The sequence below is a fragment of the Lagenorhynchus albirostris genome, chromosome 8, assembly GCF_949774975.1.
Source record: "Lagenorhynchus albirostris chromosome 8, mLagAlb1.1, whole genome shotgun sequence".
Lineage (NCBI taxonomy): Eukaryota > Metazoa > Chordata > Mammalia > Artiodactyla > Delphinidae > Lagenorhynchus > Lagenorhynchus albirostris.
The window spans coordinates 41,966,482-42,109,947 of record NC_083102.1 but is presented as its reverse complement, the minus strand read 5'-3'; the positions used below and the strand labels follow the sequence as shown (position 1 = coordinate 42,109,947).

The following is a 143,466-nucleotide window of genomic DNA, read 5'->3' as shown; positions in this document are numbered from 1 at the left end:
TTCAACTTTCCACAAAGCCCCAACATTAGCTTGTCACTGTTATAATGAATGTATTTCTTTAGTCTCTAGTGAGAACAAATGTAAATTGCCACTTTATTGCTTTTCACATTTTATCTTCTGTCTTTCTGGTAGCTGGCCTTGTAATTTAAACTGTTCATGCTCCAATGACTGTTCCTGAGAAACTCAGAAAGTTCATTATTAGTCCTAGTTCTAGTGCACTGTCAAGAAACACTCCATTACAGAGGGGCTTGTCTCCCTAAAATGCAGTTCCTGTTACTGAGGGCTTACTATGTCCTTGGTGTCTTAGTGGATTTCAGAGACATTAAAAATTCACATAAAGTCCTTATCCCCAAAGGTCTTACAGTTTCAATGGAGAGGTAGGGTAAGCTAGGAGAAAATATGATTGCGTAGGGAAATATGTAATTCAGAGCACAAGTACTGAAAGAGTTCCAAAGAGAAAAGACCGCATCTGATACGACTGAGGAGTTTTCAGGGAGGAGATGAAACTTGTCTAGGCCTTGTTGGAACGATAGATCTTTGAACAGAAGGAAACTTGGAAAACACGTTATAGAGAGGGAACAACATATATCCGAAACCCTTGTGTGCTTGACCCATAGTAAGTGCTAACAGGAACATCTTAAATCCTTTTTGGAATGAGGAAGGGAAGAAACAACTAATATAAGTTTGAGGAATAAATAAAAGGATTAAAGAGATTGGAGCATGAAATGCTTAGAGTGCCCAGACATGGATCCTGGGTCTCAGAGCCCCCAAATCTATCTACCCCTGAGCAGACTCCTCGCCAAATGAGGCTGAGCACCTCTGTCCCGCAAACACACACACACACACACACACACACACACACACACACAAACACACGTGGCCTTAGGAACACTGGGAGCGAATGAATCCCACTGTTAGCCTCTAATGTGAACAGGGACTTGCTCGCATCCAGCGGGCCTTTGCTGACTCATAGCCTGAGCCTCGCCCTCACCTGCTGCCAGATGCAGATAAGGTGGGAGACTGATTCATCTGGACATTGAATGGTCAGTCCTCCGAGCCCATTCTCCAGGGTCAGCACCTGGATGTATCACACAATTTATCCTCTCCCCACTAAGCTGTTTCCTCCACCCGACCTTACCTTGTGCTCCCTAATACACTCAGCTCATCTCAGTGCTCTGTACCTCTTGGCTCTTTTCAGAGGCCCTTTCTCCTGTAACAGGTTCATTCCCTCATATCTCCACCCCCTTCTTTCCCTGGAGCTCCTTTCTGCCTCTGGAAAGCTCCTCTGAAGCCCTTGTCATCTCTACCCTTCAATCGTTGCTGTCCTCTACAGATTACCTGGTAACACTCCCCCCACCGTTTACTGTAGCCCTGGCCCCCCATCCTCTCACTTCCTACTATTGCTGCAAATGACTTAAGCACCTAACACTGAACCTCTCTGCTCCCTGAAATCCTCATCTCTGGTGACCTGCATTCCGACTCCATGTCATTGCCCCACTCCAATGGCCCCATCCTGCTTCTTGTCATCACCTCAATCTGGCTTTGCTCCTGCATTTAAAATCCAAGCAACCCACCTCCAATGCCTCTAAGTCTCCTTGTTATTCCATCTCAAGTGCCAGGGCCCAGCCCATCACTGCGACTCTCTCTGTCAGGATCTCCCCCCGCATTCCCTGCATGGTCCTTCCATCTCACTGACCTGGCAAAATCCCAGTGTCCAACTTTGGGTCTATGCCCATGCTACTGGAGTTCTGGAGAAATCCCATGGCTTGGAAGGCAGGAACTCATATGAATTCTTAGATTCCATTGGCAACTGGACCTGAGTGCTGCCCTGAAATCTTCCTTCATTCTCCTGGTCCCATTCTCCAGAGCAGATGCAGCAAATGTTCGCTAATGCTGTGGACTGAATTCCCTCCTCCCCAGATTCATGTGTCAAAACCAAATCCCCAGTGTGATGGTGTTTGAAGATGAGGCCTTTGGGATGTGATTAGAACATGAAGGCAGAACCCTGAGGAATGGGATTAGTGCCCATGAAAGAGACTTAGAACTCCTTCTCCTGCTTCCACCATGTGAGGACACAGCAAAAAGAGGGCCATCTCTGAATGGGGAATGAGGCCCTCGCCAGACACTGAATTTCCCAGCACCTTGATCCTGGACTTCCCAGCCTCCAGAACTGTGAGAAATAAACGTCTGTTTTTTATAGGCCGCCTAGTCTATGGTATTCTGTTAGAGCAGCCTGAGCTGGCCATGACAGCTAGTCTTGCAAACCTGCCACACCTGTCTCACCAACTCCCATACTCCCAGCAGACGAGGGCTTTCCCCCTACTCCACGGAGAAACTGGACACTATCAGGACTTGCCTCCCTGTCCTCCCATATACCCACAAATTTACCCAAGACCCTCCTTCCTTCACATCACAAGAAGGAGCCCCTCTTCCATATGCAACCAACCTCTTCTCCAAGGGTTGGTTTACTCCATCCCACCATCTTGGTGCCTCACTCTACCAACTAACTGCTGGGTCATCTCTCTACTGTTTGGGTTGCCTTCCAACAGCCTCAATCTTGCCCAAGTGACTCCCGTCTTAATTAGAACTATCTCCCAAACTAACATCTCCCCAAAACAACTGCCCTCTCCCTCTCCTTGCTTCATTCATAGATATTCCTGGTAGAGTTCCTTATACCTGTCATCTCTGCTTCCTCATTTCCCAGTCAGTCAAGCTCATGGATGTCTGGCATTGTATCTAACATACCACAAAACTGCTCTCATTGAGATCACTAATGACCTCCACGTTGCTAAATTCACAGGACACATGAGTCTTTATCTTGGCATCTGACCACTCCCTTCCTTTGGTTTCTCTGACACACATGTTCTTGGGTTTTGTGTCTCTTTGTTCTTTTTCAGTCTCCCTTGAAGGTCCCTCTTGTTCACTAAATATTGATGTCTTCTAGGGTTTAAAACTGAGCCTTTCCTCCTTTGACTCCATGCACATTCCCTGGGCAATCTCATTACTGCCTTTTTGCTAGAGATTTCCAAACATGTGTCCCCAGCCCAGATTTCCTCATTGAGCCTCAAATCCATATCTTCAACTGCCCATTCGATGCTCACACTGGGATGTCATTTTGGCACTTTGAACCCCCAAATCCAAATCTGTGTCATTTCCAGTCACCTAATCTCAGTGAATGACACCACGATTTTCCCTGTTCCTGTATCCAGGGAGTCATATTTATGTCTTCTCTCTTACTTCCAACATCCAATCAATCACAGAATCCTACTGATTCTATCCCATAATTGTCTCTCAAATTCCTTTCTTTCCATCCTCACTGCCATGGTCCACCATCAATTTCCCATGAGTTTCAGCATCATCTCCTATTTGGTTTTGCATCTTCTCTTGCTTCCCATCGTTATTCCAGAGAACCATTTCTAATATGCAAATCTGATGTCACTTCTTCTTAAAAAATCATTCAGCACTTCCAAATTCCTAAACATGACTCACTAGGCCTTCATGAACTGTGCTATGTCATACCCTCTCCCTACTTTTTTCTTCTCCAGCCTTATCTCTCACCATTCCCCAACACTCTGTGTCCTCCATCCCCCTGGACCTCTACACATGCCATTCTCTTAAACTGTCATACCTTTGTCCTGCCCAGTCCCTGGCAGTTCTCCTGGATAACTGGCTTATCCTTAACACCTCACTTAGAAATCAGCTCCTGCAGGAACTTTCCTCCCCCCTCCCCCTGAACCATACATCAAGTAACCTAGACTATCTCCTGTCATATCACTTACCACACTGTTGATTTGCCTGTTTATTTGTCTGACTTCTCTGTTAGACTGTAATTTTCTTGAGGGAGAGCTCTGTATTAGGTCAGGTTCCCCGAGAAGACTCTAAGATGAAAATTTGCAGGCAAGTGGATTTGGGAGGGGGCACTTTCAAGAACAAAGCCTGTAAGGGAGTGAAGGAAGTGGAATTGGGCAAAGAGAAATTGAACTGCAATGCAATTGTAGCAGAAGCTTCAGCCAATCCAATAGGGAGACCTGGAGTTAGGATGGCCCTTCCCAATCATCCTAAATTGTGGCAAGGATCCCAAGTCTTTGACACCACACCAGCTGGTTATTGGTGGTGGCTGCTTGCAAGGAGTGAGCGAAACCTGGGCAGGCAGCTCCACAGAATGTGTACAACTGAAAGCTAGTCCCCAAAGGGATTCAGTGGTGAGCCCTCAGCCACCTACACCCCTGGCTTCAAACCTGAAGGGGAAATCTGGGTAGCATACCACAGTCCCCTCTGCCAACACCCTGTGGTGTCTCAAGGCCTGACACTCTACAGGTGCCCATTCTCTTTGTAGGTAAATGACTGAATGTATGATTAAATGAATTAATTAAACGGCAGAAAACAAAGTTAGTTAGATTAAATGAATTGAGATTTAGAGCCTTATGGAAGGACAAACTTTTCTATTTGAAAACAGTGAATTCTAGTGATCAAAAGATTGATGGGTTACAAATAGGATATGAAAAAATAGCAAGTAGACATGCTCTGAGGATGTAAACTTGTGGCATGAGGGTGGTGGGGATGGCTGAGATGATAGCAGGAAGATTGACAGGGGACAAAGCCCAGGGCCTGAGAGTCTGCTCCTATAACCAGGACAATGGAGTATAGAAGGCCTATAAGAGGATAGAGAGAGCATGACAGGACAAATATGAGACCAGCTAAAATGTTAAACTAACTCTTTGGAAGATATTTATGATTAGGTGTACTTGATCTCATTTATGAGTTATAAGCAGAGATTCACCGTTTAAAATGTAAGGACTATAAACTGGATGTAAGTCTAGCCTTCAAAGGTATTCACTATACATTTCTAAACTATAATTATTTTGGATTAATTTTGCAGATATATTTAAACTAAGAGATTTAGTTATTTTACTTCCCAAGGAGCTATTAATTCAACTCAGCTTGTGCCACTAATCCTGGTTTATTTTCAGAAACTGACATTAAGAAAATAGCTGGAGACAATTCATTGCCATCTCAAGATGACCCAAAGCCCACAATGTTCAGCAATGCTGGAGTGAAGGAACATCTTACTTTTGCTTGCTGAGTAGCTGCATGTTGCTACAGTGTCCATTTTGTCCCAGGCTACAGGTTAGGGAGAAGTAACAGGTAAGGAATCTTTAGCTCTTCAGGGAAAACTGACACGGGTTCCAGCACCTGATTTTGCATCCAGACAACGAACACTGTGTCTGGAGTCAAGGTTTCTCTTACAAGAACTGAAGTGCAAAGTGCAGTGAGATAGTGTGCTAGCCCTGGCACCTCGCTTGAGGGGCAGTGCGAACCGTGCCTGGTTGCTGGAAGCTTTGGGAGGCTATGTGGTGTGGATTCTGTGCAGCCTCAAGAGGAATCAAGATCCAGTTGCCATTGGCCCTGAGTTAATGAGAGAAGAGGGGCACAAAGAAAAAGGGCTTATCCCAAGCCTTTCTGACCTACCCCAAATGGCCTATTTGTTGGGTTAGTGGACAAAGGAGCAAGAAGTGGCAGTTTCTGAGCACACAGTCCAAAATTTGAGGAGTTTCCGACTCAGGATGGGGGTCACTGGTGATGGGTGCAATGGTGTTAGTGATGCTTTGAGGCCAGTGCTTTTCCTGACACCGTTCGAAGTGTGAAAGTCAGAGGGGGGCTAAGCTGGGCCTCCAGATTCCCCTGAACAGATGCCACAACAACCCAGTGATTGGCCCAAGTGTGCGTCTTGCTTTGTGCAGAGTTTTGTCACACTTGGATGTAATATGGTCCTGTGAGCAATTCTGCATGACCCTCTCTGCAGTTCCTCTGGCAGCTTATCACAGCACACTTGATTCACACAGAGACTAGATGTTTGCTCATCTTTCTTCATCTCCCACCATGAAATAAACACAACCAGGACTTTAAGAAGTTACCTGCGGGCATGGAAAGCCTGATGCAACTTACTTGATATAACATAAAGAACGACATAATACAAGATCAGCCCTTGATAACAGTCCTGGACAACCAGAGAAATGTTTGGGCATGCTTGAAGTCCACTCCAGCCAGAGTAGATGCACAATGAAATGAGAACATTGGGAAGTTAAAAACTTTTATAATTCATTATGTATAAAATAAATAAGCTACAAGGTTGTATTATACAGCACAGGAAATACAGCCAATATTTTATAATAATTTCAAATGGAGTAAAATCTATAAAAATATTGAATCACTATGTTATACACCTGAAACTAATATAATATTGGATATCATCTATACTTCAATTAAAAAAAACACTGTTGGGCTTCCCTGGTGGCTCAGTGGTTGAGACTCCGCCTGCTGAGGCAGGGACTCTGGGCCCGTGGGAGTGGCTGGGCCCGTGGGCCGTGGCCGCTGAGCCTGTGCGTCCGGAGCCTGTGCTCTGCAGCGGGAGAGGCCACAGCAGTGAGAGGCCCGCGTACCGCAAAAAAAAGAAAGGGTTACAATTCAGCAAGTGCAAATGTTAAAAAAAATTATTTCACCTTAACATAACCTTACCATGTTCTAAATTTCTTTTCTTTTGTGACTGTTTGGACAAATGCATGTATTTCAGAAGCCATTGAGTGAATAGGATGGTTGAGGAAGAAAGAGTGTGGTAAGACAAGAAGAGTTCCAAGGACCTTAACAAGGATGGCCCTTGGAATGGAGAGAAGGCAGAAGGAGAGATAGAAGGCAACAAGTTAGGGAACAGGCAGCTCAGTGGAAGCACAGAGGCAGAGACGACACTGATGTTTGGAGTCCTTCAAGCAGCTGGGTGCAGTGCCTCTGGGAAGCTTCCCTGAACCCCCAGGACAGGCCACCTGCTGAACCCCAAGCCTGCCTCATCACTACTTTGCCCACTGGAGGAGCTCCACCTTCACTAGTTTATTTACTGGGATTCTGTGCACAATTTTATTTTAAAGATGGCACTGCTGCTTTAAAAAGTAAAGTCAAGCAAAATGCCTAGGAAGCTTGTTTAAAATGCAGATGACTGACCCTTGTCCCTAGAGAAGTTGGGACAAAGCCATAGGTAGACTGCCTGTCTAGCCAGGAGGCTCCTGACCACACCTTGTAAAACCTGGCCTGGATGGTGGTTTAAGACTCATTTACTCCATATGAATTTGTTCTGAGTGTTTGGAGGTCACAATTCCCAGTAAATTAAGATTCTTTCTTTTGCTTCTAATTTGCATTTTTTAAGACAAATAAATATTTTCTCAAATCCCTCTATTATTAATATTTAATAATCTGTACATTTGAGAAGGACATACGCAGGAGAAGCAAATAAACTGTGCCTATAGAAAAATAATGGACAAAGCAATAGAGATTCATCTTCACAAAGTTTATCCTTCATCCTTCTTTTTGGAGTCATATTTTGGAAGAATAGTTATTAATATCTATAATAATTCTTCTTTAGTAGTTTAAGATGGATCTTGGAAATAGGTCTTGAAAATACTGCAAGAAAATGAGGTAGGTAACAAGAGATCATGTACTATTAATAAAACTTTGTTAAAAGGTTACACAGATATATTATTTTGGGTTCTGCCGGAAGCATCTTTGGTGTCACCTGACCCTTTTCTTGGAACCTGAGGTTGGGGGAAGGAGGTACAGGGAATACCCACAGCTGCTCAGTACGGACCCACAGGCCTGCCAGGTCGCACTCTGCAGCTCTGGCAGCATTAACATTACCTGGGAGTCTTTAAGAAATGCCAATGCCTAGACCTCACGCAGACCAGTGAGATCAGAAAGGACTAGCATTTGTATTTATTAGAAGCTCCCCTGGTGACTCTACCAAACGGTGAGGCTGAGACCCAAAACCTTAGGGAAAGAAGGAATTGATCTCTATTTTTATTTCTTAGTTATAAGATAGATTTTTAACATATATTAATTTACCTTCATGCAGGGTCTGTGCAGTAAAGCAAAAACAATGACATGCAAGGAATGTGGGATGGCATGCTGATCAAAACAGAGAAGTGACTTTCACACATCAGAGGAAGACCTTGTCCATGGCACTGGTCTCTACCTGAATCCCTCTTTTGTAGCCTCTTCAACATTTAGATCAGGTTACAAATGTTAACTTAATCTGCAGAGCACAGTAGTACACAGCACTGGTTGAAAAAGTATTTGGAAATTCAACCTGGAACGCCAGGGGTTCATCTCCTACCTCCTGCTCCTCCCCTCAGCCCAGCCCCGGCTTTCCTACAGCTTGGAAACCCTGAGCAGGAATCTCCTCTTCCCCCTATGCCTACCCTGGACCGGCCAGAGACAGAAAGAGCCTGAAAATGATGGATATAGGGAAGGAGCAATGAATCAAGGTGCAAGTATGAGAAGCCAGTGAAGAGAGTCATGGAGTATTTGGGAGAAAAGCTCCTTGTGCCAAATCTCATTTTTCCTGGAGATACCCAAGCCCAAGACATATTTCTGGAGCCAGCCAAGGAAGAGACCCATGAAATTTTAAGTATCTTGAAAGCAAAAGAAATCCAGGCCGAGGCGTCCTGTGTATTTACATGCAGACACGGTGCAAAGCAGTAATGATGTATTTGTTCTTTACACCCCAAAACAACATGACTTGTAAAACATCAAGGAAAACGCTCAAAAAAAGAAAAGTCTCGCAGAGCGGCTGGGCCCGTGAGCCATGACCGCTGAGCCTGCGTGTCCGGAGCCTGTGCTCCGCAATGGGAGAGGCCACGACAGTGAGAGGCCCACGTACAGCAAAAAAAAAAAAGAAAAGAAAAGGCTCATAATAACAAATAATAGTAGCCGCTATAAAACTAGCCTCGGCCAGATCTCAGGCACTGTTCTATGTCTTTTATACACACCATTTAATCCTCACAATAACTTACAAGGTGCATACTTTTATTATCCCCAGTTTAAAGGGGAGAAACCACAGAGATGCTGGGTAACTTGCTCAAGGTCAGAGCTGGTTAGAGATGGAGCTGGGATATGAACTCAGATGGGGCCACTCTGCCTCACGCTTGAGTCTATGCTGTTTTGTGTGGTGGAACATTCATAAAAGACAGACACCATGAATTGTGGTTTCCTTTAAGAGCTAAAAATTGCCTCCTTCAAAATAAAGGCTATCCAACAATTACAGGCTTTCACAAGAAAGTATGTTCAGGGTAACTGAGTGTGGCATATCATGGGGATTAACTTGAGTTCTCTTTAATTTGTATATTGTTTTCAATATGTCATTGGCAGACTTGGGAACTCTATTGTTAGTAACAAAAGACTTGCACCATCGCTGACAGCCTGCTGCAACACCCCAGTGGGTTGTGACACCACCGTTGTTGGGAACCACCAGCCTGGAAAATAGGCCTAAGCAGAAGATATTTATGTGACTGAGTTGGAAAAGGTAGCTGGAAGGTGCATGAAACTAGACATCAGCAGTTTGTGTCAGGCATCCCAGCTTAGTGCCTTTCTGGAAAAGTGGGCAAGAAAAGTAGCTGGCTTTGGAACATACACATTACATTGTTGCAGCTGAGCATACACATCACATTGTTGCAGCTGAGCATACACATCACATTGTTGCAGCTGAGCCTACAGAGATAAACTTCAGGGCACCCTGTAGCTGGCCAAGACTGCAGGACAGAAGTCCCAGAAGCCACAGTATTTATTGTATAAGATCAAATCACTCCTGGCTGAGAATTCTCCCCTTTGATACAACAAATGACAGGCACTGGGGGAAGAATGAGCCACTTCTCCCAGGATATCTAGAGGCTTCCACTTGGGCATTTTGGCCCCTTGATACCAGGTCAGCTAGGTGACTTTGGTCGTGAGTTCATCGCATTAGTCCTCTTTATCCTCCCATTCCCCCCAAAAAGATCTAGCCCAAGAAGTAGTATTATTTCCATTCAACACATCAAGAAACACAGGCTCCATGGAGGTTTAAAAGCAAACCTGTAAATTCTTTGACACTCTTGCCATCAAGAAGAGGGATCTATATCCTCTTCCCTGCAACATAGGCATGACTTTTCACACCTCCACAAAAACAATGAGGTGTGACCTGTGAGGCTGGGTCACAAAAGGCCATTGACTTGCACTTGCCACTCTCCTGGGACAAGTACCCCTGAAGCCTGGGCCTTCGTGTAAGAAGTCCAGCTGCCCTGAAGCCACCGTGCTGAAGAGTCCATATGGAGAGACCACACTGTGATAGGGAGAAGTGCCTGAGGAGCCCCAGATGTTCTAGACCCCTGCTGTTTAGGACTCCCCAGACCAGCTGCCAGACATATGAATGGAGCAAAGTTCAAGAAAACTGGACCCCAGCCACTGTGCAACTGTAATTGTAGAAGGACCAAAAGCTGCCTAGCTGGGCCCCATCAACTCCCAAACAGTGAAAGATAATAAATGCTCATTTGTTTTACGCCACTAAGTTTGGAGTGATTTGCTGTGCAACAGGCTCTAAGAGAAGTCACTTTCCAAGATCACTCAGGAACTTCCCAGTGGAGCTGGGGCTGGAATCACTTCATTCTATTCAATGCAGTATTAACCAGACAGTTGTGGCCCCTGGGGACCAGACAAGAATAAGGTACTGCCCAAGCCCTCTGCAACTGGGGCCTCCACCTTCCTCCTCCTTCTGAAGATAGCTCCTCCTTGCTGGAGGTGGATGAGCCCCACCGCCACTGGTTTCTAGAAGGAATTTACTTCAGGGCTCTCTGGCTATTCCTCTACACCGTGCTGTGTGCAGGTGGCTTCTGGCACCAGGAGGTGCCAAGCCTGCTGCCAGCCTTGGCTTTCCCTCTAGTCTTTCTCTGATGAGTTGGTTGGCTGTGTTTGCCATTGAAGGCAGACAGTACTGCAAAGGTATGTGGGTACCATACAGCCTGCCTGCAGAATATAGCTTGGCTCTGATGAATTATGCCCACTCCCTGGTCTCACGTTTGGCTGGATCTGCAGGAAAAATATGTGTGTTCTGGGCCCCAGCTGATCTTTTAACCTAGCTTCTGTTCTAAAGTAAACATTCTCTGTTAAAATTGCAGACTTTCACCTGCTTCTTCCAAATAGATTGGTAAAAAGGCATAAAATATACAAAAGTCATTTTTACTTGTAATAAGCTCAGGGTTGCTGGGTGACCAGCACTCACCCAGCATCCTCGGATTGTCCTGTAAGTCAAACCTGATTTCTATGTTTCCTTTAATCAAGGAATTCCTGTACATAAAGAAGAAGGAGGGGGTATTCCCTGGTGGTGCAGTGGTTAAGAATCCGCCTGCCAATGCAGAGGACACGGGTTCGAGCCCTGGTCCGGGAAGATCCCACATGCCGCAGAGCAACTAAGCCCGTGTGCCACAACTACTGAGCCTGTGCTCTAGAGCCTGCGAGCTACAACTACTAAAGCCCATGCACCTGGAGCCCGTGCTCCGCAACAAGAGAAGCCACCACAATGAGAAGGCTGCGCACCACAACGAAGAGTAGTCCCTGCTCGCCGCAACTAGAGAAAGCCCGTGTGCAGCAACGAAGACCCAACACAGCCAACAATAATAAATACATTTAAAAAAATAAAATGTTTTTTAAAAAAAGGAGAGAAAGAAAAAGAGGGATGATTCAGCATTGTGATAAGGAGTAAAAATTATGTTTAGAATATTATGCATAGTGCCTGGCCCATGATAGAGGCTCAATAAATGCTAATTATTGATCTTTACTATTCTGCCTTATCTTTCCAAGGCTTCTCTACCAGGAGGATACAAATGAGGTCAAACTTACTGGGCGACTTAAATTTCATTGACTGCTTGGCTGGCTCACATCTGCAGGACCTTCAGGCATCCTTCACTGTAAGTTCCACGCCATTTCTGGGACTCCCCGGACGTGTCTCTCAGGTGTCTAAGAACTAGCCCGCTGCGGGCCCTGCAGGTCTGCCTGTGCCCTGCCTATCACCAGAATGCCCTGCCTTCAGCTGCCATGGCCTGGGAAGCTACACCTGATGGAGACGGGGAGGTCCAACCTCTCTGCCACCCACCTGCTCTGATGTCCTGAGCAAAGCTGACAACAAGGTGTGGGGAGAGGACCAGCTCTGTGTTACCAGCTGTGGGAGGGATGCTGAGCAGGGCTGCTTGTGACCTCCTGTGTTAGAAATTTACAGACAGAATCACCATTTTTAAAAAGGTGTCAGGCTTCCCTGGCGGCGCGGTGGTTGGGAGTCCGCCTGCTGATGCAGGGGACGTGGGTTCGTGCCCTAGTCTGGGAGGATCCCATGTGCCGCGGAGCGGCTGGGCCCATGAGCCATGGCCACTGGGCCTGTGCATCCGGAGCCTGTGTTCTGCAGCTGGAGAGGCCACAGCAGTGAGAGGTCCATGTACCGCAAAAAAAAAAAAAAAAAAGGTGTCGACGTTGTCTTTACTCTCCCTAGGAAACAGACAAGCATCCCAGGGGCTGGGCTGGGCTGCATCCCAGGGGCTGGGCTGGGCTGGGGATGAGTAACTACCTTTACACACGACTTGGATTCTTCACTGTCTTCAGCAGTGAAGGCTTTGCTGTCAGGGCCAGTTTATTGCCCTCAAACCTTTTCTCTTGGGAGGTCTTCTCCCCTGCGGGTCTGTTCAGCTCCCTACAGAGTCAGCCCATGGCGGGCCCAGCCAGCGTCTCCTCCAGCAGGCTCTTCTGCCTGTGCAAACAGGCTGCTGTAGGTCCACTCCTTGTCTGCTGGTCATTTAGGCTCAGACCCCGCCAACCACTGCTTCGGGCCTGTTCTATGGAGCACCCCACCTGCATCTCCATCCTCCAGGAACTGGCCACTGTGGCTGCCCCAGGTTCTGCCCAGCTCCTGCTGGGACTGAGCTCTTTCTGCCCCAAAGTGACAATTCTGATAAATGAGAAGCCTGGCCTCTCAGGCGGATGGAAAGAAACCAGTATGTAGTGAGCACCCCGCTAATGCCAGGCACGGGTCCAGCCACTCTCTCTCCTCACTGTCCTAGGATTCCCCTTTTGCAGCGGGGGTGACCAGAGCTTACTTGGCCCTAGGCAGTGGCCAGACCTCAAACCCAACTCTGGCTCAATCAAAAGTCCATGCTTCCCAGAGATTCGCTGTCTCTATGTCCCCTGAGGGAACCTCTGCTTGTAAATGGTCACACCTCATGGTGTCATGAGAGTTATTAGAACTCCCTCAAGAGCTAGGCTAAGTGTGACTCAGCGTAACACAGTTCTGGCCACATGTTCCTCCCACATGGCCCCTAAACTGGCCCTGGACCCAGGCTCCAACCACTGGTTACTCTGGCACCTTTCTGGGGGTCTGCAGTAACTGTCCACGGCCCCTCCTTGAGTGTGTGCTTCATCCTGAACTCCAAGGTCCTGATACCTCCTTCAGTGAACCTCCAGTGTCTCCAAGGGACCTAGGTCCCCTGAGAACACTGGACCCCCTGGTGGCCTTCCTAGTGATATCTACTCTTTTATTCCTGATACTGGTAGTTTTTGCTCCCCATCACCCCTCTCTGTTAATTTAGCTAGAGCTTTATGCATTTTGTTGATATTTTCATTTACATTGTTTATTGTTTTTCTGGTTTCACTTTCATTGATTTTTGCTCTTATCTTTATATATTCCTTCCTTCCTTCTGCTTACTTTTGGTTTAGTTTGTTCTTCTTTTCCAATTTCTTAAAAATTTTTTAAAAATTTATTTATTTTACTTTTATTTTTGGTTGCGTTGGGTCTTTGTTGCTGCGCGCAGGCTTTCTCTAGTTGTGGTGAGCGGGGTCTACTCTTTGTTGAGGCGCACGGGCTTCTCATTGCGGTGCCTTCTCTTGTTGCAGAGCACGGGCTCTAGGCTCACGAGCTTCAGTAGTTGTGGCACATGGGCTCAGTAGTTGTGGCTCCCAGGCTCTAGAGCTCAGGCTCAGTAGTTGCAGCACATGGGCTTAGTTGCTCCGTGGCATGTGGGATTTCCTGGACCAGGGCTCGAACCCGTGTCCTCTGCATTGGCAGGCGGATTCTTAACCACTGTGCCACCAGGGAAGCCCTCCCATTGGAAGCTTAGACTATTGATTTGAGACTTTATTTTCTAATATGAGCATTTGATGCTATAATTTTTTTTTCTCTAAGCACTTCCAATTGTTATAACTTATATTTTCATTGTTATTCATTTAAAAATATTTTCTTATTTCCCTCAAAACTTCCCTTACTTCTTTGATCAACGGACTATTTAGAATAGTGTTATTTAGTTTCTAAATGTTTGGATCTTTTCTGGCTATCTTTCTGTTTTTGATTTTTTTCTTTAATTCTATTATGGTCGTACACACTTATTACTGTTAACATATTTAGTGTGTTTTCAATTATTTTTTTTAAAATTTAGGGTTTATTTAATGGCCCAGAATATGGCCCATATAGGTACTTTAAAAGAATGTGACTTTTGCTGTTTTGGAGTGGACTGGCATCTGTCGATAGAATTTCCCTGAGAACCAGTCAGTTTCCTGTTTTTTTGTTAACTTGTTTTAGATTGTATTCTAAACAATTTGGTATTATGTTGTAGGAGTCTGGGTCCTGTTCACATGCTCTGGAGATTTTTGGAGTTTTCCCCAGAAAAATATCTGGAGAATATTGATTTTGTTTGTTTGTTTTAGCAACTAATTAGCAACTAATTAACCTCATGAGGTACAAATCACAAGTTCTGTGAACAGTGGTCTCATCTCAGGTCAGGTCTCAAAGTGGTTGTGATGTTGCTTTGGGTCTGACTCATGCACGTCCAGCTTGGGCACTAAGCCCAGAACTTGTGTTAGTTTGTACACAGAATTAGTGTACAATTAATGTACAGAATTAGTGTACAATTCTGGCCTCTCCAGGGTTTCCCGCACACTCTCCAGTTCCCAGGGCCATCGGTACCAGGTTCCTCTGGCTGGAAAGATGGGCTCCTCATAGCATTTATTTGGATCACTCTGTTCTACAGTTGCATGTGACTGACACTACATTCAGGGCAAAGCAGTGAGGTAAGAGAGAGAAGACAATAATAGAGATTTCTCCCATACTCTTTGGAACACAGAGAACCCTTTTGCCAGATCCTCTGACCAGAGAGACTGAGTTCCTTTTCTTTTTTTTTTCCTCAGTGCTTTAGGTGTTCATGCCATGGCCACTGCCATGAAGTTCCAGGCTGGGACCACATTTGTGTTAGAAGTAGGAGAAAAAGAAGAGGAAAAAATTGAGATGTGTTCCACATTTTTCAGGTTGCAGGGGGCCCCCTCTCTTGCTTTGGTTGAAAAAGGTAGGTTCAGAGTTCTGATGTCTGTGTCTGCTGCCCAGTTGCATAACTGGGGCCACTTTCCTGTGAGAGGAGTGAAATAAAGGAGGAGAAACAACCCAAAATACTGGTTTTTCTTCAATTTTTGACTTTCCTCTTCAACCTCCCTCCTATTGCTTATTTTTCAGATTCTTTAAGTAGTTGTGTTTTACTGTATTGGTTTTAGCCATAATTAGTGAGAGAAAGAGCGTGTAGAGGGCTTACTTCACCTTGACCAGCAATAGCAGCTGCAGAAACATTAATACCTAATTATTATTGAATTATATATATAACTTGCATCTCCCTGTCCTTCCTTCTTTGGGAAGGCTTTTTTTTTTTTTTCGGTAGGCGGGCCTCTCACTGCTGTGGCCTCTCCCGTTGCGGAGCACAGGCTCCGGATGCGCAGGTTCAGCGGTCATGGCTCACGGGCCCAGCCGCTCCGTGGCACGTGGGATCCTCCCGGACCGGGGCACGAACCCGTGTCCCCTGCATTGCAGGCAGACCCTCAACCACTGCGCCACCAGGGAAGCCCTGGGAAGGCTTTGAAAAACGCTGAATATGTGGGAATTGTGGAGACATGGGAATCTGACTTCTGCTTTTGCTAGGAGAGGTGCTGAGAACTTCATCAGGGGGGTGTTGTCTGTTAGTCCACATGCAGCTCCTTTGCAAATTGGTAGCTTCAACCTCCCATGAGTCATAATGATCCAGTGTCCCATCCAGTGTTCATATGTGTTTTTGTGTTTATGTTCACATTCTGGAAATATACCCGTGCCTGTAATACTAGGCAATTGTTGGTTTATTTGTCTGTTTCCTCCTTGAGGGTCATTGTTGGTTTATTTGTCTGTTTCCTCCTTGAGGGTCCCTGAGGGCAGAGAATTCATCACTGCCCTCTGAGCTCCTTCCATTTTCTGGCACATGGCAGGAATGTGATCATTTTTTTTTAAATAGTATGATTTTGCCTTAAAAATAACTTTCAGATTCTTGGCATGAGTGCCAGCAATTTTCTTGTCTGTTAACCGTGTCTGATAATAATGATCTGTCACATATCTCTGAGAACTATCCTGTAATCACAGGCTCTCATTCCTAAGAAAGGGTCAACAGTTCACAAACACCAGTGTCCTGGAGCTGCCGGACATGGTCACACTGAATATTCTCTATTTCAGAGACAGGTAAACTAAAGCCAAGTGTCTCTTTACTCAACCTAAAATTACTAGTCATCATGAAGAAGCTGAAATGGAGAATCTGAGTCAACCCAGACTCATAGTGGCAGTTCTGATCTCAATTGCCCTCAGCTGCCTAGCAGACAGCTCAATATACATTTACAAGCACTCATTTTTATTTTTGCATTAAGACATCACTTAAGAATAGGTTTTCAGACTTCCTCTGTGTCTCTGGCTGTATTAACAGTGAAATGCATGGTGTGCCATGCTTCACTGATATCACTGCGCTCCCCCACTGCCATATCATTTCCATCCTATTGTGGAGCAAAAGCCTTAAAAATAATTTTTAGTTTTAAAAAACAAAGCATTTACATTCTGCTGGTTTATGAGTGCAAGGCAATTTTATGTTATTTTCCAAGTCTTTTACATACTTGGGGAACTTTGCCTTCGAGAGAGATCAGCAAGATGTCACGTCAGCCATTCACCCATGTTCTAAAGTGAGCACCTGCCCTGTCCGGCTGAATGCATATCATTCACCGTATCACCAGGAACAGCTCCACACCCTCAGGAGCTACATGGAATCGCACACACAACTCATACTGTCACGAAATTGCCGCAGATGGGAACTTGATTTCCTCCAGAGCATTTTAAATTCCAGCAAATGGGCACCAGTAAACAAATAAACAGGAAATGCTCAAAGGCCTGTGCCCTTGACTTTTGTTCAACGATAATCCTGTGCCTGATCCAGCAGGGAAGCCTATAGTTTGGACAGCAGAAACCTGAACTTCCCCAAGAGGAAGCAGGATCCCTCAAGTCTGCCAGTAAGCCCAGCACGGAGTCAGCTGTGGGACTCTGTGAGTGTCTGCAGCTCCCCACTGAGTCACTTCTTAATGAGGAATAGAAAGAACAGGAATCCCGCTATGGGCTAGAGCTCCTGGGTGTACAGAATGACCCATATGCCTGCCTTCCTTTCCCTCTCCACTGCTGTACCAGCTGAGACTTGTTCCCCATCCCGAGGTTCAGCCCTGCCCTGCACCCCCAGGCCTACACCCTCAGGCTTACACCAACCCTGAGAAGGTTTGGGATGAGAAGAGCTGGGTCAATTACTTGGTCAGTAATTTCTGAAGGAATTCTTGAGATGATCTTTGGAACCCAATTTCTTTAACTTCAGGGTAGATCTATCATATTTTTCCCTTGCAAAAGTTCCAAGGCTCTTATTCTCAGCAATTATTCCTCATCCTTCATTTCTTTCACTATCCGGTCCCAAATATAAAATGACAACTCCTGGGTCCCTTACTTTCTAGATCTCTAGTTTTGTCTCCCCATCCAGGGCAGTTTGTTTTTTGTATGATTGTATCTGTGGATCAGACAGACCTGAATCTAATTTCCAGCCTTGCTCCTCTCTAGCTAAGGGATATTAGGAAGATATTTGACATCTCTGATATCCAAGTTTCTCGCCTGTGAAACATTACTAAGCTGTTCTAAAGATTAAATAGCTGATGTATAAAGTGACACAGTGCAGAGTAGGCCTATAAGTGATGGCTTATTATTATCATTATTACTATTATTATTCTTAGGAGTATATGCCTGTCCATGTCCTCCATGACTGCTGGCCTGGTTTCCAATCTTGCTCAGATTCACTTTTCTTTTTTCTTTTTCTTTTATTGAAGTACAGTTGATTTACAATGCTGTGCCAATCTCTGCTGTACAGCAAAGTGACTTAGTTTCACACATATATACATTCTTTTTTAAATATTCTTTTCCATTATGGTTTATTCCAGGAGATTGGATAGAGTTCCCTGTGCTCTACAGTAGGACCTTGTTGTTTATCCACTCTAAATGTAATAGCTTGCATCCACCAACCCTCAATTCCCAGTCCATCCCTCTCCCTCCCTCTCCCTTGACAACCACAAGTCTGATCCCTATCAGACTCACCTTTCTTAATCACACATCACTGAGGCCATAACTTAAAGATCTGTCCTTGTCCCAGCTCTCACATTCAGATTTATTCTTTACTTTCACCTAAACTTGGTGGTCATCCATGGACTACTGGCCCTACCTGAATTACTTACCCTGCTTTTGCTCTGCCCGACCTGTCCTTTTATTTCCTGAGCCTCTAATTTATTTACACAAGAGAGAAAGATTACACAGTATAAATTCTGCTTCCCTCAAAGGTAAATATTAATGTCTTGTATTATTCAGTAAATGACTGGATGCTGGTTGTTGTGCATCCATCTATTAAAACAGTGGAATAAATAAATTGATTGTTCTGGTTTTCTCTACTTAACTGATGAGCTCTTTGTGTCTGAACAGACATTCACATTAAAACTATGGTCAATGGTTTTGTGGATATAACCAATAATGATAAAGTTTTTAATTGTCTTTGGATTTGAGTTAGTTCACATTTACTCTCTGAGATGGAAAGGCCTTTAATGGTACTGCCACACGGAGCATCAGATCGAGATTAGGTAGAGAGGGACCTTACACTGAGTCATAAGAGTAAGACCCCTTGCCTGGGCACTAGAATAATGACTGCATTAGTAGGATGGAGTCATCAATCTATAACACCGGAAAGGAAAGGCTCTCTAATCAACTTTATGAAGTTAATAAAGGTAGAGTTAAGAATGATTGGACACACATAGAAAAAGAAGTGTAAAAAGTTCATTATAGCATTAACTTGAGCAAAAGTATTTGCAACAACCCTAGGCATTATATTCTCACTTCCCCTCCCTTTAAAGGAGAGGATAGTTCTTTTAAATATGGATCACTCAGCTCCTTCTCTTCGGCATGCTTTGTGTCATTCATGTCCCATGTAGGTCTAAGCTTGATGGCATTCTTTGTGTCAAAACTATTTTTAATGACTGTAAAACCATCAAACTTCAAATTTTAAAGAAAAGAAGTTCTATCCTATACATTGCTAACAGGCCCTCCTCCTTTCTCCTCCTTTTCCTCCCTCCCTGCCTTCCTTCCTTCCTACCTCCCTGCCTCCCTCTCTCCCTTCCTCTCTCCTTTTCCTTCTCACTCTCCTTCTCCTTCTTCTTTATAAAACACATGCTGTTAAGTAGGTGTTATGGGTTGAATTACGTCTTTCTGAAATTCATATGTTGGAGTCCTAACCCCCAGTACCTCAGAATGTGACTATATTTGGAGACACGGTCTTTAAAGAGGTAATTAAAGTAAAATGAGGTCATTAGGGTGGTCCCTAATCCAGTATGACTGCTCTTATGAGAATAAGAGATTAGAACACAGAACCATACAGAGGGGAGACCATGTGAAGTCAGAGGGAGAAGACAGCCACCTGTAAGCCCAGGAGAGAGGCCTCAGAAGAAAGCAACCTTGCCAACACTGATCTCAGACTTTTAGCCTCCAGAATGGTAAGACAATTAAGTTTCTGTTGTTTAACCCACTCAGTCTAGGTATTCCCCAGGCGTGGTCGTTGTGTGTCATTTCACTGCTCTATGTTCTGGTCAAGAATGTCTGTCACCTTCCTTTGTGTGGAAATGGGTCACCAAAGGGCAAATGCATAGGCAATATTAAAAACCTACTATGATCTTGGATCTTTGAGGATTTAGTCCCAGGGATAAGTTAGTGAATATAAAGCTAATGTAAAGTACAGCCAGTAAAATATCAAATATGCTGTGTGGCACAAGAAGTATTGTAGTGGTTTAGTGAAGAGTTCACATTAAGTGACAAGAAAGGCTCCAAAGTGGGAAGATTTGAGCTGGACTTTCAAACGTAGGTAGGAATTGCTAGTGGAGAGATTGGAGAAAACAAAGAGAAATTAGTGTGAACCAAAATGTGGACATGCTCAGAAGATAGGGCAAAGTCTTCTGGTTCAATTTGTTTAGGTGAGCAGTGGGAGATGAGACTGGAAAGGTAGACCTAGACTGCACTGTGGAAAGGTCTTCAGTGTCAAGTAAAGACATTTGCCCTGTGAAGTGGGAAGCAATGGAAAGTTCTGAGTAGAAATGTAGCCTCAATGTATGGCAGCCAGTATTTAGGAAGATTAATCCATTATGAGATAGAAGATGGTACAAAGGGAGGAATTGCTGGAGACAGGGGCACAAGGTAAGTTCCTCCCATTGTCCTTATACAAAGTGAAAAGGAAGCTAATGAGGGTTGTGTATCTGAGTAGGAAAGGAAAGGACAAAGCAAGCTTTCCTGAAGGCATCAACAGGAGCTGGCTGCCCATAGGGCTGTAGGAGAGTGAGGTGACTGACTTTTCAAGTTTTGATTGAAAAAGGCCACATTAGCCATTATTATTTCCATTTTACTGATGGAAATATCAAGGCACAGTAGATTTGCCTACAGGTATTCAAATTACCTAAGCCAATGAAAACAAAAGTTCCTACTCATTTGTTCTTATTGGCAGGTAGCCTCTATCACATCTTCTACTGCCATGATCTCACTTTTAAAGTATTATCATTAAAATGTCCCTTACCAAATAACTCTTGTTGTTCCTTTATTTTTGCAATCTCTGTATGCCTTCACTCATAAGTCCTAATCTCTTTTACTCTCAAACCATCACATCTATTATTTTTCATTTTATCAGAGACATATGGAAGTGGTGATGATTCCCTCAGAAAAATTTTATCAGCTGCAACTACCACAAAATAGCTTTTTAGTAAGCACCTACTTTAAAGACTCTCTGATATATATGGCGTTTAATCTCCACAGGAGCCTGTGGGATAGGCAGTATTATCCTCATTTTATAAATGATTAAATGGATGTTCATATGGATTAAATTACCTAAGGTCAAATGGCTATTAAGTGGCAGAGCCATGGCTCCAACCCAGATTTGCCTGTCCATGCTCTTCCAGCATGACCATTGCTAAGATAGAGAAGAAAGGATCAAGAAGACACTTTGCCACGGTTTTTAGGCTAGTTCTTCAAGGTTACCACTATCTGTCTCTTCTAAGTTTATCCAGGATTTTTTCCCCATTTTTAAAATTGGGTTGTTTGTCTTATTATTGAGTTGCAAGAATTCTTTGTAAGTGCTGGTTACAAGGTCTTTCACATGTATATATATTTTAGAGTAGTTTTAGGTTCACAGCAAAATTGAGAGGAAGGTACAGAGATTTCCATATATCCCTGCACCCACACAGGCACAGCCTCCCTCAATATCAACATCCCCCACCAAAGGGGAATATTTATTACAGGTGATGAACCTACACTGACACATCATACTCACTCAAAGTCCATAGTTTACATTAGGGCTCACTCTTGGTATTGTACAGTCTAGGGATTTGGATAAATATATAATGACTTATATCCATTATTATAGTATTATACTGAGTATTTTCATTGCCCTAAAATCCTCTGTGCTCCATTTATTCATCCCTCTTTCCCCACACCTTTACCCTTGGCAACTACTGAACCTTTTACTGTTTCCATAGTTTTGCCTTTTCCTGGTATCATACTGTTGGAATCATATAGTATGTTGCTTTTTAAGATTAGCTTCTTTCACTTAGAGATGTATATTTAAGGTTCCTCTATGTCTTTTCATGGCTCGATAGCTCATTTCTTTCTAGCACTGAATACTGTTCCATTATCTGGTTGTTTATTTATCCATTCACCTACTTAAGGTCATCTTGGTTGCTCCCAAGTTTTGGCAATTATGAATAAAACTGCTATAAACATGTACAGGGTTTTGTGCGGACCTAAGTTTTCAACTCCCTTGGGTAAACACCAAGGAGTGCAATTGCTGGATCGTATGGTAAGAGTGTGTTTGTAAGAAATTGCCCAACTGTCTTCCAAAGTGACTGAAGCATTTTGCATTCCCACCAGCAATGAACGAGTTCCTGTTGCTCCATATCCTCACCAGCATTTGGTGTTGTCACCGCTCTGGATTTTGGCCTCTGGGATTTGTTTTAAACATCTAAGGTAAGACACACAGACGTGGCAATGACTGTCATGAAAAAAGACGTTTACTCACAGCTCCCAAGAGGAGAGGGCACTCTATGCACCCACATGGAGAAGGATCAAGGCCCATCAGGAGGCAGAGGAAGGTGGGGGGAATGTACACATGCAAGAGGCTTGCTTGTGGTTTCTGTGGGAAGAAACAGGCAAAGTAGGGTAAATAAGTCTAGGATTGGCTAGTAGACTCTGGGGCATAGGGGCTGTCCCTAGTTGTCTGGAACCTGGCCCTGTGGTGATTAGGGCGGTTGGGTAATGGCCCGGAATCTGAGATCGTATAAGCAAGGACCTGCTGTATAGCACAGGGAACTCGGCTCAATATTCTGTAATAACCTAAATGGGAAAAGAACTTGAAAAAGAGTGGATACTTATATAGGTATAACTGAATCACTTTGCTGTACGCCTGTAACTAACACATCATTGTTAATCAATTATACTCCAATATAAAATAAAAATTAAAAATAATTAAATGAAGGGAGGAAATGGAAAGGAAAATAAAACTCTATCTGTATTGCTAAAAAAAAAAGACACCTGGAGATATGGACTCAGGATTGGTTAGTTTGCATATGAAAGGTGTGCTTGCAGTTGTTTGAGATCTCTAGGAATTAGCTAACCCTGGGAGGGAGGGCCTGACCCAGTCCCTCCTGGGTCAGCAAGTCCCCAGATATCGAAGCATCAAAATGTAGAAAATAAAAATCATGGTTAATATACTGTCCTGATCACTGCCCCTTCTGTCACCAGCCATGTAAGAAGTGCTTACAAACTACTTAACTGAGTTAAACTGGATTGAATTCAGGGTCTATGTGTGTTATTTAAAAAAGTCACCAACATAAACTTCTTGAAGGCCTTCCTTGAAAACATATTGAATGGAAACTTCCTTACTTTTCAAATGACTGACAGCATATGCTGCTAGACAGTCTATTTGCTAACCATGTTCACTTTTGTTTTGCAACAATATTTTCATTATTTCATCTACCTCCTAAAATTTCTTGTGAAGATAGACTTCTCTAGAACTCCAGCACTTATGTACTTTCCACCTGAATCTAAGATTTTCTGCCATTTTGACATTTTTGTGTATTTTAAACTGCTTCACTTTTCTCCTCCCCCTGAAGTAAAGGTGTCAGTAGCAATGAGTCATTCACAGATGATGGGCATTTAAGAGCCAAAAGGCCTTAGAGATGATCTGAACTAGAGTGGGTTGCCTGCAAAAGAGGCTTCTGCTGGTCAGGTAAGAGAGAAGTAGCTGCAAACAGAAAAGATAGATATCCATCATGAAAGAGTGGATTCCATCTGAGCAATATTGTAAAATGCTCAGTTATTTTTTAAATTTTAAGACCCCATTGATTTCCCTTATTTGCCCAGTTCTGGTTCTCCATGGAAACCATGCGCGCAGGACCTGTTTGTATATATAAATTCATTCTGAAAATATTTACCAAGTACTTATGAAAGCCAGGCACTGAGCTAGGTCTTGGGCATGCAAAGAAATGTTTTCCTATTAAGGCATGTTTTGTACCCCTAGGGAAAACTTTCAACAGCAAAGCCCCCGGGGTCACAAAGCCCCCTGGGGACCCCGGGAAAAATAAGATGGAATCTAGATGATAAGAGCTAACCTCTTCTTTTGTGCTTAGTCTAGTTCCACTTGCCTGTATGTGGTCATATGCAGAGGCCTTGCACCTAACATGTCAGATTAGTGTTCCCAGCGCGAACCGATGTGCTGAAGCGCTGAGCACTGACACTCAACTCAAGACAGCAGCAGCGGGCCGTGTGCAGAGACACTGCGCCCGGCACTGCGAGCTGGAGCCCCGAGCAGCGTGACTGCAACTGCCGGGCGAGAACTCCCTACCCCCCACCCCCAGACCCTATAAAGCAGCCCTGTCTGGAGAGCACGAACCTAGAACACAAGCTCGTACCTCTCCGTTCTCTGATTAAAGAATGAAGCTTTCCTTTGCTTCCGAATCAAACTCGGTCATATTCTATTGGCGTGAGCAGCACCGGGCAGGAAGACCCTTGTTGGGCTCCAACTCGAAAGGGTTGGAAACAAAATGAAGGTTAACAGAGTGAAAGCCACCAAAATGTTGTTGATCCTGCAGTGGGAGTCTTCATCACTACAGTGGAGACGTAAAGGAGGAAGCAGAAATTTTATTCCTGCCTATTTTTCTGATCTGGAGAACTGAATAGGTGACTTTGTGAAAAGTCTTTGTATACTTTTGCTGAACTCTCGTATTTATCTTCTTTTTTAAAAAAAAATTTATTTAATTTTTGGCTGCATTGGGTCTTCGCTGCTGCACGCGCGTTTTCTCTAGTTGCTGAGAGCGGGGGCCACTCTTCATTGCTGTGGGTGGGTTTCTCATTACAGTGGCTTCTCTTGTTGCGGAGCACGGGCTCTAGGTGCGCGGGCTTCAGTAGTTGTGGCACACGGGCTTCAGTAGTTGTGGCTCGCGGGCTCCGGAGCACAGGCTCAGTAGTTGTGGCACACGGGCTTAGTCGCTCCGCAGCATGTGGGATCTTCCCGGACCAGGGCTCAAACCCGTGTCCCCTGCATTGGTAGGTAGATTCCCAACCACTGTGCCACCAGGGAAGCCCTCATATTTATCTTCTAATGTCTGATGCTGCCATAGACTCAGACAGTTAAAAAAATTGTTATAATGCCAAATTTCTTGCCTTAACAATAATGTTCATTTTCCTGCAGGAAGGGATGGTTCTAGACAAAACAATATCTCTTCATTGAGGGTCTCTTTCTTTTTATTTATTTATTTATTTATTTTTGCGGTACGCGGGCCTCTCCCTGTTGTGGCCTCTCCCTTTGCGGAGCACAGGCTCCGGACGCGCAGGCTCAGAGGCCATGGCTCACGGGCCCAGCTGCTCCGCGGCATGTGGGATCCTCCCGGACCGCGGCACGAACCCGCGTCGCCTGCACTGGCAGGCGGACTCTCAACCCCTGCGCCACCAGGGAAGCCCTGAGGGTCTCTTTCTACTTCTCTATGACCTTACTTCTGGCTCAGGAGGGCTGTGGACACATCCAGTATGAGGATGGATTTGTGTGCGTGTCAGAAGATTTGTAAGTATGAAATTATCTAACAAAGAATATCATTTCATGTGAGTGTGTGTGAATCCATAATTACAAACCACCTAAGATGAGAAAGTGGCATTAGCTAAAATATTGTAAAGTCGAAGTTTAAGTTTCTTTTCTCTTGGGTGGTGGTAATAGTAGGAAAATAATGCCCAGAAAAAAAACCACCTGTTGTGGTAAGTACAGCCATGGTCAATACAGTGAGCAGTGTTGAAAACCTGGGTAGGTTGAGATTGAATCCCCAGCCTAAGCAGATAATCTGAGAGATAGGTCTCACAAGCCAAGTTTTATACTATGACTGTCCACGTCATGGCTTTACCCAAATAAGTGAAAAGGGGCTTCTGGGAAGCGGTTCCAACAGGAGACAACCCAGACAACTACTGTCTTTCATCTGCCTCAACCACCAACCCCCTCCTACCTTTCCCTCCACATCTTCCCCTCTTCCACCATCTCTTCCCTTCTCCTCACCTTGCTTCCAGCAGCAGGAGTGAGAGGTAGGAAAAAGAGTGAGAACTACTTACTAAAGAACCAAGCCACAAACCTTTGCCTCTGTTTACCTTTTTTATATCTGACTCTCTCAAGGTAAAGTCATCTACAAGAACAGGAATTTAGAAAAATATTTGCAAACTCCATCTAGAAGTAAACCGAAACAGCCTCCTTTGCCATTCTCCACCCAACTAGCCTGTGACATTAGGTAAAATATGTACACAGGACATCAACTCCCTTGATGGTATTCATTTCCATCTGAAAAGCAGTTATTTTTCTTTTTCAATTTGCTTTGCCTTTACTGGTGAGAAGTTAATCAGAAGCCAAACTCTGGAGGCCTGAGACTGTTGGGTTTCTTATTTTACACCTGAAGGGAAAGCCCACTGAGTAAATTCTGAGTTATTTTAAAACTTAAAGCAACATGATACCACTACACTATAGTTACCAGCTCTTTTGCGGTATAAGCCATACGGTCATATATTTAGGCTGTGTGCATATTCTGTTTCCAGCATAATGGCTTTTTAAAATTAAAGACACAGAATTAGCCCTGACCAAAGAAACAATGCAGTAGCAAAGATTCCCCAAATTGACATAGCAAAATATTGATAACAGACTCTAGAGGGGACAGACAGTCCCTAAGGAATAAAGAAAATGTTGAGTGGAGAATAGAAACCCCACCCAAGCAGCAGTTGCTCTGTGCTGCGCTGATCTTCAATCAGTTCCTGGACTTTAGCAAGAACAACAACAACAAGAACAACGAACAGCTTAACTGGCCACTTACTCTGTTTTATATGCTTTACATGTATTACCTCACTTTTTTCTTCAAAAGATATACCTTTATTATCTCCATTTTGTAGATGATAAAACTTTAAAATGTTAAATAAATTGCCCAGCTAGTAAGTGATAGAGCAGGGATTCAAACGCCATCTTAATTTAGATACTAATATTTTGAACTTGATCCCCAGAGCACCTAATACAGTGTTGGATACTTAAAAATAATTAAGAATATGTTGATCCATTTTGGGGATAATTTAGCTGTATAGTAGGGACAGCAAACAGGAAAAGTGACCTAGAGGGATCACTCACCATTCTATCTTTAAATTTTTCTGGTTATTTTCCACATTATTCCTTCATGCAATATTTGCTGAGCTTTTACTATGTGCCAGGTACTGTGCTGGGTGGAAAACAAATAAATGACACAAATCCTGCATGTAAGTAGCTCCCAACTCAGTGAAAGACTCCCAAGGGTAATCAGTAAATGATCAAAAAACATGGCAAGTGGGGTGTCACTAGCAGACCATGGAGGAGCTGGTCAGGACTGGCTTCCAGGAGGAGGAGGCTTCTGAGCAGAGATGTGAAGGATGAGCAAGAGGAGGAAGTGGGAGAACAGGTAAGACCCTAGTAGACTGAGAGGAGAGTGTGAGCAGGAAAAAGACGCTGGGGATTTCAAGCAGTTCATTGTTGCTGAAGTGAAAGTGCCGTGTTGGGAGTATCAATGGTCCTGAACAGGGAGGCAGGGACAAAATTGGGCAGAACCTTCTAAGGCATCGGAGGTGGGAGTTGGGTGGAAGAAATAGCAGAGATATGGTGGCTAAGGGAGAGAAGCCAGGAATTATTCTTCAATCACTATCTGCGAGATAATCACAACTGAAAAAGTGTAGTTCGTGTCCTTGAGTTCTGTTCATTTCTCCCTGGATTTCTCCCATTTTCTATTAAAACACATGCAGACTAGCTCCTTAACACTTTTTGTACCTGTTTCATGACAAATGTTATAATATTTCATAGCCAGCAGATGGCACTAGGCATATATAAACATTTTGTGCACAGTAATTTTTTAGTGGACATTCCCTCCTACTTATTCCAAAAGAAAATTTTTTTATAGTGCAGCAAATCATTTTATTAAATATGGGGAATAAACATGAACTATATTCCAGCTTAAGATAGCTTTGCTTTTCGTAATATTGTAGAGAGTGTCTAATAAAGCCCAACTGTTCATTTAAGATAACTGGACTTAGAGTAATTTTGTGACCAAATTTCGGTGTTTAATTTACTAAGCTTCGATGGTTTGAATGCCTGGGCTGCTATGGTTCACAAAGGACTTTTCTCCATTCTGGGAACTCTGAGGTTTGACTAGGGTCCAGGGTGTGAGAAAGACTGGGCATCTGATAAGACATGCAGTCCCCTCTCCTGCCAACAGCTACCGTGATATAGCCCAAAAGGGCTCACACTCGGCCTCAGTGAGCTTCTAAAAAGAAATTTCCTTGGTGGCACCATCTCTGAGTGGTCAGGAAAATTCAGGGAAAACTAGCATATGGGTGAAGGAGTGAAATTAGGCCTTCCTATAGTCAGTCAGGTTTTTGTTTGTTTTAGTTTTGGGTTTTTTTGTTTTGTTTTTTTCTATTTATAAGCCCTGCACACACAGAGAATAGCAGAATCTCTCCAGAATCCCCGACAGACTGAGACAAAGGCCTGAACTTGCTCTGCTTGTGATCTGGGCTGGCAATCCACCTAGGTTAGTTCAGGTTCTCCAGGAAACATGCTGAGATGGAGTAGGGAGGGCAAGAGGCTTATTGGAAGGGGTAACAGCTGTTAGAGCAAGAGGGAGCTGGACTGGGTGGGAAAGATTTCAGGAGTGAGGCAGATCTGACACCTATGACAGGAGGCGCAAGCAAGGAGAGCCTGGGGATCTGACCAGGTCTTGGCTTACTCAGTGAGGAGCTCCAAAGTCCAGCACTGGGCAGAGACGGCCAGGCCCTGGTACCCTGCTATGCCCAGTCACTGGCTGGGGACTGCCCAGAAGAGTGTGACCTTGGCTTGAACGCTAGTGGCAGATGGAGAAGGGGCTGTAGTTGGAGGCTGTCAGTAAACTGTACTCCTGGACAGTTAGTTTTTTCCCAGAAGAAGATCCGAGGGCTAGTGCACCTTTGTGGCTGCCACACTAGCCTAGTTAAAACAATCACTATTCATGTTAAGATCCCCTTTGTATTCCTTAGGTCTTTCTAGGATGAAGCTGTGTGAACAGGCTACTTCTTTTCCAGTAGTTGAGGTGCTATTTCTGTACAGATGTTAACTCCTAGATGCTTGGGTCATGATTCAACCCAGAATATTCCATGAAGGGGGCTTCAGCTTCATTTGAAGAATCCTCAATATCCATATATGAATTATATACATGGCTCTTTTATGGAATTTAAAAAATAAAAGACCACTGTCTACAAGTGTTCAAAAGTTACAAATGAATTTTAATCTCAGGCAAGCATGATAAGGAAATCAGTATTTGCAAAGGCTCCTCTAACATAAGGCAAAGTCAAATATAAGTGATTTTGTCATTTGCTCTTTTGGATTAATAATTCTTAGATCTTCCTTGTTAACATCCTCAAAGTTGACTCAATGTCTAGATTGTGTGTGTGGTGCTTTATAATGCACCTCCATGTGGAACATCTTGTTTGATGCTCACAATTCAAGGTATTCAAGGTGAGGAAGGTATTATAACCAATTTACAGATGAAGAAACAGAGCCTAAGAGTTAACATATTGGAGAGTAAGGCATGTACGACTTTCCACTCCAGAGGCCTAGCTTCCCTTGAGACCCTGCTACTTGCAGGATCTGCTCCTCTCTCTCCAACTTATGGTAAATACCTCAACACCCATGTGCTCTCACTGAACCAAAATGCAGTTCCTGGATTGAGCCACCTCCCTCAATGGTCCTGTGCTGTTACACATGCTGCCACCTCTGCCTGGAAAGACCTCCCTGACCCTGGCTCCCTTTACTTGGTTACTTCCTACTTTCCCTTTAAGATCAGATCAAGCAGCACCTCTACTAGGAAATCTTACATGAAAGGAATCAGTCTTTCGTTCTGTTGTACCCCAGCACTGATCACAGGGTGATTATCACCTGCTATCTGAACAGACCCTTGTACATTGTATCTATACAGTTGGCAAACAACGTATTTTGAAAAGATCAAAGAAAGGACTCTTAAGAACCGCATGGCACACAAAGAGTATTACATAGCAAATATTAATACTTGGTTAGATCTCATTTCAAAGAAAAGCAATGTATCCTATTGAATATTACTGAAACTCATGCTAGAAATTTTGCTTTTGAAAAAAAAGTGTCTTAATGGACATATGCTTCTGTTAAGTGGGTACACTTTGTATTTTTTCTAATCTTTGTAGTTAACCACAGGGGGAGAAAAGAAGGTAATTTAACACAATACAAAAGAAACAGGGAAACTAACTTGAGGTTCTAATCAAGGTACTACTGAAAGTTGAGTAATAAAAATCTTGACCTTTGCAAAAAATAAATATAATTTGTATTTTTCCTATCTATTAAAGAACATGAATGCTTGATATACAGAGGCTATCAAAGACTCTGATGGGTTGCAAAAACAGAATTCTCATCACATGGAGGCTATCTTAAGGCCATGAAGAAGCTACATTACATTGCACATCTTTTTTTTTTTTAAAGGAATCAAATAATTACTGTGAATTGTAACACAATTTCTATGAATGACGTCTTTCTTCAAAGTCTATGAACTATAATGTAAAATTTTTTCACATTTTCTAGGGAAGTATAAGAGTTTCTTCATGTAAAACAAATAAGATGTAATTTTGACTAGAGAAGGGCAGACTGCAGAGGGGAAAATGGTGATAAAATCTTGGGAATTGCAGAGACTGGTATTTTTTTTAACATTTCTAATGATGAAGAGAAGGATCAGACAAGAGTTGTGTTTAATCTGACATATAGCAGTTTTCCAGAAGGATTTAATATCTTCTCAAGACTTCACATATATTTAAGAATTGCTGCCTTAGCTTTACTAACACTAACATCACAAATTTTCATGCCAAAATTTATTCAATGCCATTTGTTATTTATTTTTTAAATAGGCTTTATGTTTTACAGCAGTTTTTGGTTCACAGCAAAATTGAATGGAAAGTACAGAGACCTCCCATATACCACCTGCCCCCCAACACACACTACTTCCCCCATTATCAACATCTCCCACCAAAGTGGTAGATTTATTACAATTGATGACTCTACATTGATGCATCATTATCACCCCAAGTCCATAGTTTATACTAGGGTACACGCTTGGTGTTTTACATTTTATGGGTTTTAACAAATGTATAATAGCACATATCCACCACTACAGTATCATACAGAATAGTTTCACTGCCCTAAAAATCCTCTATGCTCTGTCTATTCATTCCTCCCTCCTCCTTAACCCCTGGCAACCACTGACTTTTTAATTATCTCCAAAATTTTGCCTTTTCCAGAATGTCATATATCAATAGTTGGACTTACCCAGTATATATAGCCTTTTCAGATTGGCTTCTTTCACTTAATAATATGCATTTAAGATTCCTCCATGTCTTTTCATAATAATCGATAGCTCAGTTATTTTCAGTGCTGAATAATATTCCATTTCTGGATGTACCAAAGTTTATCCATTTATGTGCTGAAGGACATCTTGGTTGCTTCCATGTTCTGGAAATTATGAATAAAGCTACTATAAACATCCATGTGCAGGTTTTCTGTGGACATAGGTTTTCAACTCCTCTGGGTAAATACTACAGAGTGCAATTTCTGTATCATATGGTAAGAGTATGCTTACCAAACTCTCTTCTAAAGTGGCTGTACCATTTGGCATTCCTCCTGGTAATGAATAAGATTTTCTGTTGCTCCATATTCTTGTCAGCATTTGGTGTTGTTAGTGTTCAGGATTTTGGCCATTCTAACCTCTGTGATTTTTCATATTACTATTACTAAGCCCAGAGAATTAAACAGCTTTCAGGAATATATATAAACCAGTTTCCACATGAAAGCTGATTCCCAAAACATAGCCAGAACAAGCAAACAGAGACCCAAGAAATTGTAAGTTATTAAAATAAGCTTAGTTATTTTCTGTATGCGTGAGCTATTTTCAAGGATTTAGCAATATTTGGTAGAATAGTACATCTATATAAAGCACTAAAGAAGAGACCAAAGTGAAATGAGTCCTGAAACCAAGGATATAAGTTTGCAAATCTTCTGAATGATGACGGCTTTGGGTACTAGAAGGTGTACAAATTGCTTGAAGGCATGTTAATTCAATGTTTCCCCCAAACACTCTATCAAACAAATAAAATACATTAACACAATTTCTTTCACCACCAACCACAAAATTTAGGCAAACTTTGTTGATACTATACCTGCCAGGGAAGGAAACCGTGAGAACTGAAAAAAAGAGATTAGTGCTTTCTATGAAAGGGATGTGTTCACAGGGCTTGCTTTTTTGTTGCTGCTGTTGGGGATACTTAAAGGAAGCACCACATGTACACACACCCACGTGTCCTACATTCTTTCCAAATCCCTATTTTACACTCTAATGCTCTGTGTAATAAAAGCTTCCTCCATGTGGTAAAATGCTTTTTAAGCATTAATAAGTGAATTTTAGATCTTGACAGCCTGGTCTCCCTCCCTCACCTCTAAACTGTTCATGTTTTTATCTCCATTCTTGTTTAATTACTTGTCTATTTTCTCTGTATTGCTTTGGCTTTTTATTATGCATAAACTTATGTTTTATATAAAAAATTACTGATTCTCCACTACCAATATCACAAACCTCATCATGGGTAAGCAGTTTCAGACTCTCTGCAGACAGCTCAAATAAGTTTTGTGAATAAATTTCAAAATGATGCCAAGGATAGAGATTGTGAAACTTGTAGATTCATATAGTTTATAGGAAATTATATTCAGCCATTTGACTTGATATTTTAGGGTCATATTCAAAGAACAGAATAAACATTCATAAATACTACAAGTTATAAATGGTATACTCATACTTCAGCAAGTAAAAAAATGATATTGACATCAACGTACCAAGAATTTAATATTAACAGTAACTTTGTGAGGAAGGTATTAGCATTCCCATTTTCTAATGGAAAGGACTTAGCAACAGACAGTAAATTGGGAACCTCAGTTTATATATTCAACGATTGGGTGACAATCAACTAACATACGATTACTTAGCAATGATATGCTCTAATGTCTTATTATAAAGAGGAGTTATAAATTTTAGTTTTTTGAATTAATAACAGTAAAAGTAATGATTAAGGCTTTTCATAAACCAACTTTTTAGAAGATACCATAATGTAATTTTAAAGAAGCTATACCACTCCTGAATTTTCCAACTTTCCCTTAATGAATATGAACTATTTTTACAGGAAAAAATTTTAAATAAGAAAAAATAAAAAATAATAACTGCTTTCTATCCAGTTTGTGCTGTTCAATAAAGGCACTGTCATATCATCTGCCACTTGAAGAAACTAAGTAATACACTGCACAAATGGAAGATTATCTACAATTAGAGAATTTGTTTGACTAGCAGGACCCCAGTCTGATGATGCTTGTTGAAGCACCCTAGAGCTACTGAAAGAGAATTGTGGTTTAAGAACCGCTGATGATCAAAGCTTTTACTTTGAAGGGTGTAAAATATATCACATTATAAAGTATATGTACATCTTAATTACAAAATGAAAACTTATGTACTTAACACCCAGTTAAGAACTGGAACAGGAGCATTAAAGCACCCAGGGCTCCTCCTGGATTGCATTCTCTCTTAGAAGTGATTGCCAGCCTAACTCTTATATGAATTATGCTTATGCTTTTGTTTTGCTACACATATACCTCCTAATATTATTGTTGTTTTGTTTGCTTTTAGGCTATATACAAATACCATATATATTTACACATACATACACACACCACCTTTGATAACTTAGTTTTTTATTCTTAACCTTATATTTGAGATTCATTCCTATTGACACATGAACAGATCATTTTCATTCCTGTACAATATTCCATTGTATGGAATTACTTTGTTTTGATTCATTCTATTGGTGGTCCTTTAGGTTGTTTTCAGCTCCCTCCACCAGGTACAAATAATGCTTCCATGAACATTCTTGTATTTGTATTCCCTGGCATATTTGCACAGGCATTTCTTTAGGGGAAAGTTATTGGTTGCAGGGTCTATATACTTTAAAATGTATTAGGTAATAAATTATTTTCCAAGATGGCTGTATCAATATATACTCCTATTACAGCTTAGTGACAGTTCTTGTTGCCCCCTCTTCTCATAAATTCATATTATTACCAGACTTGAACATTTTGTCATGTGGTATTAATTTGCATTTTCCTATTTTCTTCTAAGAGTTTTAAAGTTCTACCTTTTTCGTTTAAGTTCTTGACCCATCTTAATTTGACTTTTGTGCCTGAAGTTATATTCCTACCCATTCTTTTCAGATTTTCCTTTTAGGTATCATGGTTAACAGGAATTTTCAAACAAGAGATTTTTCTCTTTTCCCTTATCTTTAACACCACTCCTTTTGAGGAGACTCAACAACTCAAAGAATATAAACAGAGCTCCAGAGAACATACTTTCTAATAAGAATACAGTGAGTTTTTACTGGACAACAACGTAATGTATAAAGCTCTACTAGTTCACATGAGGCCCAAAACTGTTGAAAATTTAATAATTCTGCTTTCTGTATTCTATAAAAAGCAGCCCAGATTAGATCAATAATAATGGTTTAAGAAGTTTCATACATAAGACACAATTTACAAAGTTGATGGTGTCCAACCATGAAATTATGATTACTGAATCCTTATCTAAGCAGTGGCAGCATTGAGATTTTTAAACTTGGCATTTAATATTAAATATGACATATTGGATACAGTATAAAGTATATAGTATAAGTTATAAACGATTTCAGATAGCCTGAAGCATAATGTCCAGCCTATTGAGTAGTAAGAATATATATGGCATTTTTATCAACTTTATGGAATACTTAATGACAAGAGAGACTCACCAACAGTGAGTATCTGTAACACAGATGGTCTCAGGGCTAGATTGGGCTTACATAAATGTGGATGAATGTAAAGAGGCAATACATAAGAAGAAATGCAACCGTTTACAAACATGAATAAGTATCCAATCACACAAACCATGGAATAAATGCAACTTAAAATAATAATACCATTTTGGGGCTTCCGGGAAGATGGCGGAAGAGTAAGACACGGAGATCACCTTCCTCCCCACAGATACACCAGAAATACATCTACACGTGGAACAATTTCTACAAAACACCTACTGAATGCTGGCAGAAGACCTCAGACCTCCCAAAAGGCAAGAAACCCCTCACGTACCTGGATAGGGCAAAAGAAAAAAGAATAAACAGAGACAAAAGGATAGGGACGGGACCTGCCCAGTGGGAGGGAGCTGTGAAGGAGAAAAGGTTTCCACACACTAGAAGCCCCTTCATGGGCGGAGACTGCGGGTGGCGGAGGGGGAAAGCTTTGGAGCCGCAGGGGAGAGCACAGCAACAGGGGTGCGGAGGGCAAAGCGGGGAGAGATTCCCACACAGAGGATAGGTGCTGACCGGCACTCACCAGCCCGAGAGGCTTGCCTGCTCCCCCGCCGGGGCGGGCGGGGTTGGGAGCTGAGGCTCGGGCTTCGGTTGGAGCGCAAGGAGAGGACTGGGGTCGGCAGCGTGAACGCGGCCTGAAGGGGGTTAGTGCACCATGGCTAGCCGGGAGGGAGTCCGGGGAAAAGCCTGGATCTGCCGAAGAGGCAAGAGACTTTTTCTTCCCTCTGTGAGCGAGGAGAGGGGTTTAAGAGCGCTGCTTGAAGGAGCTCCAGAGACGGGCGCGAGCCGCGGCTAAAAGCGCGGACCCCAGAGATGGGCAGGAGACGCTAAGGCTGCTGCTGCCACCACCAAGAAGCCTGTGTGCGAGCACAGGTCACTCTCCACACCTCCCTTCTGGGGAGGCTGTGCGGCCCGCCACTGCCAGGGTCCCGGGATCCAGGGACAACTTCCCCGGGAGAGTGCACGGCGCGCCTCAGGTTGGCGCAACGTCACGCTGGCATCTGCCGCCGCAGGCTTGCCCCGCACTCCATGCCCCTCTCTCCCCCGGGACTGAGTGAGCCAGAGCCCCCGAATCAGCGGCTCCTTTAACCCCGTCCTGTCTAAGAGAAGAACAGACGCCCTCCCGCGACCTACACGCAGAGGCGGGGCCAAATCCAAAGCTGAGCCCCTGGGAGCTGTGAGAACAAACAAGAGAAAGGGAAATCTCTTCCAGCAGCCTCAGAAGCAGCGGATTAAAGCTCCACAATCAACTTGATGTACCCTGCATCTGTGGAATACATGAATAGACAACGAATCATCCCTAATTGAGGAGGTGGACTTTGAGAGCAAGATTTATGATTTTTTCCCCTTTTCCTCTTTTTGTGAGTGTGTATGTGTATGCTTCTGTGTGAGATTTTGTCTGTATAGCTTTGCTTCCACCATTGGTCCTAGGGTTCTATACGTCGGGTTTTTTTGGTTTTGTTTTTTTAATTTTTTTTCTTTTTTTTGTTAATAATTATTTTTTATTTAATAACTCTATTATAGTTTATCTTACTTTATTTGATTTTACTTTATCTTCTTTCTTTCCTTTTTCCCTTCCTTCCCTCCTTCCTTCCTTCCTCCCTCCCTCCCTCCTTTCTTTCTTTCTTTCTTACTTTCTACTTCTACTAATTCTTTCTTTCTACTTTTTCTCCCTTTTATTCTGAGCTGTGTGGATGAAAGGCTCTTGGTGCTGCAGCCAGGAGTCAGTGCTGTGCCTCTGAGGTGGGAGAGCCAACTTCAGGACACTGGTCCACAAGAGACCTCCCAGCTCCACATAATATCAAACGGCGAAAATCTCCCAGAGATCTCCATCTCAACACCAGCACCCAGCTTCACTAAACGACCAGCAAGCTACAGTGCTGGATATCCTATGCCAAACAACTAGCAAGACAGGAACACAACCCTACCCATTAGCAGAGAGGCTGCCTAAAATCATAAGTCCACAGACACCTCAAAACACACCACCAGATGTGGACCTGCCCACCAGAAAGACAAGATCCAGCCTCATCCACCAGAACACAGGCACTAGTCCCCTGCACCAGGAAGCCTACACAACCCACTGAACCAACCTTAGCCCCTGGGGACAGACACCAAAAACAACGGAAACCATGAACCTGCAGCCTGCAAAAAGGAGACCCCAAACACAGTAAGATAAGCAAAATGAGAAGACAGAAAAACACACAGCAGATGAAGGAGCAAGGCAAAAACCCACCAGACCTAACAAATGAAGAGGAAATAGGCAGTCTACCTGAAAAAGAATTCAGAATAATGATAATAAAGATGATCCAAAATCTTGGAAATAGAATAGATAAAATGCAAGAAATATTTAACAAGGACCTAGAAGAACTTAAGATGAAACATTAATGATGAACAACACAATAAATGAAATTAAAAATACTGTAGATGGGATCAATAGCAGAATAACTGAGGCAGAAGAACGGATAAGTGACCTGGAAGATAAAATAGTGGAAATAACTACTGCAGAGCAGAATAAAGAAAAAAGAATGAAAAAAAGTGAGGACAGTCTCAGAGACCTCTGGGACAACATTAAACACACCAACATTCGAATTATAGGGGTTCCAGAAGAAGAGAAAAAGAAAGGGACTGAGAAAATATTTGAAGAGATTATAGTTGAAAACTCCCCTAATATGGGAAAGGAAATAGTTAATCAAGTCCAGGAAGCACAGAGAATCCCATACAGGATAAATCCAAGGAGAAACATGCCAAGACACATATTAGTCCAACTGTCAAAAATTAAATACAAAGAAAACATATTAAAAGCAGCAAGGGAAAAACAACAACTAACACACAAGGGAATCCCCATAAGGTTAACAGCTGATCTTTCAGCAGAAACTCTGCAAGCCAGAAGGGACTGCCAGGACATATTTAAAGTGATGAAGGAGAAAAACTTGCAACCAAGATTACTCTACACAGCAAAGATCTCATTCAGATTTGATGCAGAAATTAAAACCTTTACAGACAAGCAAAAGCTGAGAGAGTTCAGCACCACCGAACCATCTCTACAACAACTGCTAAAGGAACTTCTCTAGGCAAGAAACACAGGAGAAGGAAAAGACCTACAATAATGAACCCGAAACAATTAAGAAAATGGGAATAGGAACATACATACTGATAATTACCTTAAATGTAAATGAACTAAATGCTCCCACTAAAAGACACAGATTAGCTGAATGGATACAAAAACAAGACCCATATATTTGCTGTCTACCAGAGACCCACTTCAGAACTAGAGACACATACAGACTGAAAGTAAGGGGATGGAAAAAGATATTTCATGCAAATGGAAACCAAAAGAAAGCTGGAGTAGCAATTCTCATATCAGACAAAATAGACTTTAAAGTAAAGACTATTAGAAGAGACAAAGAAGGACACTACATAATGATCAAGGGATTGATCCAAGAAGATATGACAATTGTACATATTTATGCACCCAACATAGAAGCACCTCAATACCTAAGGCAAATACTAACAGCCATAAAAGGGGAAATCGACAGTAACACATTCACAGTAGGGGACTTTAACACCCCACTTTGACCAATGGACAGATCATCCAAAATGAAAATAAATAAGGAAACACAAGCTTTAAATGATACATTAAACAAGAGGGACTTAATTGATATTTATAGGACATTCCATCCAAAAACAACAGAATACACATTTTACTCAAGTGCTCATGGAACATTCTCCAGGATAGATCATATCTTAGGTCACAAATCAAGCCTTGGTATACTTAAGAAAATCGAAATTGTATCAAGTATCTTTTCCTACCACAACGCTATGAGAAGAGATATCAATTACAGGAAAAGATCTGTAAAAAATACAAACACATGGAGGCTAAACAATACACTACTTTAATAACGAAGTGATAACTGAAGAAATCAAAGAGGAAATAAAAAAATACCTAGAAACAAATGAAAATGGAGACACAATAACCCAAAACCTATGGGATGCAGCAAAAGCAGTTCTAAGAGGGAAGTTTATAGCAATACAAGCCCACCTTAAGAAACAGGAAACATCTCGAATAAACAACCTAACCTTGCACCTAAAGCAATTAGAGAAAGAAGAACAAAAAAACCCCAAAGTTAGCAGAAGGAAAGAAATCATAAAGATCAGATCAGAAATAAATGAAAAAGAGATGAAGGAAACAACAGCAAAGATCAATAAAACTAAAAGCTGGTTCTTTGAGAAGATAAACAAAATAGATAAACCATTAGCCAGACTCATCAAGAAAAAAAGGGAGAAGATTCAAATCAATAGAATTAGAAATGAAAAAGGAGAAGTAACAACTGACACTGCAGAAATACAAAAGGTCATGAGAGATTACTACAAGCAACTCTATGCCAATGAAATGGACAACCTGGAAGAAATGGACAAATTCTTAGAAATGCACAACCTGCCAAGACTGAATCAGGAAGAAATAGAAAATATCAACAGACCAATCACAAGCACTGAAATTGAAACTGTGATTAAAAATCTTCCAACAAACAAAAGCCCAAGACCAGATGGCTTCACAGGCGAATTCTATCAAACATTTAGAGAAGAGCTAACACCTATCCTTCTCAAACTCTTCCAAAATATAGCAGAGGGAGGAACACTCCCCAACTCATTCTACGAGGCCACCATCACCTTGATACCAAAACCAGACAAGGATGTCACAAAGAAAGAAAACTTTGAACTGATGAACACAGATACAATAATCCTCAACAAAATACTAGCAAACAGAATCCAACAGCACATTAAAAGGATCATACACCATGATCAAATGGGGTTTATTCCAGGAATGCAAGGATTCTTCAATATATGCAAATCAATCAATGTGATAAACCATATTAACAAACTGAAGGAGAAAAACCATATGATCATCTCAATAGATGCAGAGAAAGCTTTTGACAAAATTCAACACCCATTTATGATAAAAACCCTGCAGGAAGTAGGCATAGAGGGAACTTTCTTCAACATAATAAAGGCCATATATGACAAACCCACAGCCAACATCATCCTCAGTGGTGAAAAACTGAAAGCATTTCCACTAAGATCAGGAACAAGACAAGGTTGCCCACTCTCACCACTCTTATTCAACATAGTTTTGGAAGTTTTAGCCACAGCAATGAGAGAAGAAAAGGAAATAAAAGGAATCCAAATCAGAAAAGAAGTAAAGCTGTCACTGTTTGCAGATGACATGATACTATACATAGAGAATCCTAAAGATGCTACCAGAAAACTACTAGAACTAATCAATGAATTTGGTAAAGTAGCAGGATACAAAATTAATGCACAGAAATCTCTGGCATTCCTATACACTAAGGATGAAAAATCTGAAAGTGAAATCAAGAAAACACTCCCATTTACCATTGCAACAAAAAGAAAAAATATCTAGGTATAAACCTACCTAAGGAGACAAAAGACCTATATGCAGACAATTATAAGACACTGATGAAAGAAATTAAAGATGATACAAATAGATGGAGAGATATACCATGTTCTTGGATTGGAAGAATCAACAGTGTGAAAATGACTCTACTACCCAAAGCAATCTACAGATTCAATGCAATCCCTATCAAACTACCACTGGCATTTTTCACAAAACTAGAACAAAAAATTTCACAATTTGTATGGAAACACAAAAGAGCCCGAAGAGCCAAAGCAATCTTGAGAATGAAAAACGGAGCTGGAGGAATCAGGCTCCCTGACTTCAGACTATACTACAAAGCTACAGTAATCAAGACAGTATGGTACTGGCACAAAAACAGAAATATAGATCAATGGAACAGGATAGAAACCCCAGAGATAAACCCATGCACATATGGTCACCTTATCTTTGATAAGGGAGGCAGGAATGTACAGTGGAGAAATGACAGCCTCTTCAATAAGTGGTGCTGGGAAAACTGGACAGCTACATGTAAAAGTATGAGATTAGATCACTCCCTGACACCATATACAAAAATAAACTCAAAATGGATTAAAGACCTAAATGTAAGGCCAGAAAGTATCAAACTCTTAGAGGAAAACACAGGCAGAACACTCTATGACATAAATCACAGGAAGATCCTTTTTGACCCACCTCCTAGAGAAATGGAAATAAAAACAAAAATAAAGAAATGGGACCTAATGAAACTTCAAAGCTTTTGCACAGCAAAGGAAACCATAAACAAGACCAAATACAAGCCTCAGAATGGGAGAAAATATTTGCAAATGAAGCAACTGACAAAGGATTAATTTCCAAAAGTTATAAGCAGCTCATGCAGCTCAATAACAAAAAAGCAAACAACCCAATCCAAAAATGGGCAGAAGACCTACATAGACATTTCTCCAAAGAATATATGGACTGCCAACAAACACATGAAAGAATGCTCAACATCAATCATTAGAGAAATGCAAATCAAAAATACAATGAGATATCATCTCACACCTGTCAGAATGGCCATCATCAAAAAATCTACAAACAATAAATGTTGGAGAGGGTGTGGAGAAAAGGGAACACTCTTGCACTGCTGGTGGGAATATGAATTGGTACAGCCACTATGGAGAACAGTATGGAGGTTCCTTAAAAAACTAAAAATAGAACTACCATATGACCCAGCAATCCCACTACTGGGCATATACCCTGAGAAAACCATAATTCAAAAAGAGTCATGTACCAAAATGTTCATTGCAGCTCTATTTACAATAGCCCGGAGATGGAAACAACCGAAATGCCCATCATCGAATGAATGGATAAAGAAGATGTGGCACATATATACAATGGACTAATACTCAGCCATAATAAGAAACGAAATTGAGCTATTTGTAATGAGGTGGATAGACCTAGAGTCTGTCATACAGAGTGAAGTCAGAAAGAGAAAGACAAATACCGTATGCTAACACATATATATGGAATTTAAGAAAAAAAAATGTCATGAAGAACCTAGGGGTAAGACAGGAATAAAGACACAGACCTACTAGAGAACAGACTTGAGGATATGGGGACAGGGAAGGGTAAGCTGTGACAAAGTGAGAGAGAGGCCTGGACTGATATACACTACCAAACATAAGGTAGATAGCTAGTGTGAAGCAGCCGCATAGCACAGGGAGATGTAAGAGGGAAGAGATATGGGAACATATGTATATGTATAACTGATTCACTTTGTTATAAAGAAGAAACTAACACACCATTGTAAAGCAATTATACTCCAATAAAGATGTAAGAAAAATAATACCATTTTGGGTGTCACAAATTAGCAAAAAATATTTTTAATAAGGCTAACCAATGCTAATGAGTGTTGTGAGATGAGCATTATCATACACTGATTTTTGGTGCTGCATACAATCCTTTTGCAGAGGTAATCTGAGGCGAACTGCATTGAAGGCTTTAAAGGTCTCCATATTCTCTTATTGAAATTTAACTTTGTGGAATATACCCTACAGAAACAATTTGAAAATTAAAAAACTTAATGTACTAACATATTCATGGCAGTGTTCTATATATACATCCATGTAGTGGCAAAAATGGAAACAGCTAAACAATGGCTAAGATACAGGTATCTACGCATATATTTATATACAAAATAGGATATTACGTAGCCATTAAAAACAGTCTGTATGTAACACTTCCACGTTTACTACATGAAGAACAAAACATAAAACTGTTTATGTTAAAAGAGGAAAAGAAGGAAAAAAATTATGCCTAAACGTTGGAAGAAAACAAAGAAATATTAAATGCCTGGTGAATATTTTCCCCTTCTTTTAAATTTCCTGATTTTTTCAAAACTAATTTTCCATAATGAGTTTGTATTGCTTGTATAATAGAAACATATAAAATATAAGCATAGTTTTATTATTAAAATTAAAATGAAAAGTACTCAATGATTTTTGATATAGTGTCTATTAGCAGCAAAAGAGTACAACACACATATTATTCATTGAAGCTGTACACCAGCTTCTGACAACTCGATGACGGAGGGAATTGCTGAGCTTGTGCACAACTCACTTCTACCATGATTTCAAATAAACGTGCAAACATATGACGACAGGAAACTAAGGAAAATACTTCCTTGCACTGAGGAAAAATCTACTCATCACTCAACCCACAGCATTTGTGCATAGTTTTTCAGATTTCAAAAGAATAAACAATAAAATGTATGCAGGTAAGAATCTAATAGCATAATTTATATAAGAGTAAGCAGTAGTGCGGTATGCTTATTTTTTTTAATTAATTTATTTTTGGCTGCATTGGGTCTTTGTTGCTGCGCACAGGCTTTCTCTAGTTGTGGTGAGCGGGGGCTATTCTCTTCATTGTGGAGCACAGGCTCTAGGGGTGCGGGCTTCAGTAGTTGTGGTGAGCGGGGGCTATTCTCTTCATTGTGGAGCACAGGCTCTAGGGGTGCGGGCTTCAGTAGTTGTGGCACGCGGGGGCTCAGTGGTTGTGGTGCATGGGCTTATTTGCTCCACAGCATGTGGGATCTTCCCGGACCAGGGCTTGAACCCGTGTCCCCTGCATTGGCAGGCGGATTCTTAACCACTGCGCCACCAGGGAAGCCCCACAGAATTGTTTTAAAATGGCCAAAAAAGATCACTGCCAATGTAAACATGGTCAATACATCCAGGAAACTATGATTTCTACCTTCATATCAGAATGATTTCAATTTTAAAATGTGTGTTTAGTAAAGAATGAGGAAAGATAGAAAACACACAAAAGAATCTTCAAGGGCTTTTTTAATTTAAAACATATATAGCACATGAAAATAACAAATTCATATTAATACATTATATTTATATAAAACTTGTTTCAGTTAATACAGCTCATCCATTTTTGTTGTTAAATTCTACCAACTTCTTTAAAATGTTGCCTATGAAAATACCATCCAAAATGTGTCACTTTAATTTCATGAATGTTAGGTGTTATAGCTCTTTGCCTTCTTTGCCCCACACTTACACCAAAATGAATTATTTGAAAATGCTAAAATAAAGCTTTCTTAGTGGCTTAGTGGCTTTGTATTTGTATTAAAATATTTTACAACTATAAAAAGTTTAAAATAATTATATTGGTTTCCCTATATATAAATCCACATAAATATATTTGTATTGCGTATTTTATTAGCTAATACAGTTTTTTAAAATATTCTACCAACTTCTTTAAAATATTTCCTATGAAAACATCATCCAAAATCTATTTTAATTTTTATGAATGTTAGGTGTTGTATCTCCTTTCTCTCTTTGCCCCATACTTATGCCAAAACAAATTATCTGAAATGCAAATATAAATAAAATTTGGTATGCTTTCTTAGCTGTTTTGTACCTTGTATTAAGATATTTTACAAGTATAAAAGTTAAAAATTTTATTGGTTTTCCTATATATATTATATATATGTAATCTTCTACCTACTGTAAGTGAACTAATCTACAGAATTTAGTCATTTTGTTATCTCAAATGTAGAGGTCCAAAAAATCAGGGGATTACAAAAATTTCAAGGTGATTAAAGCAGATGCACATTAAAATACTACAGCTATGGCATATTTAACATCCATCAACCAAAGAAAGAGAGTGTTTATCTTTCCATTTGGCAACAATATCTTCAAGATAACTATTTACCACTTTTCAAAGCACTACTATCAGGTAGGTTTTATACTGGGAGAGAGGATCTATAAAACATGACTGTCCTCATCCAAAACCAAAAATAAATAAAGGACTTTAAAATACATTAATTATGAAAGATGATGACCAGAAAAAATGACTATGTCCAATGAGCTTACAGGGCTTCAAGATGAGAATGCCTTTGCTTCATTCAAGATCTAGAATCTTCAAATTTCATTTGATAAATTTAACTGGATTTTCATTTCTGATTATGTTTAACCCCTACATTTGGCTGTGTACTGTAACAACTTTTATTTTACTTGGATAGTAAAAGAAAAACCACTGAATTCTAAAGACAGATTAATAATCTGTTGAACTCAAATTGAGAACTAATCGGTGAAAAATACTTATCTGGCTCGGTAAATAAATTTAAAGAGATTGAAAACATTACAAAATAAGCTGTTTTTTAAAATATCTAACCTGAAATGATAAAAAAGTTTTTAAAAGCTATTAAAGATCTTTCCTGAGGGCTACTAAAAGCAAAAACAACCTTAATAAACACATGGTTACAAATTTCCTCACAGAGGTAAAGAGGTTGTGATCAGTATCAGGATCTTAAGGAAGTGTCATTTCAGAGACTGCATTAGTCTCTTCTAAGTGGTTTAAAGAGTCTGAGCTGGTACATCCTGGAACTAAGGAAAATCCGAAGCAATTCACCTAGTGGGATACCAAAAGGACTTACATATCCTTGATTTATTCAATTTCATTGTTCTTTTACATATATTTTTCTTCTTTAAAACTTTAAGATGATTTATGAGACAAGCTTAATAAGGCTGACATTCAATGGAAAACAATGAAATAATTTACCTTTTAGCAATTAGAAAAATTTAAATCATTTTTATTATCTTTTTATTATCTTCTTTTTAAGGGTTCCTTATTAAAGCTTGTGAATTTTATTAATGTAAATAAACTAAAGTGATTGTTTTTTATGCACCTCTTTGCACCACAGTGTAAAGGGTAGTCTCGTTAGCAGTTAACCTTTAACACTCTGTACATACTATTCTGAAACACTGTGGTGAAGTACGGCCTCTCATCCTTGAGCAAGACGCTACATAAGGGAGGGTTAGCTGAGTTGGAAGGGTCTTCCACATCCCAAATTTCAAGCATACTGCAACCAGGCCTGAAAAAAACAGGCACATATATCTGTATTAAAAATGCATTCATATCTAGAAGAAATATAATTATAAAATATCTCCTAGATTTTTAGAGACTAATTTAATAAATTAAAGATTTAAAAGCATCATTTCAAAAAACATAAGTTTAAAATTTAGAGATAATAAAATGAAGGTACGCTGCATTTTCGTGTTCCACTTAGTGAAATAACTAATATATTATTGAATCAAATAATAAGGGCTCAATGCACATTCAGAAATATATATTTAAAAATCTACTTTCAAAGTAAAATATAAATGAATATTCTAACTGGTATTGCCATCCAAACATAAGGCCCATTTATAGCAGAATGAGACAAATTAAAGGAAAGTTAATCTAATTCCTGATGAAATTCATATTTCATATTTTTGAGCTTAAATTGACTTGGATTAGCATGAAAACATATATAGTCCAAAGCAGGGAAAAGAAGCTCTTCTGCCAACTTTATTCTCAACTCTTTCCCTTCTGAATGGATTGAATGAAATAATACTTCTCACTAGGCAACAACCTGGCATGAGAGTCATTAAAGGGAAGAAGTCAGGCAAAACTGGTTTCTAATTTTTTAACAGCTATATTGAGGTATAATTTATGTACAATAAAATTCACCCATTTTATGTGTAAAGTTTGATAAGTATGGGCAAATGTGTATAGGTGTGTGAGCACCATCATAATCATAACACAGGGAATTTCCATCACCCCAACAAGTTCCCTTGTAGCAGCCTTTTAGAGTCAGTCCTCTCCCCCAAATATAAACCTAGGCAAGCACTGCACCCTTCTGCACTATAGTATTGCCTTTTTTAGAATATGCTAGATAATGCATATCTAGCATATATTACATACATGGTTACTCACATGGTAACATTGCTATCCTTTCTCCTTCAACCTTTCCTTCATGTATCTGTATTTACAATGCATCTCTTACAGGAAGGACATAGTTGGGTTTTGCTTTTGTATTCAGTCTGTCAATCTCCGACATTTGATTGGAGTGTTTAGTCCCCATTCACATTTGCAAGTACTGATATGGTTTGATTTAGGGTTGCCACTTTCCTGTTTTTCTTCTGTTTGTTTCGTATCTTTTTTGATCATCTGTTTCTTTCTTGATTTCTTTTATGTAAAGCAAAAAGGTTTTATTATACCATTAAATTCATCTACTGGCTTATTTGGGTTTTTTCGTTTTGTTTTTTGCTTTTGCATTTTTCAAGTGGTTTGCTCTAGGGATTACAACAGACATCTTCAATGTATCACAATTTACTTTACATTAAAATTGGATTATTTCCAAGGAGGTGTGCCAAGAAGGTGGAGTAGGAAGGCCCTGAGCTCACCCCCTCCCATGGGCACACTAAAATTACAACTATTTACAGAGTAACTATTGATGAGAAAGACCAGAATCTAGCAGAAAAGATCTTATACAACTAAAGATATAAAGAAAGAACCACAATGAGACAGGTAAGCGGGGCAGAGGTGTGGTAATAGTCAAGACTCATCATATACCCAGGTGGGTGACCCATAGATGGGAGGATAATTACAATTGCAGAGGTTCTCCCCAAAGAGTGAAGGATCAGAGCCCCACTTTGGGCTTGGGGTCTTATATCAGGAAGATGAGCCTCCAGGATATTCAGCTTTGAAGGCAAGCAGGGTTTACTTTTGGGAAAGACAGAGGGCTGTGGGAAAGAGAATCCACTCTTAAAGGGTGTACACAAAATCTCATACACTACAGGACCCAGGGTAGAAGCAGTAATCTGAAAGGAGCCTGGGTCAGACCTTCCTGCTGATCTTGGAGAGTCACCCAGAGAGGCAGGAGGCAACTGGAGCTCACCCTGGGGACGTAGATGCTGGTAGCAGCTATTCTGGGGAGCTTGTTCTACCACGTGGACACTGGTGCTGGTAAGTGCCATCGTGGAATTCTTCCTCTAGCTTATCAGCATGGGACCTGTCCCGACCCACCATCCTGTGAGTACCAGTACTGAGAAGACTCAGATCAAGCAGCTAGCCTGACACAGCCCCATCCACCAGCAGGCCAACATCAGCTTTGCTACACCCTGGAACCTATAGCCAGGTGCCTCATGATCTGGCTCCACCCACCACTGGCCAGTAGCCTCCACACAAGGTAGGGCCTGGCAACGAACAGGACTGGGGGCCAGCCACATCTACCTGACCATCCATAGTTCTCAGCCTGCCACAACAGAAGGGCCTGCGCAGATGACACAGGGGGCAACCCTAGAGCATATAGCTCTGGTGACCAGAGGGGAGTGCACTTCTGGAACCCACAGGATGTCTCCTACAGAAGGTCACTTCACCAAGATTGGGAAGTGTAACCAAACTACTAAATACATAGAAATAATAACGGCAAATTAGGCAAAATGAGATGACAGAGAAATATGTTCCAAAGGAAAAAGATAAAAACCCTGGAAGAAGAATTAAGTGCAGTAGAGATAAGTAATTTCAAATAAAAAGTTCATGGTAATGATCACAAAGATGCTCAAAGAACTTGGGAGAAAAATGGATGAACACAGTGAGAAGTTTAACAACGAGATAGGAAATATAAAAGAACCACCAAACAGCTGAATAATACAATAAGTGAAATTAAAAAAAATATACTACAAGGAATCAACAGTAGATTAGATGATACAGAGGAATGGATCAGTGAACTGGAAGACAGAGCTGTGGATGTCACTGATGCTGAACAGAAAAAAAGAAAAAAAAATTACTGAGGACAGTTTAAGAGACCTCTGAGACAACATCAAGCATACTAACATTCTCATTTTAGGGGTCCCAGAAGGAGGAGAGAGAGAAAAGGGGGCAGAGAACATATGTGAAGACACAATAGCTGAAAATTTCCCTAACCTGTGAAAGGAAACAGACTTCCAGGTACACAGAGAGTCCCAAACAGGATTAACCTGAAAGGTCCACACCAAGACACACTGTAATTAGAATGACAAAAATTAAACATAAAGAGAGATTCTTAAAAGCAGCAAGGGAAAAGCAACAAGTTACCTACAGGTTTTGAGCTATTATGAATAAAACTGCTCTGACACTCTTTCTAGAGAGATGGGGTTTTTTTGTTTGTTTGTTTGTTTGTTTTGCAGTACGCGGGCCTCTCACTGTTGTGGCCTCTCCCGTTGCGGAGCACAGACTCCGGACACGCAGGCTCAGCGGCCATGGCTCACGGGCCCAGCCGCTCCGCGGCATGTGGGATCTTCCCGGACCGGGGCACGAACCCATGTCCCCTGCATCAGCAGGCGGACTCTCAACCACTGCGCCACCAGGGAAGCCCTAGAGAGATGTTTTAATTTCTCCTATTTAAATTCTTTGGAATGGAACTGCTGAGTAATAAGGTAGATGTGTGCTTAAAATTTTTTAAGATTCCTCCAAATAGTTCTCCAAAGTGGTTGTATCATGTTCACTCCCCTTAGCAATGTCAGAGATTTACAATTATTCTGTATCCTCTCCAATGTATGGTATTTTAGTTTTAAAAATTGTATTTATCGGTCAGTCACACATTTTCTTTGGTGAATTATGTCTTTCCAAGTCTTTTGCCCATTTTCAATTGTACGGTCATTTTATTATTAATTTATAGAATTTCTTTATATGAACTATATTTATAAGTCCTTTATCAGATATATGCTTTCAAATATTTTCTTCTAGTCTGTGGCTTGCCTTATCATTTTCCTAATGTCTTTTTGGTGAAAACATTTCAATTTTGATATATACAATTTATAGATTTTTTAAATCGTTAGTACTCTGTGTTCTAAGAAATCTTTACAATTTTAGCTCTTACATTTAGTTCTATAATCCACATAAAGTTAATTTTTGTATATGGTGTAGTATGGGTCATGGTTTAATTTTTTTCTGTACATTATATCCAGTTAGATCAGCAATATTGTTAAAAGACCCCTTTTTCCATTCAAGTAAAAAATAGTGTTTTAAAATTTTCTTTGTGTTTTTTTTCCTTTGACCCATAAATTACCCATAAGTTTACTGCCTAATTTCCAAATATGCATGGATTTACTAGGTATCTGTTTATTATTGTTTTCTATTTTAATTCTGTATGATTTAAAACCTTTTAAACATATTGAAACCATTTTACAGCCCAGCATATGTTATCTCTTGGTGAACATTCCACATGCCCTTTAAAAGAATGTGTATTCCACAGCTGTTTCCTGTAGTGTTCAATAAATGTCAGTTGGGTCAGGTTATTTGATACTATTTGTTGTTCATCTCTTTTATATGCTTACTGACTTTTTATCTACTTTTCCTAGTAGGGGAAAAAAATGTTAACTTTTCCAACTATAATTAAAGCCTTGCTTATTTTTTCTTTTAGTTCTACACATTTTTATTTTTTGTGCTTTGAAGCTCTGTTTAGAGGTATGCATATTTAAAACTGTTAGATATTTTTGATGAATTAATCCTTTTGTCATCATAAAACGTCCATCTTTATTTGTGACAATATGCCCTGTTTTGAAGTATGTTTTGTCTTAAGCTTTAAATTAATATGATACGCATATACATTATGATATTTCTGTTTCTTCTTTTGCAAGATGCCGTTTCTTCCTATACATATTTATTAGATCTTAAAATTAGATACAAAAATTAGCTACTAAAATTTACGAACTTAGCTCTTCAAAATCTGTTATAGCCAATTCTTAATTATCCATAGGAGAAATGAAAATTCTTAATGCTAAAATTAATATAACTAAGGACTTCTGAAATCAAGGAGACTAAACAAAGGTCTCAAGATATCCATTACACATCTTAGAATTTTATGTATTATTAGAGATTCAAAATTTAGAAATGAAAAAATGTTAATTAGAAACGTTTTCTTATTATGTCCTTTTGAGTTACGTGAAACTTTTCTTATGAGTCTTATAAATCCAATGTAAATCAGCTGTAGTAGCAGAATGCTAATATCTCACTTGGTTGTAAATTCAAATCTGTATTTCAGACATCTAATAAAAGTTATCAAAAAAATTTGAAGATTATGGAAAAAAGCTACATTTAAGATGTTAAATTAAAATGAAAAAATTAGGATAGCAAAATATACTATACTTTTAAAAAAATTACATTATGCTTAAACAATAGTATAATTTTAATTTCCTACATGAAATAATTTTAAATAAAATACCAGGGCAACAATTTAATGGAATTAATTTAAAATAAAAATTTTTAAAGAATCAGGACTGCTGTAATAAAGTAAAACATTTGTTGTTTTAAAATATACCATATCATATACCATAGGACTCATACTCACTTAGTTCTTACAACACACCACGCCTCTTCTAAAATGTAGTAATTCACATGTAACTCCACCAACTTATCTCTCACTTCTTTTGCAGATTTTCGACTATATGCAGAATAAACTATTTTTGTCCGAGCTCTTTAAATTCAAACAAGTTAAAAAATTTTTAAATAAATGATAATAGATTTGTTACCAAATTAAAACCTCAATGCTTACTGGATGGAGCATTGATTATATATGACCCCAAATAGCATGAATTATTTTGGGAATAGCAATTGCCACATATCTATTTATATTTTGCATGTGCTTAAACTTACAGCAATTTGATTTTTGCAGGTACTGCTTATTAGTGTATAAACCAGTTTAGAGTCTAGAGGTAGGTAGCAGTATAATAGTTCAGAATATAAAATTTGCTTTGCATAATTCATAAAATAATTAATCTGGAACAAATTCAGAGGCTAAATATAGTGAAAATATAGATTTCAGTAGATAATTTCATTCATAGAAACTCTGAAAAGCATATGAGTTGAAGCTGAATGTAGCAAATAGAACAATTAGACAGTGGGCATCTAGGGTAGTAGTCATGTAGAGAAAGCAACTTAACAGAAGCTTGAGAGACAGGGATGCTTACCAAAATATGGTACAACAGATGGTTTAGCCCTAAATGGGGTTTTTTATAAAATCCTGAACAAATTATCAATTATGCATTAGACTTTTCTTAGGATTTCAAGCATACAGAATGCCCAATCTCCACAACCAAACATAAAACTTTAAATAATTTAAAATATTACCTCTAACAATAAGCCAAAAATACATTAAAAGGAAATGATTACCCAATTACTAGAATGATTAAAATAATTTTTAAAAGTCAGTCATTTAAGGAAAACAAAACTTTCAGACCTCAGTGGAAGCTAGAGTTCCCATAATCAGCTAGGAAAAGAGCACCCCAAAGTTTCATAAAAGCATTTAATATAGCAAATTTCATGTACCTTTTCTATCTGTTAAAAAAGGCTAATCATTGGCCACAAGTAAGATGAAGAATGGTTTCTTAAACCAGGCAGAGGGTCTGTGGAATCTAGAACAGGGGTTGGCAAACTATGGCCATGAGCCAAATCTATCCCCACTCTTATTACTATTACTTAGGAGTTTCACTGGAACACACACCCACATAAACACACAGAGGCTAGTCATAAATGTGACATATTTTTCACTTTGAGAAAAACTGGGTGTTGCTTCTTTCAGTTTTCAGAGGTTTATTAAGGTTACTTTAAGTCAACAGGTACGTATTGTAAGTTCTGAATGGTTATTATTCTTTAACTTCTAGCACAAATATGAGGATAAGAGTGATTGTGTGTGTGTGTGTGCATGTGTGTATAAAAATTTCCCTATTCCTATGAGTCAGGAGAAGTCGTTAGTGTGTCTGGTTGAAGTATTCTATCAGTTGCCCACCTCAAGCCTGCATCCTCATAATGTGGGTGATTCACAATGGGGTGAAGAGTGGAGAGCTTGACACTTGCCATTGTAGGCATGGCACCAGCAAAAACAGCATCTGGAAAACAAGATTATATTCCTTAACAACATGTTTTAAAGAAAACCAAAAGTTACCTATCTGTAATATTTGAACCCAGATTAAGAAAGATGAAGTACATTTAAATAATAATCATTGGCAGCATTCTTTTTCTTCGCTTAATATTTACTGATGGTCTACACAATAGCCAACTTTCATTAAATGTTATCTTGGTGCCAGGAACTGCTAAATACTTTTACTAGGATTATAGAATTTAATTTGCACAGCTTTGAGGTGGGTTCTATGTATTCTTATTTTGTACATCAGGAAGCTGAGACACAGCAAAGTTAATTAAGTGACTTGCCCAAGACTGCACAGCTAGAAAGTATCAGGGCCTACCCTCTTAGCCACTTCACTACAGCATACTACCATGTTCAAGCACTATACTAAGAGACAGCACTACAAAGACACACAGGACTGGAAAGAATTGTAAAATTTGATATCTTGTTCCAATAGTTTAAAGTTCTAGGAACTAGGAGACTATTATAAAGGGCAAGTCTTATGGTACATGTTTTAAAGTGACTTTTGTGGGTTGTGAACTGTAATCTTGAGAACTTTCCAGATGAAAGCATTGTTTTCTTCCCTCAGATCACCTTTAAATATTCATAAGTAAGTTTTCTTAGTTTCTGTTTGACTTTATAAATGTATACATTTCATCAAACCATTTCATTACTTGTTAGTAGTACTTTCTGAAGTAATAGCTTGTATAAATGTATTGCCTTTTGGTTATAACTAGTCTTACACCAAAATCTACTGTCTGGCTTCAGTTTTAGTTCTGTCTCTTGGGAGACAAAAAGACCAAATGCTTACTTCCTGGCACTCGTGTACAATAAATGATTACATGATTAGCAAGGTTATCGTCATTTTTAATCAGCACAGTAAAATCACTAATAAGAACAAGGCATATTATTCAGATCTACTGTAAATAATTGAATGTTTACTTTCAAATGTAATTAAGCATTCTAAATGTAACTTTGGAGACTTCCCTGGTGGTGCAGTGGTTAGAAGTCTGCCTGCCAATGCGGAGGACCATGGGTTCGAGCCCTGGTCCGGGAAGATCCCACATGCCACAGAGTAACTAAGCCCGTGCGCCACGACTGCTGAGCCTGCGCTCTAGAGCCTGTGAGCCACAGCTGCTGAAGCCCACGTGCCTAGAGCCCATGCTCCGCAACAACAGAAGCCACTGCAATGAGAAGCCCGCGCACTGCAACGAAGAGTAGCCCCTGCTCACTGCAACTAGAAAAAGCCCACGTGCAGCAACAAAGACCCAATGCAGCCAAAAATAAATAAATAAATGGATACATTTATTTAAAAATAAATAAGTAAATAAATAAATATAACTTTGCATGAATATCTCTTGATATGCCTTAAATTTGAAAATACATAAATAAATTGAAGTAGATGTGTATTTATTATTGTAAGATTCAATAATTAATGATGAAAAGCTCTTAGGCTAGAGCAGTGGTTCTCAACTAGAAGTGATTTTGTTTCCTAGAGACACTGACAACTTCTGGAGATATATCTGGTTAGCACACTGTGGGGGGAGAGGGGCTACTGACATCTACGGGTAGAAGGAAGGAATGCTGCTCAATATGCTGCCAATGCACAGGGTAGCCCCAAATATCAACAGTGCCAAGCTTGAGAAACTCTGGGCTAGAAGGACCCAAAGCTCAGGGCCAGGGTCATCCAGAAGAAACTAGGTAAGCCTGTCCAGCAAGAACTGGAACCACTGAGAAGCAACCATCTATGAAACAGAGAGAAGGGGAGAGAGAATACTCCCCAAATGCTTCTTTCCTCTTGGGGGCAAAGTAAACATGAGTGTGACAGGGAAACAATAGGATCTTTTCTATAATATATTTAAATCTCCACTTAGCTTACTGCATGTATTAGAAAAAAATTATCCCTTTGACTTGACAGAGCCTCACTAATACATACATGACTTGGTAAGTGGACCACAGGCTGGATATCAGTTCCCACTTGTCCTCCCAACTGAGCACCTTTGTGCTGTGTACAAATTATACAACCTTACATGGTAGACCTGAATGTAAGCTCTAGTTCCACCTTTACTATAGAATTTAATAACCCATGTGGTAACCATGACAGGACTCATAATACAGTGATGAGAAAGATTGGTAAGATCAAAGAAGAGGCAAAAATGAGGTAGGAGTTTGTGAGAGTTATCTCAGAGGGGTAAGTTGCCAAACATAGGCTCTCTCTGCCAAGAACCCAAGACAAACACTGGAACAAAGAAAGACACAAGCAAACATGGAAAGAGCAGGTATCTTTTAAAGCTTTGGAAAAACAGCTGTAAGTGGGGAGGGGCAAGGGAGAGTAAAGGGACTAGCTACCTTGTACTACTGTACTACAGGGAAAAAGTCAGTAAAGTGTTAATTCAAAAATTCTGATTAAACTAACCTGGAAGCTCTAAGTGATGAGGCACTGTCACCTACACCCTTTGAAAGCCATAGGCCAAATATCTGAGTTGAAGTTCATAAGAGTTTACCTTAATGATAGCTAGTTAGTAAAATGATGACTACCAAATAAGAGATAAGAAGAAACTGGCTCAAGGAGTCACAGGATAAATTTAAATAAACCATAGTGAAGAACTTGTGCCAGAAAAAAATTATGAAACGTCAAAAATTGTCTAGGACAAGACTATAGGTTACTTACAGAAAATAATGTACAATATATTTATCCTCTGGAAAGGTATTTAAAAGTGAAATAAATATCAATCTGCTTGAGGTGGTTTTGGACAAAGATAGCAAGAAAAGAAGATAAGCTAAAAGAATATTTTAAAGTATTTAAAAATAGCATGTATACTCATCTTTTTGAGATGAATTAGTGAAGAAAACAGAATATCCAAGATTTTAACTCTTCTCCATGTGACTGGTTTTACAGACATGGAGCAGAGAGTAGGCACTGAATGGAAGTGAAGGGAGGGGTATTGTTAACCTCCCCAGTCAAAACTATCTTCTCCAGTGGCCTGTCACAAGGTGTGAAAGTTGTCATTAAAGGTTTTTTTTTTTTTTGAGGTGTCACTGTTATGGTTAAAATACAATAATCTCAGAGTTATAGCACATAACTTGTGAACAATCAATAACTCTTAAAGTCAGTTAAAATTCTTTTCGACAGGTACCTAGGAGGGGTTTAAAGATGACACAAAACCACCTTTTAAAAAGGTTTGATTTGGTGAACACTGCAATTACCATGCTCAAAATCTGTGAAGGTATGAATGCATATGTATTTTAAATTTTTATATATATACACACATACACATATATATGAAGTGATAACTGTACAATATATGCAAATGTATAATGACATATAATAATAATAATGTGTGTGCGTGAGTGTGTGCTAGCTATACGTATAACCAAACAGCTACATACCCGGTCTGGTATTGTGTTTGATCCACTGTATCAGTTCTTCCTGGGGCAAATTATTAAATTCTCCTATTATGTTCCATTGATTATGGAGGTTTGTACAACCTTGTATTGACATCACTGTTAGAATGCCAAAGATAACATTCTCAAAACGAACTCTCCGAAAAAGCCAGCCAAAGAGCTGAAATGAAAGAAACCAATTATTTATAATTCTTATATGAAGGAGGCTATTGGGTCAATAATAAATTACCACCTTTCTACCTAAACCAAGGTGGATTAACATTTGATACTAACAATATACAGAATATAATAATCATCACCTATTGTTTAAAAACAGCAAATATTTTGGAATTGGAGTCCAGTTAAAAATGGAGCTTTCTGGGCTTCCCCGGTGGCACAGCGGTTGGGAGTCCGCCTGCCAATGCAGGGGACACGGGTTCGTGCCCCAGTCCGGGAAGATCCCACATGCCACAGAGCGGCTGGGCCCGTGAGCCATGGCCGCTGAGCCTGCGCGTCCGGAGCCTCTGCTCTGCAACAGGAGAGGCCACAACAGTGAGAGGCCCGCGTACCGCAAAAAAAAAAAAAAAAAAAAAAAGAGCTTTCTTTCCTCTTAAAAGAAATAAAGAAGGAATACCTGATCCTTCTGGTACTGATTTACTACCAGGAATTAAGATTAGCAAATCACAATTCTGAAACATCCTGGAACTAAATCCATAACATCTGGCTGCCTTTTATGGACATCTTGAATAACTAGGGAAACCTCATTAGTACTGACAAGTATATTCCTCTCAGGAATATAAGCATTATGATATTCTAAGGCAAGACACTTACAATCAAAACTAAATAAGGTGTCTCTAGAAGTAACTTGGTCCCAAAATTCTAGCTACTTTGTCTAGCTCTTTTGCATACAGTAACAGAACCCCAGAACTGACAATTTTCCCCCACGAATTATCCAAGCCCAACAAGACAACACTAGAGCAATTACGCTGCATCTTCTCTAGTATTACAAGAGCACTTGAGGATAGTTTTGACAGGCCAAGAATCTCTTACACTGACCTGAACTTCAAAAAACTATATTTGTGGAGAGGATACTAATAGAGGGGAAAGTCATAGAATTATCAGCTAAAATCTAGGAATAATTTTCAAAGCTACCTGAATTTACTTTTCTTACTCTATAATGAATCATGAACTAACATTTTAAATCATTTAAGATAAAAACACCTAGTGTTTTTATGTTTTGGATTACTCAGCAAAGCCATGGTAACTACACCGTAGTTGCTGTAGTGTTATAGTGTAGTTATACAAGAATGAATACCTTACCCGCCGAGAGCATATCAAGGAAGCCATAACACACATGTGAGGTGTCAAAAAGAGCTTCAGCCTCATAATTAAAATGGCAAGGGAAGCAAATGCAAACAACTGCAATATGTGAAAAATTAGCTATAAAAACACAAAACAAAATTACATTTTCACTTTATATGTTTTTTAATTAATATATGTAAAATAAAGTATATTAAAACTATTATTCACTAGGACAAGGATCTTTTAAGTTATTAATAAGTCTACTAATATTTATTCATTCATTCAACAAAGATTTATCAAATGCCTGCTATATGCCAGGTGCTGTTCTGGATGCTTTGGATATAGTAGTAAACAAAACAACACTGAGCAATTCCTGTCCTATGAGGCTCACATTTTAGTACATTTACTAAGGAGAGACAAAATAAATAGACATAGCAAATAACAAAATCTATCATACAGTCTATCAGAAAGTGGTAAGTGCAATGGAAAGGGAAGCAGAGCCAGGAAAGGAGACTCAAGTGCAGGGTGTGGTGTGAGACCACAGGCAGGAGAAGTTGCAAGTGTAATTAGGATCATCAGAGTGGGCCTCTTCAAAGAGGTGGCATTTGAGCAAGGACCTACACCAGGTGAGAAAGGGAGTCACAGAGACATAAAAATATGGGATGCTTCACAAATTTGTGTCATTTAGTCAGCAACAAAAATCATAACACAAACTAGATTATTTTAGAAGTAGTGGAATTGTATAAATACTTGTACTAATTAGCAGGACACCCCATTTTAAGATGGGGTTCCTCTGAGCAAAGGTTTCAAACAAAACTTTTCTAACAGACATATTCATAAAATTTCAACAAACTCCTCACTAGAAAAATGGACAAAGAATTAATACAACCAAGAGTAAGCACAACTAAATATTCATGTTCTAATTCACTAATATTCAAACAAATTAAATAGTAAAGATAATATTTTCACCTATAAAATTGACAAATATTAAATTAATAGAGTGTTAGAGAGTATGCCATGAAACACACCGAAATAATTGGTATATTTCTGTAATTTAGTAATATTTATCAAGACCCTAGAAAAGAGCCAACTCCTTTGACTAAAATTTTGGTTCTAGGAATTTAACTTAAGAGAATAATCAAAACACAAAAATGCTTCTACAAAGATGATCGCTGAAATGAATTTTTCACAGCAAAAACAGAAACAACCTAAGTGACCAATATAGAGGACTAAGTAAATTATTGCATTTTCACATGTATACAACCATTAAAAGATTACATACTGGAAGATTATTTAATGGCATGGAAAAGTTTTCAGAATATAAAACTCTATACTATAATAATATTAATTCTATGAAAACCATCTATGTGTGTATATACATGCACAGGGGGAAAAGGCTGTAAGAGAATATACCTAAAAAGTTAACAGAAATTATTTCTGAATGGTGATTTTTCTCATTTTTCAAATTTTAAAGACACGTGCTATTCTTATAATCAGAAATATATAATTTATATTTAAAACAGAATGGCAAAAACTGTACCTAAAGTTATCTTTTTTCCTTTTCTAAATGATATTTGAAATGGAAAATCTGTTAATTTTTTAAATAATTCTTGAACCCAGAGTTGGAATGTGGAACATTTATTTCAAAATCAATCCTTCATTTTTCTTTAGTCAAACTCACCTTTGGACAAAATTAGGAACATGTTTTGGAGAGAAGACAAGACATCAACACACTTCATCCTCAAATAGGTCCTTTTGTTTAGGACCGCTAAATCACAGATTGATAGGTTATGTGAGCCATCTACTTTAATCATCTATCCAAAACAGGGATCACTTCTATAAATCTATCAACTGAATATTCACTATTTCCTGAAAAGGAATATGCCATAGGAGTACCTATTACAAAGACGGATAGCTGTATATGTTAGAAAATCTTTTCTAAAACAGAACTAATGTTTTCCTGCAACTTCCACACCTCTGGAACTGCACAAAATTGGCCTAAACCCATTTGTGCATGACAGTTCTCGATTATCTAAATACTGTAATTATGACTTTGCATTATTCCCACCTTCAACCTTAGAAAGCTTTCTATCTTTAGAGTAAATATTCAGAAAAATTCAATTATTAGTTGTGTGTTGTCATAATTCTGGTTGCCCTGCTCTGAATGTGGTACAGATTGTCCATCATCTTCTTAAAATGTGGCATCTAGAAACAGACCATAATAGATAACGGATAATCGATACAAATACACATCTGAATTCTCCCAGTATTCCTTCCTTTGGTTATTTTGAGCCACAGAATGACACTATCATTTCCTCCCCTAACTTCTGTTACTTCTACTTTAGCAACAATTTCTCACATGACCAAAATCAAATCCAAGGTAGTAATACTCCTTGACTTTCCTCTATCATCTAAAGGCTGAAGGAAGGACTGTTTTCATATGGAGACTTGAAAGATCCCCACCATTACCTTGTCTTCCCTGAATGATGCTTTTTGTGGCTGGATGACACAGAACAGCTATCCCAAATGACATCACTTACGTTTGTTTTCTATTCTCACCCAAATGCTCCTAAGCATTCACTTACCCTCAGGCTACGACTTTCCATAAAGCTCTTTTGCCATAGTTATTTTATCTTCCATTCTGTAAGACAGCCTTCTTTTTAACTACCAAGTGGAGGACAGAAGGCTACAGTCAAAAAGTATAGTACAAAAATCACTATTGTATGTATGCCATTGTCAATCTGGTACCTCTTGCCATATAAAAATTACTAGGAAAATTCTCACAACATTTTTTAGAGGCTGGAAGGAAGGAAGAGAAGCTCAGGGAACTGTTTACTACTCATCTTTGGAATAAGTGAGCCCAACTGGGTAAAATGTGAGGTAGCAGCTACCGAGCAGAAAGAAAGCAAGGACTAACTAAAGCCAGTCCAAATAGCGAGTTGTTCCTGTCAAAATTACCTCACATGACAGTGTGAAGATATCTTGAGAACATGCTAAAGAGATGCCCTTCACTGGCACAGTTAACAGGGAGCAGAATATTAGATCTGAAATTTTGATCCAGAAGGCGCACTAACTGTAAAAGTGGATATTTACACAATGCTTAACTTAGACTAGGCATTATTGTAAGGACCTTTCATGTAACTCATATAATCCCATAGCAACCATACGAAGATAAGTACTATTATGATTGTTGTTGTTTTTGTTGTTCCCCAAAAGATGTAAAATAACTTAGCCAATATCACATGCTGAGTAAGTGGAATAACAAAGATCTGAGTCCAGTCTAGCTTCTGAGTCATTGTCTTTAACTACTACCCCATACTTTCTCTCCAAACAATAAACTATTCAACAACATAGTTCTATTAGTCTGTGAATACAGAAGTGTACAGATTCCCAAAATATGTCACTCAATATCAGTTTCTCAAAAGAAGTAATTCTTCCCCCAAATTCCGTATCATTTCACTTCTTCAACTGAATAGCTCTATATAAGTTCAGATGCCTTCAGCTGTATGTCACAGAAAGCTCTTTGGCTGTAAGTAATAGAAAAACCTTGTTTATAATAGAAAACACAAACTAAACAGACTTCAAATATAAAGGATCTAATATAAACTAATCACATAATATAATAAACTAGGGATTAGAAAAAAGTGAAGGCTGATGCAGGACTTTCTGTCATGGACAAAATGAGATATGAGTGGGTCAAAAGAATATTCAGGAGTGAATACTCTGAATGTTCTCTCTCCCTAGCCAATCTTCTCACCAGTTCTTCATAGTATTAGGACATTCTGGGACTAAATATTTTTCCTAAATCTCTTTCCTTTCTTTTCTTCCCTGTGAATTACTAGGTACTCCTTCACTAATTTCTAAGCCCATAACATAGAAAAGTTGGCTAAAAGAAACGAATCTGATGTAATAAATAAAACACAAATACATTAAATTATGAGGAAAAATCACAACAGTATCCATTAATCTAACAAACTTTAATAATCAATATCATACCAGTAGGGGTTAATTTAGTGAGTTGAGGTTTGCAGACTATCCCTGATTCAGAGGGTTAGCACAAAGTGAGGAATTTAGAACTTACCCCCAATGAAAAAATTATCCTAAGGGATCCTCACCTAATTTTGAAACAAGCTGGAATGTACAATCTTTTGCTATCATATCACATTCAGCGTGAATCAGGGTTTGTGCCTCTCACACCCTATCATCCCTAAGGTGAAAACAGTCCCATCCCAAACCAAACAGATATTTATCAAGTGTGAGTCACAAATGGAAGTGGGATTAGGAGCCACTTCATTGCTACTGCCCAGAAATCTATCATCTCCTTCCATAAGACCTACTATTTTTAGAAATTTAAATCTCTAATCTGCCTATACATCAGGAGTTTAGCATACCCTCTTTAGTTTGAAAAAATTAAGAGATTTGCTATCACTGTCCTTTTTTCGGTCAGCTTGACTTCTTACTGCCTTTTAAAAAACCATCTTCTTTACTGCCAACAGACTTAAAGATCTAACCATACCATCTCCAACTTAACAACAAAGTCCAGAATGAAGTCCAGCTGCTTTGCATACAAAGGCATCATACTCTGAACGCTGCTTTCTTTTCCCATCTTCTTGTCTTTTTTATGCATCAGCAACACTGATTTGCCTGTAGCTCTGGATAAATTTACTACCTTCTGTCTTCTTTGCACATGTGCATCCTTTGACTTTGGTAAACTCTTCCTCTATAGTCATCTGAAAAGCCTTTCCCTAACTACCCCATCCCTTCCAAACACAGATTTAATCACTTCTTCTTCTGTACTACTTTTGTATCTTCCTTTGTCATTGCACATATAATTATGTGGTCACATTTTTTTCCCTCTACTATACCTTAAATTACATAAAAGCAGAAACCTGGTGTATAGTAGGCACATAATAAAGACTGAACTGATAAGTATGTAGAATTAATAGAAAAAAGAAAAATGGGCAAAACAAGGACAAATGGAGAAATGAAAGAAAATGAGAAGGTAGCAAACTATATGAGAAAGAGAGGCAGAAACTTAAGGAATACTATATTTCTAAAAAGAGGTGGGTTTTAAATATTGTATGATAAAATATGAAGTACGAATGTGTACTAGTAAGTAAAGCTGGATAATGTGACATGCCTAATTTACATAAACGCAGTTCACATTAGGTGGTATCAGAGTGAATGGCCAACAGCATGGATTTTGCTGCTACACTGCCTGGGTTCATAGTCCTTGGCTCTACAGAGCTAAGGCCACTTTAGCTTTGTGACCTTAGGCAAGTTATCAATACTTAACCTCTCTATGCCACAGTTTTTTTCATCTGTAAAATAAAAAAATAATAGTACTTACCGTCAATGGGTTGCTGTGAGAATGAAATTATCAAATAACTTCCCCCCAAATGCCCTGCACATAGGAAGCAGTAAGTGCTGACTACTCCTCTGAGAGCACTGCAAATGGATTGCTAGTGGTTAAATGCAAGATTTACTGCAAATTAGCTATGAGACTTTAGGTAAACTACTTAATTTCTCTAGGTCTCTAGTCCTTGGCAGAGATCCCTTTGCTCTCTTTCCTACACACACAGCAAAACTCCATTTCCCAGCCTCCCTGGCAGTCAGGTGTGGCCATGTGCCTGAGTTCTGGCTGTGAGAAGGAAGTGATGTGCATCTATCTTTTCCAGCCTTACAAAGCCTCCAGTGCACAATCTTCCATGTTCTTTCTCCTTTGTTGCCTTGTACACATCAAGCCTGAACACCACATATTGAAGATGGCAGAGCCATAGATGGAAGGAGTCTGGGTCCCTCAAATACTGCTTGTTGGAGAACTACCTGCTAATCAGGAACTCCGGTTTTAACCTTATGTGAGCAAAGAATTAAATTTCTACTGATTTAAGTCATTTCAATGTTAGTGTTTATCTCTGTAACATCTAATATCATTTAATTAACATAATTTTCTTATTTGCAAAGTGGGAATAATATTATTATGAGAATCAAAACAGTACAGTACATGGCACATAGTAACTATTTAAAAAATATTAGTTATCATCATAAGCTATTCCTATTAAGTTCAAATTCAGTTGCCCTCTCTTGTAAATTTGACCTGCCACTTAAGACTCAAAGTTCTATTATTTAGGAAATTGTATTTCTAGCCCATGATGATCTTTCTCTTGTATGTCACAAAATAATTTAGCACCATAAGAAAGGCTACGTTGTTTTGCACTCCATTGAAAAATTAGACATTTCTGAGGGCAGGAACATCGCTATACCATCTGTTGTATCCTGTAACACGGCTAAGCTTGTAACTGGTTGACCATCAGGTCTGTGTGTGGCAAAAACCCACCAGTCACAGGGCCACGGGTACCTACCCTGATGGCTTCTAGCTGATTAGCTCAGCAGGTTAGAAATTAATGTTTGTTATTGTTGAATGAATGAAGGAAGGTAATTTAATTTAATTATACTCTGTGGTCATAAATCAGCCTTCTGGCTGTCAAGTCCTACTACTGTTCAAAACTGAGAGCAGATTAAAAAGTGGGAAGGATGAGCAGAAATTTATTACCAGTGCTGAAGCACTTAAGCACTGATGTTGGTGTATCAACAGCAGAGTTATACCTTTGTGAATTATCCTTGAACTAAAATATAATACACAAATCTAGCAGAGATTAAAAAGAAAGTTTTACCTCACCACGTTCAAGGAGATGTTTTCTGGAATAAAACAAAAATACTCTCTATTTACTGACTGTCCATTATACTATGATTACATCAAAATGAACTTCCATTTATTTGTTCTTATATTTTAAATAAATAAATATATAAATAAATAAAGCTATCAGATAATATTACTAAAAATTATGGCAATGTAAAAGGCATGATTTATAGTCATTCTATTTAAAGTATATCAAAATGCTGTTCTTTGGTTAAGATAAAATGGGTTTTACCGATTGCTGAAAACTGTATCTCTGGAGACATAAATGAATAAAAAGAATATCTATTAAATATTCAACCATATACAGAATATATAATGCTTTATATAAGCACTGCTGTGACTTTTGAGTTGTTTTTATTTTTCACAATTACTAACATGAACATCCTTGTACTTAAAACTCTGTGAGCATCTCTGAGTATTTCCTTAGGATAAATTTCTAGAATAAAAGTTACTAGGTAAAGCTTATAAATATTTTTAGTTCCACAAAAGTTGTCTAACAAATTTTCTAAATATTTATGTCTAAAAATTTACTAAATTTTTATGGCATACCTACTGTGTTCCAGGCACTGTGCAGTGAGCACAGTGTGAACAGAATAGATACTGTTCTTAACCTCATAGAGTTTATGTTAGATCCAGACAAGAGATACAAGACTGCTTATTTTATTGCCCATTGTAAAGACTGAATATTTCAGTCTTTGCAGGATGAGAGGCCTTCTCATATGGATTTTTGGGTTGGAGAGAGAAGTAAGACAGTATAAATAAGAAAGTAAGAAGTATAAGGAAGTTCAGGGGCACTCACAGATCCAGAGACTTTTTAAGAAGAGTAGTGGAGGGAAGGCCTCTTAGAATAGTAGTGAAATCACCAAATTATTTTTCCAACCTTGCAAGTCCTTCCTGAGTTTATGCAGTCAAGGGTGGAGGTGGGGGTGAATGGATGGGTTCCCACACGTCCTGAAATCTGCCAGTCACAACAGACTCTTATAGTGAGCTACTGCATGAAGGGAGAGGCCTGGTAGGTAAGTATTATAATCACCAATGACCCCAACAATAAGTATGGATACAAATAAATCTAGTAACTAATTTAGAATATCAATATACAACCAAATCATGAGACACAAATAGGATGAAAGAAAAACATCAAGATAAATGAGCAAATGAACTGAACACTTGAGAAAGAGTTAATATAAGGAATAATAGTATTAAATGAAAATTCCAATTATTATCTTCACAGAAGTCTAAGAGGATTCTGCATCCATTCAATTAAAACAAGCTGCAGTAAAAAAGAGCTTTCAGAAATTATGAAAAAACATATTTGCCTAATTTAAAACCTTAGAAGAAGGTTGAATAGCAGAATTTACACAGCTGAAATTGGTCATTTTGAAGACCCAATCATAGAATTCTCTGAGAACATAAGAAAAAAAGAAATAAAAAATATGATAAAAGCAATAATATATGTTCAAAAAAGAGAGGCTAAAGCAAAAAAAAAAAAAAAAAAAAAAAAGAGAATAACTACCCCCTGAGCTAAAGAAAGATTTGAGTGTTCAGATTAAAATGCCCATGAATAAACATATAAATAACAGGGTAGAAATCTTATTTAGGGAACAATGGCTGAAAACTTGCTAACTCTGGGGAGATATGGACATCCAAGTAGAGGAGGCTCATACGTGACCTTTCCCAAATTCACTAGATGCATTATAATAAAACTGTCAAAATCAAAGACAAAAACTGAACTTTGAAAACGCAAATCATCTCATATAAGGAAACCCCTGTAAGGCTATCAGCAGATTTCTCAAAGGAAACCTTGGAGGCCAGGAGAGAGTGGGATATTCTAAGTGCTCAAATAAAAAATCTGCCACCTAAGAATACTTTACCTAGCAAAGCTGTCCTTCAGATGAAGGTGAGAAAGACTTTCCCAGACAAACAAAAGCTGAGGGAGTTCATCATCACTAGACCTGCCTTATAAGAAATGCTAAAGGGAGTCCTTCAAGCTGAAACGGAAGAATGCTAATTAGTAACATGAACACACATCAAAGTACAAAACTTGCTAGTAAAAGTAACTGCACAAATTCAGAATACGCTAATACTGTAGTAGTGGTGTGTAAATCTCCTAACTCTAGTATAAAGACAAAAGACCAAAGCATTAAAAAATAAATATAGCTACAGTAATTTATTAATGGATACACAATATAAGAAGATCCATATTGTGACATCAAAAGCATAAAATGGGGACAAGGGAAGTAAAAAGGCAGAATTTTTATATGCAATTGAAGTTAAGTTATTATCAGCTTAAAATAGACTCAAAACTGTAAGATGTATTATGTAAGCCTCATGATAACCACAAAGTAAAAACCTATAGTAGATACACAGAAGATAGAGGAATCAAAGCATACCACTATGAAAAATCATGAAGTGATAAAGGAAGATAGCATGAGAGGAAGAAAGAAACTACAAAACAGAAAGAAAACAAGATGGCAAAAATAAGTCCTCATCTATCAATAATTACTTTAAGTATAAATTGATTAAATTCTCTAATCTAAAGATACAGAGTGGCTAAATGAATAAAAAAACAAGACCCAATTATGATGCCTATAAGAGTCTTATTTTAGCTTTAAGGATACACATGAAGTAAAAGTGAAGGGATGACAAAAGGTATTCCACACAAATGGAAATGAAAAGAAAGCAGGGGTAAATATATATATATAAAAAATATATTATATGTATATATAAAATCAGGTGAAACACACTAAGTTGAAAAATGTAACGAGACAAAGGAGAAAGTCACTATATAATGATAAAGGGGTCACTTCATCAAAAGGATGTAACAATTCTAAATCTATATGCACCCAGCATTAAGACACTTAACTATATTAAGCAAATATTAATAGATAGGAGAGGAGAAATAGACAGCAGCACAATAATTCCAGGGGACTTAAGTACCCAATTTAACATTGGATAGATCATCCAGACAAAAAATCATTAAGGAAATGTTGGACTTGAACTACACTTTAGACTAACTGGACCTAAGCATACACACAGTGCATTCTATTCAACAGCAGCAGAGCACACATTCTCCTCAAGCACACATGGAACATTCTCCAGGATAAATCACATGTTAGGTCACAAAACGAGTTTTAACAAATTTAAGATTGAAATCATATCAAGTATTTTTTCTGCCCACAACAGTATGAAATTAGAAGTAGGAGAGCTGGAAAATTCACAAATATAATCCTGAACTATCAATGGGTTAAAGATGAAATCAAAAGGAAATCAAAAAGTATCTTGAAACAAATGAAAATAGAAACACAACATACCAAAATTTATGAGATGCAGCAAAAGCAATTCTAAGAGGGAAGTTTATAGCAATAAATGCCTACATTAAGAAAAAAGAGTTCAAATAAACAACTTAACTATACACCTCAAGGAACTAGAAGAAGAAGAACAAACTAAGCCCAAAATTAGAAGGAAGAAAATAAACATCAGAGAAGAAATAACTGAAATAGAAGAAATAATAGAAAAAAAATCAATGAAATTAAGAGGGTTTTTTTTTTTGGAAAAGATAAACAAAATTGACAAGCCTTTAATTGAACTGAGAAAAAAAAGACTCAAATAAAGAAAATCATAAATGCAAGAGAGGACATTACAACTAAATACAAGGAATCATAAGAAACTGTATAAACAATCATAAACCAGCATATTGGACAACCTGGAAGAAATGGATACTTTCCTAGAAACATACAATCTACCAGGACTGAATTGGAAGAAACAGAAACTCTGAACAGACTTAAAACTAGTAAGGAGATTGAATTAGTAATCAAAAGTCTCCCAACAAAAAAACCTGCAAGACCAGATGGCTTCACTGGAGAATTCTATCAAACATTTAGACAAGAATTAATGCCAATCATTCTCAAACTCTTCCAAAAAATTTAAGAGAAAAGAAGACTTCCAAACTCATTTTACAAGGCTAGTATTACCTTGACATTGAAGTAAGACAAGGACAATAAAAATAAAAGAATATTGTAGGCCAATATCCCTGATGAATACAGATGCCAAAATCCTTAACAAATAGTAGAAACCAAATTCAACATCACATTAAAAGGATAATACACCATGATCAAGTGGAATTTATCTTTGCAATGTTAGGATGGTTCAACATATACAAATCAATAAATGTGAAACACTACATTAACAGAATGAAAGATAAAAATCATGTGCTCATCGCAATAGAGACAGGAAAAGCATTTGACAAAATCCAAAACCCCTTCATGATAAAAACAAAAAAAACTCTCAACAAATTAGGTATAGACAATACAATACAGGCAATATATGACAAGCTCACAGCTAACTTCACACTCAATGGTGAAAAGCTCAAAGTTTTTCCTCTAAGATCAGGAGCAAAACAAGGATGCCCACTCTTGCCATTTATCTTCAACACAGTACTAAAAGTCCTAGCCAGGGCAATAAGGCAAGAAAAAGAAACAAAAGGGATCAAAGTCAGAAAGGAAGAAATAAAATTGTCCATGTTTGCAGTACCTAGAAATAAATTTAACTGAGGAGGAGACAGACTTGTATACTGAAAACTGTAAGACACTGATGAAAGGAATTGAAGAAGACACAATTAAATGGAGAGATACCCTATGCATTTGGTTTGGAAAAATTAATGTTGTTAAAATGTCCATACTACCCCAAGTGATCTACAGATTCAATTCAATCCCTAACAAAATTCCAATGACATTTGTCACATATATAGAAAGAACAATCTTAAAATTCATAAGAAACCACAAAAGACCCTGAATTTCCAAAATAATCTTGAGAAAAGCAGAACAAAGCTATAGGTATTACATTTCCTGATTTCAAACTATATTACAAAACTATAGTAGTCAAAACAGTGTGAGAGTGGCATAAAAAAAGACACAAAGACCAATGGAACAGAAATAGAGAACCCAGAATTAAACCAATGCATAAATTGCCAATTTATCTTTGACAAAGGCACTAAGAACATGCACAGAGAAAGGACAGCATTTTCAATAAATAATGTTGGGAAAACTGGACAACCACATGCAAAAGAATGAAATTAACTCTTATCTTACACAACTCACCAAGATTGAGTAGAAATGGATGAAAGGCTTAAATTTAATACTTTAAACCATAAAACTACTATGAGAAAACAAAGGGGAAAAGCTTCTTGACAGTGGTCTTGGTAATAACTTTTTTGGACTTGACACCAAAAGCACAAGCAACAAAAGCAAAAATAAAAAAGGGTGACAATATCAACTTAAAAGCTTTTGCACAAAAAGGAAATAGAATGAAAAAGAAACCTACAGAATGGGGGAAAATATTTGCAAACTGTGTACCTGATAAGGGGTTAATATCTGAAGTATCTATATATAAGGAACTCATACAACTAAATGGCGAAACAACAAAAAAAATCTGATTTTAAAATGGCAAAAAACCTGAACATTTTTCCAAAGTATATAAATTGTCAATAAATTGTCAACAGGTACATGAAAATGTGCTCAACATCATTAATTACCAGGGAAATGCAATTCAAAACCACAATGAGATATCACCTCATGTCTATTAGAATGGCTATTATCAAAAAGAAAAGAGATAACAAATGTTGATGAAGATGTAGAGAAAAGGACTGTTGATGGGAATGTAAATTGGTATAACATTGTGTAAAACAGTATGTAGGTTCCTCAAAAAAATAAAATAGAACTACCATATGATCAAGCCATCCCACTGCTGGGAACACATCCAAAGGAATAAAAATCCATATCCTGAAGAGATATCTGCACTTTCTTGTCCATTGCAGCATTATTCATCATAGCCAAGATATGGAAACACCCTAAGTGTCTGCTGATGGATGAATGGTGTATTTCTAAAAGCACTGCTGTTGGTCCTTCTAAATCTTAGATCCACCACTTTTGGAACCCTCACCTGTGAGAGAGTCACAGGATTCTCAAGGCACTTGTCTCCTGCTTCTTTTGACTTACAGCTTACAAAGGGAGAGATACTCCAATATCACAAAGGCATAATTGCTTCTATTAAAAATAACCATGTTTTGGGGAATGGGCTTAAAGGAGAGATGTGAGGTCAGAAACAGCCAACAAAGGGGAGCAGGAAAGAAAAGTACCTAAAATAATAGACCTAAAGAGTAGCACTGGTAGCCTTAGAAGTTCCCAGGAACCAGATCTTTTGGTGGAGTCACTGTCATTCATTAAGGTTATGTAATCATCTCTACTGTGCAGAAGAGAGTGGAGACTGCTAGACCAACAGAGAGGTGTGAACCATAGAGCATATGCAGAGGAAAAACCAGGGAGTTGAGAATTCTTGATAAGAAACTATAATAGAGATTGACCATGGATTCCAGGCTGTGTCAGAAAGCAAACCGGGAATGCTGATTAGATTACAGCAGTTGACATCTTGGCGCCTTGAGGCAGCTGAAGAACAAACAGATTTAGTGAGCGGGGAGAAGAGGAATGCAAGCATGTGGATACCAGGTGGGATTTCTTAAAAGGAGCAGTTTCAGGCAATGGCAAGGTCTGGGCTGTGACCACAGAAGCAGAATTGGCAGCATGCAGTTCACCCATTGTCTTCTTCAGGGAGCCTTGCAAATAAGACAGGCTTCTGTTAAGGACATTGTTTAGATTCCAAATTAAAAGTGCCTTATAGCCACCAAATATTAGAGTGTTATTGTGAAGGGATGTGGGGAGATGGCTTCAGGTCATATGCTTGATGGTCACCTGGCACCTTCCCTGAAGCACTTAAACCTGAATACAAAAAACTACTGACCTATATTATCTTAGGAGGTGTTCTATTTAAGAATAATTTCTACCATTATGCCATGAAGAAACTAAAATCACTGTCTCAATTCAAAATGTCATTCTGTTGCTGACATCCAATTCTTACAACCCTTGGTTATTTTTCAATCTTGGATGAAATGCCTGTCAAGATCTCCGTTGGCCTATTGCAAGATGATTTCCCATTGGTTGTTGGTTGATTTGTTTTTTCAGTCAACCAGAGGTTTGGCTGTGGGATTTAGCTGAAAACCCAGGGACTGCTTTGGAGAAGTGAAGATAACAAGTAGGAACTGAAGTCCCAAGCACATGGCTGTGAAAGGCAGCAGAGTGAAGAGTTAAGATCACTGGCTCGGTAGTCAGATCTGGCATCAAACTCAATCTCTACCTACCAGTTGAGTAGAAGAATCCCATTCTCAGTGTTGTCTTCTGTACTATGGGCTAATAATGTCTACTTTGCTGACTTTTTTTTACAAAGATTAGACAAGATCAATTATGTAAAGCACTAAACACAGTTCATTAAACTGTAACATTAGCATTAAAAAATAAAATAAAATAACCATGTTTTATTAGAGCAATCTTTTCACAGTGTACTCTTGGGAGACAAAAACCTTAACCATCACACTGTGCAACCTGGAGATTTTACCTATTGGAAGAGACACCTCTAGAAGAACTCTCTTCAACCTTGCTAGAAGGACCCCTATCAGGTACTGCTAACCAACCCTTATGCCACCAGAATCCAAGGAACAGACTCTTGGATTCATGCGACACACCTAAAGAAAGTACAGAACCCTGACTGGACCTGCACATCATCTGGTGACTTGAAAGTAAAGATTTCCCAGAACTGACGTAGATGACATCTGATGAGACAGCTTTCCCAGGATACCCAGGCCAGGACTGTTGGAAGTTTGTCATCAAACTTTTAAGGATGACATAACACTTCGGATGATCACAGATATTTAGTATCTTGATAACATATGAACTTTAGATAAAAAAGTGCCTGTGAGTTCTCCCTCTCACCCCTCCTTGTTACTCGCATGTGACCTCAATAGGTTTCCAATCTGTGCACTTTTCCTCTGATGTGAGACACTACACTCAGGAAAGGTCCTTCCTGGCACTGAGGGACAAAAAGCTGCTGAAACTAGAAAACCTGACTCTTGATCAATGATGCTTTCAGAGAAAGGTCTTGATCAAAAGGGGGAAAGTAAAAAAAAATAATAAATAGAAATCTCAATTAAATAGAGTTGGAGACAAGAAGGAGGAACTTTCATGCCCTGTAACAACAGCAGAGTCCAACAGGAAGAAGGAGGATTCCTCTTCTTTCCTGGCAAGGATTCAGCCGATGAAAAGCCATGGACTTTTGGTTTACTATAGCTCTCCCAACTTCGTTTTCCCCTCTATGAAAGTCGTTGCTGTGCAGGGACTTGCATGTGGCTCACCATGGTTATACACCTCAAAGTGCAATCCTCTGCTGACCCCCAATAAACCCATCTTTGTTGGAGAAATATCTGGCAGTCCATTTGTTTTAGGGCAACTATGAATAAAGAAAATGTGGCACATATATGCAATGGATTATTATTCACCCATAAAAAACAAGGAAATCCTGTCATTTGCAACTACATGGATGAACCTGGAAGGCGTTACGCTATGTGAAACAGGGCAGACAGGGAAAGACAAATATTTTATGGTATCACTCACATGTGGAATCTAAAAAAGACCAAAAAAAAGTCAAACTCAGAAACAGAGAGTAGACTGGTGGTTGCCAGGGTCTGGGGACTGAGGGTAATGACGTGATGTTCTTTAAAGGGTACAAACTTTTAGTTATAAGATGAAGGAATTCTGAGGAAGCAATGTACAGCATAGTGACTATAGTTAATAAAACTGCATTATATACTTGACATCTGCTAAAAGCGTAGCCCTTAAGTGTTCTCACACACACACAAGGTAACTCTGTGAGGTGTTGGATGTGTTAATTAACTTGGTTGTGGTGATCACTTTACAACATATATGTATATCAAATCATTGTATTATATACTTTATATATACACATATTTATTTGGCAAAAAATGAAAACTATGAAAGAGAATATGGGGAAATACTTCTACGATTTTGATGTGAAGTGTTTCTAAGCACAGAAGTTAACACAGAAAACAGAGCAAGTGTACAGTTGTGATTGTATACAAATTTTAAACTTCTATAAAGCAATGACCATTAATAAACTATATATTGATATCCTAGAATAAACTATGTTATAGACATAATAGACAAAAGATTATTGTCTATAATATAAAAAGACACCACAAATCAATTTTCAAATGGTCAAAAAGAAACGCAGGGCTTCCCTGGTGGCGCAGTGGTTGAGAGTCCGCCTGCCGATGCAGGGGACACGGGTTCATGCCCCGGTCCGGGAAGATCCCACATGCCGCGGAGCGGCTGGGCCCGTGAGCCATGGCCGCTGAGCCTGCGCGTTCGGAGCCTGTGCTCCGCAACGAGAGAGGCCACAACAGTGAGAGGCCCGCGTACTGCACAAAAAAAAAAAAAAAAGAAAAAAAGAAACACAAATAGCCAACAGACTTATGGAAAGATGTAAAACTTCACTGGCAAAGACTTGTAAGGTGAGTTACTTTTAAAAAAACTATCAGTTAGAAAATGTTATAAGTTTAATAACAGTGGTGTTCATGGAGATGCAGAGAAATGGACACTCTCACCATTATAAGTTCTCAGTATCCATCAAATTATAAAAATTCATACCTTACGGTCTAGCAGTCCCATATCAAATATTTCAAATATTCAATATTTTAAATACTGAAATAAGTGTTCAAATGAATGTGTACAAGGATGTTAATTACTCATAGCACTGGCTGTTATGACAAAAAGGTAAATATAATCTAAATGTCCACTGATGTGGGAATGGCTAATTACATGATAGTCACTCATGATGCTGAACAATAAAACGTGGAGACTACTACAACATACGAGGAAGATCTAGGCAGATGCCCAAGACACGCTGTTACATAAAAGTTACAGAATAATACCATTTAAACAATACATTGGGTTTTCAGAAGTGTTTTCTGGAATGATACATACAAAGCCACTTACAATCAGCACTAATTGAGGAGTACACTGAAGAGAGGGGAACATTTCCTCTTTTCTTGATATACTATTTTTTCTGATTGTATTACTATAAGCATATAGTTGACTCCTGAACAACATGGAGGTGAGGGGCGCAGTTGAAAGTCCGAGTATAAATTATAGTTGGCCCTCCATATACTTGGTCCCTCTGTATCCCAGGATTCAACCAACCACAGATCTAGTAATAGTGTAGTATTTATTATTGGGAAAAAAATCTGCAAATAAGTGGACCCATGCAGTTCAAATCCATGTTGTTCAACAGTCAACTGTATTATTTTTGTGATTTAAAGGCCACTCTGCCCATAGCCATCACTTTCAGGAATGTAATCGCCAAAAAGGACCTCCTAACTTTGAGCGAAGTATCTTCCTTCCACCAATTGGCTCCCTCAAGTCTGTCATCTTCCACATTATACTCTCTCAAATGTTTGAAGACAGCTGCCATGTACCCCTCAATCTTCTATTATTCAATTAAATATCCCAGGTCTTTTCATGCATTCCTTAAGTGAACAGTTTTCAGGGCTCTAAAAACATTCTTTTTAGAATGTCAAGACATGTTCCCCCAGGCTCCATCTGACCAGAACAAAGTAGAGTGGATCTACTAACCCTCTTGATTTGGAAACAATTTCAACAAACAAGATGTTACCATTTCAACCATAAGATTCTAATTAGCTCTTCTGGCTACCATACAAAACTGTTTACTGAAAATATAAGCATGGGGTACAGGGTTCATGGAAACTCTATTCTATCTTCAGAATTTTTTCTGTAAATCTAAAGCTGTCCTAAAATAAATTTTATTAAAAATAATCCATCTAATGAACATATCTACAAATATAAAATGTAATCTGGGTAAAATTTTCCTCAGAAGGAAGTTTTCTTCACAATTCTCATGTCCTATAGCAAAGTGTGATTTGAGTTATATTTTGCTCATATTTATCCCATAATTCTAGTGACTAATAAAACTACAAAGAAATGCAATAAAACAAGCAGTTTTAACAATAATGTAGGAAAAGTTATTTCATGAATATTCAGAAAAACAAGTATGTTTTCTCTGAAAGTTCAAAAAAAAAAGAATCGCCAAAATAAAACTTTAGCTTACTTCTGTTTACTGACTTTAAATTGTAGTGGTATATTAAAATTAAACTAAATCAATTTAAACTTTGAGTTAATTCACAAATATAAACCCTTCAAAATAAGTCCAAATGCATAAAAGAGAGACAGCCATAAGAATAATACATTCGGTCTTTTTTTTTAAGAAGACATCTAAGTTTGGTTCATGTTTCCTGTTGTAATCATAATGCTTAAGTTTAATGTATATTCATTTGAAAAACTGATATTACAGTAAGTTATTTAATAACTGAATATAGTATGGTTTAAAAACAACTATGAAATAATTACCTCAGATAAGTGTTTGCAGATAAGACACGTAAAATATCACGAAAAGCCTGTGAATAGAATCAAATCGATGAAATTTCTAAGGAATTAAGTGATGTTTAAAATGTCCTGATTCATTAACAAAAATACCCCCACTAGAAAGAAGTATTTTTATTGTTAAAATGAGTCCTCAGAAACAGTTTAGTTCCAGCTCTACCTCAGGCAAATAATTTCTTGAAGTTGTAACCTCCTTTTCTATTAAAAAAAAAAGTTTTGGAGTAAATCTTTCAGCTCTAAAATTCTAAGCTTTTTATATGTGGATAACTTCTTACCAGTGTTTAAGTTTATATTTTACTGGGAGGCAGGTGGGTTGTGGAGGATTGGTTTCCACAAAGGAGGCAGCTTCCTCCAGGTACTTTCAGAGACTATTTTATCTTGACCTTCTAAGAGAATTAGGAATTTCTCTCTATCTACACAGTCTATATGCCTGCTTCACTCAAACTCCTGATTATTATAAAATTAGCTATGGCGTATCTGCTTCCCTGATCTACCTCAGCCTGAAGTGACTGCTACAGAAGGCTTAAGAGCACTTATCAAAATGGGACTTCCCTGGTGTACCAGATGATGATGAGAGAGGGAGAAGTGAAGGCAAAAAATGTGGAAGATAACTTTGGCCAAAGAGGTTTTAGCAGCAATTACACACAACTTAAGAAATTTACAGGGAACTTAAAATTTTGCACTCTGCATGATATGTGGCTTATAACCCACAGATAAACAATGAAAAAAATACGTAATAAAATTTCGACTCTAATGTTAAATTAAATCTAAGTTTAGAATTTTTAACTTCTCTCATTGATTCAAGGGCATCTGGCATGGACGAATGTTTCAAATAATGAAAATGAGATTATCAGTCTTTTTGGCAAGCAAAAGCTTATTCAAAGATATAGATAACCGAATATATGCATTTATAGGAGACTAAGATTCAATAGTGTTACAGGAAATCATACTAGACATGCCTTCCTCCTTTCCTTCTCAGAAGTGATTTCACACAAGTGAAAAGTTAAATGAACATCAGAAGTAGCCCTGAGGTGGAAAATAAGCCATAATAGGACAATTAAAGACTGAGGTGTTTATGTGGATGCAGAAAGGAGTTAAGCTTTAATGGCTGCAGGGATGTGTGTGTGTGCATGCGTGCATGCATGCGTGAGTGCGCCTGCTACTGCACGTGCACGGTTTGAGCTGTGGTATGTTTGGGGGCTAGTATGATGTTTATGAGTCTTAGATCTTGTATCTTTATTTTTAAAATAGTTAATAGTAGATCTAGTTATCATTTTCTCCTGTGCTAGATATCTCCCCTCTGAACAGTTAATTCTTGCATTAGCCCCCCCCCCCAAGTGGAGCCTTGTAAGAATAACACAAATTGCCATGATGGAATAGAGAAATAGGCTAGTGGAGAAAATATACAACTTGAGCTAAGTAGGGCCAAAGCAATGGAAAGCAGCAAACCTGTGTGTAGTTTACCCATTTGTATCTATCCTGACTCTTTCCACATGGTCCCTAGAGAACTGGATCAAGGGTGAAACAACAGAGATGTACAGGGAGATGCCTTTCTCACTCATAAATTATTCATCTTCTATGTGAAAACAAAGGAATGAGAAATGTGGGAACTGGAAATACATAGGGAAGATAGACAATTTGACTTTAAATTTAGAACACTGGCTTCAACAGAACCACACTTCGTATGACAGTAGAGAAATCATGTTATTGCTATCTGCTTAAAAACATAAAATACATACTGACTTAAGGCAGGACAACTTTTAAACAATAAAAACAAAGATGGTTCAAAATTGCTAAAAACTGAGGACCCACTGTCTTTAACCAGACTTTTGGATAAACTACTCCCAGACCAAGAAAATCTTCCAGTGGTATTTTAAACATTATTTCTTCTACTGTGATAACATTTTGGTTTTTTGTGAACACAGTGAACAGTAGAGAATGATATTTTACTGGCTATACAAATTTCTCCTGTTCATGTCTCAAAATGGATCAAGACTTTTTTGAATGTGCTTTATATTTGAAAGATACCAAAGTGGTCATTGTACTTTTCTTTTTTAGTACCTATAACAATTGCAATTATTTAATCATTTGGGAAATTATTTGCTGAATGTTCCCCCCGGCTCAGACTGTGAGTTTCAAGATAGGGCTGGGCTTGTTTTATTTATCTCAGTGTACCTACTTTGTTAACGTAGTTCTTAGAACATGGTAACTGACAAATTTCTTTCGAAAGAATGAGTAAAAATATCTTTTCTAATGTGGCTTTCAGAAAAACACCCACATAATACTAGATAAAGAAAAATCTGAATAAAAAAAGTTTTTTAGGGAAGGAAGAGTTCATCCTAAAAGTAAGACAGAATTCTGAGCTATTAGCATTAATCTAAGTCCTTGTCGTGAACCCAAAAGCAAGTGAAAAAAATTTTAAATACCTTTTTAAAGATAAAATAAGTAATCGCAATAACGATTGGAAGCAACAATGTCTCTGTGTATCTCAGTGGCGTCTGAAATATAGCAAATTATTCAAAATAATTATTTATTAAATTTTACATTAAATGAATAAAAATGTATGTCAACTTGAGTGTCACAATAAGATTTCATAAAGGTAAAAGATATCTTTGTCATTAACAGACTATATATTTATTGAGTTTCATGTTCTAATACAAGAATCAAAAATATAAAATAGTTACACAAATATATCAAATAGTTTTAATGATAAAAACTATTAAAATTAGCTATGGATATTATTTTTTCCTTTCTTTTGGCTTTATCTTTGCTTTATTTATATAATAGTAAGTTTAAAATGCGTGTTTACTGATCCCTGGGCCCTAGATTATCATTTCCTGGGCTGCAAATTCTATTATTTTCATTTGTGAAACTACAGAACTAACAAAGAAGAAAGTTACATTAAGTAATTACTGTAAGTATGAATAAGTAATAAAATAATAGCAGCAGCTAAATAATTCTCATGAATTGTGATAAAGAGTGATTTACCATGTAACAAAATCATATATTTCTTGAAGGCAGGAATCAAGTAATTTTACTCTTCATAGTCCGACTACAAACTGCCTCACAGATAATTAGTGGTCAATAATTGTTTTTGAATAAATGTATGACTGATTGGATAGATAAGAGAATAATAGATGATTAGTAGTATATCTTTCTTGGCAATGTCTTATTTTAAAAGTTTGTAATATTTGGGATATTAAGTGAAAAAAACCTGAATTTTTAAAAAACAAAAACAAGAATTTGGGTTTATATTTCCTGAGTGGTCCTCCAACTGACCCAGATTATTAAAAGTAATTGAACTGTAGTAACAGTAATTGACTATGGGTCATACAGTATGTTAGGCACTTGCCCTGGTAGGGGCCATTGTTTTCTGATTTTACACATAAGAAACCAGGTGAGGAAGGCCATATAATTAGCAAAAGTTACCGTAAAAAAATGATAGAGTAAGTAAATTGGGTGTTTCTGAATAAAACTTTTGAGTTTCAGATTAAAGGGAAAACTTAAGAGCAAGAACCCATCATACCTGTAGAGGAGAAAAAAAGAAACATTCATACCGCTTTTTCCATGAAGTCAAATTCAGGAGCACAGGTGTAAATTAAAGTATCAAAATCTGTATATCTTAAGATTCTGGCTGCAATAAGGTCACTCAGGCCAATCTGGAAGAAAATAAAAACAAATTAAAATTACACAAATAATTATAGTTAATAATAATTGGTTTGATGTAATAGTAACAAAGTCTACAGAGAAGATAAATCCAAGGTACATGGATGACTCTCCAAAAAAACAAAAAATACAGTGAATCACATTATGCGCTGAATTATGAAGAAAATTGAAAACAAACAGAAATAGCAAGAGAAGTGAAAAGGAAAAAGAATTTCAGAAAAAGCAAGCAGAGAAGGTGATAATGTAAAGAATGAGCTAAAATCAACATTTGCTGGGCACAAACCACCATGCAGTTGATCATGAGATTTTATAATCAGATCACTTATCAAGAAAAAACCAATTTCAGTTAACTCCTTTCACCACACATTGTAAATCATGAACAAATTTTCCATGCACTGTCATTTTCACAAAGCCTCATACATTAAGCACAATTTTTGGTGCTTCTTGAATTTTTCAGACATACATTCAAGCCATTAACTATGAGAGTTATTCTTCAAGAGAATTACAACAACTATACATACTCCTTTGATTTAGTTACTTGATCTCAAAGAACTTTAAAATAAACACCACCAACAAAATCCAATGTAGAGCTATTTTCTACTGATTATTTATTATCTACTTTGGTGAGACAATTGTTTTTATACTGCATTCTTAGAAGGCCAGATAAAGAAAAATATTTGGCATGTAAAACATTAACTCAAACTACTTTAAAAGGACATAAATTATTATATATCAACTTTGATGATTATCTATGGTTTTCATTTATTCATGATTCCCCTTATCTACCAGTAGCAAGGATAATTTACAGTTAACTTTATTTTTCTAATTTAGAATAGGCCTGGTGACTAATTACAATTTAACCAAGCCACTTTAGTTTCAAGTCTTTCTCACAACTGTCACACAGAAGTCACTTAAGAATACCAAGGTGTGTGTGTGTGTGTGTGTGTGTGTGTGTGTGTGTGTGTGTGTGTGTGTGTGTGTGTGTGTGTGTCTGTCTGTCTGTCTTAGGATTTGTAAAGAGCTGGGTGACAATGTGGAGCAAGGCAAGAAAGAAAATAACAGACCAACCTAATAAATAACTTAGGAGGCCTAAATAAATTTACCATAAAATGTATACCCCCTACAGAAAAAAAATTTAAGAACAACAAATAAACCTAATAAACCACTCTGCAGATCTAACAATAAATGGCAAATAAATCCTTACATTTTGAAATTTTATTTAACATGAACATGTATGCAGACTCAATTCTCCTGGATAGTGACAGCATTTGACATTTTAAGAGAGTAACTATCTATAATCCCTTGTTAAAGTTGAAGCAATTTCAGCATTAGACAGAGTCCTAATTGGAGAGTACTACATAAGGTAAATTTCAGAGTAGATTATTGTATGATACACTCATCTATCCTCATATCCAAACAGAGAGTGCTGAAAAATCAAAAGTTAAAATCATGCATTGTTTTCTATTCCCAAAACAAACTAGTAAATAGGAACTTTTGCTTTGAAAAGGGCCATTATTTGAGGTATTAGCCTTAAAACAGACAGAAACAACATGCATGAGGGATGTGGTCCATATATTTTCCAGAAGTTGAAAAGACAGAGAAGTTTTATCATTCTCTTTATACAAGAAAAACTTTAAAAATATCAAATCACATCTTAATTTTAATCTATAATTATAAATAAAATTATATTGAGATCTTGACTTCTATATTGCAAAGCTGAGTACAGACTCTTCATATGTTAACATTTACAATGAATTAATAACTTATTAAACAAACTACTTGTATTTTAACCAAAATATAAACAACTACTTAACATATTTTTTTCCTAGAAGGCTAAGTCACCATTCATTGATATACTTTCTTCTTAGTGGGTTGAAAAGATCTGCAGGGTATGAGTACTGACTCTGCCAATAACTAGTTTGGGACCTTGAAGAAGGCACTTAACCTCTATAAAATGAAGAGGTTTCATTTAAAAATAGATGGTTTCAAAGTCTTCATCCAACTAAATATGTATATAAATTCTAATGTTTTAACCAGAAAGTACTTACATGGTCTGAAACACCTAAAATTTTAGATGTCAGAAATTTCAGAATGATTGTCCCACAAAACCAAGCACTTCCTTGAATTATCTAGAAAATAAACAAAATAGATATGTCAGAAGACCAAAAGGCCCTCCTCCTGGAAATTAAACCTCCTATTAATAAGTCTTGAGTGAAAGGGAAATACAAACTCAAAAAAAAATTTTTTTAAATATGGTTATGAAAACTACATATTAGAAACTAAGGGATGCATGTAAAGCAATGATCAGAAGAAAATTCATGGCCTCATAAACTTTTATCAATAAAAATGAGAGTAAAGGAAATAAATGAAAAGCTGGACTCAAATATCTAGATAAAGAACAACAAAATAAACAAAAACACATGAAAGGAAATATTCAAGAGAAGAACAGTCTATTATATTTAGACCTATGTGCATCCATTTTGTTGTCCTTTACTTCTTCTGGATGTTCTAACATTCCCTCTCTCATCATTTACTTCCTGTTTCAAGGATTTCTATTAATCATTATTTAAGGGTTGCTCTGCTAGCAACAAATTCTTAGTTTTCCTTCATCTGAGAATATGTTTTACTTTCCCCTTCATTCCTAAAAGGCACTTTCATTGGATATATAACTTGTGGTTGACAATTCTTTCCAGCACTTGACAAATGTTGTGCCACCTCCTTCTGGCTCCCATAGTTTCAGATGAGAAGTCTGCTGTAAATTCGAATCAGTTTTGCCCTAAAGGTAATGCATCATTTCCCTCTGTCTGCTTTCAAGACTTTTTCTTTGCCTTTCGTTTGCAGAAGTTGAATTATGATGTGTCTTGGCATGGATTTTGTTGGCTTTATCCTACCTAGGATTAACTCAGTTTCTTGACTCTGTCGAGTTACGTCTTTTACCAAATTTGGAGAGTTCTCAGCCATTACTTCTCTTTTTTTTTTTTAACATCTTTATTGGAGTATAATTGCTTTACAATGGTGTGTTAGTTTATGCTTTATAACAAAGTGAATCAGTTATACATATACATATGTCCCCATATCTCTTCCCTCTTGCATCTCCCTCCCTCCCACCCTCCCTATCCCACCCCTCTAGGTGGTCACAAAGCACCAAGCTGATCTCCCTGTGCTATGTGGCTGCTTCCCACTAGCTATCTATTTTACTCCATTACTTCTTCAAATACTTTTTCAGCCCCACTCTTTTTCCTCTCCTGTGGAACTTGCACGATACAAATATTAAATCTTCTGTTATTGTCCCACATTTCCCTAAGCCTCTATCATTTTTTTCCAGTTACTTTTCCTCTGTTGTTTAGATTGGGTAATTTCTATTATTCTATCTTCAAGTACACTGATTGCTTTCTTTGTTATATTCATTCTTCTATGAAGCTCATTCACTGAGTTTTTTATTTCAGTTACAGTATTTTTCAAGTTATTATTTTTTTTAAATTCCCAAGTTATTCCTTTTTTTAAAAAAAATTTTTGATTTCTTTGGTGATATTTTGTTTGCTTCTAGAGTACTTATAATTGCTCACTGAAGTATTTTTATGATGACTGCTTTAAAATTCTTGCCAAATAATCCCAACATCTTACTCATCTGGGTGTTAACATCTCTTTATTGCCTTTTCTCATTCAAGTTGTAATTTTCCTTATCCTTATTACATGATAAATGCTTTTACACATTTAAAAAAAATTTAAATTTCAAAAATATTAGATTTATTCAGATACTATGTATTTTTTTCTCCCTAATATATATAGCATATTTTCAAAAATATGTTTTTTGTTTGTTGCCAAAGAACAGAAATGCAATTAACTTTTGAATATTAATCTTATACCTAGCCATGTTATTGAATTTTTATAATTTCTTATAATTATTTTGTTTTACATGTAAATAATGATATAATAAATTTTGATTTTTCTTTCCATTTCTTTTCTAATCCTGTTATTTACTTTCTTGCTTTTACATGTTTGAACCTTTAATAAAATGTAAAAAAACATATTTATCTTGATCTTCATAAATGGAGTACTCCAAATATCTCTCCTGCAAAACCAATGACTGCTGAAGAATTTTATTGGGTTAAGTAAACTCCCTGCTATTTCTTCTGTGCTAAGAGTTTTTATCATAAATGGGTGTTTAATTTTATGAAATTTATTTTCTGCATCTAATGAGATGATCATAAAGTATTTTTCTCCTTTAATTTGCTAGTGTGACAATTTATATTTATAAATTTTCCAGAAACATCTTTGCATTCGTGGGATGAACCCAATTTGACAAGAATGGATTATCCCTTTTTCCTACAAAAACAGGTGTTTTTGTAAGAAAAAGTGCTATTTCACAAAATAGCTTTGCTATTTCTTTTTGACGGTCTTCCAGAAAAAAGACATAAAAAGCCAGAATGTTTTCTGTGTTGTTCAGATGACTACCATGACTAATTTCTCCCTTTTGCAAGAGATTGATGGTATTAATTATATCAGTTTTAAAACATAAGTATAAGCTGAACATTCAATATATCTTAACTGTTCTCTCCTTAGATTTTTGTTTCTTTGAAATTCTTGACTTGAAAGCTTTTTATTCTTTGCAGTCTAAAACTGAAAATATTTAAGACAATAAAATTTCCTCTGAACACAACTTTGGCAGAATTCCCTAAACATCCACAGATACTGCTCTATTTGTTGTCATTTTTCAGTAATTTGTAATTAAAATTTTGACTTCCTTTTGAGTTAAATTATTAAATAAAAATCTTTAAATTTTCTGTTGATTTCTTGGTTTAATCTTTAAAAAAACAAGCTTTGCCAATTTTCTGAAGAAAAAAAATCAAAATATTAGAAGGGTCATATCATTCAATAACAAGTGTATTTTCACCATAGGGTATGGGAGAATGCTTCCAGCAGTAAGAAACTGGCAACTCATTCCATTTTGTTTGTTTATATTCTGAGTGGCTATCTACCCTCTTATCATTTCCAGTTTTACCATACCAATATATAATATGTAATCACAGAGTTCTTTAATATGGTAGATTTTATTTTTTAGTAGGAGTACATTAAAGACCTAGAGAAAAAGAATGTCATCTGTCTGATACTACGAGAATTAGTCATTGCAGTGCCTACTTAATAAGGTACTTATTTTACTTTGTAACATAACATACAAATATAGAGATAACGTGGGCCATCCATTTGTACATTTGCAAAGAAGTCAAACAAAGATCAGGTAGTGGCTGAGTTGAAATAAAAAGGAACTGGGAGATTGTAGGGAAAATGTTAAAAGGACAAAAATAATAAGAGTCTAAAGTTGGAAGCCAAAGGAAAGATAGATGATGGATAAATGTAGAGAACAGAAAAAGGGAAAGTGGGGACAGAACTACGGACTGAGTTATTTTGAAGAGAAGGTTAGTAAATGTAAAGAAAGAAACTCAAAGCAAATAGAAAAAAAAATTAAAAGCAAGGTAGTAGGGTATATCAGAAGGAAAAGTAAAGAAGAAAGGCCTGAGGGTAGTGCTGAAATAAATGAACTAACTTCTTGAAAATGACTTGTAGATATTGCTAAGGAGTGTTTCTCACCTTATGTAAGTAGCTATTTATAACATTTACTAACTATAAATCATTCATTTTTAAAGCATATTATCTGTATTCAGTTTATAGAAATAAAAAAGGATTTGAAGAAATTGTGTTAAAAATGTTGAACCTTACCCAAAAGTGGAGTTCAGATGCATCCAATCTTTGAATTTTATTTCTCCTTAGAATTATCACCTAAAATGCATATGACATAAAATGACACAATCAAATTAACTTTTTAAAAATTACATTTCAAAAGTTACACAGCCACCCCCTTCCATCTTGGCTATCACCAGACATTTTCCTTCTTAATTGTTGATTTTTCTGAATTTGGACATGGAAAATTTCCTTGGGGTGAAAGCCAAATGCTTTGTGTACCAGAAAGTTGACCCTAGAATCAAGTTAATTCCTTACTGAGTTACTTGGGATGTTTTATGCAGGGCAGTTCCTCTGAGGAGATAGATGGTGTGTGAAAGGTATGTCCATGCAAGCATACATGTAAGTTATCCAGAAAAATTAGTGGTCTAAATTAACATGAAAATCCTTCCTCTCCAAAGCCACAAATATTTTAAAATGTTTAAAAATATATATATATCTAACTGAATTTATAAGAAAGAAAAGGAACTTTCCAGGTGCCAGAGAAAAGAAGGTGATTTTTAAAAAGCAAAACATTAATTAGGAGAGTTTTTAAGGAGTTGGCAGTTTTTAAGGAGGTCTGTAGAACAAGGTTACAACTGTGGGCTTGTATTAAAAGGGAGGGCAGCAGAAGACTTGGGACTATGAAAGGTAAGAAACTGGAATTAAGACTCATGCATACAGCTGGGGTCCTCAAAAACTATATCCTTGGTGCTATCAACTGAATGTTTACATCCCTCCACCGATCCTGTGTTGAAACCCTAAGCTCCAATGTGACACATTTAGAGGTGGAACCCTTTGTGAGGTAATTAGATCATGAGGGTGGGAACCTCATAAATGGGATTAGTGCCTTTCTAAGGACAGACATGAGAGAGATGATCGCTCTCTCCATCATGGGAGGATACAATGAAGATATCTGTCTGCAAATCAAGAAGAAAGCCCTCATCAAGAACTAAATCAGCTGACACCTTGATCTCGGACTTTCCAGCATCTAGAACTGTTAAGAAATAGATTTCCATGTAAGCCACCCATTCTGGTATTTTTGTTATAGCAGCTTGAACTGACAAAAACATGCAGGAACTAGGAATACTCCTCCTACTATCTCTACAAGTTGGTAAGGTATTCGTTTATTCCCAAGTTTGTGTTGGAAAAACAAAAAGCTCCAATGAGAAACAAATCTTAGGCCTGTGTATTACTAAGATTTGGAGAATTTTGCATCATCTAATTGGCCCAAGATGAGCCAGGATTCCTGAAGTTCCAACAATAGGAAAATATAAATGTACCAGATTACACAATGCAAAATTGTTTGTAAATGCAAAATACAAGAAATAAACAAAATGCCCAGACTTAGGAGAATGGTTGAATTATCTATGGAATATGCAGAAGGGAATACTTACTATGAAATTACAAGAAAGAATGAAGATCTCCGTGAACTGATATGGAGTGATATCTATGAAAGGTTGCTAAGTGATACCCAGAATAGGTTGATAAATCAAAATGCAAAAGACTATAGTATGCTACCTTTCATGTAAGTAGGAGGGGGTATAATAAAATATACATGCAATATTTATTAGTGCAAAAAAGAAAACAACTAAATGGGTAAACCAGAAAAATTGAGGAGGAAAATGTAAAATTATCTCTGTTCACAGATGGCATGATCTTATATGTAGAAAACATTAAAGATTCTACATACACCCACACACATAAACTGTTAGAATAAACAAGTTCTGCAAAGTAGCAGGATACAAACTCAACAAAGAAACTATGTTGCATTTCTATACACTAACAATGAACTATCTAAAAAGGAAATTAAGAAAACAATCCCACTTACAATAGTCTCAAAAAGAAAATATTAAGAATAAACATAACCAAAGAGGTGAAAGACCTACACACTGAATACATTGCTGAAAGAAATTAAAGAAGACACAAATGAAAAGATAGTATTTGTCTTTCTCTGACTTATGTCACATAATTATGCCCTCAAGGTCTATCCATTCTGTCACAGATGGTAGGAAAACCTTTAGCTACCATTTCCAGGGCTCTTCATTTGTGTGAGCCAGACTGACATCTAATATTATATTCCTTTCATCTGAAAGACCTCCTTTAATATAAAGGTCATAAAGTCTTTATTTTGCCTGCATTTTTGAAAGACATGTTTGCTGGATATAGAATCATAGATAGTATTTTTAAATATTTTAAAGATGCTTCTTGACTGTTTTGTTGCTTGCACTTTTTTCTTATGAAAAATCTGCTGACATCCTTACTCTTTGTTCTTCTGTATTTAACATGTCTTAATTCTATTGCTACTCCGAAGATTTTCTCTTTATTGCTGATCTTAAACAATTTGATAATATGCTTACTCTAGCTCTATGTTTTTTGTATTTGAGATTTACTGTTATTCTTCATCTCTGAGACTATAATTTTCATCAAATTTGGAAAATTTTTGGTCATTATTTCTTCAAATATTTTTCTACTTCCTCCCAACTCCCCCCATTTAGAAATGTACTTTACTTTTCCTATATGAAATGTGAACTGTAAAGGAGGGATTGGAATATCATCATTTTGCAATCCCTACTGAATTAATGGTTCTGGTACCAAATGCTGATCATAAAAAGAGAGGCACCAGATAAATATGTGACTCCTGACTGAAGAACAATACTATATACTTGCCAAAGGAATTAAATCTGAACACGTCCAGGTTTTAGACCCAAGTATTAATATAAATACAGAAGACAAAAGAAGATGTAAAGCGGCACCATGAGGACTCAGGAGCAAAATCTAGACCACAGAACCCTTCACATGTTCAGTGACCCAGATAAAAAAAAATATCCCGGGGAAAAAAACAGGGAGACATATTGGAAACCTATAGATAATAATAGAAACTTAAGTGATAAAACTATAAAGAAAAGCCTGGAGTGATCACCATAGTCAAGATAGTCACTACTGTTTTAGAGCAGCTCAAGGGAGTTATGATTGAGGCAGCTTACATGGAAGGCTTCTAGAATGGTTAGAAAAGTTCTAGTTTTGACTTGACGGTAGTTTAAGGATGTTTGACAAGTAACAGTCCATTAATCAGTACTTATCAGTACTAGTCAGAACTAAGTACATAAAACATTGGTTTTATGAGGTTTTCTACATCTGTGCTATATTTTAGAATAAAAAATGTTTTCATAGAAAGATGTTGATGAACACACTATTACAAGTCATCTACTTTGTAATACTGAAAAAGTGTGACAAAATGTTGAAAAGAAAGGGCCTATGCCTTTTGGAAGAGATAAAGAGAAGAAATTACTTACTGGGAGGCAAAAAAAAAAAAAAAGGTATGGGGAGAAAAAATGTTAAAAACCTAAATCTCAAAAGATTCAGTCAATGCACCACACATGGAAAAGTGCTATATTTTGGTATTTTTGTAGTAAGTTATCATTTCTGGTCATTGTGGAAAGAGAATATTCTAGGAACATTCCAGTGGAGAACATTCCAGGTTCTGGCTTATGAATATCGAAAGTGTGACTATAAGGTAATAAAACTGATTTACTGAACCACCATTCCAAATACAACTCTAAATGAGTGTTATTCCATGAAAGTAAGTCACATGAAGAAACTACACCCTTATTATAATTATGTTGCCACTGCTCAAAACAGTTTGGAACTCCTCTTTATAAACTATCTTTAGAGATTATTTCCTTATGCGTGCAAGAAAATAGGTCTTATTACTTTGTTGTCACACTATATTTTGATCAAGATCTGTATTACCCAGCCCAATCACCCACCTTATTCACAAGACTTTGGTCATTTCCAAAAATCAAATCCACCCTTAAAAGACAAAGATTTGCCACCACTGAGGACATTCAAAAGAATGTGCCAGAGTCTGTGAAGGCAATTCAGAGGAGTTCCAAAAACGTTTTGGGCAATGGCAGTGTCACTGCAGTAAGTATTTAGCCTACTGAAGTGACTTAGAAGGAAATAACTAATTTTTGTCATAAATTATGGCATATTTTAAAAAGTAAGTCTTATTACCTTATTATTTTAAAAAAATTTTACTTGGGCATTGCCTTAAAAAGGTAAACTTTGCTTATATTATTTTGCAAGGGTTAGATAGACAAAAAGCATTATCTGGGAAAAATTTTTCATGTGGGCAGTAATCCAGAAAGGGCCTTATTTATTCTCTTTAACCTATATTAAATGGGTAAACTTGCTATTTGACAGGTTAAAAAAAAAATCTTCACAAGCTTAACAAACACTTACCAATGTCATCAATAGAGACGAAGAATAATAAGAAGATAAATACATTGGATTTCCAAACATCAATACAAAACAAAGGAGAACCGAAACCTGAAAATTGCAGAAAATAAATACATTTTATAGTTATTAGATAGATAGCATAATGCATACTTTGTCTACAGGGATATACTCATTTCCAATACAAACTTTATTTGCATAAAAAGATTAATAAATAGATCCTGACCAAGTGATAACAGAATTTCAACACACTGATAGGTTCTAATTATTTTCAACACCATAAATATTATATAGCAGAATTTAATTTTTTTTCCCCTATTTTTAACTTGGTACAAAGAAAACAGGAAAAATCTTATTGTTTCTATTAACTCAATAATGGAGGAATATAATAAGAAAGACTTACTTATAACTATTAGTTTTCTAATCTGATTTTTGTTGAACTACTTGAGGATTTTCCTCACTAAGGAAGCTTTATTTTATGTTCTTACCTAAAAGATTTTTATTTTCTTAAGGGATATGTGTTTGGAAACTAATATAAAAAAACAATAATGCAAAAACATAAATTTCACAGAGTGTCAAATTCATGCAAAGTGTTAAAAATCTCAGGTCTCAGGGAGAAAAGGCAGTTACAAAAGTAGTGACAATAATAATTAAAAAAAAATTTTTTTAAGTTTCAGAGAATACAAAACGTCTACAGTCTAGTTGAAACTATAGTTGCTATAATATGGCATTCAGTTATCCTTCTAAATATTAGCAACATCATATGTATTAAATACTACTTGAGAGGAGGTATATAAAACAGTCAGTTCTATTTTATAAACCCTGAGATCTTATTTTAATATATGACTTATAAATATTAAAAATGTTACCAGGTGTACAGCAGAAACTAATAAAACATTGTAAAGCAATTATACTCCAATAAAGATATTCAAAAAACTGTCACCATGTTCATATAGATGATCTTCCGAAATTTTTTTGGCTCAATGTACCCCACAACATACATGGGAAATAATGAGGCTATCTGAAATAAAAATATAAAAAAAGCAGAAGTGAAAAAATGTAGAAAAGCATTTCACTATTCATAAGCAAAGTAAATATAAGAGGAGAGTTATATTTCCAATAATGATTGTCAAAGTAATGTGAACCAACTGAGAACTAGAAGAGCTCTAAAAAATAATAAAAGTACCTGTATGAAAGCCACAGCTTACTAATACAGCAAAAAAAGAATTAGGAAGCTAAGACCAGAGAAAAGCTGGAAATCTACAGAGATGAGCATGACATTTTGGGTCACTTTTCTTCTTCTGCCGATTCTAACAGAAGCAGATGCCTGCTAGCTGAGAGGCAGTTGAGACATTTCCACACACTTAGCTGTCAGGTAACCCCAAGAATGAGATCTCTGCTAAGTCCCCAAGCTTTGGTTTGGGACTTCAAAGGGTTATACTATAAGAGAGAACCAGAAATCAAAGCAGTGCTCCAAAATACTGAAGCCCACTTTTGAATTATCTCATTCTGTGATTGCACGAGGGAGATTAAAGATTGTTAGTCCCTGTGTTTGCCTGCTGGAAACAAATTTAATTTTCTCTGGAAGAACTTAATATCTTAGTCTCAAATTAACTGTACAATTGTTCAGGTACAATGTCTAATACCACATCAAAACTAATCAGATATAGGAGGAGATAAGACATTATCACTAAGACAACAGAAACAGATCTATGAAGAATCTCAATCTAGTTCAGGGGTCAGCAAACTTTTTATGTAAAAAGCCAGATAATAAATATGTTAAGACTTGTAGGCCACGTACAGTCTCAATTGTATACTCTCCTTCTTTTTCTACTATAAAAATGTAAAAACTACTCTTAGCTCACAAACCATGCAAAAACATGTCTGGCATCATCAGACATAGACTTTATGCTTGACATATGCACAGAAATAACAGATAAGATTGAAAATTCCAGGAGGGTACTGAAAGCCATTAAATAAAGAACCGAATTAAAAATATACAACTAAATATTACAATAATCAATAATAAGAAGTCAAAAATGGGTTTAAGCAGGTTGAACACAGCCAAACAAAGAAGTGATAAATTGGAAGATAGGTCAGAAGAAAGTATAAAATGACAAAGGGATGAACAACATATGAAAGAACATAAGAGATGTAGAGCATATAGTATAAAGGTCATACTTTACATCTCAGAAAGGGCTGAGAGAATTAAGTAAAATCTATACTTAAAGACATTATACCTGAGAAGTCCCCAGAATCTATAGAAAAAGAATCAAGCACTGATTCATAAAGTATTAGTAGTCCCCAGCAAGGGATAAATTAAAACAAACAAAACCCAACCATACATAGGCATGTCATAGTAAAAACTGCTTATAACCAAAGGCAAAGAGAAAACTCTTAAAAAGGGTCTGAGACTAACTGACTTTAAGACTTACTACAAAGCTGCAGTAATCAAGACAGCACGGTACTGGAGAAAAAAATAGACAAATTGATCAAAGGGATAAAATAGAGGGTCTAGAAACAGATCCACACAATTATAGGCAACTGAGCTTTGACAACTGCACAAAATGGAGAAATGACAGTCTTTTCAACAAATAGCGCTGGAAGACTTGGACACGCATGCATTAAAAAAAAATAAATCTAGACCTAGATCTTACACCTTTCAAAAAACTGACTCAAGTGTATCTTAGAGCTAAATGTAGAACACAGACTAAAAAACTTCTAAAATATAATATAGGAGAAAATCAAGGTGATCTTATTTGAGGATTAGTTTTTAGCTATGACATCAAAAGCATGATCCATGAAAGAAAAAAACTGATAAACTGAACTTCCTTAAAATTAAAAACCCCAGCTCCACAAAAGACACTATTAAGAAAACTAAAGACAAGCCAGGGACTGTGAGAAAATCTTTGCATAACCCATATCTGATAAAGGTTTGGTAGGTCAAATGTACTAAGAACTCTTAAAACTCATAAATAAGAAAACAAATAACCCAATTTAAAAATGGTCAGAAAGGGCAACCACTGCGTCAAAAAGGGTGGCGCAGTGGTTGAGAGTCCTCCTGCCGATGCAGGGGACACGGGTTCGTGCTCCGGTCCGGGAGGATCCCACATACCGTGGAGTGGCTGGGCCCGTGAGCCATGGCCCAAGAGCCTATGCGTCCAGAGCCTGTGCTCCGCAACGGGAGAGGCCACAACAGTGAGAGGCCCGCGTACCGCAAAAAAAAAGGTCAAAAGATATGAGCAAATAACCTAACCAAAGAAGAGCTACAGAGGGCAAATAAGCACATGTAAAGATGCTAAACCCAATACTACATTAGGAACTGTAAATTAGAACAAGGAGATACTGCTACACACTTAATGGAATGGCTGAAATCCAAAAACCTGACAAAATCGGCAATTTCTTACAAAACTAAACATAGTCTTAACATACAATCCAACAATCACACTCCTAGGTATTTACCCAATTGAGCTGAAATCTTATGCCCACTCAAAACCTTCACATGAATGTTTAGGGAATCACCAAAGACTGGAAGCAGCCATGATGTCCTTTAAGAGTTGAATGGATAAACAAACTGTGGTACATCCAGACAATGGAATATTATTCATCAATAAAAAGAAATGAGCTATCAAGTCATGAAAAGACATGGAGGAACCTAAAATACATATGCCTAAGTGAAAGAAGTCAGTCTGAAAATGTGACACAACCTATGATTCTAACTATATGACATTTTATTTTGGTTGTACTTTATTTCATTAAAAATTGTACAGCTCTGCTGTGAATTACAGTATTAACATTTATTTTAGAGGACTGCATTCACAATAATAATTATGACTGGGCCCAGGAATTCTTTTCTTTGGGCCTTTGAAAAGTCTCATGCAATTTAACATTTAGTGGTAACCAGATTATGAATTTGTTGTATAAGTAAAACAACAATGGATAATTCATTCAAGAATTCCAAAGAGATTTTTATTTCAAGAGGTGCCAGTTGAAGATGGTAATACTTTCAAGTAATAACCAATTTACCTGAATATAGTTTCCCATAACTTTGCTTATAACTTAATTGCTTGGAGCTTAAAGTATAGTGTTCTTAGAAACGATGCTATAAATTCAAAGCCATTCAATGGATACTAGAGGGCCAATGCTATCTCCACCCTAAAGAAACTTATCTGCTGGTGGTGTGGAAAAAAAGGCAAGGACACGAATATCTCTGCAAACTTCATTTCAACACATTATCAAGTGCCTCATAAAGTAAGCTCAGGCAAGGTCATAGAATCTCAGAGTCAAAGAATGCATAAATTGTTATAAGTATATTCTATAGATCAACTACCCAGAATTTGGGAGTTTGGTGCTAATATCTTACTCTCAAACTTCCTGTCATTTTTTCTTCTCCCAGCGTAAATACCTTACTACCTACCTCCTCCCCCAAAATGGATGGGGAAGGCATAAAGTGGTTCCAACTAAAATTCCAGCTAATGGATAATCAGAACTTTACTGGATTTAAGAAATTTGTCCCTTTTATTAAGCTTAGAGTCTCTACCAAGGATCCTTCTGTTATTTTTTTTCAGCTTTATTGAGATATACTTGACTTAAAACATTGTGCAAGTTTAAGGTATACAACCTGTTGATTTGATACACATATATTACAGTATTATTACCACTGCAGCGTTAGCTAACACCTTCATCACGTCACGAAATTCTCATTTCATTTTTGTGGTGAGAACGTTTAAGATCTACTTTCTTACCAATGTTCAAGTATATAAAACAATAACGTTAATTACAATCATTATGCTATGTGATAGATCACCAGAACTTATTCATCTTCTAGTTGCAAGTCTGTACCTTTGTCCAATATCTTCCTACTTCCCACACTCCTCAGGCCCTGGTAGCCACCATTCAACTCTCTGTTTCTATAAGTTTGGTTTTTTTAGATTCCAAACTAAATACTAATACGTGATCCTAATATTATATCCCATGATATAATACAGTATTTGTCTTTCTGTCTGACTTATGTCACTTAGCATAATGCCCTCAAGGTCCATCTATGTCCTATGGCAGGATTTCCTTTTTCTCATGGCTGAGTAATACTCCATTGTATATATATGTAGCTCATCTTCTTTATCCATTCATCTGTTAACAGACACTTAGGTTATTTCCATACCTTGGCTATTATGAATAATGCTGCAATAAACATAGAAGCACAGATAATCTCTTCAATATTCTGTTTTCATTTCTTTTGGGTATATACCCAGAAGTGGGATTACTAGATCACATGGTAGTTCAATTTTAAATTTTTTGAGGAGCCTCCATACTGTTTTCAATAGTGGTTGCACCAATTTCATTCCCACCAACAGTGCACAAGGGTTCCCTTTCCTCCACATCCTCACCAACACTTGTTATCTCTTATTTTGATGATATTAATCTCTTATCAGATATAAGACAAGTGAGATTACATCAAAGTAAAAAGCTTCTGCATAGCAAAGGAAACACTGAAAGGGTAAACAGCAACCTATGGAATAGGAGAAAATACCCCATATATCCGATAAGGGGTTATATCCAAAATATATAATGAACTCATATTACTCTAGCAAAAAACTAATAACAATTAAAAAATGGGCAAAGAATTGAACAGCTATTTATCCTAAGAAGATATACAAATGGCCAACAGATATATGAAAAAACACTCAATATCATTAATCATCAGTGAAATGCAAATCAAAACCATTATGATATATTATCTCACACCTGTTAGGATGGCTATTTTCAAAAAAACAAATGACAAGTATTAGTGAGGATGTGAAAAAAAGGGAATCCTTTTACATTGTTAATGGGAATGCAAAATTATGCAGCTGCTAAGGAAAACAGTATGGAGGTTCCTCAAAAATTAAAAATAGAAATAGCATATGATCCAGCATTTCCACTTCTAAGTATTTATCCAAAGGAATTGAAAACAGGATCTTGAAGAGATATTAGCACTCTCATGCGCACTGCAGCCCTACTGACAATATCCGAGATATGGAAATAGCCTAAATGACAATCAACGGTCGAATGGATTTTAAAATGTGTTGTACACATACAACAGAATAGTATCAGCCTTAAAAGAGAAGGAAATCCTATAACATGCAACAGTATGGATGAGAATATTATGCTGAGTAAATTAAGCCAGTCACAGAAGGACAAATACTGCATGGTTCCATTTATCAGAGGTATTTAGAATAGTCAAACTCACAGAAATAGATAATAGAATAGTGATTGCCAAGGGCTGAGGGGAAGAGGAAATGGGAAGTCGCTAATCAACACACATAAGATTTCAGTTATTCAAGATCAATAACTTCTAGAGATCTATTATACAACATGTGTCTATAGATAACAATACCTATATTGTACACTTAAAAATCTATTAAGAGGGTGTATCTCATGTTCAGTGTTCTTACCACACACATACACACAAATACACTTTAAAAAATTTTAAGGCTCATTACATAAAAATAAAAGGACTATATAACAACTGTGCACATAATGATGTTGCATCAAAATCCTTAAAGCAAGGGGTTTCCCTTGTGGCGCAGTGGTTGAGAGTCCTCCTGCCGATGCGGGGGACACGGGTTCGTGCCCCAGTCCGGGAAGATCCCACATGCCGCGGAGCAGCTGGGCCCATGAGCCATGGCCGCTGAGCCTGCGCATCCGGAGCCTGTGCTCCGCAACGGGAGAGGCCACAACAGTGAGAGGCTCGCGTATCGCAAAAAAAAAAAAAAAAAAAAAAAATGTTTAAAGCAAGAATTTACACAGCTAAAAGTAGATACAGACAAATCAGTTATAATGGAAGACTTTAGCACATTCCTCCTCTAGTAACTGAAAGCAAACAAAAACAGTAGAAATCTAAAAGATTAGAATAACACAATTAACAAGCTTTGCTTAACATACATAGAACCCCATATCTAACAAATATAATCAATCTTCTAAAATGCAACAAAAATAGAAAATACCTGGGAACAAATCTAATGAAAGATCTCAAAATCTGTATTAACATTATTTATAGAAATTAAGAACTAAATAAGTAGATATATATCATGTTCTTTGATCAGAAGACACAATATTTTAAAGATCTTAAAAGTTTTTATTTACTGCAATCACACTTATTGTCCAACTGAAAAGGAAAGGAATACAGTATGTATATAAATTTGGGGATGGGGACAAGTCTAAAATATAGGTTTTAAGAGAGACTGTGAGAAAGTGTGTCCAGCTCATTTAATAAAATAACTATAGTTGTTAAAAGTTCATAAATTTACTTTGTGAAGAAAATTAATCTTGACACTAATTATGAAAAATGTATCATACAGATTCTTATATAGAAAAGCAATTAGGTAATACAGTAGACTCAATTAATTATGGTTTTACAAAAGGTATAGAAGTATGCTTTAAATGCATATTTCTTTTATTAATGCTTCATGAAAACTGAAGGTATTTTAGTAAGGAAATAAGACAACACACCCAAGTGTGTGGCCTTCAACAGAAAAGAGTTGAAAGACCCTAGAGATGCAGCAAAAATAAATTGGAAAGTGTTGGTGCTCTGAAGTAGGCTGACTTGATTTTAACTTAATCTCTGAGCCTCAGTGTCTTCATCTGTAATCGTAAATTAATAATACCCATGTGCCTGGACTCCTTGAGGATTAAATAAACTATAATACTGAAGTCTGGTATATGTTAGTCTCTCTTTCCCTCCTCCCATAGACCAATACTATTAGGATATGCAGATCTAGACCCCCCTTCTTAAGCATCATATTTACACTTCTGCTAAAAAAAAAACCTTCACAGGAGAAAATTATACTTAATAGCTGGACTGTTGCTATTTGAACTGCTGGTTGAAAAGAAATCCCTCTCATTGAGATACAAGCAGCAGAGCCAACATTCTGTTGTGAAAATGTAGAAAACTGACTTCTATTCTTGCCTCCTTTCATCATACTTCTCAAGATAAGTAGTTTTGAGGATAGGGCAAAATTTGTTTCCATGAAACAATAAAGAGTTTTTAATCTGTTCAAATGCTTGGACCAATTTTGTTCCTGAAATCAGAAATGAGTACAGGCATTTAAAATAAATTTTAAATAAAACTGTGTATAAGGAATGAAACTATAAATCCCTTCTGTAAGCTAATTCTTGATTCCCTGTTAGTTTACACATATAGAATCAACTATATTTTAACCACTGTGGCCACAATAAACATTGTCAAACTAATAGAAAGAAATCAACCTGTAGACTGAGTTTAACAACAAGATGCAAGGTCAGACAAAGCTTTCAGAAAGAGAAGCTGACATTTATAGTAAGAGTAGCTGCTTCTACATCCAGAAGAAGAAACATCAACTCCCCTTGGAAAAAAACATTTTGGTGACCTTTTAGGTTTTGTAGATCGAAGACTCTTCTTGAACAAAAGGTTTATTTGACTTGCCAAAAAACTGTCCTTTCTCAGCCCCTTGGTGTGTGAAATTTGATGTTCAGTAAAGACAAAGTTACTGGAAAAAAGTTTCATAAGCAGCTATGAGTCTCCTGGTGGAAAACCTTTCTGAGACTCACCAATACTTGAACATCTCCAAAAAACTAATATAATCCTAATTTGGCAAGACAGAACCCCAAGGAACTTGAGAAACAAACACACTGTGTGGATGATAGAATTCTGAACTTGTGAGCTCACTCACAAGAACTGTACACCAGAACTGCAGTCTTTTTTTAGGAGAAGCCTAGTTCTACAGACAGCATTTAGCTGATGCTGAAATTCCTTATGACTCAACTCAGCTATCTCAGCACTGCAGGCGTGCTATGAGACATTTACAAGAAAGAAAATGGTGCCACTCGTAAGTAAAAGCACACAGTCCAGGCCAATTTTAGTGTGAAGCACTTGGCATCTATGGCTGTTAGGAGTTTTCTATCTTCAATAAGGTGAATTTGAGTTCTTGACATCAGTGCAACCCAGGGGGTTTTAAGTGCACACTTGGCCTCTGGTTCATTCAGAAAGCTGTAGGACAGGAAACAGGACTGGTCAGCAGGACAGATTCAGATATTTCTCTTCAGTGGGAGCTCTCAAAGAAGTCTTCATGGTAGCCTCACCCCAGGTGACAACTCAGGAGCAAAGAAAGAAGATGCACATCACATAAATGCAGAAGCCACTCTGGCTTAGAAGATCCATAACCCATGGAAACTTCTGCAAGGGAAATGACACTTAAGAGAGTCACTTTACTTCAGGAAGCCCAAAGTCAAGGCATCCCCCTCAGGAAGAACTTAGCTCACTTACAATTTCTTCCTCTCGGATGCAATTAGGCAATCACCAAGCAACTTGCCTAGTAACATCATGGTCACACAACACTAGCAGGTTTCTAAGGGAAGAGAGCTAGAAGGTTAACTGAGGGTCAAATTCCATGAAGAAGGGGTAAGTTTTGCTAAACAGCAGTGTGGTGGCTTTGACTGTGTACCCAGATTTCTGAATCCTCCAGATACAAGAAGTCTCATTTCTGGCTTCAACAGTGAGGCAAAAACATCTAGTCCTGGTATTTGGCCCAAATAAATAGCCGATGGGCTTATCGTTGGAAGAGAAACTCCAGGGTAGGAAGAAAATAATCTTCTTATAAGCAAGATGAGGTCATGGAGTCACATTAATTTAAATATTAAAAGAGATATGGCTTTATACATACCCAAGCAAAGAATCAGTTATATAAAGAAAGAATATGAAATTGACAACCAGTTTTGTATAGATATATTGATACTATCTCTTCCGGAAATAATCTGCATCTCTATCACTTCTGATTTTATAACCTCCTTTCTGCAACTACCCCTGTTACTGTGCTTGGTCATAACAATCTCTCCTACATGAATGGGAATTCTCTAATAAAATATAAGAAAATAGAGCATATTATAAATTAAAATCCAGTTACTGAATAAGTAAGTCACAATTTCTCAGTTTCTTAAGAATGATAATGCTTTAAGGTCTTCTCACTCCAAATATTCTAGGTTTCTACAACTGTTGCTTGTAACTTTTTTCCTTTAAAATATAGCCAGTCCTTGAGTCCTTCAGCCCCATTTCTCAGACAATATGTGCAAGAGACGTGAACTAATCTTAACTTTAATCTGTGAAAAATATAATCAAGAATAAAAGCCTTAGAACACTCCCAGAAAAATAACATTGAATTATCTTCACGTTAGTATTAAAAAAAAAAAACAGAAGCAAACAAAACTTTATACGTTAATTCAGAAAACTAAAAGCTGGGAGTTACGTCAGCATCATGGCAGCATAAGGTGTCCTGCTTTTCTGCCTCCCCCTTTTAACAACTAAAATTTGGCATCCACCCATGAACAAAAGTGCCTCTGTGGAAGTTGTGGGATCCAGCACCATATGCCAAGGGTCCCGGAAGGAGTCTTGCCCACCTATGTATCTGGTAATAAGCAGACAGTACAGTTCCTCAGTACAGGCTGTGGAATAAGCAGGAGCCAGTGAACTAATCCCAGCTCTTCTCAGCTATGGTTGAAGAAAATCTGGATACTGCTGACTTGGGCAGACACCCACAGACAAGAGAGCCCTGTAGAATCCAGTCTTCCTGAGGAGAGGCTCAAGCACTTCATTGGAGCAAAAATATATATGAGTTTGGATGCACTAGAGAGAGTAAGAGGAACTTTGTCAACACCACCCTATCCCCAAGGTGGCACAGTGAGAGCCTGAACTAGCCAGTGGCAACCTCTCCCATGGGGGAAAAGGAGAATGATGAGTGTGTGCCTGGCATCCCCAGCTATGCAGGACATTGCTGGAAAAAACAATTTCTTTCCCACAGCACTCAGAGCTCTGCGGTGCGACCTCCATGACTGGGGCAGGTAGGAGATTGAGAAAGAGGCAAATAAGAATATCAGAGGGCATTGAAAGGATGCAGTTCCTTCTGGTTGTGCTCAGGACTCTGGCAGGAAACCTGCCTACCAGCTGCTGAGAAAACCACCCAAGGATCCCTCCACTTGGCCTGCAGGCACTCTTGACACCTCCTGAGTGTTAAACTCACACCTCTCCCGACTCTGCAGCTGGCTCCTTTTTCATGTTCCTTAGTGTGGCAGTAAGAGTGAGTTCTAGTAGATAAGGAGCTCATGTGAAAAAGAGGCCAGGGTCTGTGGGTCTGTCTAGAAAAGACATACAAGCTTAATAATTCTGCCACAGCGGGAGCAAGAAGCATGAAGCAGGTGTATCCATATAAGGTCAGAGAAAACCCCAGATATAAGCAGGATGAATGAAGAATATATCCCACCTGAAGGCAACCTGAAATGCAAAAACTGCAACACAAAACTTCAAGGAACATGAAGAATCAAGGAAACATGAATAAGAATAACATGAAATATCACCAAAAAATCTCAATAGTCCTCCAGTAACCAAACTCTAACAGAATTCTACGATTTACCTGATAAAGAATTCAGAATAGCTGTTTTGTGGAAACTCGATGAGGTACAAGAAAATACAGAAATACAATTCAATGAAATCAGGATAAAAATACATGAAAAACATGAGAAGATTAACAAAGAGATAAAAATGATTAAAAGAACAAAACAAATTCTGGAACTGAAGAATTCAATGAATGAAATGAAAACTGCAATAGAGTATCAACATCAGAACAGACCAAACAGAAGACAGAACAGTGAGTTAGATAGGAACTCTGAAATACGCTGTCAGAGGAGAAAGAAGAAGAAAGAATGAAAAAGAGTGAAGAAAGTCTATGTGATTTATATGAAAATATCAAATGATCAAATAAGAGAATCACCGGAGTTCTATGAAAAGAGAGGGAGAAAGGACAGAAAGTTTATTTAAAGAAATAATAGCTGAGAACTTCCAAACCTATGAAGAGATTTGGACATGCAAGTTCACAAAGCTAATAAATCACCCCATTACTGTAATTGAAAAATGCCTTCCCTAAGACACACTATAATGAAACTTAAAAATCAAAGACAGAGAGAATCCTAAAAGCAGCAAAAAAAAAAAAAGGACTGTAACATATAAGGAACCCCCATTACTGTATCGACTACAGTAATCAAAACAGTATGGTACAGGAATAAAGACTAATATACACAGCAATGGAACAGATTGACCATAAGTAAACCCATGCATATACTGTCAATTAATATTTGACAAGGAAGCCAAGAATACTTAGGGGGAAAAATAATGTCTTCAATAAATGGTGTCAGGAAAACTGGATATTTACATGAAATTGGACTTCTATCTTACACCACTCACAAAAATTAACTTAAAATGGATTAAAGACTTAAATATAAGACCTGATGCCATAAAACCCCTAGAAGAAAACTTAGGGAATAAGCTCCTTGACCCTCATCATGGCAATGATTTTTTGGATTGTAACACCAAAAGCACAAGCAACAAAAGCAAAAACCAACAAGTGAGACTACATCAAACTATTGATAAAAAGCTTCTGCACAACATAGGAAACAATCAACAAAATGAAAAGGCAACCTATGCAACGGGAGAAAATATTTGCAGATCATCTATTAGGTGAAATCTTAATATCCAAAATGTATAAAGAACTCATACAACTCAATAACGAAAAAAAAACTGATTAAAAAATGGGTAGAGGAACAATAAATATTTTTCAAAAGAATACATCCAAATGGCCAACAGGTACATGAAAAGACACCCAATATCACTAATCATCAGGGAAATAAAATCAAATCCACAGTAAGATATCCCTCCATACCTATTAGAAAGGTTATCATCAAGAAGACAAAAGAAAACAAATGTTGGTGAGGATGTGGAGGAAAGGGAACCCTTGTGCACTGTTAGTGGGAATGTAAATAAATTGGTGGAGCCACTATGAAAAACACTATGGAGGTTTCTCAAAAAATTTAAAATACCGCTACCATATGATCCAGCAATCCCACTTCTGGGTACATATTCCAAAGGAAATGAAAACAGAATATTGAAGAGATATCTACACATCTATGTTTACTGAAGCATTATGCACAATAGCCAAGGTATGGAAACAACCTAAGTGTCCATCAACAGATGAATGGATAAAGAAGACATGCTACACACACATATATATATATGTATATAAATATATATATATATAAATCCTGCCATTTGTGACAACACAGATGGACCTTGAAGGCATTATGCTAAGTGAGATAAGTCAGACAAAGACAAATACTTTATTATATCACTTGTATGGGGAATCTAAAAAAGCCAAACTTGTAAAAACAGAGAGTAGAATGGTGATTAACAGGGGCTTGGGGGTGGGGGAATTAGAGAGATGTTGGACAAAGTATACAAACTTGCAACTAGAAGATGAATAAGTTCTGCAGTTCTAATGCATAGCATAGTTATTATAGTCAATACTGTATCATATAATTCAAAGTTGCTAAGAAACTAGATCTTAAACGTTCTCACCACAAGAATGAAATAATAATTATGTGACTTGATAGAGGTGTTAAATAACACTATGGTGTTAATCAGGGGATAATCATATTGCAATATAATAATGTATTGATACATCGTATATCTTAAACTTACAAAATGTTAATTACATCTCAAAAAAAAGAAACAACAAGAAGTAAAAGTATAGTATAATTTTTGAATGGATAGAAAATCATTAAGGCAATATCAAAATTACCGAAGGAGCTAAATTAATACATTTCCTTGCCAGGAAATGATGCACATTAGAAATCTATTCTACTATGTTGGCATATGCAAATAATGAAAACCACAGAAATTCTGTGTTAGTTATAGACCAAATATAAGGAAGTAAGGCAGAGGGAATACTCTTAACATGCTTTAAACATGCAGCATCAATTAAGTTGTGGTTATAACTTCATTCTTTGTAGACAATTGGCAGCACAAGGATTCTTGGCAGAATTTCTCACTGCCAATAAAGAACATCATTACATATTATCAGTGTTTGTTAGTTAGGTGGAAAGGAGTTCTAAAGAAAAATCATAGTAGGAAATTTCATCCAAATTGACCTTTTACTCTCTGCTTCCCCAGCTCAGTTTCTTGCTATTAGTTACTTAGTTGTTTGAAGAAACAGGATATGGCCTCAATTCACTGAATAATACCATGATTAAAGCTCTGAGAAATGGTGTCCAGTAAGATTCTGCTCTTCAGACAGAACAGCCAACATTTAGCTGGATTAGAAGCAGAAATCCCCTACCATGAAGAATCGAAGTGGCCCTTACCATGTTGCGCAGCTTGGCACCTAAAATGATTCCTCAGACAAAAGGAAAATCTACAGGAAGGTTTACAGATATCATCTCAAATACCAACAGGAAAAATTATGGATTAAAATAAGAGGAAAAAGTCTTTTGCAGGTTTAATATCTGCCTAACTAACAAACACATTAACAGAAGGTAGATTTATATGATTAAAAAAAACACACATGTATATAAACTTTATAATTATTCCATATTTTGAAAATCTATTAGGGCACAAATATAATCACATATAAAATTTCTCTGTAATGAAAAAGAATATAAAAAAAGAACGTATATATGTGTATAACTGAGTCACTTTGCTGTACAGCAGAAATTAGCACAATATTGTAAATCAACTATACTTCAATAAAAATTTTTTTTCCTATGGAAACAAGCAAGCACATCTTGCATTCAACTTAAATTAGTTTAAAATCATCTTACCTGTGTAAAAAGTATAAACTGAGCAAATTGCCAGGGAAGCATAAAAGCAACATTGGAAAGGCACAGTGCAATAAAATGCTTTTTACTATTGTTCGATGTCCTTAATGGAGAGAATTGACACCAGTAAGTTTTACTATAAAAGTAGCCTATCATTAAACTGAATGACTAGTTGCAAAATGCTAAAATCTATTGATCCCCTTACCTTTGATGTTAGATAACAAAATATAGTTAACTTTTAAAAGCTCATTAAGAAGAACTTAAAATATTTGGGTTATAAAAATGTTTATAATAAAACAAACAAAATTAGAGCTTTAAATAAAGTATTGTATCTAGTTTATCAGTAGGTATCTTAAACATATAGCACAGGGAATTCAAGTCATTATTTTGTAAACTTTTAATGGAGTATATAATCTGTAAAAATAATGAATCACTATTCTGCATACCTGAAACTAATAAAATATTGTAAATCAACTATATTCAACTAAAAATTTATTTTTCTTTAACTATGCATGACATTAGAAATTTAATACTCCAGCAAGAATGTCAGAAAGTAGAATCTGAACTGACCTTGCATACCTCGAGATATTTATACTACATGAGCAGCAATAACTTTCAAATACCACCGCTTTTACGTTTCAAAAAGCAATGAAGAAAAGTATAAGTGCTGGTGAAATAATAAGCTAACGACTATGAGAAAAACCTAAAGAGATTTTAAACAATGACTTTAAAGAAATAATTCTGGAATACAGTTAAACTAATGCATATTGAAGTTTAAACCATCCATTCTGCAATCATGAGATTTATCAGTAACCAATACCTTTTACCACACAGATTTTATTACCTTTTAGAATATGAAAAAAAGAAATGCACGTATTTTGTGTAAATTATAAAACTGTAACTCTTCTTTTTATAAAGGTTGTATTGGATTTCCATAAATTCTTGTACTGTGGTATATACATTTTCAAAAGCAAAATTTTTAATGATCATATTGTTTAATAATATCACAAAATATATTCACTAAGTACTCAGTTATATTTATAAAATAAAAATTACTTTTGGCTAAGGAATGGAGTATAACACATGCACTCAAGGATACAATTCTAAATGTTCTAATTAACATATTTAATTCCATGAACTCTCTGATTGGTTAGACTAATATCACTTCAAAAAATAAAAATGGAAAATAAACCATCTTTCTAGAAATTTAACTGGGAATGAGTGGGGATAAACAGGCAGCTTCCTCTACCATAATCTTTGAGAGAAGATAAGGTTTAGAGCAAAGATATAGAAATCGGGATAAGGATCAGATTCCCAAATCCATATTCAATCCAAAAATAAACTTTCATGTAGGTTAACAAACCACAAGGTAGTCTGCACCTTTCTAGAGGTTGGTAGTCACGCCAGTATGCCTTTATTTACCTTCCTTAAGCTAACATATAAGGGCCTTAAATGTCTACATGGCAGTGTGCTAAGTGCTCCATGGTTAAAGAGATAAATGTGGCACGGTCTCTGTTTCCAGTGGCATTTTAATACATTAAGTGTATGTTTAGACATTTGTGTATGTATGCTTTATTAACAAATTTACAGTTTTAAGAAAGAAAGAAGACATGTACACAAATGATCTTAATATAGGCAAAATCTGATGGGTACTAGTAAGTGAACTACGAGTTTCTCTGGGAGTTTGGAGGGAACAGTGATCACTCTCTCAATAAGAGATCTCATGAACATTCTATGAACCTATCTCTATGGTAAAGTTATTTATAGTATTCTACTATTTATGTTTTTGTTGTTGTTCCTCAGACTTTTAAAATTTCTGAAATGCTTATAAAATTAATCCCAACCAAAAAATGTGTCCAGGAAAAACAGTTGAGATGAAACTTTGGCTGAGTTTCTAGAAACATCTGTAGTTCTGATATAGTCATAAACATATGAATATAGATACTCCTTATCTATCCAACCTAGCATTTCCCAAATTTATTTGTGCATAGAACACTTTTTTTTTTATGCTTCATCAAAACCATAGGATGGACAACAATGAGTCAGAGTACATAAGCATTGAGGGAAAAAAGTAATACTTTCTCAAAAACCTTTGCATCTTTACCAAATATATATGAACACATACATATTGGTTTATTAAAACATAACAGTTATGTAAAACCTGTAGCCTAGACTCTTAAGTGGAAAACGATTTTTTACATAGCAATTTTAGATTCTTTTTAAACTGGACACACTATTTTTGAAGTAATTTTTTAAAATAGAGTCCAAATATAGTAATTATAATGATAGGTTGAAGTAATTTTGAGAAACTTACAATTTAGCTAGTTTTGTTTTATAAATAAAAATTACCTGAGAATCACAGTTAAGATGTACATCTGAAGTACAAGAAATGGATATGAAAAACTTTCCCGGAGAGGTGGTGTCCACATCACCCGAGTAGCCTGAAATCAATAAAATGCTTACCTCACTCTATGTTCCATTGCAATAAACACAATTAATTTAAAAAATCATGGGTGGGCTGGTTTTAGTAATTTTAATACTAGGCTCATTTATTTCTGGATACCTGGTATAGCTCCTCAGTTTTTGGAGTTCTCTTACAGCACATAGCCATTAGGTAGAGAGCCATTAACTAGCAAGTCCAGAAACAAGTGAAAGATAGATCAGGCCAAACGTAAGGACACTCGAAGGACAAACAAGATGATAGGGTTAGGAGCAGTGAGAATTCTGGGAAAGACAAACCAGATCCACATTCCAGCTCTTCAGTGATGACCCTGGGCAACCCAGGGCTTTGGGATTTATACATGCTCAGAAAAATATCTAAACAAATGTCACCTAGGGCATTCACAAACACCAAATGTTTACACATGACAAGTTTAATGTGTATAGACACTCACTACAAGTAATTAAGACTGTCTCTGAATTTGTGAAATATACCTTTGAAAGAGTTAACTATAAATTTCTAAAAACAACTAGAAGTATTTGGGATTCACTGATATGATGTATACAATGAAAGTATTAATTAAATTTTCATATAGACTTTAAAACTATTTCTAAAACATATGGGTGGGAATATTATAAAATTTTATATCAAGAATTCTGAAATTCTAGAAAGAATCTAAACTCTTACAACTTTGCAAGAGTCTTAAAATTTATTGCTCTTCTTCCAGGAAACCAAAACCGTAAACCTCGGAAGGTGAGTTACGGTATGTATAAGAAGGTCAACTCATAGTGTCAGTCATCTGGCATACTCAAAGAAAAGGTCTTGTGTTTATACTAATACACTGGTGACTGACAATGTATTTGTTTGCTTTAAGTTAATATATTTAAGATACTTATGTATAATTTTTATGATTCCCTTGTCTGATTTTTTAAAATTAACCAAGTATCTACCTTTCCCAATAGTAATGGATAGAGACTTCCACCCTATATAATCTGTGCCATAACATACTACATATTTTGCTTCCAAAAACTAGCAGTCAGATTCTTCCACTTTTCTTGGCCATATCCTCAGCATCTAACACAGACTCTGGCACACGTTTTGTACTTGATATTTTGTTGAATGAATCTATCATATTCTAAGTAAGTTTCCATGAACTCTTTTTAGGTGGACCATGTCTTATTGGGCTGAGTTAGTAAGTTAATTTGTATTTTGAATTCAGCATTTTGTGTAATTAAAAAGGCAGCATGATGTAACAGAAAGAAGTAAGGTTTTAGAGCCAGAAAGATGTAGAAGAGGAAACCCAGCTTCATCATGGTGTGAATGTGGAATCTTGAGTACGTAACTTATCCTCTCCAAATTTCAATTTCATATCTTCTACTGTGAGGATAACAGCCACCTCCCTAAAAATTTTGGTGGGAGTGAGATAATGTACATAAAGTGCCTAAACTCAACTAATATAGTACTTCCTTTTTCTATAAAATATATGTAACATATATACATTCTAAAACCAGGCAAGATAGCTCACACCATAAATTCTAATTATTATGTAAAAATGTGGATCAACATGATTAAAACATCAACTTACAACACAAGGTTCTTTAAAATACTGTCAAATCCTAAGTAATATACAATTAAATACTGTTTTGATGAATAAGTTTCCTTGTTCCTATGCCACCCCTTCTATTTGTACAAATTATTTTCTAGAAAACAAACCTCTCCATGGTTGAAAAAGTAGCATAATACTGTAATTAGACCTCCAAGTTGAGTCCCACTGTAAAAAAAAATGTATACAATCAAAATTCATGTAAAATATAGTGAGTTTTTCACAAAATTATCTTAGATTTTTAAAATGTCATAGTACTAAACCATATAAAATAACAGTAAAAATTTCAGAAGTACCCATGTAGTTGATGTTTTATTCTTGAATGTAAAAGCATACAAAGTGTACATACAAAGTAATCTGAATGTCACTAATTTTATATTTAAAATATTTTCTATGTAAAATATTATATGTGAACATAAAATAATTTTTAACGAACAGGCCAGCACTTTAGAGTTTATACTGTATTCTTTGAATATTCTGAGTGGAGGCAAATTTTTGTCATTCCAAATTGGATTTCAGTGACTGAGAGATGAAGAGTCTAACAGTTTCATTTAGCGGTAACTGAACCATCTAAACTACTGCAAATATTCTTTTGTTGAGTCCCAAGAAACAACAATGTAGAATACAAAACTGAGATCAAGGATGGCTGATTATTATCAAAGATTAAAAACCACTTCTTAAAGTTGCCTTTTCTTTAAAGTATTGTTCATCATTATATACACAGCTTCAGACTCGGAAGACAATAAATATTGGTTGAATGATTGAAAAAAGGAAAGAATGAGTTTAACAAAACAAGCAGAGGAAAGCCAATGGGAAGTAATTTACCTTTAACAGTTTTCACTAAGGGAAGTTCAAAGGACGCACATCAGAAAAGAAGAAATTGAAAGGAGGAAGGTGTGAGAAGCAAGAACAAATGCTGCATATAGAAACTAGGAACATGTGGATAAATCTAAGGAAGATTTGACAACAAAAAATAACAGTGATGACTGCTGTGGAGGGGTACTAGAAGTACTAAATTATGGTAATAATTACAAGATGCTAGGGGCTGTTTTGAAGTAAAGTGTTCTGAAATTCCTTGTACTGATCAAAAAGAAGAGGAAAGATATCAATTAATTTTAGACTTGATCAAGTTAGATATGCATGTTAACATTTTATCATTAACCACCAAAAGAATAGAAATGGAATATCTACCTTCCAAGTTAGTGCCAGTGCGGAAGGGTGGCCAAGGTAAGAAATAGAAAAATTTCCCCAAATCCCTATTTCTTTTGTTTCTCATATTCTCATATGCCATAGTTTCTAATCTCCTCACAGTTTTGGTGACACTTTTATAGCCAACATATGTTATATCTACATATCCTTCTTAAAGACTGGAGCCTAATAATGTATTTGATATTCTAGAACTGTGTAACCAATTTAGAGAAGACTTTCACCTTTTGGGTAGCTCTCCCAATGAAAAGTACTAACTTTTAAAATGTCTTAGTCTCGTGTAACATTTTCCATATTTGAAAAAAGCATAATAAATAAACTATTTTTTAAACTAGAACAATTTAAAGCCTGTTAACATAATCTAAAAGTCATCCTTTCCCTCAAAATACTGATGAGCTTATGTATTTTTCCTATCTGACACACATATAGAAAAGTACATAAAAATTTCTAGATAGCTTATAGAACACTTATAAAGTGGATATTCTTGTAACTACCATATATCATTGAAACAGAAAACTGATCACACCCTGAGACCTCACTTGCCACCTCTTAAGACAGCCACTATCCTGAGTTTTGTGGTTACCAATATAACTGCTTCTATATACATATCATACTATCATTTAATCTGTGTTTAAACTTTATACAAATATAAGTATGCAGTATTTTAAAATTTTGTGCATGCCTTGATTCATTCAACATTTGTAAGACTTTTCCACATTGATGTTTGTAGCTATAGTTCATTACCATTGTTGTACAGTATTTCACTGTATTAATAAACCTACAATGTGTACACTTCTCTGCTGAAGGACACTTAAGTTGTTTCTAGTTTGGAGCTAGTACAAACAATGCTGCTATGTTCTTGTATATATTTTCTGGTATACATAAAAGAGTTTCTTAGGCATATTTACTTTAAATTGGAATTGCTGAGTTATAAGGTACCTGTATCTTCAAATTACTAGATAATGCACACCATTTTTCCAAAATAGCTGTACTAATTTATATATCCACCCACCAGGGTTAAAAGTTGCCTTTGTAAATCTAGTAGGTGTGAAATGGTATCTCATTGTGGTTTAAATTAGTCTTTTCCCCATAATTAATGATGGTGGTCAATTTTACATGTTTATTGGCAATCTGAAATTCTTCTGGGAAATGTCTATTCATAAATATTTTGTCCGATTTTCAGTTGGGTGGTCTATCTTCTTAGTCTTTGTCTATCCCCTAGAATATAAATTCCATGAGGACAGGGATTGTTTGTTTTGTTTTCCTAGCACCTAGAATAGTGCTCCCAGTCACAGTAGGCATTCAATAAATATTTGTCTAATTAATGAATGTAAGTCTGGATACCACATTGCATACACGCTTTGCAGTATCTTTTCCCAGCTTGTGGCTTATCTTTTCATTCTATTATATCTTGAGGAACTTAAATTCTTTTCGTCAAATTTATCAGTTTTTTTCTTCATGGCTGGACTTTTGTACCTTGTTTAAGAAATCCTTTCTTACCCCCAAGTTACTGATGATAATCTTCTATATAACATTTTAAACATTTTATAATTTTGTCTATCACATTTGAGTTTTTAATCCAACTAGTATTTGTTTTTCATAAGTTCTGACTCTGCTTTGTTCCATATGATCTCCCCATTATTTCAGCACCATTTATTGAGAAGCCTATCCTTGCTCACTGATCTGTAATATCCACTTTGTCATATACCAGGTGTATATCAATGTACATTTCTGCTTCTGGGTTCTACTTTATTCCAGTGATCTACTTGTCTATCTCTATGCCAATATCACATTGTCTTATTTACATTAGTTTTATAATATAGAAATAATTAATGAAGCAAGTTCTCACATTTCCTTCAGGATTGTCTCAACTATTTTAGGCCCTGTGCATTTCTGAATAATTTTAAAATCAGCTTATCAAGGCCAACAATTTTATCAAGATCACAATTTTTCACTGATTCTGTGCTAGGATTTTTATGCTGAAAACTTCCAAAACCAAGGGGTATATATGTATTAATCTCTATAGAAACATAAACCTTATGAAAACTCAGTAATTGTTGAAAGATTAAATCTAGATTTTTCACTTTTAATGTTGCACAGTTCAAGAATAACATTGTAAAGAAATCTGATGATTCAGTTAAAAATGTATTCTGTTGTCAAAAACAAAATCTGACAGAAGTGTCTTAAATAATATGGATGCTTATTATATCATTCAACAAGAAAATAAAAGATAAGTGTCTGTTGGCATTGGTTCAGCAGCAGAAGGATGTTAAGGCAGACATATGAGGGCTTCCCTGGTGGCGCAGTGGTTGAGGGTCCACCTGCCAATGCAGGAGACAGGGGTTTGTGCCCCGGTCCGGGAGGATCCCACATGCCGCGGAGCAGCTGGGCCCGTGAGCCATGGCTGTTGAGCCTGCGCGTCCAGAGCCTGTGCTCCACAACAGGAGAAGCCACAACAGTGAGAGGTCGCGTACCACAAAAAACAAAAACAAAAACAATAAAACAAGTATGGTTTATGGCTAATATGTAAGTGAAAGATTCTCAAAAGACTATAGAATCTTTAGAAAGCACAGGAATAGAAGAACTGCAGGGTTTGTGAGAGGCCCACATAGCGCAAAAAAAAAAAAAAGGCAGACATATGTGCTATGGTTATGGCCTTTTCCTCATGATCACAAAATGACTGCAATAGCTCCAGGTATCACATCCAGGTAAAAGCAGGAAAATAACAGAAAAGCGGCAGCTGAATCTAACCTTTTGTTAGAAAGGCAAATGCTTTCCTGGTGTAACCAAGTCTGATTTCACTTTCTTTTTCACCAGAAAAGCTAGCTCATATGGCTCTCCCAACATGCAATGGAGAGTGGGAAGCAGAATACACAATGGTCATAGTTAACTCAACCTATCACCTGAAATTGGGCACCCTGCTACCCCAAACAAAATTGTGGTGCTGTTATCAAGAAAGATAGGCTATCAAATGTAAGTGTATGCTACAAGTGATATACATTTTCTTTTACTGCTTTCTTAATTTCACATGTACAGAGATGAAAATTAGAAATATTAATACTTTGCTACTAATGCCAACCAAAGATCCCCTCTAATGTTATAATAATTTTACACATGATCTAGAGGTATTTTCATTAAAATCTTTGTTCAGGAATCTTAATAAGCTTAAAAAATACCCCCATAAGGATAAAAGACAGGCCTTTAAGATATTGTTTTAGTGACAGCTCTAGCTTTTGGCTGCATATTTGGCTCAGCTTCTGAAAAAAATAAAATCTAAAGGTTTCCTACTATTAGTCAATTAATCTTGTTATTTATCCTTTTAATTAATTAATTATTTATTTATTTATTTTTGTACGCGGGCCTCTCACTGTTGTGTCCTCTCCCGTTGCGGAGCACAGGCTCTGGACACACAGGCTCAGCGGCCATGGCTCACGGGCCCAGCCACTCCGCGCCATGTGGGATCCTCCCGGACCGGGGCACGAACCCGTGTCCCCTGCACTGGCAGGCGGACTCTCAACCACTGCGCCACCAGGGAAGCCCTATCCTTTTAATTTAATCAACAAATGTCAGAAAGTCCTTATTATCCCACTGGAAGATCTTTTAATACAGTAGTCTTACCTCAAGTATGCACCATATATGAAGAACAATCCCATCATTATTCCATTTAAAATAAAAATCACACCAACATAAAAGCAAGCAGGGTCTCCCAATCCTTTAAAAAGACACGGATTATTCAGTATTTAATGAATAAATTACTATACAGTAATTGGGCATAATTATCTCAATGCTTTGTAATCAAGAGCTAGTGAATTTGCTGAAAGCTTTGCTGCTCAGACTGCTGCTCTATTTAATAGTTACATTAGTACTTTCCCCATCCATGAGGCATTATTAGTTACATTTATACTTTTCCCTATTGAAGTGTTGTTATAGTGTAATGATTAGTTGGTGCTTCATTTTATTTAGGTGATGCTGCTATTGTTCCGTATCTAGAACTGTCTGTAGAGCCATTTGATAAATTACAAGCGAAAATCCATTGCATTAATTTTATCTTTTGCTAGGCTCTAGGATGAGTAAAATACGGCCCCTGACTTCAAGGAGCAGCTTTAGTCTGTATGGGATAAATTAATCCATTATCATGTATAGCCAGGACCTTAATACTTAATATATCCTGTGTATAAGACAATACATATATATATATATTAACACACACACATAATCTACTAGGTACTTTGCAATCATCATATCACATAATACTCAGAACAAATCTCTGAAATTACTTGGTATGAAAATACGTTTTTTAATGGTTGAGAAAACAACACAGAAAACTTAAGTAACTTGTCAAAAGTTATTTAGCTGTAACTGGTGGAGCCAGGATCTAAAGGCTGGCCTTTCTGATTTCTTCTTCTTCTCTGATCATTCCTTTTCAGTCTGTCCTAGTAACTTCTCATCCTTTTACACCACCCCCCTTCAATGTTGGACCACCTTAGGCTCTGTCATATACCTTCTTCTTTTCTCAGTCTGTATATTCTCCTTAAAGAAATTCTTCCAGTTCCATGGTTCCAATTATCATCTATAATCAGATGACTCCAAGTGTACCTTCAGATGAGAACTTTCTTCTTATTCCTATAGGTATGTATATGCAGGGAGCCTCTTGACATCTACACTTTGGGGTTTCTCAGGTACCTCGAATTAATAGCAATTCAAACCTGCTACTTTTAAAAATGTTTCTTACCACTTTGAATGGAGGGACTCAATTAAGCCAGAAACCCAACAGTGTTACATAAATTCATTCTCCTTCCCCTTCCCCATCAAACAATTACCAAATCTTGTCGTTTCTCCTTCCAGCTATCTCTCAAATCCATTCATTTTCCAGTTACCTTTCCTGCAATCACTTGCTGAGAGCAAAATAGTTTCCTGCCTGGCCTCACTGAATTCACTTTTGTCCTTTACTAGTGTCTTTTCCATGTAACTGCCAAAATTGTGTTTTGAAAATAAAAATCTGTCAAAAGTCTTCAATGAATACACATAAAATCCTTAACTAGTAAATGGTCCTTCATTATCGGACCCTTGCTTACATTCTAAGCATCATTTCACACCATGTTTTCTTCTCTATCTCTCTGCTCTAGGAAATCTAGCTTTCTTTCAGTTCTCCCTTGCCTCAGGACTTTGGAAAATTATGGTTCCTATTCTTGAAACACTTCTCCTAACCTCAGCAATCTTATTTTCCTATTTGTAACATCCACCACAGTTGTAACCGCTAACATCCCTCTTATGTTGCAAACTCTATGAGGGTAAGGCCCCATGTTTACCCAGTTTATCTTGGGGTCCCAAGTGCCAACACTAACCTATAACTTAGTGGCAACTTAATAAATACCATATATGTACATATATAAGGTGATTTTTTCTCATCCCTCAGAAAAGTTTATACCTTATAAGCTGACCATGGTTATAAAGACCATCTGAGGGAATCAGTAAAAATGTAAGGGAAACATGGCAATACAAATTTAGGATATATTCTGAGAACTGAATGTTACTATACACAAGTCAACAAAAATATATTTATAAAACATAATGTTCTAGAGAATATGAAGAAATAAAGAAAAAACAACTATGTGTTATGCAAGTAGATACATGTGATTTCAAATAAGAGTTTCAAGGAACAGCATCATGCTAAGATTGTAACAGTGCTAAACTGCAAACATCTTAAATGGAAGTGACAATCACAGATCCTGGAAAACTGTTAGATGATTCGAAAAGCAGTTCTTTGACAAAGATACTGATGTAGAAGATGTATATGAAGAGTTTGATTAGAACTATTCATGGACTGTGAGAGCACAAAAACAGCAGAATTTCTAAAGTAATCTATTATATATCTGATTTTTAAATATTTATGCATAACTAAATTTTTACATTAACTATTTATGTTAACTATTACAGGTAGAACTGTGACTATTTAATCTACATCCCCCAAATTTATATATTCAAGCCACCCCAGAGCTTTTTTTGTACCTTCTGAAATGGAGGAATGACTTATAATCAGTGTGGCCTTACACTGGAGCATATTAATACTCAAATTAAATTCCAAATTAACACTCTTATTAGCAAGTACATTGTCTTCTCAGAAAATTAAAGGGTAAATACACTTTTAGGTGAATCAGTTCTAGACTGTTTTTAAAGAAAAAAATCACAGTAGTTTATAGTAATTCTTAAAGGAGTCATAACATTACGTTTATGTAAACATTAATGACAATACAACAGCATTTTAGGAAGAAACATGCCTTCACAGCTTTGAACTTCATTTAGAGGTTCTACTCTCGTCACATTCCAGCAGGTCTTTGTTTCCAGCCCAAATAAATTCATTATTCCCATAAATGTGCGATACCAGAAGGCTATAATCACCTACAAAAGATAAAATCAAAAAGATAATGAAGAAAAATTCAATATCTTCTTAATAATAATTTTTCCAAAATACCATTTTATGATGGTTGCCTTTAACATTATAAACTTTGATGAATTTATTTAAATCATTTCATGTGGGAAACAATCATTTAAAATTTTATACACACACACTATCAACTAAAGTTATGTATTACTGAGTAATGCACATCTACAAAATTTATGTTGTGATCAACATCTCTGTAATATACTCTTGTAATCAACTCTAACATAATTAATAGTAGCTGTAAAATAAAGCATGAAGTACATAATTATGATAATTAATAGCAAAATACAAAGATTTACAGAAGTATTTTGTAACACTTCCCTTAGGTCCTTGAACTTATTTTCTTCATAGTCTAAAAACCAACTCATAGTCTATAAAACCAACTGCACATGGAATAACAGCTCCTGTGCCCATTAAAACTCTGACCAAGCAGATTTAATTAACCAGTACTTCCCAACCTGAAATCTACTTTAAAAAGTTTAGGGTTTCCCTGGTGGCGCAGTGGTTGAGAATCTGCCTGCCAATGCAGGGGACACAGGTTTGAGCCCTGGTCTGGGAAGATCCCACATGCCACGGAGCAACTAGGTCCGTGAGCCACAACTACTGAGCCTGCGGCGTCTGGAGCCTGTGCTCCGCAACAGGAGAGGCCGCGACAGTGAGAGGCCCGCGCACCGCGATGAAGAGTGGCCCCCGCTCGCCGCAACTAGAGAAAGCCCTCGCACGGAAACGAAGACCCAACACAGCCAAAAATAAATAAATAAATATTAAAAAAAAAAAAAGTTTAAAGACAAGGGAAAATAGCAACAAAAAAATTACAGACAAAATGCTCATGCCTGGGAGATTTTTTAATAAATAATTTTATAGATTTGGGAAAAATAATGCAAAATCATTGGGGAAAAAAGTTCAAAAAAAGTAAAGAGGAGTTCAAAGGGAAACTAAAAGTAACCTAGAACTAACTACTTTTACTATTTTGGTGACCATCCTTCCAGTCTCTCCCTAGGCATAAGAAACATGTAGCTAGAGTTATTCATTATGTAATATTATGTATTATAAGATGTTAATGTAATATACATCACTAAACAATGTCATAAACATCTTTTCATATATAATATTATTTACGATTTTATCACTTAATTTTATAAGACGACATTCTGTTTAAACTTATAACTTCTATTCTTGTGTATTTTTCATACATGTACAAAAAATTTCCACATTAAATGTATGTGCAAATTCTAGAATTATACTCCTTTCTGAGATGTCGTTTAATATAGTAGAAAAGCATGACTTTGAAGTCAAAATAGAACAAAAAATTCTGACTCTACAAGGTATGGTTTCTACGCTGTGAAGTAATCCTTCAACCTCTGAACCTCAGTCACCTCATCTGTTAAATGAGGTTAATATCAATAATAACCATCTTACAAGAGTGATTGGAGATTAGAGCTTATATATATAAGTACTGGCATATAGTAAGCATTAAATGCTTTTGTCTTTACAAAATACATTGTTTCAAACTTACACTTTTAGGTGAGAAATTAATTTCATCTTTAGATGAGAAATTAATCTTGTGAACACGAAGTATGGACATTTACTTCAACACTTAAGTACTATATAAGGTCGCAAGCAAATGTAAATCTGCATATTGTATCTATGCAATATGAAAATAAGACTGGACGAGTCCTTGTTGCCTGTCATTTACATGCTTTCAAGTTTTGAAAACAAATGAACTACATTACCATGATTACTTTTTCAAAGCATCAAAGAAGCTGAAAACTGCAAATTATTCAATAAATATTTTTAATAAGTAAAAAGAAAAAAATTAGCTAATGTTTTAGAGACCATACTGTTTGAAACTAGTGGAACAAGAAACAGAGATGTAACGACAAAAAGTTCCAAAAGTAATCAAAAACTAAAAATAATACTTAACAAACACTGGAAAAAATGGGCCTAGTCTAACAAGCTAAGTCCTTATCTTATATACACAGAGTAAGTGAATGTTAACTAAAGTTGAAGATTCAACAAATAGTTTTTTTTTTCTTTTTGATTTTTCCATTTACACTAGAATTAGACAGATAATCATTAGAGGAAATATGGTCAGACTACCTTTGAAAAGTAAGCCGGGATATAGAGAAAGCTGCTGCAGAAAACTGCCTTTCATCCTAGATCTTAGGTAGGTCTATACTATACAATTGTTACTACTACAAATTACATTGAAAAGTACTTATAGAAATTAAAAGAAAAAAAGAAAGAAATTTGGGAAACCCTTAAGTACTCTGAAATTAAATAACAATATTTAAGTATCCAATGGATCAAAGGAGAAATCATATGGGAAATTAGAAAATCACTTAAACTAAATGAAAATGAAAAAAAGTCAACATTTAAATAATGTAAATTTCCTATTCCTACAAGTACAACTAGAACTCCTGTGAATAATATAAATCAAACACAAGAGACCCTTGAAGGTAGAGAAAAGAGGCAAACTAGATAGGAATGTCAGGGCCCAAGGAATGACATGGTAATAGGTTCCCTGGACTTTCCCTTTGCTTTATTTTCTCAGGTTTGGAGTTAAAGATATTTTGATACTTGATACCAAAACCAACGAAGAAAGTACCAAAAAATTAAACCACATACTAATACCCCTTATAAAGACAGACGTAACAAACCCTAACAAAATATTAGTAAATAGATTTCAGCAATATACTAAAATAATTATATGCCATGATCAGATGGGGTTTATTCCAGGGATGCAAGACTATTTCAGTATGAAAAAATGAATGTACTCCATCATATTAATGGAACAAAGAAGATAAATTCCATGATCATATCAATTGGTGCAGAAAAAGCATTAGAAAAAATTCAATACCCATTCTGATAAGAACTTACAGAAAAAACTAGGAATAAGAGAGGAACTACCTCAATCTTATAAAGGTCATGTGCAAAAAAACTTACAGCTAACTTTATACTTAATGGTTTGAGACTGAATGCTTTTTCCCTAAGATCAAGAATGAGGCCTGGGGCTTCCCTGGTGGCGCAGTGGTTGAGAGTCCGCCTGCCGATGCAGGGGACACGGGTTCATGCCCCGGTCCGGGAAGATCCCACATGCCGGGGAGCGGCTGGGCCCGTGAGCCATGGCTGCTGAGCCTGTGCGTCCGGAGCCTGTGCTCCACAATGGGAGAGGCCACTACAGTGAGAGGCCCGTGTACCAAAAAAAAAAAAAAAAAAAGAATGAGGTCTAGATGTCCACATTCACCAGTCTTAATAAACATAGTACTGAAAGTTCTAGCCAGTGCAATAAGGTAAATAAGAGAAATAACAGACATACAGATTAAAAGAAAAAAATAATACTCTATTTGCATATTAAATGCCTCACAATGTAGAAAAATCCCAACATATGTGTAAAAAAAAATACTCCTAGAACTAATAATTGAATTCAGCAAGATTGCAGGGTAAAAGATAAACATACCAAAAAAATCAACTGTATTTCCATGTAACAATGAACATGTGGGCATCAATATTAAAAATATAATCCCCTTTATCATCATTTAAAAAAACATGAAATACTTAGGCGTATATTTATCAAAACACATACAAGACTCGTATGCTGAAAACTACACAATGCTTTTGAAAGAAACCAAAGAATACCTAAATAAACAAGCGACACACCATGTTCATGAATTAGAAGACTCAATAGCAAAGAGGTCAGTTCTCCTCAAATTTATTTACATGTTTAATGTAATTCTTATTAAAGTATCAATAGAATTAGATATAGAAAACATTATTGTTAAATACACATTAAAAGGCACATGAACTAGCTAAACCAATTTTGAAAAAGAATGAAGTGAGAGAAATCAGTTTACCTAATCCAAGACTTACTGTATAGGTACATTAAATCAAGACTATATGGTACTGGCAGAGGGATAGACACATAAATCAATGGAAGAGAGAAGGGAACCCAGAAATAAACCCATAGAAATATGCCTAATTTATTGTCACATAGGTGCAAAAGCAATTCAATGAAGAAAAGATAGCCCTTTCAACAAGTGGTATGGAAACTACTGGACATCCATAGGTAAAAAACAACAACAACATAACCTTTACCCAAGTCTCACGTCTCACGTCACATAAAGAAATTAATTCAAAATGAAATGGATCACAGATAGAATTCGAATTGCTTTTAGAAAAAAACGTAGAAAATATTTAGCATCTAGGGCTAGGCAAAGAATTCTTAGACTTGACACCAAAAGCACAATCCACAAGAAGAAAAATTGCTAAACTGGACTCCATTAAAATTTAAGAATTGTCTTATGCAAAAGACTCTACTTAAGAGGATGAAAAAACAAGGTATAGACCGGGAGAAAATATTTGCAAACCACATACCTGGCAAAGAAGTAGTACCTAGAATATATAAAGAACATCCTAAGATTCAACATTAAAAAAAAAAAACCCAATTAGAAAATTAGCAAAAGACATGAAGACACATTTCACTGAAGAGGGTATATAGCTAGCTAATAAACACAAAAAAGGAGCGTTCAACAACATTAGTCATTAGGGAAATGCACATTAAAACCACAATGATAAATCACTACATTCTGATAAATCAGAATCATTAAAATAAAAAGTAGTGACAACACCAAATGCTGGAGACCCTGTGGAGAAAGTGAATCACTTATACATTCCTGGTAGAAACGTAAAATTGCATAACCACTCTGGAAAACAGTTTGGCAGTTTCTTATGGTTTGTTCCTTTTTTATTGCTGAATTGTATTCCTGGTATGAGTGTACCACAGTTTCTTTAACCATTCACATGTCAAAGGACATCTGTGTTGTTTGCAGTTTTGTGCTACAATGTATAAAGCTACAATAAATGTGTATAGGTTTTTGTGTGAATATAAATTTTAATTTCTCTGGGATAAATGTCCTGGAGTACAACTGCTGGATTATATGGTTTACATCTGTAATTTAAAAACTGGAAATAATTTAATATCCATAATAGGGAAATATACAAATAATTTTGGAATTCATAAAATGGTTGAAATTAAAGAAAAATAAATATGTACATACATTTTCAAAAATTCCAAAATAAAATACTGAGGAAAAAGTTGTAGAGTGATATGTTCAGTATGAGAACACTTATGTGAAATTACAAAAACACATAAAACAATCCTTGAAAAAAGAACTGGATGGATATACACATCAAATTCACGATAATGATGCTTGTGAGAATGGGAAAGGAACAAACTTAACTGGGAAGCAGAACAAAGATGACTTTAACTGTATTTATAATGCTTTATTTATTTTAAAATATCAGAAGCAAAAATGATAAAAGAATAGCACTTATTTATTGTAGGTGGTTGACCACACATATTTGCACATTATTCTCTAGCTTCTGCAATTTTAAACATTTAAAATCAAAATAATAATTTTTAAAAGCTATAAAATATGAAGAAAGAAATAAAAAGCTAGACTTTTTAACTTATCTGCTGGATTCTGAGATAACTCAAAAGTAGTTCTTACCATGCTGTCAAGTCAGCATTTATCTTCAGAGTTCACAAACTGAATCTACTATTTTTTTTCTTCTTTTTTCCAATTTCTAGAATTTGAAGACTATCATAAAGTTCATACTTTTTTTAGTATTGGGAAGTATTCATAGATTTCTAGCTATATAACTAAATAAATCTTGCCTTATTAATGTATCCCCAAGGTCACTATTCTACTCGTCACTGTCATTGTCCCTTCATGTGATCAGTATACCCATCTACACAGTCTCTAAAGCCAACAGATGCAACGGCCAAAGGATTAATCTCCAAAATATACAAACAGTTCATGCAGCTCAATATTAAAAAACAAACAACCCAATCCAAAAAATGGGCTGGAGGCCTAAACAGACATTTCTCCAAAGAAGACATACAGATGGCCAACAAACACATGAAAAAATGCTCAACATCACTAATTATTAGAAAATGCAAATCAAAACTACAATGAGATATCACCTCACACCAGTCAGAATGGGCATCATCAAAAAATCTACAAACAATAAATGCTGGAGAAGGTGTGGAGAAAAGGGAACCCTCTTGCACTATTGGTGGGAATGTAAATTGATACAGCCACTGTGGAGAACAGTATGGAGGCTCCTTAAGAAACTAAAAATAGAACTACCATATGACCCAGCAATCTCACTACTGGGCATATACCCTGAGAAAACCGTAATTCAAAAAGAGTCATGCACCACAATGCTCACTGCAGCACTATTTACAATAGTCAGGACGTGGAAGCAACCTAGGTATCCATCGACAGATGAATGGATAAAGAAGATGTGGTACATGTGTACAATGGAATATTACTCAGCCATAAAAAGGAACGAATTGGGTCATTTGTAGAGACATGGATGGATCTAGAGACTGTCATACAGAGTGAAGCAAGTCAGAGAGAGAAAAACGAATATTGTATATTAACGCATATATGTGGAATCTGAAAATATTGGTATAGACAATCTTATTTACAAAGCAGAAAAAGAGACACCTGATGTAGAGGACAAATGTATGGAGACCAAGGGGGAAAAGGGTGGGTGGGATGAATTGGGAGGTTGGGACTGATATATACACTATTGATACTATGTATAAAATAGATAACTAATGAGAACCTACTGTATAGCATAGGGAACTCTATGCAGTGCTATGTGGTGACCTAAATGGGAAGGAAATCCAAAAAAGAAGGGATACATGTATACGTATAGCTGACTCACTTTGCTGTACAGTAGAAACTAATACAACATTGTAAAGCAACTATACTCAAATAAAAACTTTTTAAAAAGAAGCTATTGTACTTATATTTGTATCTATTTTGCTTTTGCCCTGATGTTACTTTTATCAAATCATTCATTTATTTCATTTTATAAATCAAGGAGTAGGTAATTTGATGAATACTGATTAAAGAATGCTTCAATAATATCTTCCCACAGCGTTTTCTCTGCTGATGTTTTGTAATATATGGTCTTTGTAAATACTGCAGTAGCCATGTACTGCTTTTCACCAAGACTTGCTTGGGGAAAAGAAGAGGAATTTAACAGGATATATTTTTGCTAGAATTAGAAAATAATAGATTGAGGTTTTAAAAAAAATAAAGCCAACAGACCATCTCCCTCGAGAATCCTTCTTGGCTCCTTCCCATTTGGCCTATTACACTAGTCATTAATTCCATACTAAGGTTCTATTCTTTAAGTTGTGAGCATAATTTCTGGGGCTTTTAAATTTAGGACAGGAACTTTTGATACACTGCTCAACTATAAGGACACATACAATCAATAAACTTTAAAATCCCCTCCTTCCTATAACATCATTGTGCTTACTATTTTTATCTGATAAAGAAGAATCCCTCTACAAATATTTGTTCCCAAATATTGCTTACCTCTGGATAAAGATGGAAGCGTTTCACTGTATTAATTGCAAGGGGATATTCAGTAAGCTTGTCATTCATAATCATCCATAGTCCTTCCAAAAATGAAGGTGCTTCGATAATGGTTTTGAAGTAGGAATAATAAAGTCCCTTTAAAAAAGTACAAATTGTTAATGTAAGTAAAATTTGAAAATATTTATTTTTTATAACTCTTTTTAGAACAAATTTACTCTGAAAAAAAGAAAAGGATAGATAATAAGACTACCTAATTTCTCCTCGCTAGTGCATTCTTGGATGCAAAAAAGGCATACATTTTCAGGTTACCACTATAATATTCTTTCATATTTTCTGTAGGTTTGAAAAAGAGTTAAAGGGATGGTTAAACATTTTAAGGAGCTTTTCTAACCACACCTTAAAATATGTAAACAATATATTTTTAATTTTACCAAGCCTGATTTTACCCCCACATTATGAGATGCCTAGAAGTTGAGATCTGATGATTCTGGCACAAACAGAGATGACTTCATGTCCTTGTACGTGTAGAACTTTGCATAGAGAAAATTACTTCTTTTTCTCCAACTCTTAAGAAATAACAGTGACTACAAGAGCATTAGATGCAACTTTGTGCTTTCATCTTACTTCCTAATTCCATCTATTGGCTCTGCACAAAGTGAAAGCTAACTAAATGTGAACCGACTATTGTTCATGACACAAATGCTGTGTCCTAAAAAAAGGATTACTTTAGTGCATTATTCCAGCATGTGGAATAATGATTTTATTAGGTTACTAAAAGTGCTGTTTAAATTCCAAAGATTAACAAAAGCATGTTGTTTCATATTACTTCCTCATCAATTTCCTGCCTTCCTTCCTAAAAAATAAAGGGCCACATAGTTTGTAATACACGCTCCCTCAAAAAACATTAAAAGCAATTTTCAACCCCACACTCATTCCTGCTTCATACAACTATAGGTACTTTATTTTTGATAGACTAAGCAACACTAGTGACTATTAAAATTAAAGATCTGGGGGGCTTACCTGGTGGCGCAGTGGTTAAGAATCTGCCTGCCAATGCAGGGGACACGGGTTCGAACCCTGGTCCGGGAAGATCCCACATGCCACGGAGCAACTAAACCCGTGCGCCACAACTACTGAGCCTGCGCTCTAGAGCCAATGAGCCACAACTACTGAAGCCTGGGCGCCTAGAGCCCATGCTCCACAACAAGAGAAGCCACCGCAATGAGAAGCCCACGCACTGCAATGAAGATCTCTGCAACTAGAGAAAACCCACACGCAGCAATGAAGACCCAACACAGCCAAAAATAAAAATAAATAATTTTTTTAAAAAGTATAAAAAAATTAAAGATGTTTTAGCTGATGTCTGAAAAAGCATTTACTCATAATTTTGATTAGTAAAATAAGTTCATATAAGGATCTTTCCCTTTTCTTATGAGAAAAACAAGGCAATACTACAATGAAAAGATATTTAATATGCACGTCTATACTTAAATAGAAAACATATAAATTTTTATTAATAACAGTTATTATTTTTGGGCCAGGTACTGTGCTATGTGCTTCATTCATTTTCATCTTCCTTCATTTTCAGTAAAACCCTGTAAGGCTGGCATTATTCCCAGTTAACAGATGAGACTGAGAATCAAAGTTAACTTACTAGCCATTACGCAAGAAAGCACCGAACTGCTATCTGAATCTAGTGATCTGTCATCAAAGCCCAGACTCTGCCACAGCTATGCTCTTTATTTAATATTTTATATCCTGTCTTTGGAAATAATACCTATAATAAAAATTCAAATGCCATACAAATGCTAACACACCCAATTCTTCAAAGCTTTAGGTGGCTATACGGTGAGACTTAAAAAGCAATGGCTGAGATACCTAGAGTAGGCAGTTTTATAGAGACAGGAAGTAGAATAGAGGTCACCAAGCAGCTAGGTGAGGAGTGAGTGTGAGTGGGGAGTTAAGTGTTTAGCAGGTACAGTCTGTTTGGGATAATAAAGCTCTGGAGATGGATGGTGGTGATGGTTGCACAACTATATAAGTGTATTTAATGCCACAGAACTGTATACTTCAAAATAATTGAAATGGTAAATTTTGCTAATTTTTTTAATTAAAATTTTTTATTTTAATTTAGCCACAATTAAAACCAAAAACAAAAGTAGTAGCTAAACAGTCAGGAGGGCCAGTTTCAATTCTTCTCTTGGCCCCTAACTAGCTGATCTGGAAGACAGCCCTGGTCTCTCTTAATTGTAAATTTCTGCAATTCTGGCATTCTTTTTCCCATTTAACCCACATAACAATTATGTGAAATACATATGGTAGATAGATTATCTCCATTTTATAGATTAGATGTCTAAAAAACAGAAAGCATTATATCAAAAGTTGTCTCTTAAAAGAAATTATCTTGAAATCAAGAGAGCTAAAAAAAAATTTAAAGAGCCAGATAAAACACGGGGTCTCCCAACTCCACCCTAAGAGAAAACAATTTCTGATCATTTTGGTAGCCCTGTATCACTTTTTTTTTATTTATTTTTTTGTGGTACACGGGCCTCTCACTGTTGTGGCCTCTCCCGTTGAGGAGCACAGGCTCCGGACGCGCAGGCTCAGCACCCATGGCTCACGGGCCCAGCCGCTCTGCAGCATGTGGGATCTTCCCGGACTGGGGCATGAACCCGTGTCCCCTGTATCGGTAGGCAGACTCTCAACCACTGTGCCACCAGGGAAGCCCCCTGTATCACTTCTTAAACCTTGTCTTTGTTCTCCTTCTTTCTCAGCTATTATAATTGATCTTTATTATCTTAAAAAGGAGTCTGCCTTAGGAGAGGAGGAGAATGAGGTAAAAGAAAAAGAATCCTGAAACACTTTTTTTGTTATATGTTTTATTTTTGATTCCATACATAAGTGATAAAATAGAGTATCTGTCTTTCTCTGACTTATTTCACTAAGCATAATACTCTCTAGGACTACCCATGTTGTTGCAAATGGCAGAATTTCATTCTTTTTTATGGTTAATATCCCACTGCATATATATGTATATATTACATCTTCTTTTATCTATTCAACTCTTGATGGACACTTGGGTTGCTTCCATATCGTGGCTATTGTAAATAATGCTGCCATGAACATTGGGGTGCATGTATCTTTTCAAATCAGTATTTTTGGGTTTTTTTGGATATGTGCCCAGGAGTGGAATTCCCGGATCATATGGTAGTTCTGTTTTTAGGTGTTTTGTTGTTTTGTTTTTTTTTTTGTGGTACGCGGGCCTCTCACTGTTGTGGCCTCTCCCGTTGTGGAGCACAGGCTCCGGACGTGCAGGCTCAGCGGCCATGGCTGATGGGCCCAGCTGCTCCGCGGCATGTGGGATCTTCCCGGACCAGGGCACGAACCCGTGTCCCCTGCATTGGCAGGTGGGCTCTCAACCACTGTGCCACCAGGGAAGCCCGATTTTTAGTTTTTTGAGGAATCTCCATAATGGCTGCACTGATTTACATTCCCACCAACAGTGTACAAGGGTTCCCTTTTCTCCACATCTTCAGCAACATTTGTTATCTGTACACTTTTTGATGGCAGCCAGTCTGACAAGTGTGAGGTGATATCTCATTGTGGTTTTGATTTGCACTTCTCTAATAATTAGTGATGTTGAGCATCTTTTCATGTGCCTGTTAGCCATTTGTATGTATTCTTTGGAAAACGTCTATTCAGGTCTTCTGTCAATTTTTTTAACTTTTTCTTTTATATTAAGTTGTATGAGTTGTTTATGTATTTTGGATATTAACCCCTTATCAGTCATAGCATTTGAAAATATTTTCTCCCATTCAGTAGGCTGTCTTTAAGTTTTGTGGATGGTTTCCTTTGCTTTGCAAAAGCTTTTAGGTTTAACTAGACTCTATTTGTTTGTTTTTACTTTTATTTCTTTTGCCTTAGGAGACAGAGCCAAAAAAAATATTGCTACAATTTATGTCAAAGAGTGTTCTGCCTATGTTCTCTTCTAGGAGTTTTATGGTTTCAGGTCTTACATTTAGGTCTTTAATCCATTTTGAGTTTATTTTTGTTTATGGTGTGAGGACTAAAACACTTTTTTATTTAAATAATAAACCTACAGGCCAGATTTCAAAAACAAACCTATGGTTACCTAAGGGGAAAAGTGGGGTGGGGAGAGATAAACTAGGAACCTGGGATTAACATACACACATTACTATATATAAAATAGATAACCAACAAGGACCTACTGTATAGCACAGAGAACTCTACTCATATTCTGTAATAATCTACATGGGTAAAGAATCTCAAAAAGAATGAATATATGTATACATATAACTGAATCAGTTTGCTGTACACCTGAAACTAACACAACATTGTAAATCAACTATATTCCAATAAAATTTTTTTTTAAAAACAGCAAAAATAAAACAAAATAAACCTATAGGCTATAGCTTGAGAAACAGTGCAATTCACCAAAAATTCATTTCAGTTCCTAATAAGTTTCCACTTTATAGTCTCACTATTCTTAAACTACAAATGAATTCATTAGAAGAAAGAACCTAACCATTTCAGTGCGAAAAGTCATCTCCCGTTCCAAGGATGAGAGGTGAGAAAAATGACGATCATTTTCAAAAAGTGTTATTAAATGTATCCTAGAAGAAAAATAACATGTTTCAAAAACAGCACTAAAATAACTATTATAAACAAAGTATGAAAGCCATAAAAAGATAAAGAATAAATTTTTATAATAAATATTGAGAAAATTTTGTAACTTGCTAATTTGTATATTTTTAGGCATTCATAAGCTAGCATTAGCACACAGCTGAAATTCCTTAACTCCCTGGTTCCTAATCTTAATTATGTATCTAAAACTCCTGCAGATCTAATCACCCTTCCTCCTACTCCAGGCCTCTAAATCAGAACAGAAGCATGTTTTTGTCTGTTTGTTAGGTTTCACAAGTGTTTCCAATGTACCAGGTTTGGGAAATGCCTCTAAATGTTGAAAAGCTTTGGAATATAATTTTAAATAAAATTATTTTAGGTTAAAGCAATTTTTAAATAAGTATAATACTACACAAAGTGCCAAAAAACACAGGACTGTACTTTGAGATATTTTATTAATGCAACTTAAAAAAACAGCTGTAGGTACTGAAAACAGGTGCATATGTGACAAATAAATTATTGTAAGCAATTATGCTATCCTTAATTTACATAGTAGATGCTTTCCAATGAAGTAAAAAATAAATCAAAATTCCATATAGCAACCCTGTCTTTCACTCACCTTCGTTTACACATAGGACACATGCCACAGTACCAACAGCTGTAGGAAATGTTTCTTACCATTACAGCCTTAGTTCTAACATCAAAATCTCCCTGCAGAATAATGATCAGAAGAGCACTGTCCCAACAGGATGTGGGGCAGATCCCATTCTTCCCAATAGTAGAAATCCTTGAGCTCAGGTAGAAATGAAGATACGTCAGAGGAAAAATATTATTTTACATAGAGTTTTTACAAACATATCATTTGTGTAAAATTATGTGCAGGTGTACGCATACTGAAAGGTTCATTTAATTCTGTATTACCATCACAGAGTGTTTATCTTCATTTCTACCTGATTTCCAATGACAGGTGTCACTGAAACTTTATCTCTAAGTTTATGTCACTAACAACACTCAATTACTATAAAATGAGGAAGTTTTCTACATGAAATAAATATGAAAAGTATACTACAAAAGCTAGATATTTAAGAAATGTAGTGGTGAATCCTTTGATAAAGTAAAAATACTTTAATTCATAAGTTACTATTCCCCTAATGCATCCATTTATAAAAGTTGCTTCACATGAGGTTTTAAAAAAGGTTATATATATATATATATATATATATATGTAAACTGGTGCACATACAGACGTTCTATACATGTAACAAGCAGTTATTGTTTTATTATATGCAAACAGCAATGGCAATTTTTAATTCAAATGTTTTCATTGATTTCAAACTGAAACTAATCTTACCAGTGCAAAATTGCCACAAAGACAGCTGGAAAAAGAAGAAAAGAAAAAAGTCATTAAAAGCTGCTTCATTATAATATACCTTTAAAACAACTATTTAATAATTTTTAAAACAAACATTGCACTGTTGAAAGTTCCCAATCATGCTTCTCCAGCTCTTTTTCCATAGTCTTACCATCCTGAGCTCATTCCTACCACTCTTCAGTATTTCTCAGATTTACTATTCTTATGCCACGATCAGCAAACTATGGCCCATGGTCTGTTTTTGTATTGTCTGCAAGCTAAAAATATTTGTTAAATTTTTTAAGGGTTATAAAAATAAGGAAGAAGAATAGTTAACAGAGACCGTATGTGGCCTGTGAAGCTTAAAATATTTACCACCTGGGTCTTTATAGAAAAATTATATACCTGCTACATATGTTAACTTTCTATCTAATACATACATAATATACTCTGAACCACTTTAAAATTAAACCTATACCTCCCCTCACAACTCAAAACAGATGCCCCTCTGATAAGGTTTCATTAACTCTTAAGATGCACAGAGAATGCCTTATTCAACTATACTTGTATCCTCTTTCTTATTCTCCAGACAATTACTCTTAAAAATGACATTTAAGGAAAAGATCAAATATCCTACTAAGTCCATCTAGCTTTCCAAAAACCCTCAAAATATTCGTGTGCCTCTCCCTCCCCTTACTCCACATTCCACACCTGATAAAATGGTTAGGTGTAATGACGCCAATATTGTAAAACTAAAGAAGTGCTTATCACAGTTCCTTTCAAAGTTGTGATAAAAAGCCTGTCTCCTGGGCCCCTGTATCCTGGGCCCCAGTATCCTGTCTCTGTCAATCTCACCTCTGATAGTGACCCAACCTTATACTTTACTGAAACAAAGATCATTTAATGCGAGCACTCCCAAAGTCTCTTATATCCACTTCAACATTTCTCTACATAGTAATCTTTGCTTCTCTATTCTCTACCATCTAAGAAGAGGAAGCATCTCTTCTTTTCAACAGTTAGCATCTCAAATTTGTGCCTTTAATTTCATCCTTCCCAATTACTCCAAGACTGCACTATCAAGTATTCCCTCTCTTGGAACGTTAATCCCACCCTCTCCCTTTCGTTCTTCCCTTCAGCCTTTAATTTTCCTAGGCCTTAAAACACTTCTCTTGATCTAGTAGGCCTTCCAACTATGAAATATTCTCTCCTCCACCCCCCTGCCATTATCTAACAAGATTCTTAGCCAACTTCTTTCTTCTAAGTTCCTATAACTCTTTTAAACGACGAATGATCAGTTAGTGATCAACATCAATGGCCTCTTTCACTTCTGCTTTTCAATCTCTCTGTAGCATTTGACCAGATTCTTAGATTTCTTCCTCTGTTATCTTCCATCATATCAACTCTTTCTGACCATTTTGTTTTTACATGCTTATCTATCTGGTTTTCCTTCTCTCACCTCTTAAAACTAAGTATAACGGGTTTTCTCAAATAGCTTTACTTTGCTCTCTTTCCTCTCTTGGAAATCTCACTCAATCTTAACATTTCAACTCACTTCCACACGGATAATTCCCAAATCTACACTCCTCATGCCTGAACAAATGTTCTCTCTCCCTCTCCTCACATTCTTTTCCTTTTCTACCTCACTACCTACGCAGTTCCTCTCAATTTGTTGCCATCAACTTTCACCTCTGTCCTCTCTTCTCCATTCCTACTGTTGCTACCCTCATTAAGACCACTATTGCCTGGATTCCAGCATTCAATGATTTTTTCTGCTTCTTTTCTCAGTCCATATCCAGTCCATTTTACACAATGCTGTCAAATTATTCTCTCGGAAGCACACTTCTGATCATTTTACTCTATTTAAAAATCATTCAATGCCAACATCGTGAATGTACTAAATGTCACAAAATTGTTCACTTTAAAGATGGTTAATTTTATGTTATGTGCATTTCACCTCATTAAAAAATTATCCTCCTAAAGAAAAGAATCAATCGGTGCCTCCCTACAGAATGAAGTCCAAATGCCTTAAACCTAGGCTTGAATTAGCCTCTCCATGGCTGGTCCCAACCAACCTTTTGAAGTTCCTACTTTCTCTTCTTTTTGTACCCTTACTCTGCTTTCATATTTTCTTACTTCCATGACTGATTATGCTGTTCATTTTTTTTTTTTCGGTACGCGGGCCTCTCACTGTTGTGGCCTCTGCCGTTGAGGAGCACAGGTTCCGGACGCACAGGCTCAGCGGCCATGGCTCACGGGCACAGCCGCTCCACGGCATGTGGGATCTTCCCAGACTGGGGCACGAACCCATGTCCCCTGCATCGGCAAGCAGACTCTCAACCACTGCGCCACCAGCGAAGCCCTATGCTGTTCTATAGGCCTCTAAACTTGTTCTGTGCTTCAGGCATCCATATGTTAGCCTTTTGGTCACAATTCAAATCCCACCTTTTCCTAAAAGTCTTATCTGATCTCATTTCCCACTTCCCATTCTCCAGTATGTTCACTGTTTTGAACTCTCATAGCACTTAATATACTCACTCATCATTTCACCCAACATTGATTGAGTGCCTTCAATGTGCCAGTCATGGGTGCACGAGGGCTTGTGTTTGGGCAAAACACCTCTGTATTCAAGACCATGTTGATTCTGGATGTGGAATGTAACTGTTTCCATAATTAGACATCTGACAAAATCTAAATATGAACCCCCATCTATTATTTCTCAAGTATTTTCAACACACCCCAAATGTGGACATTCATTCTACTTTAATTAACATCAGCAGTCAACTTATGATAGAAATCACAGTACTTACATTAGGAGACATTTATCCATGTTTCAATACACATCAGCAGCCAGTCTGACGAAAGACTAGGCTCAAAACTGATTTTAATGAAACAGCAATATTTAAGTTACGTCTTAAGCTACAGAAAATGAGGAATACAAATAAACATATTTCAAATGCTTAAATAAGAAGAAAATTTAAGCATCAAAGCTCCTCAGCAAGATGAAAATAAATGGAAAACATGGGTAAATATATTGCCTAATGTGACTCTATTTCCGCTATTAAAGATTCTCAACTCATTAAAATAACCAACAGTTTATTTTGCTTTATTCAAGGTGCAGAAAAATACAATGTCTGACCTCTCCCCCCCAAAAGCTACCCTATCATTTTCACAACTTGTGATAAATGGCTGCCTTAAGATGACATTTTGTTGGTGACACATGAAGTGATCACTGTTCCTGAAAACCCCTGAAAATGTTTTAAAAGAACTTTAAAAGAAGGGGACTGGAAATTCTTGTCAGCGATTTTCCAGAGATTGGACCTCGCCATTATTGCTGCTAGACTTGCTTGTTAAACTGATCTGCAAGATTCACCAAAACCACTTCCAACCCGAGGCTCAGAGGGCCCGCGGGTCCCTCGGATGCGAGCCTACCGCGCGGGAGTGATGGGCCTCGAGCCGTCGGGGCTCCTGCCCAGGGCTTTCCCCGGTCGACTCTGCTCACCTATGCTGAGGGTCATACTGCCCGTGAACTGATATCTCCGCAATAGATGCACCTTATCGCGGAGCTGCTCCATGAAACATCTGAGGAATTGAAAGCGGCCGAGAAGAACGGTCCTTCCGACCACTTCCATTTGCAGGCAATTCTGCGCGTTCAGGTTTCGGGTCCTCCGCGGCGAGTACTTCCGGGCGCCCCCTGGCAGGTTCCCCCCGCGTGCGGGCAAAGGCAGCTCCGTCTTTTTCACCTTCCCCTTCGGCTCCTCGTCCAACTCCGGCTCTCCGGCTCCGGTGGCCCGGCGCCGCCGCTGCTTAGACTGCGTGGAGCGGAGAGAGTACGACGGCTCTGAGGCCGCTTCTTTGAGCTTGTTCCTCGTTTGCCCGACCATTTTCTCATAGTCCCTGTTCGGATGGAGCTGCTACTCTCTCCGGCGCGGGCCCGGCCGAGTCGGGCGACGTCCGCAGGTGTCTGGCTCGTCTCGCAGCCTCAACGACTAGTCCCCGCCGCCGTTGCGGGCCACCGGGTAGTCAAGGCGACCGCGAATCCTGGAAGGGGGGCGGCGTCAGGCCCAGGCTGCCCCGCGCGGCCGGTGCGCCGCCCACGCGTGCAGCCCCACGTGCGCAGACCCTGCGCGCAGCTCGGCGCGCATCCTCCCACGTGCGCCTCCACGTGTACAGCCCCAAGTAAGCGGACGCCGCGCAGAGCCCCACGCGCGTCTCCTCACGCTTATCCTCTCACGTGCGCCGCCCATCTCACCGCTGCCCTACGCTGTTGGTGGACAAGTCTAAGGAACTTTCTTCGACTTTAGGCTTAGCTTTGTTATTTTTACCAAAAGATTGTCTGTCTCGAGGTTATTGAAGGCAAAGGAGATCTCAACTGAAAGAAATAACCGTAGAAGGAGAGCGAGGGAAGGAAGTGGGCGCCTGTGATGCGCCTGGCACTTATTAGGAGCGTCTCTCCTCGCCGCCTTGGAACACTTAGCATTGGGTACTCAGTCCGTCTCCTACGCCGAGGCAGTGACCCGAGGCCGCAGGTGGCAGAGCAGGCGTCAGCCCGGTGAGTCTAACCCCATAGCCTCTGGTTGACAGGAATTCGGTGATGTCCCCTTTGAGGACAGCGCTTATTAATCCATTCTGAAGTGAAATTGTGACCCCCAACAAGGTTGCTCAGAATTCGTCAGCAGTTGAGCGCGGAGTTGCGCTCAGTAGTCTCCCCCTTCTGAACCAGGGACCACCCAGGAACATGTGAGAGGGGAGCCCCATAGTCACTGCACAGCCACACGTGATGCCAGGGCGGCTGGCAAAGATGGACAGGGGCCATTGGTATTTTTCATGTCCTCTGTTACAGGCCACGCCGCTTCACGTCCCATCTGTTTGATCATGTATCGAACTCCCTAAGCTCCTTCTCCCCCATCTAATCTAGGCTCACTGTGGCCAGGTTAATTTTCCGCATACCACACCCTTCAGAAATGCTCGTGGCTCCCATTAGCCCGCAAATAAAACGTAAACTCCTCAGCTTGTTCATCGGTACCTTCAGCAAGCTGCCCAGTCTGCCCTTTCAAGTTTAGTTTCCCATGTCCGAGGACACAAATCTTCCTTTCCAGTCATTACAAGTGAGGTCCGTAGTGTGACTCCATAACTATCCGTTTACTTATATCGAACAGCCCTCCTGTAGCTTTTTCATCCATTTCTGCCTGCCTATCTCAATTCTATCACCCTCCGAGCCCCAGCCCACATTAATTTCCCTACTCTGAAGGTCTAAAGCAGTTACTGACAATATTACTCATCTTGTCACTTATTTAAATTCAATAAGTGCTAATATTAGTTTGTTGGTTTGTAAGATTTTCTTCAAGGAGTGTTTCTACATCCCTGGCACAATGTTTGGTGCTTAAAATGTTTTCGCATCTAGGGAATTTCCTGGCAGTCCAGTGGTTAGGACTCCGCGGTTTCGCTGCTAAGGCCAGGGGCCCCCGCGGCCGCGGCGGGGCCAAAAAAAAAGTTTTCGCATTTAATTCACACGATAACTTTGTATGAATTAGGAAACCGCGGGTCAAGGATGTAATGATTTACCCAACTTTTAACAGCTAATAAATCGTCCAATCCTGAGTTTAAAATACAAGGTACTTATGGGTGGTTGATAAAAATATATTATTGAGTAAATATGCAGATTCAAAAAAACCTTATTTTTTCATATGAGTATTTTAATATTGTTTTTGGAGTGCAGTGATTTTGTTTCCCTTTAATAAAAAGGGAATTGTAGAATTATGTTAAACTTATAAAATGAATTGGGTGGATTTGCATCTTTTGTATGTATTAGAACATCTGGTTCTGGAGCCTTTTTATTTTTCTTTAGTCTTTAAGTTTCCTTCATTATTAATGATGTATTTACATTGTCTACTACTTCTGGTATCAATTTGGGAAATTTATATTTTCCAATAGACGTTTCAAGTCAGCTGAATTATACACCCTACTTTTACCTGAAATTGATATGGCCATCTGTGCCTTTTCAAAAAATCAGTGTTTTCCCAATTAATCTGTTTATCCTTCAAATCTCTGTGATTTTAATAGATGTGTTTATTTTAAGTTATATCTTGTTGAATATTTTAAAAGGTAATCTGAGGGTCCTTGTTGATAGGTCATTCATTTAAGTGATTTTATAAGTTTTATGTCCTTGTTTTTCATGAGGAGTGGGTATTTTTGTGGGAAGTAAGGAGTGGCTGCTACTGGAATGTTGGCCAGATGTCATTTTTAGTGACATTTTCTTGTAAAACTTTGAACTTTCTGATTTTGGTCTCCTTCTTTTCAGTCTATTTTGCCTATTTCTTATGTTTCCCTTTTGTGAATTTGTTTGTTTCTTGGAGTTTCCAGTTGTCTTTTGGATCACTCCATGTCCTAACAGAATAAAGCGTATTCTTTCTGTTGGTCTAGCCCTTGAAAGTACAAATCTGGTCATTTTTGGCATTTAAAAAATAATTTTTATAATAATGTTCATTGTACTATTATTTATATAATTGAAAATTAGAAGTAATCTCCATGTCAAACAATGAATTACAGAACACTGATAACAGTGAAGCATTACTAAATTGACTAAAGTCGTTTTGAATGAATATTTAACAACATAGGAAAATACTCATGATATAGTGTTAAAGGTAAAATAAGCAGGATATATATGATTCAGATATATAGTAAACACATAGAATTAACTGTGTTCCATGCTCCATTCTAAATCTTTTACATAGAGGACTCATATATGCAAGTTTACCAAGATTACCTTTAGCCAGTAACTTAACTGCTCTAATTTATCTCCTGATCTGAAAAATGCTGAAGTACCTAAAACATAGTAAAGCATCTAAAAGAGTATATGCTTAATTTTAAAATTATTACTATACCTTGGGGACTTCCCTGGCAGTCCAGTGGTTTAGACTTTGCCCTCCCACTGCAGGGGGCGCAGGTTCAATCCTTGGTGGGGGAACTAAGCTCCCACAGGCCACACAGCGTGGCCAAAAAATAAAATAAAATAAAATTATTACTATATCTTGCTCTAGAGTGACCATATTCAGAGTATACTGATGAGTATTATTTCCAATTAATGTTTTGCTCACCTGGATTTTTGTCATTAAGTTATATGTTAATTCTATTATTAAACAGTAATACGAGTTGAAGGTTCACTAGTTAACTCAGAATACTGAGAGACAGTTGCCTAAATAATTTTGCGTTCTCTCAGTAAGGAGAGGGATAGATTGTGTATGTGAGGGAAAACATGGCGCTCGGTTTTTTTTGCTTGAATAGAATCTGACAAGTTTTCATCTTTTTTAACTTCTTTAACAGTGTTCACTTATTTTGAGCTAGTTATTTTGAACAGTTATTTAAGTCATATTTTAGCTTTATGCTTATTAATGACAGTGACTTAAATCAGTATGCCTGATACTTACTCTACGATGAACTGACAATTAAAATAGTGCATTATAATTTGATATAATGCAATGTATTCTCGAATTATTTTTTCCTCTTTGAGATGAAGATACCTTGTGATTTAGTAAATTGTTTCTCTTACATAGAGATTTTCCAGTCATCTATTTCTAAAACTTGTGTCTGTTTTCTCTTTTAGTAAAACAATCGCTAATTTTTACCCCAAAATGCAATGAAACTGTATAACCAGCAGATGGCAATAATGACTTATAAATCAGAATTTTAAAAATTTATAGAAGTTTTAAAGTTCATTTTTAAAAAGAAAAATATCGCTGTTCTTGTAATATATCAGTTAACTAAATATGAAGTGTAGGGAAATTCCCAATATAATCCAGCATAAAAATAATTACATTGCATATTTCACGTATGAAAATAATTAAGATATTCATTATGGTCAATGGTTGGTTTTCCAAATAATAATGACTTTGCTTTCATCGATTCAGAAAGTTTTTAATCAAATTTAAGTGTTTTAACTTTGCGCAAATACGTAGACATAAATATAAGTGGATAGCTGAGTTATATCTATAGCTAGCTTGATTATATGAATCAGGAAAGATAGAGGTAATTCAGTGAATATCATTTTGAAAATGTTAAATTTTCCACTTGTAAGTTGATAATTTAAAGTACTAATTTCACTTTAACTGATAATCTGCATACAAGATGGGGTTTTATTTGCGCTGTTTCACAGTTTCTTATACGTTAAAGTACTTTTTTTCTCTTTCATGGTACAGAGAATTGGAATTGGCATCTAAGTGTTTATCTCTAGTCTGTCATCATCAGTTAGTCCCCAAAATGGTAGCAAAATTCTTAGAATCTCATGATTATGCTAACTATAAGTGAATCACATATCCAAGATTTTTGCTGAGCATTTTGATTTAGTAATTTTATTCATTTCAATTAAGAAGTTTTAAAAAGATGAACTGAATGGGATTCATTTTTTTTAATACTTTTGCAAGAATTCCTATAAATTCACAAAGATGAAAAAATTTCTGTTTATTCATGTATCTCTATTCTTGTCTCAAAAATAGAATAACCATAGATATAGGCTTCTTGGTAGCTATTTATTTTCTAATTGGTCTGTTTTATATGTTAAAAGATTCTTTCAAATTCTTCAGCAAGTTGCTTCCACTAAAAGAAATGTCATTGCATATGTATATTTTATAAAACAGCTGCTTCAGTCTAAAACCATTACATATCTCAGATTGATTCATTTTTAAATAGTGCATTTGCTGCTATTGAATTACTTTATACAGCCTGTTTAAATTCTAATTGGATGCAGGTGCTTTTTCATAGAAGAAAATGGAAAGTTGCAGTGAAGCATACAGTTTGAATGTAAATGCATCTGTATATGACAGTTTGCATAAAACTGCCTTTTCATCCATGGGAGAAAAGGTATCTGTAATAAGTTGGAATTTCTAGGAGTTCTAGTCCACTTTCTGTGTCCATGAGGGTCCTATTCTCCTTTTAAAACTGTAGCTCTCTCAGCCACCCATACTGTTTAGTTCCCAGATGAAATGAGATCCCCTTGACCTTGAACAGCTTTATATAGGCATGTGTCATTCTGGGGAAGGAAGGTAATCCATTAATTAATTGGGAGAATTCCTTCCCCTCCCACATGGAGAGACTGCCTAATTGCATAAGATATGCACACTGATTTGAGCAGAAGCGTACTCAGTAATCATTTTTAAATAACTTAACCAATATATACACAAGCACATACATGAATATTTATACCAGACCCCAAAGTCAATTTTTCCATGAACCCAGTGGTGATAGTTCCATGAACAAACTCCAACATACTGAGATTTTTAAAAATTTACCACCAAAGTAACTAATACAAGAATTACTACATTCAATATAAATAAGCAAAAGTCTTAAGACTATATTAGAGAATGAACTGTAGTATATGTATGGGCAGGTTAAATACAAAATATAGCAAAAACAGAAATGAAACATAAGGCACCTGTATGCTATGTTTTATATCACATAATATTTTAGATTGACTGAAGATTTAACTTTGATCATAACATAGTGGTCAAGTAATATCACAGTAAGGTATGAGCCAATATGTTTTGTGCAGTTTACTTCTCTAGCTCTGATTTCTTCAACTATGAAATAAAGACTTCGGACTACATGGCCTTTATTAAAGTCTTTTAAACTTATTTGATTATAGTTAGTATTTGAACATATGTTTAGGTAGCTGGAAAAATATATCTATTGAGTCATCAGTGCCCTGTACCAAACTCCCTTCTTAACAGTGCTTCTCTTCTCTCCTCATCTATCTCCAGCTGTGTGTTCTGATTCCACCTTTATGGTCTTACTCTCTGCAATCTACCCCACAATTTATCCCCCATCCTGTCCTTTAGTTGCTACAACTCTCACTGCCAACTCAGATGAATTAAGCCTATCTCTCTCTACCTATTCAGGCAGCCCAACCCGGCCTCCACCTGATCCCTGATCTCTGTTCTGGTTCCTCCCTGATTCTACTTGCTTTCCATTCTCTTAAGTATAGTGGGCTTCATTGTTCCTATTCTCTAATTACGTCTGTCCTTTAGGAGCCAAAATGGCAACTGGAGTATAAAGGGAAGGGGAAATGTCCCTAAATAAGTAATAAGTGTTTATATGAAGACCACCAGGCTCTTGCTTTGGGCAGCAGAGTCCTGCTTTCACATAAATATTGACCCATCCTTAAAAGGTAAATGTGGAAGTTTAAAATTTCCTTCTTGTTTTTGCTACAATCTGAAACTCTTCTTGAGACACAACAGTGACAATGTAAAATTCTTTAGGAGAAAAATTGTTGAGTTTTGCTTTTATGTTTCTTATTTAAGGTTGCATACCTGGATTCCATAAAGGCAATGTAGACCTTAAATTTTTTTTCTTAAAATCTAGAAATTTTTGTTATAGGGGTTAGCACAGTCTCTTAGTTATGAGTACAGACAGGATTTGAATTCCTGGCTATCTCACTTACTGTAGATCTCTGAGCATTTAATTTCTCTAAACCGCAATTTTCTCATACCTCAAATGGGAATAATAATAGCTCCCACCTCATAGAGTTGTTGCAAAGATTAAGTAAGATAATGTATATAAAGTACATAGATATATAGTAAATGTTTTACAAAAGGTAGCAATTATTATCATAGCAAGGCTCAAGATGGAGAAGGAATTATTTATATCACCTTTTTCTTTTCGGGGAGTCCAAAGAACCAGCTACAATTCCTCCTAGGGGAAAAAAAAAAAAAAAAACGGAGCTAAAAATAAGCCAATTTAAATTGAGAGCCTAAAACCATACAATGCTATCTAATAGGCAGTATTCTTTTCACAGATAAAAAAGAATTTTGAGGCAGGCAGAAGATTCTAGACTGCTCACTCTTAACTCACAAGTACACAAGGTTTAACTCCCCTGGAAGTTCTCAAAGTTGACAAGTTGGGCCCTACAAAATGGAAATAAAATATTTTCTGGATAGCTTTTTCTATGTTTTAAAGTAACAGCTTTAGTGAGATATGATTCACATACCATAAAATATGTTCTTTTAAAGTGTAGGATTCAGTGAGTTTAGTATATTCACAATGTTGTGGAACTATCACCACCAAGTCCACATTTTCACTACCCCAAAAAGAAACCCCATACTCATTAGCAGTCATTCCCATTCCTCCTTCCTTGCAGCCCCTAGCAATCTGCTTTCTGTCTCTCTGAATATGCCTCTGTTGGACATTTCGTATAAATGGAATCATACAGCATGCAGTCTTTGTGTCTGGCGTCATTCACTTAGCATAGTGTTTTGAAGGTTCATCCATGTTGTAGCATTTATCAGTACTTTAGTTCTTTTTTTTTTTTTTGCGGTACGCGGGCCTCTCACTGTTGTGGCCTCTCCCGTTGCGGAGCACAGGCTCTGGATGCGCAGGCTCAGCGGCCATGGCTCACGGGCCTAGCCGCTCCGCAGCATGTGGGATCTTCCCGGACCTGGGCCCGAACCCATGTCCCCTGCATCGGCAGGCAGACTCTCGACCACTGCAGACATACCAAATTTTATCTGTTTACCAGTTGCTGGACATTTGGGTTGTTTTCATTTTTATGGCCATTATGAATAATGCTGCTATGAATATTCATGTACAAGTTTTTACGTGGACATATGTTTTCATTTCTCCTAGGTGTATACCTAGGAGTGGAATTCCTGAGTCATATGGTAACTTTATGTTTAACAATTTTATAAATGGCCAGACTGTTTTCCAAAGCAGCCACATTATTTTATATTCTCACGACCAATGTACAAGGGGTCCAATTTCTTCACATCCTTGCCAACACTTGTTATTGTCCATCATTTTGATTATAGCCATTATAGTGGGTGTGAAGTGGTATCTCATTGGCTTTTTTAAATTAATAGACTTTATTTCTTAGAATAGTTTTAGGATTACAGAAAAACTGAGCAGAAAGTACAGAATTCCCATATATCCCTTCCCCTCCACTGCTGCACACAGTTTCTCCTGTTATTAACACTTTTTATTAGTGTGGTACATTTGTTACAATTGATGAACTAATAATGATACATTATTATTAACTAATGTAACTATACTTTGCATTATGGTTCACTCTTTGAGCTGTACAGTTCTTTGGGCTTTGACAAATGCATCATGTCATGTATTCACCATTATAATATACAGAATTGTTTCATCACCCTAAAAAGCTTATGTGTTTCACCTATTCATCCCTCCCTCCCTCTTCCCAAATCCCTGGAAACCACTGATCTTTTTACTATCTCCATAGTTTTGCCTTTTCCAGATTGTCATACAGAGTGGCTATACCATTTTGCATTCTCACCAGCAATAAATGAGAATTTCTATTGCTCTTTGTCTTTGTCAGCATTTGGCATTGTCGGTGTTTTGGATTTTAGCCATTCTAACAGGTGTGTAATGGTATCTCATTGTTGTTTTAATTTGCATTTCCCAAATGACATGTGATGTTGAGCATCTTTTCATGTTTATTTGCCACCTTTACATATTTTTTGGTATGTTGTCTATTCACATAGATCTTTTGCCTATTAAAAACTTAGATTGTTTTTTGATTGATGAGTTTTAACAGGTTTTTGTATATTTGAATACAAACCCATTATCAGATACGTGTTTTGCAAATATACTCTCCCAGTTGTAGCCAATCCTTTCGTTCTCCTAATAGTGTCTTTCATAGAACAGAGTTTTAAAAATTTTAATGTAGTCCATCATACTAACTTTCTCTTTAATAGATCTGCTTTTGACGTTGTATCTAAAAAGCCAACGTTATCTAGATTTTCTCCTGTTATCTTCTAGAAGTTTTATAGTTTTGCATTTTACATTTAGGCCTGTGATCCATTTGGGGTTAATTTTTGTGAAAGGTGCAGGGTCTGTATCTAGATCCAGTATTTTACATGTGGATATTCAGTTGTTCCGGCATAATTTTTTTTAAAAAGGTTATAGTTTCTCCACTGAATTGCCTTTGCTCCTTTGTCAGAGATCAGTCAACTGTATTCATATGGGTTTATTATCTGGGCTCTCTGTTGTGTTTTGTGGATCTCCTTGTTGTTCTTGTACCAATACCATACTGTCTTTATTAATATAGTTTTATAGTAAGTTTTGAAGTCAAGTACTGTCAGTCCTCCAACTTTGTTCTTCTTCAGTATTTTGTTGGCTGTTCTGGGTCTTTTGCATGTAAACTTTGGGATCAGTTTGTTGATAGCCACAAAACTTGGTGGGATTTTGTTTGGGATTGTGGTGAATCTATAAATCAAATTGGTTGTCACTATTGAGTCTACCTATCTGCAAATATGGAATATCTCTCCACTTATTTAGATCTTTGACTTCTTTCATCAGAGTTTTGTAGTGTTCTTCATATAGATCGTGTACATATTTTATTGATACCTAAGTATTCTTTTATTTTTGGTGCTGATATAAATGGTGTTGTATTTTTAATTTCAAATTCCAGTTCATTGCTGATATATTAGAAAGCATTTGACTTATTTTTATTAACCTTGTGTCCTATGACCTTGTTATAATTGCTTATTAGTTTTATGAGTTTTTGTTGTTGTTGAAAGTATGTTAATATTATATGTATATTTTTAAAAAATCAGTAAGAAGGAGAGGAAAAAACCTTAAAACTATAAGCAAACTGAACAAATGAACCCAGTTGTATTGCTAGTGAATAACATAACCATATAGGAGAAAGAAACTAAGTAACTGCTGAACATGTCATTTGACTATATACACTTAGTTGAGTAGCAGGGTAAACAGCTGCAAACAAATCCTGAACTCTTTTTAGAAGGTTTATTGTATGAACCTTTATTGTATGAAAGAAGCAATATAAAATTATTTGGGGTATATAGTAGAATTGAGTAAATAAATATGTTGATGTTGTTGGGAGCCAGGGTTCTCATTGTGCAAGAAGGCAAATACAGATATGGAATGGGGCAAAGCATGGAAAAAAAGATCCTATGGGAGAACATTGGAATTGGAGATACCAGCATAAACTCATGATTTCTAATACATTTTATACACACACACACACGTATATTTGAACATGTGTGCTTACATATATATATATACACATTCCTAACACTGTCAGCTGAAAAGGCCTAGAAACATATGACAGTGAGCACATCTGGCACCCAGATATTGGTTACTAATACAGTTTCCCAACTAAAAGGAATCTGGGCTCCTGGTAGAAACTGTTGATTACAGGGCTGAGGCAGGAAAGGTACAAGATGAGCCTGGAACAGTGTGTTATGCCAGAAATTGAAGAAGAACTTAAAAAAAAAAAAGTAAATTAGGGCATGTCAAGAGGACACAGGAGCCAATTTAAGGGGCTCCCAGTGACCAAATCTGGGATGATTTGAGTATCAAGATAACTAAGGATAGTAATAATTTATAAGCCATTGAAAAATAGGAATTCTTTTGCCATGAAAGACAAAGGCTGAGGCATAATAAGTACCAGATTAAAGGAGACTAAAGAAACTTGACAGCTAAATGCAGTAAGTGATTCTGAACTGGATCTGATACTTCTTACTGAAGGAAAATATATGCTACAAAGGACATCATTGGCGTCATTTCACAAAATTGGAGTACAGATGGTAGATCACAGTATTGTACCATTGTTAAATTTCCTGCACTTGCTAATTCTACTATAGCTATTTACTGGAATCTTCTTGATTTTAGGAAATAGACTTTGAATTATTTAGGGATAATGCGGCATGATATGTGAAGCTTACTATAGGGATAATAGGGCATGATGTGTGAAGCTTACTATCAAATGTTCAGAAAAACAAGTGTGTGTGTGTGTGTGTGTGTGTGTGTGTGTATGCGTTGACTATTCAGTATGAATGCAAATGATAAATGGGGCAAAAAGTTAACAATTGGTGAATCTGGGTAGAGAGTATACAGAGTTTCTTTGTACAGTTCTTGCACCTTTTCTATAAGCTTAGAATTATTCCAAATAGAAGATTTTTAAAGGTTGGTGTTTGGCATGCACAAAATATTAAGGGTAATAGAGCAGACTTCTGAAAGCAGAAGGTTTGATAATGTCAAGCATTTTGAAGGACTGTTACATGG

The 143,466-nt window shown here is 37.0% G+C and overlaps 1 protein-coding gene across 1 annotated transcript; it reads right to left on the bottom strand.

The window, feature by feature from the left end:
• Window positions 1-45,309: 45,309 nt before the first annotated feature.
• Window positions 45,310-132,436, bottom strand: DPY19L2 (dpy-19 like 2). The gene is made up of 22 exons (XM_060156028.1): window positions 131,933-132,436; window positions 128,434-128,458; window positions 126,985-127,072; window positions 122,436-122,573; window positions 114,872-114,992; window positions 112,212-112,305; window positions 107,498-107,555; window positions 105,694-105,785; window positions 103,348-103,447; window positions 89,636-89,713; window positions 88,699-88,785; window positions 84,454-84,513; window positions 80,784-80,864; window positions 78,627-78,728; window positions 77,496-77,567; window positions 75,037-75,083; window positions 63,687-63,711; window positions 57,031-57,150; window positions 55,717-55,891; window positions 52,210-52,309; window positions 50,773-50,898; window positions 45,310-45,492 (listed from the first exon to the last, which is right to left on the bottom strand). Exons 1-22 carry the CDS (start codon window positions 132,312-132,314, stop codon window positions 45,339-45,341), a joined length of 2,325 nt encoding a protein of 774 aa, XP_060012011.1. The 5' UTR covers window positions 132,315-132,436; the 3' UTR covers window positions 45,310-45,338.
• Window positions 132,437-143,466: the final 11,030 nt, after the last annotated feature.

Excerpts from the sequence above, each read along its gene's own strand:
- DPY19L2 (XM_060156028.1), bottom strand. The coding sequence starts at position 132,314 with ATGGTCGGGCAAACGAGGAACAAGCTCAAAGAAGCGGCCTCAGAGCCG. Across the intron at positions 114,993-122,435 it reads GCTTCCATCTTTATCCAGAG|GTGATTATAGCCTTCTGGTA; the intron begins GTAAGCAATATT and ends TATCTTTTGTAG. Across the intron at positions 107,556-112,211 it reads ATATATGGTGCATACTTGAG|TGGGACTCAACTTGGAGGTC; the intron begins GTAAGACTACTG and ends TTTTTTTTACAG.